Below are 144,179 nucleotides of genomic sequence, written 5' to 3'. Positions count from 1 at the left end.
ATTGGCTTGTCCCTGCCTACTGAATAATAAGGTAGATTACGCCCTGCAGGGGTTGAAAAAAGTCCCTCTCCATACTTGCATTGTGTCTTTGCAGGGGATAATGGAAAGCCCCCCCTTTTTTTTTTTTAATCTTCCTGTAACTAAAAATACCTTAAACCAAAATAACAGTTGCAGACAGCTTTTTAAAGCTGTCTCAAAAATGAGGCTTTTCTTGGTCAGTTACTGATGTAACTGGGTATTTTCACCTTTTCCTCCACTTGTTTGAACTAAATGACATTAAAAGGTCTTTATTACAACCAAACCGTCAGAAACATTTACTTACTCCTAAACTTACTCTGAAACTTTTTAAAGTTGATGTATACATTCCAATTAAACTCAGACTCTGGTATAGGTTGCACCAGTTCCTGTTTCATAAGCATATGCTTTTAAAAATCAGTATGTAAAACTGTCTATCCAGAGAAATCCTTTGGGCCTGAGATGATATCTTACAGAGTTGTTCCTCTCACCTATGAGCTTCTCCTCACGCTTGGTGTCGTGACCAGATTCATCATTACAGATAAGCCCTCAGGGAAAGATCTGGTATTTAGCTTTGAATAAAACCTAAGTTCTCCAGCAAGGCCCCAGACCTCTCACCTGACATCTGTTTTAGTAAATTACTCTCTACACAAACAATTCAGTGAGCATTCCTTATGCTTTCTGCCACTGATGGCAAACCATGCATCCCTCACAGGTGTACATCGATACAGTTACTCAGAAGTAAGTGGAATGGCATCTCTAGAAACCAGCAAATCATCAGGCTTTATTTTACTCCCTCTGTAGTTTGAAAGTATGAAATTGTCTGTAGTGTAAAAGAATAACTATTTTAACCAAGTTTAGAAGACATTGGAGATGGCAGGGAGACATTTAAGTCATTCAGGAAAGTAAGCGGGCAGTTTAGAGTTATGGGATCAAAAGCAATTAAAGGGGTTTTAGCTCAAATGGCCTTCAGTGAAATAGTCAACTATGTTCACATTGGCAAATTTTAAGGCTATTCGATCTCTGTATGGGCACTGAGCACGTAAGACATCTCTTAGTCATTGTTGTATGGTGCAGACTCAACCATTAGTAAAATATCAGTCCTCAGGTGATTCATGGCTGGCATTTTTATGGCCACTCGAGGAGGAAAAGGTATGCAAAACTGTGGACATTTATATCCTGGATTACAGTTCTATGGAAAGGGTAAAGGCTGCAAGATACTCCATAGGCATGGTACCAAAGGATGTACATGCCTCTGATCTTACCGTTACCAGCACCGTCACATGCAGCAGCACTCTGTTTCTCTATAACACACCATAATGCTCAATTCCAGGAGCATAAGCTCAATACAGACCAGCACACATTACTGCATTACACCAGTGGGGATTTTCTTTCTTTATTTGCTCCCTGCTGTTTTTCCCTATTAGCCTTGTTGCTCTGCTCTGTTAGGTCTGCATTCCTGTCAAGTTCCTACCTCTGCTAACTCTCTTAGTAAGGACAAGACTGGGAGATTTTCATGATTCACAGCCTTTGAAACACAACGTGTAAGAGGTGTGAGGAGAAGAAACAGTAGAGAGCTAAATTAGCACAGAATGAGGAAAATTATGACCAAAAAAAAGGCTAGGAAACAAACAAACAAACAAACAAAAACTATGTATGCTCATGATTTCTTTTCATTTAGAAGCTCAGTGTATTTTTCCAGATGATGGATTGCTCCAATTTAGAAAATGAACAAACTCAACCCAGTGACCTTCAGCAATATATTCAAGGTCTTTCAAGCAGTACTGAAATCCCACTCTTCCCTTCATTGTCCATTTGGTGGATATCTAGACCACATCTTAACAGAACAGACAGACAAAGAAAGATTTAACTATTTTGTACATTTTATAAAATTTTAAGAACAAAAGATGCCAAATCACATGGATAGGCCTCATCCCAAACCTGGGCTACAGCTATTTAAACATTCAGAGGACTTGGACCCAGGATTTTGTGTCTGTCTTACTATAGCAAAGGCGTCAGCTTTGAAAAACATTGAAGAATTCAAAATAGACTTAATTCTGGCTAAGTAACTAAATTATTTTACTTTTAATTATGTGGTAAAACTTTGTTGTGAAGAATTCTAATTCTTGTTAGGAAGTTTTGCATTTTGACAGCTTGTGTCACCTGATTAGCACAGAAGAAGAAGGGGAATTGTGGGCAAGCAAATTAACTAGCCTGTTTTTGCTAAAAAGCTAAGCAGGTAAGTTGCTAATAGCTTTGATTTTTATGTTATATTCATTCAGTTTTATTGTCAACTTATTCATGTCACTAATGTCCCTAACGGGCATAATTCAGTTACCTGGTCATGATTAATTTGCAAACAAACAAAAAAAAAAAGTTCACCTTTTAAATCAGAATCATAAACATTAAAGGTGAAGTTAAAAAAAAAAATTAACAGATGAAAGTCAAGACTTTAAATATCAATAGTCAAGGAAGAAATAGGCAAGTCAAGAAATATGCCAAAGTCTGAGCAGAAGTTAAGGCCTATACTGCATGGAAGGCCACCCAAACCTGTTTTCAACCCCCCCTCATGAGGCAACAGGTTGAAACAGTCCTAAAAATCATACAAAAAGTGACAAGTCATTACCTGGGAATCAGAAGGGGAAGTCATGATATGTTCCAAAGCCATAGTAACAGTCAGTATTTAACAGCGCTTTCTTTCTCTTATAAAGCGTAGACTGAAAAGTTGTGAGCAAAATCTCTCTGTCAAGAATGAAACACTGATTGTTGTCAATAAATCAGAACATTGCCCAAGCACTGTCTACACTGCCTACATAACCTATGAATAACACATTGCCATTTCTTTTCTGCCCGTGTGCATACTTTGGACTACAGATGACTTTTTTTCACTGTTTGACAGTGATCTTCAAAAGGACTCTAGTTTCTCAACATGTATGAAGGGATTTGACCTCCAGGGACAAGCCACAGCAAAATAAACAAAAAAGCAGAAGCTGAACTTTGAAATTATCAACATTCAAGCATGAGTATGAAGACAAACGCTGTCAGCCCTCGGTAATGTCCATAAAGGACTGTAGACAGTTACACCCAGAAAGGAATGAAATTAAGGTAATGGTTTTCTAACCCTGATAAAAGAGTGACCTATGAATTAAGAAAAGTCCAGGACAGGTTGCTCAAAACTAGCAAGCCTAGTTTCAGAGGCCACAAGCAGAATTTCTGCAGGTGTAGAGTGATATAGTACTTTAGAGGCATTGAAATGCTTGGGTTATGATTTTGTATTTACTTGCTCTTTTGAAATCTCACTAACAATTCTGAGTGACTATCAGATGAACGTGCAAGTCTCTCCTGTACATTTCATTAAAGCAATTCTGTATAGGTTTCCTAACTTCCATGGTAATTTTAAAATGTTTTTATAATCAAGTTTTTTATATGAGGACTGAGTTTTAAATTTTGACCCCTAAGTTACCACACTTGCAACTTCACCTAATAAAGACAAGCAACATGATGTGGTTTATTCAATTAGTCCACCTTTGACAGTACACTTTCATTTGAACCTGACTTCCAAAGCCTGGTTTTGGACAGCCCACAGGCAGAAAAAGTGGCTGTGTTCCTCAGGAATTACTATTTTTCAAGTTACGGCTCAGCATCTAATCAAGGGATAATTAATAAACCAAAAATTACATCAAGAAAAAGAAATTATTTTCAGAAAACTTTAAGGGGCCAAACTCATCCTAAGAGGATGCATCCCATATAGCAACAGAATCCTGTATGAACACCATATGTACCCAGACACAGCTGTACACAGTTTAAGCAAAATATAGCAAATTATGTTGGATCTAATTTAAAGTAGTGCATAGTGTCAAACAGACGAAAATTCAGTTTCGATGCTATAGGCAAGACTTAAAGAAGATAAGGACACTATTAAATGCTCTGTGCTCAACACAAACTTGATTTCCTCCCAAATTTTGTCGTCATCATGAAATCTAAAAATGAAGGTGAAGCTTGAACAGATTTGAATACACAAAATTCTCTAGGACATTTCAGCCTAACATAGACACAGTCCAAATAAGTCAAACCAAACTTCTGTTGTCAAAGCTTGAGTTCAAAGCGTATTGATCCTAAAAATATAAGACATTTACAAGCTGTTCATGTGAATTCAGACAGCAATGGCTGTACACCTTATCGGAAGCCTTCTTTTGAATACTCCAGTTGGTGCTCTGCTTCTGCTTATTAGTTGGGGGCAGGGGAAACATGTTCTGAATGGCAAGTATGTTACACAAAAGATCAGGCTAGGAGAATGGAGAAAGACTAATGCCACTATGTCCACTAAAGAAAAACAAAATGTGCTAATTGGTTTTGTCAGAAGACAGAAGCAGGTGTTCTCTTCAGAGCTTTAACAAAGACCTGAAGGCTCTTTGGCTGATTTGTGGTATGATCTGCACTCGCAACAAATTATCAGGCTATCCAAGGGGCTGCAAAAGGAATAATCAGTCATCATTGTTATAATATGTGCAGAAAATAGATGAACATGCACTAAATAGAAAATTATTAGCTTCATTATGGATTTTTTTTACGGTGTTGTTCACTACAATATCTGAATGCTTGAGAAAAACAGAATTTATCTTCACATTTCTACTGCCAGGAAAAGGGAGGAGGACTCAAGTTTGAAAGGCAGCAGGGCTTAACCCAATTTAGAGATTGGCAAGCAAAGCATTTACAGGAGTGCTACCCAAAGATGAATAGTATCTGTTTTTTCAGCATACTTATCATTCTTATAGCTATTTCTGTGCCCAAGTCTCAGTTTCCAATGGTAGCAGCTGTGTATGTTTAGCACTTTCTTTGAAACTCTGGCTTATAGTTAACAGGAGTAAGTTAAACTTGTCATGACAGAGAGAATTCTACACAGGAGCCAACTGCTTTAACCTGGCAATACCCTTTTTCTTCCTGTGAGCCTTTCCCTCATTCCCTGGATGTCCTCCATATTTGATGTAAGCAACAGTGAATTTCTGCAGCTATAAATGAAGCCTAGTCCATATACAAAGATGATATATTATAAATTATAATTATAAATAACAACCAAAATCTTCTTGCTTTATGTGTTTAATAATGGTGTACAAAACCGAAAGGATAAAGCATCTTCGCTTTGCAGCAACTGTCCTTCCATAGAGCCATCCATACAGCATACTGAATGAGGTAGAGCCTAACCTCTAGAGAAAAAAAGTATGTCATCACATGATTAAATGTGAGATGACATGAACAAATTCAAGTTAAGCTGCTGTTGTTTCATGGAATTTAAAAGCACAAACTGTATTTAATTATGTGGCAACACAGTGACATTGAATCATCAGTGTGGCTTTTACCTTTAACGGCATAAATCTCTGTCTTTGAGCAAACAGACAGCCAGAGCTGGAAAAATACCTCTGAATTGAGACTGACTTTATATTTCTAATTGTAAGGGAAAAATAGGAAAACATGTTCTAGCAATGACCTACTCATATGCTTGCTGATAACGTGTCAGGGTCTTGAGTGCACTCCCCCTTCTAGGAGTGTAGCTGGCTACACAAGGCCAGCTTGCTGATAAGAGCCGTTGTGAAGAAAAATCTTTGTGGCGAGGCCTCAGCAAGGGCTCCCCCCTTCCTTTGGAAGCTTCTTTTAGCCATGACTCCCGCCACCGGACTCCACCTGGGCTACGTCGCAGCTGTGTGGTAGTCATGCCTGTGAATGGCCACGTAGCTCATTGACTGGGACCCCTGACCCTGACCCATGATCTGACCACCCTGGGACCTCATGTCTTTGGACTTGCTCATCAATCTGGACCACAACTGACTTTATTTTCACCAGGCCTGCTCTGCTCTTTGAGAATTGTGGGACTGCACCCCGTTGGGGAGGGCATGGCCCTGCCAGGCAGGTGGGCACCCGCCACCATAGTCCCTGCCCTTGTGGAGCAGCCCACATTGCCTGTGACAGAAAGCGTCTCAGGCACTTTGTGCTTGGTTGCAGTCACAGGAAGGGAACAGACTTCTCTTCCCAGACCAGCCAAACTTCTCTTCCTAAGTGTTTACACCTTCTGGCTTTTGTTCCCTTTGTTTCAGGATCAAACATTGTCTAGATGGAAAGAGAAAAGCAGGAAGAGGAGAGGGGCTCACTGGCAGCACAGGAGAGACAAGCTCCCAGTTTGGTACCGGCACACCGTCCAGCTCAAAGTCTTGTGAAGAGCCATCACAGGGAAAGCGTAGCTTTCCCTCTGTAGTCCCTTGCTGGTGTGCTCTTGGTTTCTCTCTTTAAGTTGTACTTGTGCAGTTCATGCTATGTTAGGAGCTATTAGGGAATTCAACGCTGCAGTAAAAGGCTATTAAACTGGAGAAAGCGTCTTCTGAGCATGTGAAGACAAAGCTTAGCCAAATTTGGGAAATATAGGAAAAATACAAGAAAGATCCAAGAAATCCATCAACATTTTGCAACAAAAATGTTTAGAAGATATAGGGATATAAGGCCCATTAACTGACATCCTCAGTTGTGCTGCCACCTCTACTATGGAGTTAGGGAAAGCCCACATTTTATGAATACAAGGACTCATCCAAATTCTTACAAATAGGAAACAGCACGACAGTAAATCAGCCTCCTTTCTTTATGAATATATTTTAATACATTCTGCTATTGGACTAGAACAATTTCTAATACAAGCTCATTTCTTTCAGGTTTCTTTCATTGTCTACTGATATATCCCCTCATTCATATCTTTTCATGCATTTAAAGTAGGCTATCTGCATAAGACGTGTTAGAGACACGTATTTGTTAGGAAACATATTAAAGTCACCATCATCATTCTTTGTCCAGCAGTCAATTGTTTGAGGCATTTCAGTTTTGACCCCATTCTGACAGTAGAACTGTATCACAGGACAGAAAATACTTTCACCATGTTTCTTGAGATCGGTGAGTTTTGACTCCATTCTGACTGTAGAACTGTATCACAGGACAGAAAATACTTTCACCATGTTTCTTGGGATCGGTGATTTTTGCAAATGTTTTGTGTTAACAAATAAAATCGGATGCTTTCCTAATTTAGTTACATTATAGTTCTCATTCAAACCCCAGAAGAATCCTTTCTTCCCAGTGATTTTGATGGCAGCCACAGAAAATGAAGGCAAGAGAATTCAATGTATATTTTCTCACAATCCAGAAACTGGAAGGCATCCAATGAAATTTCCAGATACCAAATTTAAAACCACATTACATATTAAACTGTCCAACTCATTGACACAGTAAGCTGTTGAGGCCAGAAGTCTGAACGAGCTCAAAAAAGAACTGGACAAAAATCACAGAAGACAGGTCCATTAGAGACTTTTAAACACAATGGACAAATAACAGCCTCTGCCTCAGAAAGTCTGCCCTGTTAAATGCCTTAAACTGGGAGGTTTCCAACGAGTATTGTTCTGCACCTGCCCTGATTCTTATTCTCTCTTTAAGCACCATCTATGAGCTACCATCAAAATAGGAGACAGCAAGCTAAACAGATCTTTGGTCTCAGCCTATACAACATGCTGTTTTGAAAGAAAAAATCTTTGAAAATGAATGCATTTTTTCCCATTTAGTGGCATATTTTAGTTATTTTAAAGTCTTTAGGGTCATGATTGGGGGTAATAACTGAAGAAGGAAAACATGAAAAGTAATCAGTAAATATGTATTATTTCAGTAAAATTGAATATATTGCTATTGCTTGAAGAAAATAACAAATTATATGGCAAACACAGGACTGCAAAGACAGATCATGTCAATGTTAGGTATACATAAACCTGTCAATTATCATTACACCTGTAACAGACAGTAAGACTGTTAATAATTTTGTAGCAATAGGGAATTTACTGCCCACAGCAAAATGTAATGTTGCAATTAGCCTTGTGCTCTTGTAATAATAATAATCTCAATACACTTTGTTTTGAAGATCCCAAAGCTCTTTGAAGATATTTTCTTCTCAAGTCCTCCCTCACAGATATTTGAATAGCTTTTTATTAGTTTTAGAACAAGAGACAGAAATGCTAAGGGATGTGATCACATTTACAGAAGTTTATTCTTCATGAAGTGAAGACCACATTCACATTCATGAGACAAAGCTTCATTTCCAGGCCTTATTCCACTGAAAACACTGGAACTGTTTATGCAAGAAGATCACCCAATCATACATGTCCAAAATTCAGTCTCACACCCTCTGAAACCATTGCAACTCATAAAGCACAGGCCAGATCATCAGATGGTACAGATTTGCACAACTCCATTGAAATTTGTTGGAACTGCAACAAATAAAAAAGTAGAGGATCTCCAAATTTGCGTATCATGAAGCTATAGAAAATGTCCAAGTTACACTGTCACTTTCTGGTTCCGTCTCTCATCAATATTTACACTGTCATGGGCATTTGAGGGTCTAAGAGTTGTGGCAGTTTTTCTTAATTACATATTAAAACATTACATGAATGATGAGGTTTCTATGTACTTCTGGCACATTTCTGCCTGGATAAAATAATAAACCAAATAAAAGTAAAGCTAACACTAGCAATAAATTAAACGACCATACGCGCTTTTAAAACCATCGAGGATCCTGAGCCCCTGACCTTTTGGCTCTCTTAACTGAAGGTCCCAGCTTTCAATAACAACTCTTGAACTTCTTGATCTGTAGCACCCCAAATCTCTACCTGCAGGAGCAAGTGCGTAGTCATACTCATCTGAAAGCAATGGAGGCACCAGGGGTGTCATGGGCTCCCCCAGGTCACTCACGGCAGGGCCTGGTAGCCAGGTCTCATCCCATTTCCACAGCCAGGAGCAGGGCAGCCGAGGGGCATTGGGGCAGCCCCAGCCCCAGGCACTGAGCACCGTTCTGGGCACAGGGATGGGACGAGGCTGGGCTGGGACATGGGCCCACAGGTGGGCCCAGCTCAGCGGGGCCCATGGCTGGGCAGGGCAGGGCTGTGGGGAGATGGAGACCAGCAGTCCCCCCTGCTGCAGCATTGCTGGGGCAGGGGCTGACAGCCCTGGGGGGCTCACCTGGGGTCCTGGACCTTGGGGTGTGTGGAGGGGAAGAGCCCCCAGCAGGGCTAGACGGGGGACGGTCAGGACTAATAGTGCCCTGAGGGCCATGACACAAGAGGGAAAAGTCATATACCAAGTGTCATGAGATCCCCAGTCTAACTCGAATCCTTGTTTGGAGGTGCCTGGGGCAAGCATCCCATCCCCATTCTAACACAGTACATGTGCTGGCTGCAGGCACCACGTTTTCTGCAGAGCAGCCTGGCCTTAAAAATGACCATCTTAGCAGCAAGAGCATTGACTTCATCAGGGACTGAGTACATTAGTGCAGTAAGACTCTTTCACGGTAAACCATTGATCATTCCACTTCCTGCCTATTCTTGAGAGTAATACTGCATATAATATTCATGTAACTTCAGTTGCAAGGATTTCTAAAAATAAAGTATTTTTCAATAAATCATTCTCAGTCCTCCTCTGCAATTTCACACGTTAAAGTCCCACCAATCAGGTGACAGGTTTCAGGTCCCAACTGAGCAATTTAGTGTAAGTTTCATATAAAATGCTAGTATAATTCCAGACAGCCGTTTCATTTCATGGTAGGTCCTAGATCATTGCAGTAGCCTTCAGGACTCATTTTCCCATCTGTTTCTCTTGAGACTTTGAGCTCCCTGGCCTTGTTCATGGCTTTTTTGGAGACTGCCAGCCCATGGCAGTTCTCTTGTCCTCCCACACTGTTGTCTCTAGCAGCCTTCTACTCGCCAGGATATTGCCACAAATGCTAGTTTCTGCCCCACTGCAGCTTGAGTGCCTCTGATCCCCGCCTCCTTGCCTACGATTCCCACAAAGGACAGATTTTTCCTGCTTGTGCTCATACTACCTATACAAAACTGCCATCCAGCACATTGTCTTACTCCTCTGATTCCAAGAGTGGCCGAATGTGGATGCCTGAAAAAGAGTGAAGAAACGGGGAAGGCATGTAGTAATGCCCTAAATATTTACCAAGTCACTATCCGTTTGCAGACTAGAGACTTCTTCAGTCAGAGTTGTTATCTTTGTGTGTAAGAGCCCACAATGGACTTCTCTTCCACAAAATATGGGTTTCCAAATTTTGATCCTATGTGCTCTTTTAGCACGCACATCATCCCACAGCACAGGTTTCCACAGCTTTATTGTGTATTTTCAAAGACATTGTCTCCTTTTTGTTTGGTTTGATCTTGCCACCTGATAACTTAATCTAATGCCACTTGGTTTGTGTACTGGGAAAGGAAGTGAGCAGTTGTTCCGTGCTTGCCCTCTGCTCTGGGTTATCATGCATAATCTGATACTGGTCCTTGAGACATCTAGGTTGAAGTTGGCTGGGATACTCTTACACTTTTCTGCAGTAGCATCCACACTGGTAACATAGTTGCACCAAAGTGGCCTGCAACTTCTAGAGCAGCTGTACTGACTGAAAGTAGAGATCTGGAATGTATTAAATTTTTTTGGAAGTTCTCTTTGAAAGGCCTGCAGTTTTCCTGAGTTGATGCCCATAATAGAAGACAGAGACAGGTCAGTCTGCTTTGTTCTACAAGGTGTTTAATCTCATCTGCCTTTCCCTTTTGTCTTCCTTGGGGAGTAGGTGGGAGGATGTCGTCACAAGGCAGTGTGGATAGGTTGTTAGAGGTTAATGAGATAGATATGGATCCATAAACCCTAGAATGCAATGAATAAGATAACTAATATGAGTCAACAGAGTGGTTCCTCTCCCCTTATCAACAGTATTCAAGAGAGGGCTGGTGAAGGATATCTGAATGACTATACCCCTTGATCGCTACCCACTAACCCAGTGAGATGCCCTTGCATGGGCTCTATTCTTTTTTAGCAACCAATGAGCCTGACAATTAGGTAGGGGTGCACCCTGCAACAGAAGGGGACAGCATAATGCAATGAAGACAGAGAGGGAGGAAATGGATGTATTGAAGAGGTAAGGCTGAACTAATTGCTATTTAAGAAACAACTTAAATAGATAGGTTGCTCACCTGCAGAAACCCAGCAGTAGACAAAATTCCTATATGGGGATTCTATTTTCTCTTTCCTGCAGAACAGACCACATCCTCTCATCATATTGCTCTCTTTAATAGCACATGATATAACCCTTGCCAGACTTATCTCTCACTCATAATTTTGCTGACTGATTGTTTTCTTTATTCTTCAGTTTTGCTTTTTTTACAGCACATAACAGAATAGCACCAAAGTTTTTTAACTTTGGGGAAAAAAATCACTTGCAATGATTACCTGATAAAGCTACATATTGCTGAATAACCGCAATACTAGCATATCACAGAATAATTCTCTGGTCTTTTAAAATTATTTCACCATAGACATAAACTTCTAAGATTCCTTCATCATATTGTATCATCAAAGTACATATTTTATAGCTACAGAGCTGAGAGAAACTGCTGAAGTCCTTTGACCTCAACAAAGCAGTACCACTTTAAATCAGAAAGGAATTGACCCACTTAAAGCTAGTGTTTTTAGGTTCCACAATCACTTTGTTTCTTTTATAAACAGGAGTGACTGAATATTTTGTAACTATTTTAGATACTGAATAACAAGTAGTTATGGGGTTACATAAAAACTGCCTGGAAAATAATTCTCTGGCAGATTGGGTTGTTTGGGGTTTTTAGTGTATTTTATGCATGAGGTAGAGCATAAGTGTACAAGAAACCTGCAAGAGCAAGAAATAGGCTTTAGGTGTATTGTGTTGAGCAGCCAACATTTAGAAAAGTTTTCCAGCTTTGAAATGAAATAAAAGTACTTAATCTAAGGTACCATCACCTGCATCTCAGGTTTTGATGATAGTTGACATTCAAGGGAGTACTGATTTAACGTATATATTCCTTAAAGTGATAAAAGCCCTTGCCTACAAGGCCCATGCGCTACTTTACCCTTCCAAAGCTCTATAACCTGGACGTTGTAACAGACAGGGAGACTCACAGTTCCACCTGCCAGGAGTGGGACCACCCTACTCCACTGGCTGAGACCTTCCAAACAAGACCACACCCCTGGAGAGAAAAAAAAAAAAAAAAATCTCCTGCATTTTCTGCTCAGGATTAAATCTGAAATTCCAGGATGTGCCACTTTCTGGAATGAACAGGAGTAACTGTGTAAAGCTGTAGTTAACTGAGATTCCTTTCTCAAGCTATGCCAGATCTATAAGGCATATAAGCGTGCACTAACTCTCATTAAATAAGATGTGCAAAGGGCTTGCTGGCTCTGTTTACATTAGCATGTACTGCAGGCTAATAGGATTCTTCCTGTCATGTTCAAAGAAGCAGGACTTTAAACACATCTCAGTAGACAAAAAATTACACAAAGGAACTACCTGGTCACGTCTTAAATTTTACTTTCAAAAAAACCTAAACAACACACACCACTGTTTAATATAAGGCCTTATATGCAATTCTGATACACAACTCAAATAACAGACGAAAACATATACTGAAGTTCCTTTTTGCTGTGGCAGAAGGCTTCTATCCTGTGCACCAGATAAAACATTTCATCCTGGCCCTGTGAGAGTTGGAAGGAGATCTGTTACCAAAATGGAAGGTTAGAATGTGAACTACGGGTGTATTTTCCATGAATTATTGACTGAGATTTTTTTCCAGTAATAAGATAAATGCTTTCAGAAAAAAGAACTAGCATAGCAAGAGGCTTGAAGTGTTATTTTTCCTCTGTGTACTAGAAGAAGCAGGAGAAGAGGGGCACCATTTCATTTTTTTTTTTTAGGAATGAGCCTTTTATACGAAGATTGAGATCCATTATCACTCTAATCACTGACTAGACCAAAGTAAGAGCTGATAGGAAATGTATCCCTTTGCCATTTCAGATTACAAATCAATAATTCCAATACTATATTTAATCTGTGTACACCAACGTACATGCTCAGAGCTCAACAATGACTGCCTTCTCTTCTGTATCTATTATTGAGTGTATCTCCTGTTCCAGTTTTGTTGTATCCTAGTCATCCTTTTTGCACTGAAGAAAACTCACTGTGGTGAGTCAACCCACAGCATTCACCATAAAACCAGGGCATCTATTCCTGACAATCACTTTTAGTATCAGACAACATACATTGTCTTTTTGCTTATCACTTTCCCACGTTTATGTTTCCTTTATGCACAGCTAGTGCCTGAAAACAGTTAAATAGGATTGTGTATGGTTTGGGGGGTGGGGGTGGGGTTTTGTCAACTCAGTATATGTTCTGCTCTTGGTTTAAAACAAAAACATGGGGAAAAAAGCTTAGTGTTCTGGTCACTTGATAAATGTAATCCCCATGAGCAGACTTTTTCCCATCTGGATTAGAAAGATGAGAGCACTCAAGGCTTGCCTGTTTATCAATCTATAACTAAATCATAGGGTACAATAGGTTTTACTTGGATAGTACATAAAGATAATTTACAACCTAATAATTGGTAATTGCTAATGAATTTCTGTGATGTGGATGCTAAAAGTATTTTCTTGAAGCAGAAAGTTTAGGTCCTAAAGTTTTGGTTTTTTGATGTTTCTTGCATTCTTTGCTCTATTACAAAATAAAGCAAACTATTCGGGTTTTGGTTTGGTTTTTTTTTTTTAGGGAAAAATGGATTTACTTTTTTGTGACTTTCATATTAAAACAGTATACAGTTGGATGCATCTTAGCCCACAGTAAAGTATTTATACTAGGGTATGAAGTGAATTAACATTTCAGCACAAAATCAGAACAAACGATTTTTTGCCAAATATTTTTGTTCTGCAAGTGAAGCTAATTTAGTTAAACAACATTTTAAAGTATAAATGTTCCTCCATAAGAGCAAATATTGACTAGCGCTAAATATTGACAGACAAATCAAGCTGGATAGATTGTTTGCTAGATTGAATGCTGGATCCATTGACCTTCAAATCTGTTGTGTTTTGCAACCTATATTCAATTGCCTGACAGCAACACACTTTTCTTTATTCTCTGTCAAGCAAATACCTGACATACTGTGTGCACTATTGTCAAACAAAAGAATGGTTCTTTCCCTGGAGTATGACATGCAGGTGGGAGGGGAGGAGAGAAGTAAAGGTTATTTTAATTTAGTTCTCAGTTCTCTCTCAGACAAGTTGCTTAGCTCACCATAAATTCATTACCACACAGCTCAGCTATTCCTAGTATGCTGCCTTCAAAAATTTATTATTTATGGATGCAGTCATGGAGTAACTCAAATGTCTGCAACAATTCCATAACAGAGATTTAAAAGGAATATTACACCTTCTCTACATTTTCTAGTAGTCCTTTCTTAAGCTGATGAAGCAATTGAAGTTACATGCACCATGATCCCTGTTGCTGCACATCTATGTTCAGAAGATATTACTTAAATTAATTGTCCATCTAAATCAGAGAGCTCTGAGGTCCAACATAGCCTTTATGATTCTTGCTGTCACTGCAGCAAAAGCATACAAGGGAACAAGGATAGCTATTGAAGAAGGAAAAGGCGATCAACATGATGAGCAGGAAAAAGTTAATAGCTAAAACAGAACTGGTCTGCTACATCCCATTCAACAGCTCCCTAAAACAAAGTGCTATCGGATTACATTTTCTCAGTCAGGGTATTCGTCTGAAATTCTAGAGCCATCTAGACAGGATTAAATAGGATAAGAGTGTTCCCCATGACAATAAACATTAAAGCCAATGACTGAATGAGAGACAGAGGGTGATCCTGTCTGTGTGTGTGTGTGTGTGTGTGAGTGCGCGCACAGGCGTCTGTTCCCCCGCATGTGATGGCCTCTATAGGCTTGAGTGGTTCGACTGCATTTCTGGCACAGCCTTTTATTCTGCATGCACACAGTCAAACACATTAAATATTTATCATTGTGGAGCAGAGCGATGCTGTGAGTTTGGAGTGCTGGTAACGATCGTGTCCAAGCAACTCCCTAATAAAGTACAGATGCGGTTTCAAAACAGAACAGAAGTACAGGACACACACATGCGCACACGCACACATGCATGCACACAAAATACGCTGTGGGTTATTTACGTTATGCCTGGTATTGATTATTACCAGATGGGAGGGGAAAGCAATAGCTGACAGATTGACCATATGGATCTGCTTTAATTTAGCCTGAGTTATAGGTTTGCAATTCTCCCTCCTCCCTTTTTGGCTCAGAAACCTATGATTTGCTAAGGGGAAAAAATGTAAACTTACTGTAAGGAGCATATTTCCATCATAAGCCTCCCAGTGCTACACTCAGGGATTGAGCTATCTTTTTTTTACAGGAATTGCAGTTCCGGCACCACTTCCTAAAGCCACAGCCAGTACCATGAGCAGAGGATTTTTTACAGACCAATGAACAAAAAGTGTTTTAATACTGATGAGCCTTGCAGACAATAGATCGTAACTGAAGAAGCTTTGTTTAAGATTCTGCTTTTCAAAAAGCTGTTTCAGCCAGCCTCATATAACATACTGACAAAAAATCCAGAGACAGCAGTTGTCAAGGCATCGTTCTATTCTGAAAACTGGGAGCCCTCAGCAGTGCTTTGAGCTTCAAAGCCTTGGCTCTGGAGGCTTTCTAAATAGCTACTCTTCCTACAAGAGTTAGATATAGCAGGAGCTACAAACTCTCTTAAAGCAACAAAAGAAAACACAGTCTCCCCACCCAGCTGTGACCTTCTGAGGCTTGTGCATTATGCATTAGAAGGCTGGAGTGTAAATGGATACTTCAGAAAAGCTTAAAGGAAAAAAAAAAGCCTAATTGACAAAAAAAAGCTTTTTGGTCTTTCTGCTAAAAATGGATTTGAAACAACGTATTTTCTGTACAGTTTAACCTTTAATTTCTATTGTTTGGATTTGCAGCCACCTCCATCCTACTTCCAAGGGCAGAGGGCAAACAACCCTCTATTGTTCACAGGTTTTATTTATATATATGCACCATTATAGTTATCTAACCTTTCTGCTTTTCAAATCCATCACTTATGCCTACTGCCAAACAAGTTGCTGTAAATTTTTCAGTGCTCTCTAAATCCGTAAAACAGCTCTAAAATGAGTAGCATGAGCATCAAAGAAACAACATATAGAGCTGAGACAGAATGAAAAGGTACAATGCAAACTAGGAAATCAGCTAGAAAGAAATGTACACCATGTTTCAATGCGCTATTCATATCTTCTGACAGTTACAGGCAGATTCCAGCCTTTCTGCCACTAAAAAGCATGAATCCCTCCTTTCAGTTCTTGAGTCAGGAAGAACTGTGATAGCCAGGGTTTGCGACTGGTCAGAGTTTTGTCCCTTGATTTTGTGATGCTTTCTGTGCAATCTTGGACAACTAGGGGTTTTTATTCCATTTTCTTACCCCTAAAATGGGAATAAACACTAATTCATGCACAGCAACTGCTAGGGGAATTAGTAAAGCATTTTCAAACCCATTTTTAAAAACCATGCTCCATCTACTCTAGCTCTGCCTGGACATAATTCTGAAACCACAAAGAAGCTGAGAAGGTTGCACCCAATCTGGTAAACTGTTCTCAGTTGAAAATTTAATAGCCTGCTGGAACAAATGACAAAAGCCCTGCTGATTTAACACAGTTAGGATTTCACCCCACTAAACAGAATTCCTAATGGAAGTCATGCACTTCAAACATTTGCACACTACAGCCCTGTATTTTCAGTTTCAGAAAGGTATTTGTAATTCATGCATGACAGCTGCTCTACAAAAGAATATTAAATAAAATGTCAGTGTTCGGTGAAACCTGTACAAAATACAGTGGTTGGCCTTAAAATCATGCTTTTTGTAAACAAAACTGTATTTAAATTCAATGGCTGCTTGAGCAAGAAATTTGTTTTCTATTATTATTTTTGACAAAAACTAACAGCTTAACACTCTGCAACATATATAATCAATGTCCAAAGACAAGTTTTAGAAAACATAAGGCCGTTTGTAGTATTTCTCCTTCCTCAGACAACAAGCACAAAGAATTCAATTTACCATTATGCTGTCAGTTCACCTACCGAGCCTGTGACAAAACCAGGCTGGGAATCTATAGCTCTCAAATCCCACCCCTATGCATTAGCAGATAAACCACGCTGTTTCCTTTTGTGCCCATGCTGCTCTAATGGCAGGTAAGACTGGAAGCCTACTTACTAGTAACCAACTACTATTTTACTGTAAAAGAAGGAAGGTTACAGATGCTTCCCTGAAGGTGAATAGCAAGAAGTAATACGTGAGTGCTTCTCTTGACAGTGGAAGCTCTGCCTGAGATGACTTGTGTGCCCAGAACTAACGTTTACACCTCTGTGGAGGAACAGGATGACATCCTGGTGATACAGCCTTAGTGATTTACTCAGAGTGACACTACTCTTCATTACTGGAGGGTGTCAGCCCCTACTTCAAAGAGGTCCCCCTGGAGCCGCGCTGGCAGAAGCTTGGAAAGAGGCAGAGCTGTACTGAGGCCCTTTCTGGCCCTTTCAGCCTAAGGATAATGCATTTGTGCATTACCTCTGGACTTGCAGAGTGGAACAGTTAGTAGGATGCAAGGAGAGGTTATTTAGATTTTCAATCAGTGTTGTGATACAGAGGAGGAAAAACAGACTCAGGTTAGTATATAAAATGCATGCAAAAAAACACACTGGGAACTGGGGTTAAAATCTTTAAACTTCAGCCGTAAAGTACAGTCACACATCAAATGACTTTAGCTAACAGAAGACAGAAAATCTGCTTTCTTTGGAAAGCAGCTTGGAGGGCAAACTCAGAACAGAGCATGTCAAGGTAGATTTCTTTCAGCTCTATGGATGTGCAAATCCAAACATGCACCTTGAAAAGTCAAATTCAGAAATGCTAGGTTTCACACTGCTTTCACCAAACCAGAAAATGCAAGCAACCCTTGATAGACAGCTTTGTTCCTAAGTTTCCCCTCTGCATTTTAACTCAAAGTTTCAGGCATTCCTAGCCACTGTTAGGTAAATAATCAGAATATCTGAGTGGGATTTAAATGGCAATGTAGATGCAAGTCCTTCTATATACAGTACAGACAGAGGCCATGTAATTTGCCTACTTGAGATGCTATATGCAATGTACTACACAAATATTCAGATTACAACTGTGTTGATAGAGCCTCTGAGTGCAGCTTGAATGTATTCAGTAGCTCTGCTGGGTTTCTTGACTTAGTTCCTTCTTTATCAGGAAAAAGTAATACCACTTCTGACATCAAGCAAACATGCCACTTAAATAATCGTATGCCAGTATATTATGCAAACTTGTGGATGCTTCCTTACATAAAACAATGTAAGAAATTTTAGTTGGATTAGTTACACTGGTTAAATCCAAAGGTGTGCATCTGATTCATAAAAATCATTCTTATGCTGCCTAAAGTCCTGGCTTGGTGCTCTGACACACCTGTGACAACACATTAAAATTAGATGACCCAGTTGTCCCTCTGCACCTTCCTGACAGATGCTGCTAGGCTGCGAGGTAGACCTAAACTGAAGTTGTGGGCAATAATCCCTTCAACCATCTAGTTTTAATCCATTGCCACAAATCTGCTGGATACCATAGAAGGAGTTATATTGTCCAAAAGTGCTTTTATCGGTACAGCTCATTTCACACATTGAACCACTGTAAACTATGCTAGCCCCAGCACTTTTTTGCTAGTATAACTGTGATTCCATTAATAGGGTTTTATCGGGAAAGTTATCCAGTAAAGCTATCTGTAAAGCCAAGTCTTTCATTAGGAATGAAACTGCTAACCAGTCTGACATTTAAATTACCATTACTAGCCAGCTGAGTTATCTCACTGAAATGAATAGACCATTCGCACCTCTCAGAACTACTGCTGCAAGCTTTTTGCTCTGTCCCCTGTGATTCAAGTTTCTGAGGTTTTCTTTGCAAACAGAACCCATAAAAACATCATTATTTTTCAAAATTCAGGGGACCAAGCTATTGCTACAAAATGGTGCCCAACATGATCTGCTACCACTTCCAGACCTACTCCAGGCACTTACCTGCAATAGCCTGGAAAATTCCCTAGGTTACCTGGAAAGTTCCAAAGCTCCTGCTCAGCACAAGAAAATGCAGAGATTATACTAAGAGAAAGAACAATCTCATAGTTAATGTTCAGGTTCTCCTGCACATGACTTTGGGCAAATATTTTTATTTTCTTTGCTGCAGCTTTCCCACTGGTGAAAGGGGATAGTCCTCTTCCTCTCATAGGCCTGCTGTGGTGGACCTTGCAGCTCACTGCATGAGTAGGGAGAGTCAAAAGCAGACCCCCTTAGCTTTCAAGTGGTTTGAGAAAAAAAAAAAAAATAATGTTGATCAAGAGACTGCTAACAAGAAGACTGTAAAATACATCAGTTGTGCTCTTTCTGGATGCTGCTGTACTGATTTCAATCTTTTTGGTTGAAAGCTGCAGAAGTCCTGCCACGGCAGTCATAGGGACTCTTGGCTGAGGCTATGGCTACATGATCAAAGAGGCCATGCTGCTGGTATACACTTGGACGAGAAAAAAGGTACCATGGCAGCTCCTGAGAAAGGAGCAGACTGTGCATTTGAAAGCCTGTGAAAGAAGCAAGCTGCATGCTGAAAGACAGACATTTGATCATGCAAGAAACATAGCCCTGACTCATCTGAGGGTGCTTTGGGACAGCTCCAAGCTGTAGTCAAGTCACATGATGGTTTTGCTGCTTTTCAAAAATCAGGACAGCTCTATTTGCCTTGGGTTAACTGGTTCACATGTCCCTTGCCTACACGTGATCTCATGTAGCTGTTTACTAGGATGCCCATTTTGTAGGAAAAAAAAAAGCAAAAAAATTACATAAAGTAAAAAGCCACAAGTTTGGGGATTGAGTTTTTTTTTTAAAAAAACCACAGGCTTCCCGGGTAATCAAAACCCCAGCTTCTTCAGACTTCCTTGTTAATGTGATAGACTGTGGATTACAGTGGAGAGGTATTTCCAGATTCTGAAAAGACCTTCAAAAAGCAGAGGTTAGTAAAAAAATGAAGGCAGCAGGAGGGGGGCTCTTGATTTCCCACACAAAATGGAAAAAAAGGCACAGGAAGAGGCCTGACCTTCCTTTTCCGTGGACCCTAACCCAGCACAGAATTATAGTCCCGTCTCACTTGCTTCATGCAAACAAAGAGTAATGCCCGTGATTGGAGGTACCCTGGCCCAAATTCTTCTCTGCTTGCTTTCATCGGCTGCAGCGTGCTCACCCGGGGTCTGAGTGATGCTTTGTAATTGATGGCTATTCGCACTCGGGAGCATCAGGGCCTGGTAAGTAACAGCATTCACAGCAGCTGGGAAGAAAGAGATTCTTGTTAAATAAATAAGACCAGAATTAGAAGGCAAGGATTTTAACTAAAGCTGGATATTTCTAATGCGTGTTTCTGACAGCTCGTTCACTTGCACTGCATGCTTCAAGATGTACAAAAATGTACACGAATTTAAGACAGTTGGATCTGTGTGCCATCAAGTGTTTCTGAGGCTGTATTCTTACGGTTTGAAAGCTACTATGCTAATTTGGTGCCGTGTATTTGAAAAATGGTTGCTAGAACAAACAAACAAAACAAAACAAAGAAAAATCACTATTTTCATTGCTGCCTTTTGTTTTACAGGATAATGCAAACATTCTTGAAGATTACAGAAAAAGGCGGCAGGAGCATTTTGTCAGAGAGTTTCACATAAACCTAATTTTTGAGAGTTATGAGAGCTGGAGACAGTAGAAACATCCACAAGAAGGCCAGGCATAAGGCAAGGTAAGGTAGAAATGCAGAAAACGGGTCAGGCTTGCTACAAGGTCTCAAGGAAAAATGAAGAACACTGTTATGGTTTACCTTTTGGGTTCAATGCCACTGCCACAGATTAGCTATTTGTTGGGTTCCACCCACACGTGGCCAGACAACATTTGGCAGTTTCACTTTGAGATGGTTTGTAGCCAAATTTAGAGTCAAATATAGTGACATTCTCAGACTGATTCAAGAGCTTATTACTCAGGCCCTGCTCAGATAGTGAAGAATTGAGCTAAACCAGTGCAAGCTTACAGGTACCAAATCAAAGAAAATAAAAACTCCTGTGCCTTTTTTTTTCTTTTTTTTTGTTTTTGGTTTTGGTTTGGGTTGTGTTGGGTTTTGTTTTTTGTTTTTTTTTTTCTTTCAAACCTACTTTGCTCATTTTGTACAATGCACAGATCAGACTGATTTAAGAATTTTACAGAGATGGCTCTTGACGTAAAACCAAGATATTTGTGCTTTCTCTCTGGGCACAGTTCTGCACTCCCTCCTGCCTACTGCACTCCAGCGACTCTCTGCTTCCAGAGCTCTCCATACAGCATGTCTGGGTCTTACAGAGTTGGTCAGCAATAAGTATTTTGGTCACAGAGGTTTTCAAACACATGGGAGAAAAACACCGTGATACATTTGATTATTTGTATCACAGGGCTAACCCAAAAGATACACCCGTTTGGGTAACTCTGATAATCAGGCCAGCTTTAATCTCTTTGTCTTCTTTTCCGGCTATGCTTTCTTCTCACTGAACCGAGACACTAACTGTGCCCCTAGGTGAGTGGGTGGGGGGAGGGATGGAAAAAGCATTAGCTCAGCTTGCTAATGACTTGAGCTGCTCAACTTGATGACAGATTTTGGCAGGTTCTGAAAATTATGGTAGTAGCAACTGGCCCATGTTACATCAAAATTGTTTCCATCTAAGCTTCATAGCATACATTAAACTAACCTGGATTCTAAAATAATATTATTTTTTCATGTAGCACTTGGAACAAAAGGGAAAACAAGCAAAACTGTTCTTTCACTTTCTACCAAGCCAATGATACAAACAGTTTGCTAAGCTATACTGAGGGCATAAATCGTATTTTGGTTTTGTTTACTTCGTTTTCATAGATTTGTGGAAAGCTGGGGGTTGAATGTTCACAAAGATTTCTTTGCTTATCAAATAACAAAGTTTTCCATAAGTAATCTCCAGTGAATGTCTTTTGATGGTAAGAAATGACACTAATAGCCGTGCAAATAAATGAGAAACAGATTCTTTCAATTCTCATTGAAAATAAGAGACTGGATTAATGCAACGATGACATTGAAAACAATTGTGAGTAGATAAAAATCTCTGTTTAGTTACATGGACAGTATTTAAGCCTAGAAGAAATTTATTGTGCGATATTTGTAAGGTGCATTTTGTTCTTCAAAGTGCTTTATAAATGTTAGAATACAGATCCTAAAACACTCTGAGTCCTTCATTTCCTATTCCAAATGATTCAAATTAGGAAGCCTCTTTTGAAGCAGACTATACAGACTTCTAAGAAAATAACTTCTTCATGGATAAAGAGGAAGTGAACATAAAAGTTAGCACTGGATGTCTAAAACTCCAACCTCCCACCTTCTCCGCTTGTTTGGCCGTGTTTTCAATGGTTCTTACAACAGGGCTATTGCTGTGAGTTTCCAACAGTCACTCAATCCCGTTGTTAAGAAACCCTGTCTTCAGCATGCAACAGCCTTTACCATGACCAGTGCCATTATAATTCACTACAAAGTGCTCCAACAGTACCTAGATACCCATAGAATCATAGAATCACAGAATAGTTTGGGTTGGAAGGGACCTTTAAAGGTCCGCTAGTCCAACCCCCCTGCCGTGGGCAGGGACATCTTCAACTAGATCAGGTTGCTCAGAGCCCCGTCCAACCTGGCCTTGAATGTTTCCAGGGATGGGTCATCTACTACCTCTCTGGGCAACCTCTGCCAGTGTTTCACCACCCTCATCGGAAACAATTTCTTCCTTATATCCAGCCTATCTTCACCATGACCCACATTGGTGCCCCATGTGCTAAGGATCCTCCAAAGACAATTGTTCAGTAGTGCAATTTGTTCCTAATGAATAGATCTGCTGGGAACAGGCAGAGTTACAAAGAATAAATTACTCCTCCAGATTCAGCCGTTTCATTGAGACCTTGTAACTTGCCCACATTTTGAAGAAACCCTGGAATAAACCAGCATGGGTGGCTGAACCATCTGCTGTTGAGCCTAGAGGCAGTTTTGAGCAACTGAAACTATGAGTTCTCATTCAGAAAATGTTTACACCCCAGTCCCTGCTGTCCAGAAAAACATTTCAGAGACAGCTTCAAAGTACTTAGATCAGAGGCTGCAAGCAGGGAAGTAGCCACACCATAAATCTCAAATGGTACTAAGTAGCTCAAACATTTACTTAGATTCTCAGGTGGGATTCATAACCTGTGTTGAGCATCATGAATACACTGCGAATGGTACTTGAGTTAGCTAGCTTTAAAGTTATCTTGGAAATGCCTTTGTTAACCATAATGACTACAATATTGGCATTGTAGCAAACATCCTTAGGTTGCAAGATTTTTCAGGAAAGAAAATACACATTTGACAATACCCTGAGTAATTCCGAGTATCTGCACTGGCAAGGGCAATGGCACTCCAATCTCCAGCTGGGATTTTACTCACAAATATGAAGTTGGAAGTAAGAATTACTAAAAATAGGATGTCAAATACTGTGTCAAACAGATGATTTTTGAGTATGCCCGGTAAAAAACAGAGTTACTTGGTTTTGACCAAATTTTACTTTCATTTCAGTGTTAAAGCTAGCAGTTCTCAAGAAATGCAAAAGCATACATTTCAAACTAACCCCTCACAAACTAAAACTGCAAGGTCTCACAGAAATCTCTATATATGCTGTACTCAGTTTGCCATTTTTGTTCTTATTGCTTCTTCCCTTTAATTTTTTTTTTTACTTTCTCTCTTGAAGTAACTTTCTGTTCCCACACATTCTCTGCCCATCATTCCCCACCTACCTTCTGATAATAATAATAAAGAGTGGATTTATGTCTAATTTGCTGAAATCACTGTATTCATTTATTTCCAGTACAGAGTAAAAAAAAAAAATAAAAAGAAAAATAAAGATTTTTTTTTTTTTTAATTAAAAGAACGCATTTTTATTTTGTTTTTTCTTCCTCAAGTTACATATAACTTTGTTGTCACAGACTCTGGTCTTGTGACAGCATTTTTTAAAAACATCTTCTAAATAAGTTAAAATCATGCCATACAGCAAACTGAAATGAGGCAATGAATCACATCTTCCATAGGTACAAATCTGCAAAATTCCTTTCAGGTCAATTGTTTTACACTGATCTGCTGATAAAGCGGTGGTGCGGAGGGTTTAATCCCATTTTGCATCATTCTTCCCCTCTCCCGCTACACTCCTATCCTCTTATCACCTCTTTTTGACTTGTAAGACTTAAAGTCAGAAATATTTTCATGAAGTTTTCATAATGCTGATGACATCTCAAACAGGTTAGAGGGGGGAGAGAGAGGGAGATTAACTAAGTAACTATATTTGTATCCTTTAGCTCAAAAACCAATTAACTGCTGTAACAGGAGACCTAACAGATTGGTGCCTAGCTAGAGTGTATATGACTAATGCCATATGACTGTATCAAGAAGAGCAGTTTGCCCACTAGAGAAGCTAACACATTACTATATAAGAAGTAATTCACTTTGAACTCACATTTTTAAGCTTGCAGCTGCTTTCAACATTTTTTTTTTTTTTTGAGTTTTCTGCTTCCTTTTTTCCATAATTATTTTTGACAACTCTGTCCCTCCTACTCAGCCCAGTGCAAAGGAATGCAGTGGAAAAAGCGTTCAGCTTACACCATGAAAATGGGTAGTTGTATATTTTCTTGTCTGTCTAACCCTTCTCCCCTTCTTCCTCCCCAGGAAGCCCCAGGTCCAAGATATAATAGAGGACAAAAGTAGAATATCCACTTTTCTAGAAAAGAACAACAGAACTCCTGTCCACCTCAGTGACAGTGGTGTCTGGCTTGATATTAAAGCATTTCTCACCTCCTACCCCTCCCCGTTTCTCCCTGGTGTAAAATGACCATCCCAGACGGATCCATTTGGCAGTTCCCCCTTAGCAGTTATTTCGGACTGGAAGATTGGCTAGAAGTAGCGTTACTTTGCAAGTGATCCAACACAGGTCACATCCATGCCTAGTTTACAACAGTGCTCGTTTCAATGTGGTCGCTTCTAGCTGCAGTGGTATCTGATGTTGTGGTGACACTGAGGAATCACTAGAGGCTTTGAGAGTTTGTCCTTGTAGCTTTCCTGAAGGCTGGACCTCTGGTCCTTGGGAAGGACGGAGATGGGCGGTGAGTGAACCCCTGCAGGGCTTCAGGTTACACAGCTCAAAGGCAACCCAAATACAGCGGCTGTAAGTTAAACTTCTTCCACCCTCCTCCTCAGACGACCCCCTTACCTGTGTCTGAAGCCACAAATCTTGTATCATCAGCTTTACCTTACCTTCCTGGAAGACAGCCTTGGAAGACAGATCTGTGACTTCCTACCTAGCCGAGGCTGGAGGAAATTACACAACCCCGCTTCCTCCGCTTCCCTTTCAGTAATACTATCAAATATTTTGAAGTCTCCGGTTCCAGCAGATGAAAGAGTCTCAAGGAAAAGCTTTAGCTACCGATTATTGGTTTCTCTCTCACAGAGCTGATAGGTTTCTCACATACATAATTGCATTTTTAAAAAAAGCAGTACCGGAAAACTGCTGCAGAAACCTGACACATATTAAGGGAGTGCAGGAATTGATAAACAATACAAAGAATAAAGATCGATTACTTTGAGAACAACTGATGAGGTCATTCACTTATGAAACAGCAGGCCTGACAGCAAGGATCAGGTGTCCCTGAACTAGCTCCTGAAGTGTAACCATACCATGTAATTAATATCAGCCCTCAGAAAGGCTAACATTTCTGTTCAAGTCACATTTTCTTCTGCTATCGGTGAGTTTTTCTGCAGGCTCAAGGCACAGCGGAGCAGAACAACAGGGAGTGCAGTGCTGTTACTATACAGGCTGCATTGTCTGCAGAAGCACATTGCTAGCTGGTAGTGGAAAAGGCAACAAAGAGATTGCTGGAGGGTCACTTGGAAATAAAAAAATAATATAAAATAAAAATGCCAGAGCTGTAACACTGGATATGCTAGCTATTACAGCTTGGCTCAGGAAACAGAGAACTTTCCAGGGCCATTTCCAGCCTTTGCAGGAGACTGTGCTCTCTGGAACACAGAACAGATCGGGCTGAGAGGGCTTGCCGTGCCCTGTCACACTATTCATGTCAATCTTGCCTGTTTTATCCTCTGCTTTTCTGAAGGGAAGGGTAAAAAGAAATGTCCCAAACAGTTCTTCCAAAATATAGAAAATGCCAACCAAAAACAGCAAAAGTAATTAAAACCTAAGGCCAGCTTAAAAAACATGTTGGAAGTCATACAGCTGCAGTCTTCAAAGGCTTGCTTTTTTCTGGAGAGGGGTGGAGAAGAGAGGTTTGATTTAAACACCACCACCACCACAATGGATCATTTGATCTTTTGGTTCCTCCTGTTTTATTTTAATTAATGTTTCTAAGTACTGATTTAAAGTCCATCGAGCTTTATTAAAGGTTCATTGCGGGATTAAGAGAGATTTGAAACCGAGCCCAATACAGTCAGCAGAGACAAGTTCAAAATGGCTACTCAGCAAATAAAAAGCAGATCACGCTGGTAGTGTTTTGAGTGATCAGCCAATAAAATCAGGCAGCATTTCTAAACACTGTGTTATTTTTTTTTCCCCTCGGCAATGAAAATCTTTTAAACTAGTTAATAGGCCTTTGTGCCACTTGTGAAACATTCCTTTTCATTTTTTTAAGAGAACATTCATTCATTTAAGGTTAGTGTTAAATAGGATCTTACATATGTGCACATCAAGTATGCAGTCATTACCCAAACTAAATGCAACATATATTAGCAACCTCGTACCACTTGATTCCACTCTTTTGCCAGATTTGAAGGCTCAGAAACGGCAAGATTTCCTAGTTGAAGGGGGTGCCAAGACTCTAACATAATATAGACTGTACATGCCTCTTTACATGCAGCACGTACAGGGGACAAAAGGAGCAAGGCTTGTGAAGACAATGACCTTATTTTAAATCTTGGAGAAGCAGTAGCCTTCCTAGTGCTTCCAGATAGGTTGCATCCAGTAGACAGCCTGCCTTGGTGGTATTAGGACTGTGTCTAGGAACTTATTAGTATTTAATATGGATTAGGCACCAACCCATTTATTTCACACTCCATTAGAAGAGCAGAAAATCTGAGATCCTTTATGAAAAAGCCCTGTGTTTCGCTTGCCTTACTCCCACCTCAAATGAGACAGCATGTCAAAATGTCAAATGTCCCCACCCCCCTTCCAGAGGGAATGTTATCCAAGTCACACATGCTGAACTCCTCGGACCGTATTTATAGTACTGCCTCTGTTCAGTGCTTCTGGCTTCTGCAGGTTTTGGAGAAGATGAGGGAGAGGCACACTAAAACTTCACGTGGAAAGCACCGTTCTCTCTTGCAGAAACCTTTCCACAGCTTCTCCAGTGGGCAGGTGGGAAAAGAGGAACCGTCCTGTGAAAGATCTGGATCCAGTCGTGAGGGAGCCTGGCCTTGTGAGGAACAAAGTATCAAGCCCCTACCTACTGATTCAATCTTCTACCTACTATTAATCATTCAACTACTAAAATTCCTTAATCCCTTGTCTCATTAGCAGGAAAGAGTGTTCAGCAGAACAGGCATTGGTGCTGCTACACAGCAGGTCCAGGATCAGCCGGTACGCCTCATCGTTCCTCCGCTTCATTCGGCACAGCCAGTTCCCTCTCATTCAAATGGACAACAGTTCACAGCTGTGGATATATTAGCCTAATTTACTCTCTCCCCTGTGAGTATGTCTACAGAGGGTATCAGGGGGCCTGCATTGCATTAGTGCTGCTACTAAAGCAAGGCAGTACTTACAGAAATGCATTTCAATTCTGAGTCCTGCAGACATGCTTTGGTTACTTGTGTCCACTTAAGGAGAAAATAATCTAAGGCCCAGCTGGTGTAAGTCAACACAGAAGCAATGAGCCTAAGGAAATGGTGCCAATTTACCTCAGTGAGGATCTGGCCCAAGGGATTCATAATGGATGGAGATGTCTAGTCAAGAAGAGCTCAAAATGTCTGCATTTATCCCCCACTTTCACAGCTCAGACAATTCTGCCAAATGGTATGAGCAGCTGGACATCTCTTTCAAATCCATATTTAATTCCCTAAAGCTGCATTGAAATGAAGAATCCTGCCCACAAAACAGATCAATATTTTGCACTGCTTTAACTTCAAATTGTAATGAACAATGAAGATGCTGCTGTAGCTTAGGACGAAATCAAATAATCAAAGTTACAGAATCTCTAGGCTGAGAAACCAAGAAAACAAGCATTTTAAAACATTTTCTCAGTTTATTGCCTATGATGTAAACAAATTTATCCCCAATTATGACACCATTTTTTATTCAATACAGGAGTGAGCAATAGAAAAAAAAAATAATTACAGTCTGAGAATTGAAAGACTTGTGCAAATTAAATGAGAAAATTATGAGTTATTGTCATTCATGATATTGCCATCAATAGACAGAGATACTATGACTAAATCAAACTATTTGAATGTGAATCAGATTATTATTAACATTAACCTCACTATTCAAGTTTTCTCTTTCACCACAAAAATACACTAATTTCAAAACAGTAAATAACCATAGCTATGGGTGGAAGATAGAGGTCATTTAAATGCTGATTGAACTTTGCTTCTTCACTTTCTTAATCTAGGCAGAAGAAAGTTCTCTTCAACATTATTTGGTGCTAAAAATTTAATCAAACATAGCTGAGATACACCTGAGCATAGGGAATGGAACATAGGAAGGAATAATAACGTCAGGTAGTTTTATTGCTTTTGTTGGGACTATTTAAATTGTCATACATTACATTATTCAGTGGGACAGAATCCACATAAATGTAGTGTCTTGGATTATACTTACAAATTCCAGTCTTAAGAATCTGTTTTGAGGTCTCTCAAACTGAATTTTCACTCTTGTTAAAAAAGGCATTGTAAAGGCATGCCCACTGGATTTGGTCTACAGCCTTGATCAAAAGCAACTCGAAACCCTCAGGTTTCACAAGACTAGATAAAAGAAGCCTGGTTTAGAATATAGATATTTCTAAAATTTTTGCTAGCACTGAAAACAACATTCCATGAAATGGAAATCTGATCTTTACTAATGTGTCACATTTTAAAATTAACATCTCCATGTCTTTTTAATTCTCCTTCATTGTCTAAATCAGAATAAGAAATCTGGCCCCTTAACCACAGAGATGCAAGCTTCCATATGCTCACCTGAGACTATAAAACACATTCTGATTTATTTTATGGATGGATCAAACCCTAAAACCCCAAATAACCCAACAGCCCAAAGATAAGATGATAGGAATCTCACTTTCTCTCTTTGACCCTTTTAAAGATTGAAAGTGGTCTCTCCTCTTAAAACAAAACAGAAGTAGTTCATCTCTAGAAATAAATGTGGGAAAATACTTTTTCAGAGAAAGAGGCTCAATTTCTCAATCAGATGCAACTACACTGATATTTTCTGCAATGAAGCAACTGTCATTTTGAAACTCCATCAGTAAATAAACTGAAGGTGCTTTCTGCTGGGAAATAACTCTTACTAAAAAATACATTATACAGTGTACACATACCTTATATTGAGTACACATTAGATCAAAATGTGCCTGGTTGTGTCTTTCAGAACTTGTATTTGTCTGCTATATAAGGGATTCCTGGGATTGCCAGAGCCGGTGTGTTTTGAAAGGTAAAACTGCCTAACCATCAGGGAATGAGAAGCCAGATTACCTGCTTGACACAGCTTCAAGGATGATGTGCATGCTCTGTTCCAAATTAAACTTCAAAAGAATCCCATAATCAAACAAACTGAACATAAGAGGTATCCAAGGACAGCACACCAAAAGGCTGCTTTGCAGGGACAGAAAGAAAGGAATGGGAAATAATATAGTCAACCCTCATGGGCAAAAGAATGCAAACTGAGAAAGGAAGTGAAAAGTAAGGAATCCAAGTGTATTAGAATAAGGTAAAGAAGACTGGGGTGTTCTTTTTAATTAATTGTGTAAGCAAAAATGTTATACACCTCCTGCCCCAGACTGACCAACCAGCTGTCCCTCTAAAGGCTTCCTTCACAATTTAGAAAATTCTTGCATGAGAAGTTGCAGATCCTACTTATCAAAGTCAAAACAATATATATTTTTATAGTCAGATTTCCATGTTTTTGTTGCTAGAAAAGTCTTTTTATTGAGAACACAACAGTTCTTATTTTATTTATTCAGCCTGGATATGCAATTAACAATAGTCCAGACCCTAGTCCTACTTTGTACAGTAGCACTAATTTCACAGGATGCAAACTCCACTGATATATTAATACTGAATCAATGGGTTGTGTTTTCTAATCAATATAAGCATAATGTTGAAAGTTTGGTCTTTCTAATTTTGAGGGAAGGCATGAAGCTGATAATGTCAGAAGACAGGAACTACAATATATGCTGTAATAGGGAGAACAGAACAAGGAGTTGGCAAATAGCGTGGCACAACAAAAGGAAGGACTACTGGATGGAAAGGAGATAATTCTTTGGACTATCTCTGGCCTGGTCCTGTTGACTGAATGCACACTGGTGCAGTAGGCGCTTAGAGCACATCTGCCACTTTAATGTCCTCCAGAAGGAATCTAGTCTGTATACTCCAAATATATCTGCAGTGCAAACAAACCATGGTAAGAGGAGATGCATGGGAGAGTGACTTGAAAAGTGCTTTCCTGGTCCAAACTAAACACCAGCACGGATGCACTCCTCATCTTCCTGAATGAAAAGTAGAGACAGAGCAGGGAAGGAGCAAAAAGGCTCAGGCTGGGAAATGAGGAAGCTGGGAGAAATGAGGCAGAACTGAGCACCACCAGAGCAAAGTCTTCTGCTGAGCTCTGAGTGACCACTGCGGCAACCCAGTAACTGCAAATTGTGCAGCTCTCCCGTCTCTGGTGACTGTTCAAACCAATAGGAAACAGTCTGTTTCTGTTACCATGAATGGGAAAAGATCTGTGCTGCCTCTCTCGAGTCCAGTCTTGCCAGGTAAGGATGATTCCTTATTTGGAAAAAAAAAAAAAGAAAGGTCTAGAAAGCACCATCAGAGCAACTGCATCCAAACACTATTTTGTATACTAGTTGAGGCCATCAAAATCCAATTTGGAGGAGTGCTGAGTATTCCCTGTGCAGATCTGAGGTCGGTGGGAGCATGGCTAAACATGTTAGTCTTTCAAACCTAAGTATCTCTGTCAAACCAGATAAAACAAAACCAAGAGTCTGAAAGCTGCCCCTTCAAAAGGAGGATGCGTGGGTGGGGGTCAGGTGTCTTTGATGCAGGCCAGATACGGCACAGGAATGTGCAATATCCTGCTTCCTTCAACACCAGAAAAATCAAAGAGCTAGAGACCGTCTCCCTGCTCGCAGTTCCAAACCTTCCAGCCAACAAGCTCTCCACTGAGGGGACCTCTCTCAGGGGACTGCTCCAACTGCCTGGCTCTGCCTGGCCATCTGTGTGTCTGCTTTCTTTTTCCCCCATTTTTCCTTGCCTTTTTTTTTTTGTTGTTCTTTTTCTTTTCTCTCTCTGACTCCATATTCCTCCACTCAATTAGCCCTGCACCTTAGTCCGCACTGTGCGAAGTCCTGAAAGGCCTTGGGCATATCTTTAGTTTGGAGACCAGTGCCATGCCATAGAGCAATTAAGTTTTTGCACTCAGAGCGGTATTTATACTTACCCACTTCTGTGCACCTAGGCCTTGATGCTGACGGGGGTGGGGATGTAAAGGGCATTTAGCAAGCACTTACACAGCCCTTTCCCATGTCATGGTCCATAAAGCCCAGGCTGCAGGGTACTAAAGAAGCATCGCAGTTCCCTCAGACCCCCAGTGAACTGCCTCTGCAACCGACGCGGAGCTTTCTGATGAACTCTAACTGCATTCAAAGCAGTCACCCAGATTGCCTGGATATATGTACACACACACACATATACATATAAACTTAAGTGTTCTGTGGCTTAATACTCTACCTGTAAAATAGCACTCAACCTCCCAAAGGTCATGGGACAGTAACTTAAATAATATTTGTGAAGTACACAGAAATGTTATTATTAGCAGCAGAGCCCACACAGAAATTAATAATTATTTACTCAGAACAGGCTTGACTCTGAATGTACAGCAAACAAAGGGCATTGAACACTGAAGGCTAGTGATAAAGGAGGAAAAATATGATCATTTCCTCGCCATCTCATGCGCTGAGGCAGAAATCAGAGGGGGAAAATACTAAGTGATTATTAATTCAAACTTATATTGTATATGTGCAGGGATCAAGCCTGGACTGCATAGAGACTTTGTTCTTAAATTTTCTTACTTCCAAGTTATTTTTATTTTGCAAATATGGCTTTACATGCAATACAAATAATACTTACGAAATATATTTTGCAAATTCAATTAATTACTAATGGGATATGATGTATTTCACAACCCAGGCTGTCAACTCGTAGTCCAAAACTTGCAGACACTCTTTTGCAGGAAAGCCCTACAAATGCCAGATAGTCATATTCCATTTTCATGCAATCTTATATTTGCATAATTAAGACTGAACACAACCAACAATTTGAAAATCTCAAGAATGGTACAAGAGCTCAATGAAGATTAGAAACAGCAAGAAAATGTCAGTGTTTGAGGGAGAAATTGGGGGGGGGGGGTACAAAGCAAGCAAGCAAACCAGAAAGTCAATTATTTTCCATTCCTCTGCCATGCTAGTTGCATGCTAGCTCTAATGAGAACAGCAGCTAAGTAGCCCTGCCAGCCCTCCAGGTTGGAGATGGATATGATTACAAGGAATGCGAGGAACCAAGCACTGCTGCTGCTGTTACATCTGTTTTAAAAAGTGACATCAGCCTCCCTTCAGAGCTAACTAACCAAGCAGTTTTTGCAACTGTTAATGCGACATACTTGCTATTAATGAACTCGAGGTGGTGAGAAGAATCAAACCCAAATCCATCCAGTCTAACAGCCTGATTGCTATTATTTTATCCCTTAAGCTTTTGTTGTCCGTACCTCTCGATAAAGTTTGCCTTTCTGTAAATTAAATCCAGGCCATTAAAAAGGGAAGAAAACAACAACTTTGAGCACAGTCTCATTATATTCCAAAAATATTAAAAGATTAAATACCTTTGGCCTTTATAAAAGATATTTAAAAATAAAAAGTGGGAAATGAATGCCTGCAATTGGGATTCCCCAGCTCAGTATGTCTGTCACTAGCAGTGCGTTATGCCATAACAAAGAAATCAGCAAACTGGAAATTCCTCCTGCTGTGCACAAATGAAGCCAGAAATTAGTGTCGCTGCTGCTTGTACAGACAACATCAACATCTATGTGATGGTTCACAAGCTGGCAATGTTCGATAGCCCCGGACTACCAAGCGTGAGCAGCATATTCTGATGATTCAGCAGCACACTTAGGCACAAGCTAGTTTCACTTCCATTCTGGTGTGGATCCTATTAAAAGATTTTTTGTAACCACTGGAGGATCTGAGGTAGCCAAGGGGGAAGATAATAATTTCTTTGAAGTTCCAGACAGAAAAAGACTGAATGCCACTCACTGATTTAGTGCAAAAGACAGTAAGGAAATTACCACATTTATTATCCTTTTTTCCCCACCAGTTGTTTGGGTTTTACCCAGTGCTTTTAAGAGGCAGAGTGCTGCCTTTCTGGACAACAATTCTACAACATTCTAATCTGTACATTTGTGTGAACAACTGTTATTGATATAACTGCAAAATATCACAGTCTCTTCTTATGATGTAATTAGGCATCAGGCATGATAAGCTTATTATTAACCAAAATTTATTGCCTTCCAGTATGGCTGCTGCAAGTAAAATCATTCAGCTCTCATTTTATCTGATTGATTGTATAAAGTGCAACAGCAAGTTTTATGTTTTCTGCAGAACGCACAAAAGGTTAAACACAAAATTTAGACTGTTGAGCAGAAACTTGTATTGCAAGTCAATAGCCACTGTGTGATTTAGTGTCAGGCCATAATGTGGACTAGAAATTTTGAAGACTTTTTCCTTGACCTAATTAAAAAGTAGACAGTTTTCACCAGTTGTCAAGATTTCTACCCAAATGAATCTCAAACAGAACCAAAGGAATGGCTGATTGCGGAAGCACATGGAGAGACCACCACTTCTTGTAAGCAACTCAGAGGTTGTGTCTTAAATAAGGGACAACAGAAGAAGTTACAATGGAACAAATCAACAAAATAACCAGTTAGAAATGACAAGGATTAAGATGATATTCACTCCAAAATTATAAAGGAACTCAAGCAAACAGCTGAATACAAAATTTGTTTGTAATCTGTCTTTCATTAGCCCTTGCATCTGAGGGCTGAGAGGTGGCAAACAGGATGTCAGTTTTTTAAAGAAATTTCACAAGGGAACTACAGGCTTCTAACTCTGGCCATATCTGTGCTGAGAAAATTAATAGAAACTATAATAAAGACCAGAATTAGTGGACATGTGGGTAAGGATTATATATTTGGGGAAAGAATAACAGGAGTTTTTACATGGCCCTGCCTGGCAAACGTGTGGGAGTTCTTCACAGGGTCAACAAGTAAATCCAGCTGATATAAACTACCTGGCTTTCCAAAGGTGGTGGTTTTTTTTCCAAAAGTCCCCTTCCAGTAGTTTTTCAGGAAATTAATTAGTCATGGCATTGCATGGCGAGTACTTGGTTAAAAGTCAGGAAACAGAAAGCAAGGTGAAAATAGAACAGAACAAGACCATCAAGATCAAGAAAAATCTGTGTTGGGACCATGTGCTGCTCAATACGGTGATGATCAACCTGGAAAGGACATAAGGAGCCAGTTGAGAATGTCTGCTGACAATACGAACTGATACTGAGTAGGAACAGGAGAGAATAGTGGTGAAAAATTGTAGAGGTGCTTTGCACACTGTATAATGAAAAGGCAGATGAAGTTCGGTAGAGATTAATGTAAAGAAATACACAAGGGGAAGAACAATCCTAACCACATACAAAATCATGGGCTCTGAGCTGACCACTAGCACTCAGGAGAAAGACCATGGGGCTGCAACAGATGAAGTGTTAATGATTATTAGGAATGAAATTGAGAACAAAACAGAGAATATCCTCATGCCACCATAAGGAATCAGGGTTCCCTACATATTAAGCTGTGTAATTCTGTCTCCCCATTTTAAAAAGGACACAGCAGAACTGGAATAAATGCATGAAAAGGATAATTAGAACTGTGACACAGCTGCAATAGAGGTGATGACTAAGTGGAGTAAGACTCTCATCTGGCTCTGAGGGAATCCTGGGGAATTAAGATAAGGGTCTCTAAAACCATAGGCAGCAGGCAGAAGGCACATAGACATCAACAGTTCATCTTCTCTTTTAACTTAAGAACTCAATGTCATTGAAAAGCCATGAAGGAGCAGGCTTCAAAACAGAAGTAGTGCTTCACTTAAGTGTTGTTAACTAGTGGAAGTTCATGGAAGGGAAATCCCTCAAGAATTACTATATGTCCAGAAACCACATCTAGCTCATGTCTTTTCTAGGATATTCAAGGAATAAGAGCCCCTTTCCCCCACCTCTGTCAGCTAACCTGGAAGTTGGTAATATACAGATTTGTCTGAGAGGTCTCTCCAGGGACCAGCACCAGCCAAAAAAATGTCTTTGGTGAGCAGCAGGAGATTAGACAGATTTTGATATATAATGCTCTAGGACTGAGGCAAGAACGTTAGAAATTTGCATTTATGATAAAATAAGTTGAAAACATTAATGAACTTTGGGGATTCTAAAATTTTCTGTGAGGTCAAGGGGAGATCAGACAAGTCCCTGGAGAAGTACCACTATATGCTTGTCCTGTCCTTATATTCTTTGCAGTAGACATCTATTACTGGCTATAGCAAACTGAGCTAGAGGCAACTTTGGTTTGACCTGCTACCAGTATTTTGTTTTATCTGCCCTCTGTTTTTATGGCATCATGCAAACAGGCAGTGTCAGGGCTTAAAGTGCATCCCCCAGTTCCTGGGGATTTGGCTGCCTGGGCTCAGGACCAGCTTAGAGAGAGCACAGCTGCTGACTTTGAAAGCTGCTGTGAAGAAAACTAGAAAAAGCCTCAGCAGACGCTGCCCCTCCTTCCCTTGGGAGCTGCTTTTACCTGTGACTGTTGCCCTTGGCCTCTGCCTGAGCTATGTTGCAGTTGTGTTATAGCCATGCCCGCACCTGGCCAGGAACCCCATTGATCAGGACTCCTGACCCTGACCCACAGACTGTCTGCCCAGTGTACCCCGGGACCTGTCTTGTCACCACGACTTCACCTGGTGATCACCAGCCCCCAGCTGTCCTTTGTCCTCAGCCCCAGCCCTGCTCTGCATAGCTTGTTGGCGCGTGGGGGGACTGCACCCAGCCAGGGGTGGCACAGCCCTGCCAGCCTGTGGGCACCTACCCTGGCTGGATGCAGTCGTGCACCTACCATGCCCTGCCCATACCCCATGGTCCATGCTGTAGCTCGACACAGAGCAGCAGTGCAGAAGTTTGGTCAGTATCTTCTGCCAATATCCACCCTGGATTAGAAGAACACATCAATAAAACATGAGTAATCTGAACAGCCAGGGTGCCTGCCACAGCATCTTTTGTCTTTAAAAGAAAAAGTATCTCCTAGCACACTGTCGTAATTCAGAAGAGCTTCATTTATATAGAGATTTCTACTGTGAAATTCTATTGATTACATAATACAACATTTCCTTTTGGAACTGGGAGCTAAAATATATAAAGCCCTTTATCACAGGAGACTTCTGTCCAAAGTTAGTATACAGGAAAAGTGGAAGAGAAGGCTAAACACAGGCTGTTCTCTTCTTCGCTGTGCTTTTAGAACAATGTTCCCCACTCCTGTCTCTGCAAGAAGCACCGGTGAGAAATACCTCAAACTGTCTGCTCTAGTGAGAAAGCAAAATTGCAAAGCTCTGGCTCTGAACACAAGTGTAAAAGTACATTGAAAGCCAAGAAAAAAGAGGGGAAGGGGGAAAAAAAGGCCCTCAATTGATATTTTCTTTACTGTTTGGTTCATTGCAGTAGATAGTCCTCTAAATAATATATTGCATTAAATTTTAAAGTACTACAGGTTTCAAAATATTTGATCATTCTGGTTTGTGTACCTGTGGAGTTCATTTATTTGATTCTTTCCATAGTCATGAAGATTAGAATTTTCCATTTTAGTTTTAACGTGGGAATCTTAACTCATTTAGTCAGCTGATTCCAGGAACTGAGGTTTTAAAAGTAGAACATTAAACATCAAAAAATTAGCAATAAAGCTTTAAGAGTTGGCAACAGTTACCACGGCAAGGACTTTTCTTTTTAGCTCTTAAAGTTTTACAGTTCTGAATCAATAAAATTCAATGATGGAAACAGTAGGTGTCTTCTGATACTGCCTCCTAAAACCCTTCCTCTTAAAACTAGAATTCCCATAAAATAAATCAAAAAAAAAAGAGCAACAGCTTTTATGCAGGATACAGTTACATGGGCATGTTCTTTACTCCTGATTAGACATTTCACCTTTCTTACTTTCCCCACCCATTTTGCTCATTTATTTAATTGTCTGTCACCATGCATAATGAATATTGCTTTGTCCAGAATGTAATGATATTTCTAAATGGTCTAGAGTAACAGGCTTAGTGCTGTTCTGTTGAAGTTAATGCAAGTTTTGCTGATGACCTATTGACTTCAGTGTCTGAAAAAAATAGGGGTTTTTCTGTCTTAGTAAAACATGTTGTTAGCATTGAGTCAATGAGTCTAGAGTTCAAGCAGATTTTTCCTTCACAGCCAATTTAAAATATTAATTCTTTCAAGTCAAGTCTACGTATATTATAAAAATTAAAAGTTAAATTTAAAAATAGAACATGAACAGTTTCCACTTCACTCAAAAATGTCTTTTGTATTCAAGAAAAAAAAGAGTGACTATTAGGAAGAGAATTGGAGAAAAAGACAAAGTTCAGGATAGGCTTAATTTTAGTATCTGGTAGTTTACATTAAAATGAATTTCACTTGAATTCTATCAAAACCAAAATGAAAGTTCAGGTAAAACTTTCTGAAATAAATGCATGCATGTAATTATGATAGAGTACACAAAAGGAAAAACTAAGGTTTGTATTAGTAGACCTTGCTCTCCTTCAGGCATTATTGCAGACCAGAACTGAGACATGTCTGGGCTCAGGAAAAGCTGCTGCTGATAACCCAGATGAGGAACACAGCTTTCCTTCCAGCTACATTTAGATGTGAGTTAACCTGTAGTAGCAAATTTTTGGGGAAGGTAGGCCTTCTATCTTATGTTACTAGGTGATATTTAGGTCTTTCCTTCATCCTGCCTCTTCAGTTGAAATGAGAAAGATAGGTTCAACCTCTTGTGAGCATACTTGTGAAAGGTATTTAGCAACTAAGCTTACCTTGTCATCTCTCTGCAAGGAGAAATTCAGATACCTGACTTCCCATTTACAATGCCAAAACCTAAACATTATGCCCTCCAATAGTCTCTCTCTCTCTGCTAAACCACATATTAACAAGACTGAAGGTTTCTTTCCAAAGAAGCCCTGGAGCATTTTGGCTGATTTACATAGGGGCTGATTTCTTCACATGTAACAGAAATACCATAGTAATCAATCCACTAAGGGAGAAAAATTAAATATTCCCCCAACTACTCAACTTCTAAAGGATTCCAGCAGTTTCTGAATTTAATTACTGACAAGTTTAGATATGCTGGGAGATTCCAGGGCTGGTTTCATGCACTTTCCCTTGAACCTCTCTTGTCAGACTTTCTCACAGTTCTTCATAAATGAAGGCCCTGATTGTTTAGATTAAATTGGAACATTGTGTTTATCTCCATACAGTGTAATACTAAACATAAACAGTCACATGAAAATTCTTCGTATGAGAAAAGACGACAGATCTCCAATGTAACTCTGTTGTATCACAGAGCACATAATTTCTCTTCAAATCCAGAAACAGTATTGCTATTTAAATCCAAACAAATTACTGCAATGTAAAAGAACATATAGATTTATTCTCAATAATGCAAGTGAGCCCTGATTCTTTCCACTGAGTATTCAGACAACTTATTGTGATACAAATAGGTTCCCTACTGAGGCTCGGCTGAACACAGCAAAGAACGCTGAACAAACTTGCACAAAGTTAGCTATATCAGTTCATGCATTTTCCACTCCTTCAGTGGGGGAATGTTTGTGTGTACACAGGACCTTTGAATTTGAAATCAGAGGTCCCAGCTACACGGAGTTGGTGGACAGGCTGTTTCCCTTTTAGTTGCAACCTTTCTCAGCAGCTCCTGGCTTTTGAGCACTGTAGCCTGAAGTCAAATAAATTGTTCAAAGACAATGTAGCTGCACATTCATGTTCAGCTACAAGGGTCACATGCTCAGGATGCAGAGATACAAGAAAAAGGCAGAACAAGAGGTTGGTGGTTGGAAGCAAAGTTCTTGAAAATATTTTGCCTTTAAATTCATGTCAGAATAGTCTCGGTAGAGCCACTTACCTTTTTTCGTTATTAAAAACACTTCTTAAAGAAACATGTGAAGTTTCTTAAAATTAAAAAATAAGATTATTAAAAAATTCTTTCACACACAAAGCTGAACATTTCTCTCAACTCTTCCCAGTGTCTTTATAGAGCAGTCATCTTTTTTTCTTTTCCTTGTATTTAAGAAAAAATTCTGAGCAGAGGAAGATCACAACTAAACAGATAGTCAACTGCAAAAATCCAAGAATGACTCCCTGATCCCTCCTCCATCAGTCCTTCCATTCTTACTACAACTGTGGTCCATGCACCACCAGTAATACATTTGTGATCACACTTTGTTATCATATTTTATAATCTGAAACTCCAAGAAGTTGCAATGACACTCAGGAAAGCAAAGTGTTTATCTTAGATACTTGAGAATTTGCCCTGACTGGTTAACAAATTGTCAGCAATCACCTGGGAGATACTGAAAATACTAGGAATAAGTGTAAACATTTATGTACCTTAAATATAGGAGGATTTAAAGGTGTTATCTTTTGCTAATGCCTATAGTGACTTTTTCATTGTAATGGACAAGAGGTCTAAATGGATGTCTTTCAATGTCACTTAATAGGGATTGAACCAAGCCCTAATTAAACAGGCACTTTCAACTTTGAAGAACCAATGAAACATGCAGACACACACCCCAGAAGAAACCAAAACACATGACAGTATTTTGGGGTATTTTTACAAAATGCTTGACATACCTGCTATGGGGTTATTACAAGGAAACAAAAAACAACTGAACACAAAAGGATTTTTTAGTTGCACGAGTAAAACTTGAATTCTTTGCCCTACCTACATTCCCATAGTCAGGAGAACTCATAAGTCATTGCTGTACCTCCAAAAACCTATATTTTCAGCCTATGACACTGTGGTTTAGCCTTGATCCACAAATAAGCCCCATGAACCTATTTGGAAACATTGGAAGCATGCTTATGCATGTGTAAGCATGTTTTGGATTTAACGAGCAGTGAAAAATTAAGTGACAATGATGACACTTCAGTACAGTTTATAAACTGGTATTTGGGAATGTACATGCACTGTAGAGGCAGTTCTATACTATTATTTGAAACAGAAGTAAACAGCTATCAGTATGTACTTCCCCATATAAAAATACCTCATTTGACAACCTTACTTAATGTTGTGTAAAACCACCATATTTAGAAAATAACACACAGCAGAGAACCACTCTGCAGAGGTAGGTACTCTCAGGAGCTAACTTTAGATGCAGAAGGCAAATCTTTCAGCTAGAGCTTACCTTGCACCAGAACTCATTCTCTGTTGACTGGAAATGAAGATTTTTTAGGTTCCGTTTTTTTTGTGAAGCTGAACTGCCTTCAGCATGAAGACCTGAGCAGAAGAGTAGAATTGAATTGCATGTAAAACCCCCATTTCACCAGTCACTGCTAGCTAACTGGGTCCTCAGATACATCCTAAGATAATATGTTTAATTTTTTAACATCATTAAAATTCAATCAGCATATGGCACGACCTCTCTTCACGGTGCTGTGCAGATGAGGCAAAAAAGGTAGCAGCTTCTCCCTACAGACCGTCATCATATAGGTTCCTTGGCTAGGCTTGAGGCTACCTGATGCCCTCTTAAAAAATGGGCATTAAACAGGCGTTATCATCATGAGGATAGAGCCAGACAAAAGATGAATTATCTTAGCTTGAAATACATTAATTTTGCATAGAGGAGATGTAAAATTAAGGGAAGCAGAGTTGATACAGGTCACTGAGGTGGAAGGGGACAAATACTAAAGGAGAAAAAAAGCCATCTGTTAAAGTTAAGAACTGGGGAATGGCAGGGGAAATACTATACAGATGAAAAAATGCACAGTCAAATGAAGGAGTTAACAAAAGGATTGAAAATACGGAATTGGGAAAGCATTTCCTACTGGGGATAGCTGGGAGGATATTATACTAATTCAGAGAAACATGGTTATGTTCTCTTCTCCCTTTTTTCAACCCAGCAATAAAACGAACTACTGGACATTTGCATTGTACTCGTATGTAAATAGAGAAAACCCAAATGAAATATAAGGGAACAAACAAGTATATGCTATAGAAGGAATCCAAATTACCATGGCTAGGTGGTTCAGCATATGTAGGAAAGAACCAGTAAGGTAGAATTGTTTCCTTAAACAAAAGAGTTCGGAACTCAGAATGATACCGGTTTTGAAGTTATAACTACGAAACCTGATCCTAGCATTATAACCTACACTCAGCAGCAATTTTCTTTTGAAGAGGTCTTCTCATGGACTGCTATAGAGGAGGTACTAGACAAACACAGTAGAATCCAGCCTAAAAAATGGTGTAATAGGATTTTATTCTAAAACCTCTATACCCAAGGGTACAGCAATATAAGAAAATAATGAAGGTGTTGGATGAAAGTGAGGTGGAAGTCATCAGTAGGCACGTACTACAGGAGATCTCAGCTGAAGAAATGGGAATGGGTATTTGCAAAGACTGCGGAAGAGAGGTGTTTGTACACACATCAACAGAAGGCTTCCTTGTGCGAAACAAAAGCAAGAAACAGAGACAGGAAGGAAATCACAGGGAATAGCTTGAGTAATAGCCAAAATATAGTTTCAGATCTGTGTAAATGTCAAGGTAGGGGACAGAAGGGGGGAAGAGCTCACATGTAGTGTTAAAAATCAATTCTCCAATCAAACAAAATAAAGTGAGAAAGAGGAAAAAAGAAAGAGGAAGGGGCAAGTACTTTGAACAAGAGTTTACTCCCAAAAGGTATACTTTCCACCTGTAAAAATAAAACCCGGAGTCCTAGCAGTGCCAGTAGGTATGAAAAACAAACTGTAAACATTACCTGAAAGAGGAAAAATGTAATATGATAAACAAAGCACAAGGTGCAGGAAGAAGAATATTTAGAGTAAAAAGTAGTCAGGTGAAGAACACAGTCCCAGATTAAAATTTAGTAATCACTTCATCTTCCAGTTCCCAGATGAAAATGGTTGACCAAAATTTTAGAACAGAGGAGGAGGAAGAGACACTAGTAAATACTCTTTCTGCCATTTTCACTTAAGGTAACGAAGACTGAAGGAAATTAAACGACTGCCAAAGGTAGCAATAAATGCAAGCAGGAGAATTATTTTTAAAGGAACATAAATAATTTTAGAAGGAAGTAGACTGTGTGAAGCTTTTCAGGTGTCAGAGTGTGCACCAGATTCATGAATTGCCTGGCTTCGTTTTTATCAGTGCTTACATAGCACTATTTTAAAGTTTTGCTGGCTAACTCTTCCAGTCGTGCAACTCTTTTGCATACAGAATTTGTCAGATACCAGAAAAAAAAACCTAGCCTCAAACATTATAACAACATCTCTCATAAGAAACTTGTTTTGTTTCCATGATCATAACTTCTCTTATTGCAAGGTAAGAGAAGGACAAACCAATAACTCTAAAGTGAACATTTATCACCTGACCATGGTGACTATGGTGCTGCCCTTAATAATAAACAAGACACATAGAAATAGTCATTTCTACAAGGTGTTGCACAGAAACATGATCCAGAGCAATTCTTGTGGAGCGCTTGTGTGGGAGTGCTATGCTCAACATATCTTTCTGATTCTGTATCCTTGTCCAATATATAGCTACTGGCATGGTGGAGCAAAATCTAAATATGGAAAAGAAGAGTTAAAGGGGAAGTACTAGAAATAAAACAACATTTAAAATGGAGGCAGAAGACCTCTTGTAACAGATCTGCCTTTTAGACCCCCTTTCAGTGTTCGACTTTCAGCCCAGGTCAGAAGGTGAAGCACACTGAAAAATCCTTCTCAGGCTCATTCATACCATAATTAGCAAATATCTTCATGAAGAATATGAGGCCAATTTATGTTGCTCATTAGTAACCATGGTTGATATCAGAACCAGACTATAGTCTAACTAATTCGAGGCAAGGATTTTTGACAACGAACTCTTTGGATTAACAGGAAATGTTAGGCCATTGACTCAGTATGGCTAAGGTTTCATCCTTCTTACATAGGAATATGTATGGTACAGCATTTTTTTCCCTAATTCTCATTTCACTAGGTGATCCAAATGGTTTCCTTGTGGTGATCCACTGGGTGATCCACTAGGTTTTCAAATGGTAAAGAAAGGTTAAGAAAAGGAGGGTGACAGTTTTTACACTACCTTCAGAACCGATGAAGGAGGTTGCCAACCTGAGGTGCACATTTGGACTATCTATCCATCTCTCTAAATTAGGAGCTCTTTCTGACAGCTGGCAGAAAGTCTGTCAAGAAGCTGAAACATGTCCTTTTCAAAACATTTGGGATTTAAGTGGAACAAAACCTATGTTTTCTTGAATAGGAATTTGCATATATGCTCTTTTCTTTACAACTGTAGGCATATAAATTGCCTAAGAACTAAGAACCCAGCTGATGATTAAATCAAGTCTTGAGGCTTTTAAGAAAAAACTAATGACAAGAATAATCTTAAATGTTTTCTTTATTTTCTCTCTGAAATTACTGTAGGTAGAGTTTTGGGTCTTTTTAACCTAAAAATTCCTTTAGTTTTTGAAAGACACTCTGCTTCTATGCCCATTTTTGAAAATTCAGATCGAGACCTGTGAAGAAGACTGTATAGACTGTTACCTTACTTTTGAAAGAATAAGAGGGAGTTAAAAAGAAATTGTTCAGAAAATCCTACTGTGAAGCTCAGATGGCACGTGGGCATGTTCACAAGCTTGGTTGCTTACACAGATTTCCTCAGTGAAGGAATCAAATTGAGCCTCTCCATAGGTTTCCTAGCGTGATGCATTTCTATTATTTTGAGAAGGTTGACTCTGGCACTGCTGGAATGGCTGCAATGCAGACATAAGCCATGCCCCAGGTCTGGCCATTTTTAAAGCAGAAGATTCCTAGAAAAAGGGGTGCAAGATCTATTGTCAATTACTGTGAAGAATAATCGACTTTAAAAGCCTACAAGTGAGTTACAGAACCACTCACTGCCAAGTTTAATTACTGGCAGAATGAACTGTATGTGATGGAAAAGAGGAGTTTAATTTTCTGCTGCCTTTCCCTTCATACAGGCACCAACAGATGATACCAGAATATGATATGGTAGCTTTCTACACTTGCTTTTTTACCAGTAAGAGGTAACATGTAATTACACAAAGTGGAGAACAAACATGGGGTAAGGATGGGGGGGAATCAAGATTTTCCACTCTGAACAAAAAAAAATCTCAAATCCTCTGCAAGCACATACAAAATTTAAGATAAAGACACTCTGGAATGACCTTTTCCCAGAAAAGGCACACAGTAGTTGCTGCTACTACCACCCAATGAAAGGTTGAATTATGTCTCCTCATGAAACTGCTCCTTGCACACCACCTCCCTTCCCCTACTCCTCCTCAGCAAGAGGAAGAAGGTACTAAACTTTCTCTAACACCTCTGATGAAATATGCTCATTTACCTGTCTCATTCTGATTTATTTTACCTGACCTTGCTGTCCCAATAAGGGTTTGTCCAATGCCTAATAACTGTAGTACCTGGGAAATTTTGTTGATGGCTGAAAAAGGATAAATGGTCTTTCCTAAACCTTCCATAATAACAAAAATATTGTCAACAACTCATCTCTCTCTGAGCATAATTTGATACTATACCAAACTGAAAATGAACATTTAGGGTACTATTTTGTCTTTAATAGCAATTGAGCATCCCCAGGAAAAGGCAACCTACTATGGGAAAGTAAGGATCACAAGACTTCAGTCTCTGTTTCATCTCTGGCTGATATGTTCCAAGTCATATGGCTTTATAAATTCTTACTGATCTCCATCAACATGTCTCTTTGATGTTTAAAGTCTCAGCTGGAGTCACATTTGTAAGCCAACAACTCGCTTCAAAATATTTATGTCCTTTGACTCAAAGTTCAAAACAGGGCAAGATTCTTTTTGTATAATCGCGTAGAGCAAGCAAAGAATTTCTGTTACGCCAGTTCGAGGAACAGGCATGACATGTATTTCTTGACACTATACCTCATGTAACTTTTGGCACTGGCGTGAAAGAACTATAACCTTTTAGTAAAGGAGAACAATGTGCTCAGTGCTTCTCACATTAAGCCAGTTTTGACTGTACTGAAATCAACTTCAGTGGTCTATAAGTTTTCCATGAGGAGAATCAAGCTATAACAACACTCTAAAGATGGAAATCATGCACACAATTTACTGTGGCTCCAATATATACATAAACTACTTATGAAAAAAAATCCAATGGAATGCGATGGTGATGAAGTCAATAGGATTCATTAGGCATTTATCTTAAAGAATTTAATAAATAACGGCATCCTTTCTCCAGAATTTTTTAAGCGATATGTAATTTCTCTAGCAGGAGAGAAAATGGTGAATTGCAGTTTATAGAGCTCTGTGTGGAGTATTGATTTTATGTATATCACCACAGATTTTGTTTTGCAAGACTTTTAGATTTATGGTTCCAGTGCCCTTCTGCTTCCTAGGTATTCTTAGCAAGATGCTGAAGCCCCCCCTCAGGATGTCAGTTCCTTGGCTAGCTGATACAGAGAGAGGGTGTGAGACAGATAAGAGAGGAGGAGCAGTTCCTTCACTTCTCACCAATTTGCATAGCTCGTTCTGTCTGGGCTGGAGGGCTCGAGCCAGCTGCTGCAGAAGAGATGTCAATTGCCAGATAGAAAGATACACCCCAAATCATTCCATAACCCACATTCCAGATACCTCTGGTCTCAAAGCAAGAGTCAAATAGAGGATTATATCAAATATAGGTGGCAGTTTCCACCTCTCTGCAGCTGAGCCTGACTGCTGCTGCTGCCTTCTCTTTCTCATTTGCATCCTCCCATCTGTTCTTGCTTCATTTCCTGCCACCCCACACAAATTATTACACTCCTTTCTCAGTCCTCCTCCATTTTCTTTCCTTCTCCTGTTACAGCTACTGTCACTGCCTTCTCACTTGCCCTTGCCTTTCCCAGGCTGTCACATTCCTTCCTTCTTACCCAGCTTCAGCCATCACAAATCTTTCCCTTCCTTGTTCTGCCTTGCCTCTCCCCACCAGCAGCTGTGGCAGTGCCAGAACAGAGAGCATGACCATAAAGCTTCCTGAACCTGCTGACTTTACTACAAATCTGCCCCCTGCACAAATAGAGCAAAAATATGACATTACATTGCACTTTCATCTCTTATCAACCATATATATAACCTTGGAAACAGTGGTATAGATAAAAGATGTCTCATTTAAACAAGATTTTTTTTTTCCCCAGTTAATTATTCTTTCTTGCATAGCCCAATGAAAGAAATCTCTGTGCATTCTCTCAGCCCCAGAAATTTTGCAGAAAATTCTGGTGACTTTCTGGCTACACTGTTTGAGGAACATGGGAAATTACCAAGGGAACTCCCAGGGAAATTATCTTTCAATATTTTCAAATTTGTATATCTGAGAACAGTGCGCCACACACAAAAAGTTAATGGATTACGACTGCTTCAGAAAATACATGCCTCCACACTCTCCTCCCCATATTAAATCCATTAAATGGCAAGCAGAAGATACCTGTACGGTTTATGATGAACCAGGATAGAACATCATGACCACTGAGGTGCCAGAGCAGCTCCAGATATACTACAAAGACCATTTTACATTGAAACCATCCACTGCTTTTACAAGGGGTTGCCTTAGAAGACTGCCCAAGTGACTGCCCAAACTACGAGTCAGAGCTTTTAACCACAGAGAAAGCTAAGCTGACAACTACAATGCTGTGGTTTACTTTAAAGCCTAATACATTTTCTGCATTTTTTTTTTATTTGACAAATGTAAACTCTTTAATGCAAGGCATAGGAAATCATATTACTATCATCGGGCTTTCCCTATATCTATGCTTGACCAAATAGGGACCACTTCTCTCTCACCTCAAACCTTGTCCCTTACGTCTATATACTTTCATCCAACTGCAACAATCCACAGAGAAATTCACTTTTCAGGCCCTGCTTGTCCTTCACTCCTGTTGCACCCATGTTCTTAATGTTTCAAAAGGAATGGCATGACACTTTCACAAAGCCACTGTGAAGCCGATGGGGAATTTTGTCTGTAGGGTATTGTGGCAGAAGGGAATTTTATGAGGATGTACAAGATCTACTTGACTTACATGTCTCTGTGTCCTTCCCTAGCAAAGACAAGTCAATTCTGTGATGCAAATTATCTTTAAGAAAGAATTGCTGTGATGCAAATTGACCCTGCTTTATTTCAGGCAGGCTCGTTATTATCTTGTGAGTGATCAGATGAGAAGATCCAGTGGATTGATGCTCTGTGGAACAGGTTACAAAAATCCAGAGAAGAAATGGCTCTGCTTAAGAAATTTCCTCCCCCACCCATGATCTGCAGCATTACCCCTGGCAGGGGCCTAAAGATTATTAGGGAAAGCTAATCAGCCTATGGTCCAGGGATCCACTCCATACCAGGATTTTTTCCTGCTCACTGAAGAAGGTTGAAAGTCCTGCTATAGACCCCTTACAATCAGATTTTCTCTGTGTGATTGCATTCTGCCATAACAGCTACATAAGTGAATTTACTGAAGTTTTCACTGAAGGAAAGAGCAGCAACTTCAAGTGGGAGAGAAAGCTTGCTTCTCTGTACTGCCCTATATCTGTGTGTTGCTATTCTTACCCACCTTTACCCTTAGCAAACCCTGGCTTTGGATAGGGCCTAATGAGAGTGGGCTGAATCCACCTACACAGATCTCCAGTGAGTTTGCTGGGATTTCCCACACTGAATCAGGAACTGAAAATGTATGTAATGTGTACAGCTGGTTGTATTTATAGGTTATGACTCCTCTGACTGACCAACCACACATTTGGGGATTTTGTTGTTATGGAAGATACTCAACTCTCTTTGCTTTATAGGTGTCAAAGAGGAAAGTGGTACTTGTAGAAATAAGGTAGCATGGCATCTAGACTGAAAGCACAAAAGAAGGTCTATTGTGACAGGGTAGCCTTGAATCAGGCCCACAAAAGCTAGTTCTCCTACTTTGGCATCTTGAATTTTTGCTTTGATTTCAAGTGGGGAAGAGGGGACTCACATGCATGACATAATTTGACTATGTATTCCCAAAAAAGAATTTATTCTGGCTATTTACTTTGTATGCAGTCTTACATAGGTTTATTTTTATACCTGTGACATCTTTATTTGCTGTTGGCTCTTTCTAAAAACAGTAAGTGCTTCCTGTACTTTTGCAGACTATTGTAAGTAAACAACTCTCCTTTTGGTTTTAAAATTACCCTTTGGACAAGGCACATTTGTCCTACATAACAGCCAGTAAATTAAAGAGGACGTTGACCAGAAGATATATCTGTGTATAATATATTACAGCAAGTTTGCTGACTTCCTACTTAGTGACTTCTCTACTATTTTACAAGTGTGGGCCGCGAGCCATTCTGGGGTGATCAAGAAGTCAGAAACTTCTCAAGTGCCAGATTTTCCATGAAAATTACAACCGGCAGCTGAAGTTTTATGTAGATCTGGACTTACCACCCCCCCCACCCCCCACCTCTTCTTCTACATTGGTTTATGGCCAGATTTTCAAAAGAGCTGAACCACAGTAGTAGACCATTTTGAAGACCTGATGCAAAACCTTTAAAAATCTTTGAAGTTAAAAAAAAAACTCAGAAACCTGGAAATATAGTCTGTATTCAGTACCTGACCTATTGTTCCAGGCTACCTCTTTTTTTAAGCTTTCAAAATCTCCTGCAAGATCTTAAGAAACCTGTTCAAACTGCTTCTGCACAAGTCCTACCTCACTCAAATATATGGGATCCTTAGAACAGTTGAAGCAAATCACAGAGGCATTTTTTAGCCCAATAGCTGTTTTTGAAAGATTACTCTTTGGAATATTTCTGTTTCCTACCTCTCCCCTTTCCATCCATTCTTCCACTTGCACTATTCCTCAGCTAAACTACATGCTGCTCTTCTCCTTTTCCAGCCCAGCTTCCTGTTCCAGTAAGTACAAGTCCTGTATTGTCTCAAGTTTTGACAGCTGATATTACAGTCTTTAATTTCCACCTATTTGTGGAAAGGGTTGAAAGGGACAATTCTGCTTGGTTGAATACAGTGAGAAAAAAATGTTTGCTCTTCATCTTCCATTCTCCTTCCTGCCCAAGTGGATCCCCTATCCTCTCCACAAAAATTGTGCTTGTTTGTTCTGGTTTCGGCTGCGATAGAGTTAATTTTCTTCCTAGTAGTTGGTATAGTGCTGTGTTTTGGATTTAGTACAAGAATAATATTGATAACACACTGATGTTTTAGTTGTTGCTAAGTAGTGCTTATATAGTCAAGGACTTTTCAGCTTCCCATGCTCTGCCGGGTGCACAAGAAGCTGGGAGGGAGCATAGCCAGGACAGCTAGCCCAACAGGCCAACGGGGTATTCCATACCATATGACATCATGCTCAGTATATAAATAAGAGGTGTGGTCCAGGAAGTAGCGATCGCTGCTTGGGCGTTGCTCAGCAGGTGGTGAGCAATTGCATTGTGCATCACTCATTTTGTATATTCTACCAATATTGTTATTATTATTATTATTTTATTTTCCCTTCCTTTTCTGTTCTATTAAACTGTCTTTATCTCAATCCACGAATTTTAGGGGGTTTTTTTCCAATTCTCTTCCTCATCCCACTGTGCGAGCGAGGGAGTGAGCGGGTGTTTTGCTGCCTGACGGGTTAAACCACAACATTGTTAGAAATGCTGTCCAGTTTTTCCATTTTGAATCCCTGCAGGTTTTTTTGAGCAGGAAAAGAAGAAGAGATATGAAGGCAGCCCTATGCTTAGAAGAGAGACAGGGTTTACGAGACCTCTGGAGATCAGTTTTCTTGCTGGATGAGGAAAATCTGAAAGAGAGACAGCCTATGAGCAAAGATAAGGTAGGTAGGTAACAAGCTGAGAGAGCAAAGCAGATTGTTGATCTCCAGAAGCCATTATCAGACTGACTTTGTGAAGCACATAGAGCAAACAGAACATGCAAGACTGGTGTCACAGGTAATAGAGAAATCAGGCAGTGAGCCCTGATGAGAATGCCCACATCCGTGTCACACTTTAAAGAAAATAATGGTTCAGCTTCATTTCTAGTGAAGCCAACTTCATTTCATTTCTCCACGGAAGCCGACAGTGACAAGAGAAACGCTCCCCTGTCCAGGTCAGTCAGCTGATCCATTTAGACTGCACCTATATAAGTAACTCAAACAGACCAGAGTTTGGCCTCTGGCACTGAGGTGGCAAGCGGTGCAGTGTGACTCACCTTCAAATGACGAAGCTTTCCCTTCCCCACACACAGCTGGATGGCCTCATCCATACTGCTTGCCAGGAAAAGTCCTCAGCATATGGTCCTCACCCAGCCATGCCTAGAAGCGTGTTAGCAACCATGGATCAAACAGGAACACGGCCACAGTTATGCACTATCAAGGGCCAGTGCCTGAGCCTCGGCACTGTTTAGGTGACTAGCATGCATATAGCCTTATATTCCTTTTACAGAAGAGCACCAGGAGCCCAGTTGAACTGTGACACAAGGGGGGAAAAACAAGAATGGGTAGAAATTGATTATGCTCAATTTAAAACTGAGAGGAGCTGTGAAACACAGGGGTGTTATTTCCATTATTTACTCTTGTGACAGGCTTGCTGTCATCATCCTACCATACACACCAAGTTCCAAAAATCAAAACAAACCAGGGCCAAATGCACAAATGAGTTTTGGCAATCTGTCACATACTCGCAATGAGTGCATTTTTCCCATGAAAAATATTCTGCCTGATGCAACAAACCTCTTTCCTCAAAGGGCTTCTATTGCCTTGCCCCTGTCAAATACTCTCAATGAAAGTAAGATGGGGCCAAAGGGGAGAAACAAACAAACAAAAATAATAAAAAAAACCTATTCAGGCCATTTATCCTTAAGACTTCTACAAAGTCCAAAACAAAGTTCTTATTTGTCATTGAATACGTGCAAACAGCTTAGGCCACTTGCCTTCAAAAACTACAGTTTTTTTAAATGTTGAAAGCATCAATTACCAAAACATTCCCCATTAATTTCATCTGATGGAAAGTAGTTTCATTATATCAAATGGGCCCTAATCAAGGACAGTAAACTGGATAAGTCTGGAATGAACTTCTAAAGCCTGCACGCTAGTGTAAAACCTGGATACTCTATATAACAGTGGATCAATTATCTAAGAGCTAAACTCTTTGCTTTGAATAGCCGCACATTTCAAGGGGAACAGAACAGAGGGAATAGTGCAGGGGACAACGTTTCAAGACTGTATCTGGTGTAGGTAGCACCTTTTTATCTGCAACTTCTCGGTCACAGTCAATGTTCAGAAAACGTTCTCACTCCATTTCATACACAGTGAACCTGGTCCCAATTTGTACCCTCTCTTAGGTTTGCACGGTACTGTTACCAAACAAAACAGATGTCCTGGAACCAAACAGCTTATTGCATTTAGGAAAGAGTGTCTGGACCTGGTCTGCGATTATAATGAAGGCACACAAATAAACTCAGGAGTGACAGAGGCAGGCTGTGAAACAGAAATAATCTGTCAAGGTCAATAGAAATGGTGCTGGGAAGGCACTAAGACGTCATTACGCCAGAGGTTAAACGCTGAGCTGTTCGTTTAGTGGTTATCCCAGTGCATAGATTGGAAATAAAAGTTATTAAAGTGACATTATATTTAGAAGTAAGCTTTGTTTTACCCAAAAGTCAGGTATCAGAAAAATGCCCTTTTTCTTGAGGCTTTTTGGCCTCTGGCAAATCAGATCCAGACTGCTGTAGTATAACTACACCCAAATATATTTTAAGCTCATAAGAAAGATTTGCACCGATGAATTACATTGATCTCATCTGGAACAAATTTATTTATTCTAAGTGAAAAGATACAGAATAAAATGCTCTTGAGACACGGACAGTTTTTATTCACTCATTTGATTCAGCATCTTAAGGTTAGCCATGGCAGGTGCTGACACTATTTCTTTTCTTACTTCATGTGCACAACCCGCTCATATAGTTTCCTTCATTAATGAGGAAAGATTGTCTCCTTATGTAATGAATTTTTTCTTATTGATATGACTCTTTTTTTCTTGCATACTGATTCAGTGGATTTAAATTAAACTATTCCCCCATACAACTCTTCCTCATTTCAACCCCAGCTACAGTAATGGATCCTATACTTTTTTTCCTAAACTCAGACCGAAGTTTTCTTTTAATAAATTTATTATCATCAATTGTTATTATAATTGTCTTATTCATTCCTCTGTAAGATTCTGCTCTGTTTTACTTGTGACCTTGACCCACTAAGTTTTGGAGATAAAATTTTCTCTTTTGCTATTGGCTCAGCCTGATTTTTTCCAAACAGTTTTTCATTTACCATAGATCAGTCACTTTTGAAAGACTAGGGAAAGAAAAGCATGGGCTTTTTTCAATATTAAAACTCGCGATCTTTTCTTTGAAAGTTACATGTTTTGGAGCAGAAACTACAAAGGGACAAGGTAATGGCCTTTGTATCAGGAAAATGTGCTTTGCAAATATGCATTCAAAATGGATTGTGCTGTAAGCCTTCTGGTGCTGGGGGAATCATCCAATTTTGCATAGGTACAGTAGAGATTAACTAGGGTTCGACAGTTGAAACTGCTGTTCCACTCATGTTTTCCAGGGATAAAGCAACACCTTCTTTGCCACACCAGCTTCCCATCACGTCTGCCAGATGCCAAGTAAGGAACAGGAATCTACCTGACTCCTACACAAAGGAAGAATAAAAGATAGGATAAGCAAGTAGATGTTGCAAGAAGAGGTGTCAGGAGGAGTAGCAAAAAAGGTGGCTAAAAGCAGGGAACCTGCAAACCACTGAAAAGATGCCCTAAGGGATAGGTGAGACAGATTTGATGAAGCGTGTGGGCATGGAGCTGACTGGACAAAGATACTAGGACACAAAACTGTGAAAGGCTGAGAACAGAGCCAGGGGGATAAGGAACAAGTGACTAGAGGCCAGACACAGAGTGAAGAGATGGAGGGGACAGAAAGGTGAGAGTAACATCGGCAGAATACTGTTGTAGAGCTCTTCCCAAATACAAAATGCTCAAGTTTGTGAGAGTGGTGAAGATCTTACATGTGAAGAAAAGAACAAAACATGAATGTGGTCCTGTTTTTATTATCTTTGCTTGTGCTTATGGACAATTACAGGATCAAAATTCAACGTGATCTTACAGCCAACTAAAATCATAAACTAAGGGAAAATATAGTCCAGTGCCTGAGCAGATGAGCATTTAAAGAGAGAACATATAGAACTACACAGACACAGAAAGAAAACAACAGATTGCAGTGTGGCTCTAGAAAACAGGAAACAAAATAAGAGGAGCAGACTGTTACAGTGTTTACGGGCAAAGGATGTCTTATACTTCAGTGACATCCCACTACATCAGCAGCAGGCAGCGAGAAATCTTAATGCTCCTGAGCATTTTAATTCGTTAAAAAGTCCTGTTACATGAAAGGTTCCTTTTTCCATCAGTCAGGAACCTGCAGAACAATGGGTCAGAGCTTTGGCAAACCTCACAAAAATGACTGATTCGTGCAATTACCAAACTCTACAGGCTGAACTAATTTGCGATAGAATAATGATAGGACAAAAATCCAGGCACTCAAATGAGAATGCTTAGAGAGCCCATTAGCTCTGCAGAGAACTAAAGACATGTGCATGGCTAGTGAACAAACTCACATCTAAATAGCGAATATAAGCAAAGCAGTCACAAAGGTATTTCAGAAGGCAGAGCAAGGAAGGCATGAAAATTTACTGAAAATTTGACAAAGGGAGGCATACAAACACAAAGCAGAAGAGATTAACAAAATCCAAAGATCTATGGCTATTGTGGAAAAAAGAAAGATAATAATGAAATGTCCTTTACATGGGGTCACATGCAAAAATTCTGACAAGACAAGCCATTATGCAAAGGATTGCAGACAAGAAAAAAATGCCCCCATATTGAGAAAGTAAGCAGTGACTCAGAGATCTTTGCATGTATGTGACATCAGTGCAGTGCAAAACAGCAAAAAATAAATGGACTGTGAAGTTCAGACTAGCACCAGATGCAAAGACAAGGCAGCAGAACACAATAAGAAATGGAATGCAAATGAACAGTGGGCATCAATATTTGCGAAAGGCACAAAGACCTCTTCAGAAATGTACATGAAGAGAAAGGAAAATAGCAGAACCAAATTTTAAATTCTCTGATAATATAACCACAGTACCATGAGGATGAGTAAATTAAGGGCAGAATAACAAGTAAGAAGTAGACATAGTGAAAGTTCAGGTAGTACAAACATTAGAGAGACATTTAGCAAAAAGAGGAGATTATTAACCCTAGCACATGAAACCTAAATTACAGATCAACTCTCATACAGGCCAACTGTACGAGATTCAAGAAGGCCAAGTGCCAGGTCCTGCACTTCGGCCACAACAACCCCAGGCAACGCTACAGGCTTGGGGAAGAGTGGCTGGAAAGCTGCCCAGAGGAAAAGGACCTGGGGGTGCTGATTGACAGCCGGCTGAACATGAGCCGGCAGTGTGCCCAGGTGGCCAAGAAGGCCAACGGCATCCTGGCCTGTATCAGAGATAGTGTGGCCAGCAGGACCAGGGAGGTGATCGTGCCCCTGTACTCGGCACTGGTGAGGCCGCACCTCGAATACTGTGTTCAGTTTTGGGCCCCTCACTACAAGAAGGACATGGAGGTGCTGGAGCGTGTCCAGAGAAGGGCAACGAAGCTGGTGAAGGGTCTGGAGCACAAGCCTTATGAGGAGCGGCTGAGGGAACTGGGACTGTTTAGTCTGGAGAAGAGGAGGCTGAGGGGAGACCTCATCACGCTCTACAACTACCTGAAAGGAGGTTGTAGCGAGGTGGGTGTTGGTCTCTTCTCCCAAGTAACTAGCGATAGGACGAGAGGAAATGGCCTCAACTTGCACCAAGGGAGGTTTAGATTGGACATTAGGAGAAACTTCTTTACTGAAAGAGTGGTCAGGCCTTGGAACAGGCTGCCCAGGGAAGTGGTTGAGTCACCATCCCTGGAAGTATTTAAAAGACGTGTAGATGAAGCGCTTAGGGAGATGGTTTACTAGGCATGGTGGTGTTGAGTTGATGGTTGGACTCGATGATCTTAGAGGTCTTTTCCAACCTTAATGATTTTATGATTCTATGAGTCTATCATTCCTATGAGAGACATACAAATAAAAACCATACCCAGTGCACTATCGCATCCATGCAGTGAAGGACTGAACATTTAAGGAAAGACATTAACTGAGATGCTCAGAGCCAAAAAATGAACAAGTGCCCACCCTTAATACAGTAAAAAAATGTTAATATCTTTTTTATTTGCTTTTAGTATCACACATTATACAGCATAAATTCAGAAAGCAGTGTAGAATAGGTATCAGGAAGACAAACACATACATTAAAAACTAAAAGAAAAATAATAATAAAAAAAATAGTTTACATCTAACTGCTCACAATTAAAGAAATGTTACCAGATATACTAAGGCAAAACTCTCCTTAATACAATCAATACATGTTACCAAGTGAGAACAGCTATCTCAGTAATTCTGTGCAGTAAAACACTCTGTTTTGCAGTCATCGCCATAGAAAATTATTAGCGCACATTATACAGTGCATAGGTTGTGCTCTTTCACTTGGAAGCTCAGAAAGCATCCAGGAATGAGTAGGAGACAGTGAAGTACCATGGGGCAAAGAGATCATGCTGCAGCAGGGGAGTCTCTGTCTCTGAGAGTCGCAGTCTCTGAGAGTGAAGGGGCTGAGACAGTATGAGAAAAGATTTGGGGACACATAGCCTTCAAACCTGGTGGTGGTGGAGATACATGGAGGAAAAAAGATAGTGCTGGAAATAAGGGGAGGAACAGATCAAAATCATTCATTTTTCTTCATAATGTTAAGTAGTGAATCATGCCTTTTGCCATTTTCTTCTACGTGACAATCAGCTATGATTACACACCAAGACAGCAGTCTTGGGACTCACATTTGCAGTGGAGGGACATGGAAAAGGTGTTGCCCAGGGGACATCAGCAGACCCCTTGAGAACCTGCACCTCTGTGAGGGATGCTGTGGTAAACCTGCCAGCAGCTGGGCAGTGGGAGCTGAGGGGGGGCATGGCTCCGCTCACCTCTCCTCCAGAAAAAAAACTGAAATTAAATGAAATTAACATGGGGCTCCCAGGTCTCCCCCCACTCTGCCCACAGCCCACGACCCCATTGCAGCCCCCCAGGTCTCCCCCCACCCTGCCCAGGGCCCAGGACCCCCTGTCAGCCCCCCAGTGCCGTTAGCCCCTGCCCCAGCGACACCGCAGCAGGGCCGGTCTCCAGCTCCCCACAGCCCTGCCCTGCCCGGCCATGGGCCCTGCCGAGCCGGGCCCACCCACGGGCCTACCTCCCTGCCCGGCCTCAGCCCATCCCCATCCCCAGGGAGGTGCCCGATGCCCGGGGCTGGGGCTGCCCCGGTGCCCCCCAGCTGCCCTGCTCCTGGCTGGGGGTGGGACTGGCCCGGGTTGCCCGGCCCTGCCATCACCCACCCGGGAGCCCCTGTCACTCCCAACGCCCAGCCCCAGGGAGTCACCAGCCCCCTCAGTGCCTTGACGTTGGTAATGTGCTTGGGCCACCGTTCAGGCAAAAGAAAAGAAGTTATAGCTTCTGCATCCGGCTACGCACTGAACGCAGAGGCTTTCCATACCAGCAAGCTAAACAGAGTGAGGACACAGGCTCGAGACCTGGCACACAATAGCCCAACTGTTGAGCTGCCGGGAGCCTTCGTGGCAACGTGCCGCCTCCCTGACACAGCCCAGCTACCCTTTTGGGAACCACGCAAGCCGGAGGATCAGTGTTCCTCGCTGGCAGCACAGGCAACCCCATTTATGAGGAGTGGGAAGGGAGCAGGAGGACAGTTTAGCCATATGAAGGTGCCCTGTAAGGCCTGTTTTATCTACCACTACCAGTGAAAGCCCAATGGAAAAGGAATACCTTTCAGTACCACTCAGGTGGGAAAAGTTCAAGCTGTATGTTCAAGGAGAGGGAACTATTCAGGCAGAAATTAAATACACATCACTACAGAGCATTTTTAAGGGTTGCTGCCTGTTACTCAATCTGCAATATTATGTATTTGATGCATGGTACACAAGACAGGTACGTGCTTGCCAAGTTATGCAGAGCAGCCTCACGTTACGAAATAAATACCAATTAAGTCAGAACACGAGATCTTTAGCCAGCTAGAAGGATATCTATCTTTCTATAAGAAGGAAACACAAAACAGAAGGCTAAGGGACTGCTCTGCCCTGGTTTCAGGGCAAGGGGGTGGAAAGAGTCCAGTAAGAAACCTTCCAGAGCAAAGATGAATACGTGTTCACATATGTTGTTGTGTTGGGCACTACTCAAAACAGTAGGACTTCACACAAGCCAAATGTGTAGTATTTCGCCTCCTATATTCTCACATCATAATATCCATGCTAATGAAAACAGAAAATCTTCTAAGAGATCAGAGCCACTCTGAAAAAAAGGCAACAGAGAAGGACCATACAGAAGCCTACAGCTGAATTCATCTCCCCTAACTGCAGGCAGACAGAAGTTACTCATGTCCTCTAAACTATTTGCTTACTCTGCCCTGAAAGTTAATGGACAGCTATCTCTGGATGAGGTGACTGTCTTGGAGGCACCTATTTCTTCCTACTGATTTTGGGGGGAACCTTATAGCTAGCTCAGAGTACAGGCCTACCTTTTTGCTAGCTAAAGCCAGGAAGATGAGTCCCAAGCAGCGCAGGAAATGCCATATGTAGAACAATACAGGAAACGAATTAAGAAAAATGTGGAAAAAATTGTACACATGAACTTCAGTCCTTGAAGCAAAAAAGGAAGTGAAAGTGTCACTGCAAACTACTTCATTATCATAGGCCACTAAAATTAAATGAACTGCCCTAGTAGTCCTCTCAGACAAGACAACAAGACATTTTAGCAGCTATGATATACCCCAAAAATATCACTTCAGCCAATGGACGCCTGCTTACACAACTCAAAATAGAGATACAACAAAATCCAATTTTTCCAACGCCAGTCAAATAAACAAGCCAAATAAATTGTTAAAAATGGTTATATACTACCAAAAGAAAGGTGAAAAAGTAAAAAAATGTCACAGAATCACAGAATGGTTGAGGTTGGAAGGGACCTCTAGAGGTCATCTGGTCCAGTCCCCTGCTTAAGCAGGTTGCTCAGGACCATGTCCAGATGGCTTTGGAACATCTCCAAGGATGGAGACTGCACAACCTCTCCGGGCAATCAGTGCCAGTGCTCAGTCACCCTCACAGTAAAAAAGTGTTTCCTGATGTTCAGATGGAAACATCATATGGCACCGTTCTTGAATTCCAAGAGATAGTCATAAAAAAGCAAGGGCCAACACTTTTGTGACAAACCCCTTATAATAAATAATGTCATTGAGGAAAAGGGGTAGTATTTGACCAAGCATCAATTTTTTTCTTCACTGCCTACTGCACCAATGTATCACAGCTGATCTGTAAGAAATGCTGGAGGCAAGTTGTAGGGTTCACAGGGAGTTCATGCCATAGTCATTTGTAAGACTGATTATGAAGGAAATTTTGCACCAAGCAAGAAGAGGTTGTATAAAGTAGGACAAATGGCCTGGTTAAAGACAACAACTAAAACCTGAAGCAAACTCTCAGGGTGAGGAAAGAGACCACATTTACCGTACATGCTCTGTAAGAGAACGAATTTGATATAGCAAGTGAAGCTAGACCACTGCAACAGGAAAAGTAGTAGGTTTACATTCACAAGTTCTCCTATATGAGGCAACTCAGTATTAAATTTGTATTTTCACTGACAAACAAGACTGCAACATCACTGAGCTGAATAGCAGGAAAAGAGGATACTGGGAGTTAAGGTGTTTTTCTGAAATTCACTTGCATTTAGTCTTTAGCCAATACGAAGGAACATCTCCAGAAAGTCATGATTAAGAAAAGGATCCAGATCTGTGAACCAATGAAAAAAGCGCAATACCTCTGGAATTGGCCTCTCAGCAGGACTACTGGTAGATAACTTTTCAGAAAATGTATTTCCAAACATGTCACGAAGTTCCGAAGGCTACTCTTTGCTGAAATAAGGTTGATGGCATCTTGTCTAATAATAAGATACTTCTTAAAATGGGCTCACAAATGCTGGATATTATTTTTTTCCCTCTTAGCAAATAATTCTGCTTTGAGTGGTGCACAGATATACTCCTGAAATACAGGTGCATTTTGACAATTACAAAGTAGAAGCACATGCTTACCATGTGGTTGTAATGGTCAACTTCAGCAATACTCAGATACATATCAGGTCAGTAGGGGGAAAGCTCTTTTACTGTTTATCAAGCCCTTTGGTAAAAAGCAGCTGGTAGCTGTTAGCTTATAACTTCATTAAAAAAATCTGAACACAAAAACTGGATATCAAAGAGCTCTAACAGCAGAAAATGGGCTCCACAATTTAAGGATGATGTTGAGGTATTTGAATGCATCCAGAGGAGGGCAACAAAGCTGGTGAAAGGGCTGGAAGGCATGTCCTAAGAGGAGCAGCTAAGGACTTTGGGTTTGTCTTGTTTGGAGAAAAGGAGGCTGAGGGGTGGCCTCATTGCTCTCTGCAGCTTCCTGAGGAGGGGAAGTGGAGAGGGAGGTGCTGAGCTCTTCTCCCTGGGATCCAGTGACAGGACACGTGGGAATGGTTCAAAGCAGAGCAAGGGACGTTCAGACTTGATATTAGGAAGCATTTCTTTACCAAGAGGGTAGTCAAACGCTGGAACAGGCTTCCTACAGAGGTGATTGATGCCCCAAGCCTGTCAGTGTTTAAAAGGCATTTTGGACAATGCCCTTAATAAAATGCTTTAACTTTCGGTCAACCCTGAAGTGGCCAGGCAGTTGGACTAGATGATCATTGTAGGTCCCTTCCAGTTGGAACTATTATATTCTAGTCTAGTCTATTCTAAAATAAGCACCCTTCAGAGAATCCACCAGTCCGATATGAATAGAACAGGGGCCAAAAAGCAATAGATGACAAAATAGATTTAACATATCCTAGCACAAGATGAAGCAAGTGCAAAGCAGTAGCCAGTCATCAAAAGAAAGACTTGAAGTTTTTCCAGCATCTTGCTAAATAAGCAAAAAACTTTGTACCAAGACATAAAAGACATTGTTCCCAAAACAAAATAATAAACTTTCAGTAGAGTTGGTGTTAATTTATCTGAAACGGATTTTCAAGGAATGTACCTGAGAGTTCAATATCTGCACAAGTTACGTTATTCATGTCTCATTTCATTAACTCCCATGAAAGTGACACAAGGAAAGTTACAGTATGAACCTCCTAGTACAGGTCTGTTTGACATGTTTATAAGTTAATGCTCAGGAATTTAAAAGCACTTACAGAAAGTACTTGGTGGTTGTCATAACACAAAGAGCAGAATAAAGCCTGGGTACTGCTTTTTCTTGGCTGCCATTTTACATCAATTGAATGTGAACAGCAAGGAATGGAGGCAGGCCTGAGAAAGGAGGTAGGAAAGAGAAAGTGTGTGTAACAGGGACAGGATGGAAGGCTGTAGATGGAAAGCAAAGAAAGAAGCAGGCAGGAGAGCCTGTGCCCCTAGAGCACACTCTCCCAGAACCTGAGAGAGTCTGAGGGTTGTGAATCTCATCTTGCATCCTCCGTTATGGAGCCACTAGGAAACCCATTGGAAGAGAGCCCCTTCCTTTTGCAGCACAGGCTACGACAGAGGATGACACCCCGTCATTGGCATCATGCTACAGTAACCCAAATGGCAGAGGTCAGGGTGGCACACATAAGGGGCTCCAGTCCTGCTGTTGAACCATGGCACGTGAAGATGGAATGACATAGTGGAAGCTGGGAGATGCAATTTGATCCACTGCCTTTCAGAACACATCTAATACTATTCAGCTAAGAGTGGCTTCTGCTGCTAGAGCGATCTACCGTTTTTCAGCCTAACTGGCAATAAAACCCAGAGAACTGAGATGTTTCTGATGATCAAGAGCTACAACCAGGCTGATTGCTCCCAGGGTCGAGAAGAACTAACACCATGTGTTTTATGGAGTGGCACAAGGTTGAGCTTAACTTTTAATCTAGTTGGAAGAGAGATATTTTTAGGAGAATTCTAACACAAGGAACCAGTACCTTTTAGTTCAACACTTCCTGAAATTTTCCCAAATGCAGAAACAAAACCAAAATAAAATAAAAGATGTACACAGTAGGACAGAAGATATCTGTGGGAAAATCTAGTTCTCAGTTCAATGATCAAAGTGGAAGTAACTCATGGAGGTACTGAAGATTTAGACTAGTGTAATGAGAAAATAATCTTTACTGGAGACAAAAATGTCAATTAAAATGTTTACAGTCACAGCATTTTGCTTTTCATTGCTGCATGACAGCCCAATATTTGTTGAAATAGCAGGGATAAGCCAATTCCACAGCTTCGGAGAAGCACAAGTGAGCAAATTCAAAGACCACCATAGCAACCACTCCATGATCACCTCAGTGAAAGAAAATTGGATCCCTCTGGATCACTATCTGGACACTCAAGATATTGACCTGGAAATCCTGAAATCTTATAGAACCATTTTTAATGCCTTTTTCCTACTTTTTTCCTATTGTCATTATCTAATTAGAGGTGGGATATATGAATTTTCCCACCTTTCTACACTGTGCTTTCCCTTCATGCCACAATTCACAGTAATTGATACTTACTTCAGCACTGAAGCTGAAGTACTAGCTACAGCCTAGTGCAATTCTGGTTTAAGCTTGCAACAATCTAACTTACTTTTGCAATGCCAGTCAACATCAATATTAGATGTGAAGGGGAAAATGAAAAAGTCAAGGTTATTATTTCTGGCAAAAAAAAACCCTAAATATTTTCTCTTAGGATTAGATGAGCTCATATCTGCTGGAGAGGAGATGTGCGGCATCAGAAATCCAGTGGTCCAAAATCAGAGGTAATCTGCAGGGATCAGCGAAGAACAAATGGCAGACATGCTTATAAACAGGATAAGAGGACATCCAGCTTCTGTGCCATTTACAGAATTTGCCCTTCACATGCATACCTCAAGGATCACAACACCTTCCCTTTCCACCTGTAGGAACCATAACGAGATGAGGTAGCCCACTCACTTCATCCTAACTGAAGAGTCTGCCAAAAAAAATGACTTGACCAGAACAGCCAGTTGTAGCCAATGTGCCATCTCAGAGCAGCTGACCGTTCGTGAACAGATGCTCATGACTGATCGGGTGCTTCGCATACTTATGTCAGCAAAAAGCAAGATCAATGACAAAATAAAACAAAACAAGACCTGAGATCAACTAAAAGCTTTACTTCATGACCAAAAAAAAAGTCTTAACCTGTGCATCCTGTCTGGAAAGGAAAAGATATGCTCATTCTGCACAACCACTTAATTTTGAAATAGACTTATTTTGATTGTATATGTCCACATCATAGTCCATAAATTTCCTGGCTTGACATAGGTTTCTCTATTCTTTCTAGGTATCACTATAAACAGTTTAACTATTGTCTCTGCAGTGCAGGTCAAAACCTCATGTTTATAGTGACACAACAATGTTAAAATCTTTGACTTCTGAAACCCATGTCTTTCATCAAAATTAGTGATTCTCTCTATCCAACAGGTCAAAACAATTCTTGCTCACAAAGAAAATTCAAATAACTGAAGAGGGAGGCAGGGATTCTCTAAATCAAACAACATTGATTTTACTTCTTGTCATGACTACAAGGGCTTAAATTACTCTTAATATAGAAATACAGAAAGAAATATTCTTTCACCAATAGGCATTTTAACTTATAAGCAAGTCAAGAATTAAAAATCTAAGTTTTCTGATAAAAGGCCAAACATTGCACATATTAAAGCCATTTTTTTCCCTGAGAAATTTGATATAGCTTGATTACAAGTATTTTTTTTTTAGTTTTATTTTCTTTCCTTGACATTTCTGAAACTGATTTAGGAACAACAACAACAAAAACCCTATCAAACTGTATGAAGAAATTAATGCAAATGAAAAAGGGAAAAAGACTAAATATGCTATTTTGATACTTAGCCAGCAGTTATTATACCCACCTCTCTAAAAAAAGTTTAATATTCTATTGATACTTCAGAGACTTTTTCACCTTAAAAATGTAAGTGATCCTATGGCTGCTACACTATGTTAGACACACATATTATAGGCTCCAGTAAGGGGGTAAGATCCAGGATGATAAGATCCAAGGATCCAAGACTTTGTTATGCAGTTACAAAGAACAATCTTCCATTGCACATTTTCCCTCTCTTTGAGCAAATTATTAAAAGCCCAAAAATCAAGATGACATTTATAAGGAACAGTAATAACTGTCTACAAAACAAACAAACAAACAAACAAAATGCAGCTGTTATGATTAAAGAGATTTCAGATTGTAAATTTACATTTCTAAATGATATATTAGACTATGCTGCGCATGACTTGTAACTGTCTTGGTGCAGCTTTTATAATTATGTGGATTGGGATCCTCATGATATCCTAATAATTACAGGTTTCCCATAACATATGCCTAAACAGAATCCACAGCCCCTAAAATTTCCTGCTTCCTCCTATTCTAAATTGTTTGACCTCAATTGGTTTAGTGATAGTCAGATGGCCTTTCGAGAGAAGTTCCTCAAAAAAAAAAAAAAACAACCACAACATATTCTAATAGAAAGAACACTAAAAGCGCACAAGACATTTCTCACTTAGAGGGAGAAAGCACTAGCAAACATTTCACATGAGATTTCAGCTGTTTGGAGAACAGTTCATGGGTAATGAGAGCTTAATTTCCTACAGAACATCCTCTCTTCTTTTTCCCCCACTCTTTCCAAAGTACCCCCAAAAACTCTTAAATTTCTCCTACTTTCTTCTTCCAAGCACGGAGCTTGATGGAAAGCAGAACATGAAGTTTGAAGAATATGGATCATTACCTGCCTGTCAACAACCAGCTGCTCTTTGTATTTTGATTGTGCAAGCTCATGCCCTCAAAATATGAAATTCAAACTCTTTTCTTTGTTCTCATCATTCCCTACCACTAGTAGGTTAAAGAGTTTGTTTTCAACTGCTCTTCTTGTCCTGCAGCAGATGTGTATGACTTAGATCAATAGAGCAAAGAATCTTCTACTTGGAGAAATTACTTCCATCTTTTCATACCACCTGTGTCACCTGGAAATGAAGGCAGTGACTAAATACAGAAAATTAGTAACCAAAATTTGTGGTTTTTAAAGGAGGAGACGGACAAATACAATTTTAAAGTTATAATGTTTGGGAATACAAAGGGATAGAAAATGTAAACTATTTCTTTTCCCAAAAAGAATTCTATTGTGTAGCACAAAGCCAAGGCAAAACATTTTCCTTGTGTCTATCTAGGATTATTGTCTGAGCATTACTTCAGAGCAAAGAAGGAATTCACAAGTTTCATTCATTTTCAGTATAGAAATTATTTTATGTTCCTACTGGCTCACATTGTATATCCACAAAGATATTGGGGGAGGGAATAAACCAAGGACAAGACAACTTGTTATTTATTCATTTAAAAATCAAAGAAATACTGACTTACAGAAAGACAAAAAAAGTAAAGGTCAACTAACGGAACACAGGTAAAGCAATCTGGCAGTCTGCTTGCATAACTGAAGACCAATAGAAATGTTTTTATCCATTTTTAAAAAACAATATTCCACTAGGGAAAAATGAATAACAGTCAATTACCTCCAAGAACTTTGCAAAACAAAATTTGCATCACAGTTCTGCATATTAGAACTTAACAAAGGAATAATAATCCAACTGGTGTAATTTTACAATGAGGATGAGTATCTTGGAAAACAAAACAAATTCTTGAGTAAATTTGGGAATAAAATTGTGGTTTTACTTCACCCATTAGTTTCAAGGCATCTGTATTTTGTTCAATCAAGTGGCAGAGAGGTTTTTTAGTCAATAATATCACTGACACAATTTCATTCTAAATGAATGCTTTGCTTTGAAGAACATTAACTACATATGGTAGCTAGAACTATGCTGTTTATGCTGGTAGGTAAATGAAAAACACTAACTTTCCCCCACCCCCTTTCCCAGAAAAAAACATGTTAATTTGAGAAGCAATTATTTACATTTCATATTGAGTCAAGAATTGCTTTTCTCTTTTTTTCCAGAACCCCATTCAAAAACCTTGAATAACTTGGTAGATTGCTGTGTCATTTCTCACTTTGATGTTCCTTCAGAAGGTTGGTTTTCCCCCCCATAAGCACATGCAACACAACAAGGGGTTGTGGGTTATCGGAAACCATTTCTGCCCAGATCCTATGCCATCAAGACTTTCCTGTCGCTCACTAGCGGGTGATTGACAGTGGGCACTTTCTTCTGGGTTTGATGATGGGAAGGAAGGTGAGTATGCTGCAGTCCTGCGTGTCCCTGTGGAGGTTTCTGAGGGCTCATAGGAGAAGGCAGAAATACCTGCCAGAAGTTCTGATGGGATTCCTGCTGAACTGGCAGAAGTGAAGAGCTGCTGACCCATACACACTTGGAACAACTATGTTTTGGTCAGCATTAATATAGAAAGGTTTTTTTAATTAATTTAAATCACATTTGGCATAGAAGAATGTGTTTCCCATCCTAGAGCATTGTAAACAGCACCAGGTCAAGTTTTCTTGGCTCAGGCTGAGTAAGAGATCAGACGAGATAGTCCCAACAGTTCATTGAAAGCTTTGAAAAGCTTTTGAGCTGACCATTAATCCAGAGACAGTTCTTACAAAACACAGACAACCATGAAATTGAGGCCTACTTTGAATCCGCTGGCAAATACTTCATCACAGAAAGACTAGAAAATATAACTACATAGAACAGCACCAAAAACCATGAAGACAATTAAATTTGTTGTTCTGTTTGTTAACATCCTGTAAGAAAACAACAGCAACAACAGAACTGTAAAAACTGGTGAAGAAAGCTGGACAAAATAACATAATGATCTGGATATTTCAGGTCTTTCTTTTCTCTTTGTCCAAAGCAAGGATGTAAACATTTTTCAGGCTGATACATTATTCTAATTTTACCAGCATTATTTTCTTGTCAGAGAGCGAACATATTGAAGAGAACATTTAAAACACAAAATATTCCTAATGCTCTAATGTCCAATTAGAGCTAAAACATTAGCTAACTTCAAAGAAGGAGTGTACTGCAGATGCCAGTGTTTTGGAAAGTGCTTCACATTGGAATGCTTAACCGTTAAAAAAGAATGAGACTCTTGAGTATCATATTGGAATTTAATCTGTTGTGAGAGATACATTTACTTCATTAAAAAGACTGCTGTTTGTAGACACAGCTAATACAAACGAGATTCTTTCTGGTAAGATTATTTAATGCAGAACACTAACCCAAACAATTATACCTAGCTACGGAAATTACTTTGAATGTATAGATAAGTGTCCATGCGTACATCTGCACAGATCTATTTATTTTTATGCCAAATGCATGTGTTCACATACATATCTGTGAACTGGGCGGCAGGTAGTTCTCACATTCCGACTTCTTAATGTGTAACAAATACTAAAAGAAAAAAGGAAAAAAAAAAGAGATAACCAGAACAACTCATGGAAATCTGAAAATTTAATAGTCTGGAGATTTTCCTCTCTGCAAAGCAAGGACTGAAGCATTTTTTCTATCCTTTCTACTACAAGGCTTTCCTACAGTTCTTTACATGTCTTCCAAACTTTACTTGTTTAGACTGAAGCATTCCACATTCATGTTTTTCAGTAGTAAATGAGCAATTTCCTCAGAAATAAAACAATATAGAGGAACCACCATGTTAAAGCACTCTAAGAGTATTTGCTAGGGCTTCTCTGTGCTTTTGAGCAAAAGCTTCAGATTTCGCAGATGGAACATCCCAGTATTGGTTTTTTGTCCTAATGAATGTCCACTCAAGCTAGTTTATAGGCCCCTGAATATTTCAGTCTGTATGTGCTCAGTGGTTTGATAGCAAAACTCTTAGAAAACTCTCTCTTCTCTGCCCGCATCTCCACAGAGCCTGAGGGATGAATGGGACTTTCCCTGGAATTGCATCTGCCATAACATAGTACCTACTTCAGTGACAGAGAGCAGAACGACTCAGTGGCTGCTCTAACAACACCCAGGCAACAGAGAGATGGAAAAAGAAGCAGACTGTTTAGGAGCAAGTAAGAGCAGAAACTGAGATGCAAAACCAGTACAGATGCTGGAGGTGTGGGATGCTGCGATAAGAAAGTAAATGAGCAGCAAGGAGTTGCAGAGCCGAGAGATAAAAGCGAGATTCTCCCTCTGCCCTAGATATTTTCTGTGACGCTGAATATACCACTGAGCCAAACTTTTTTTCCACAACAGATGATCAGTGCACAGAGTCTTTTAAGTATCAGTTCCCAAACTGATTTGATTCCTCACTCGCAGGCTCTGATCTGCAGGAGCACTAAGCACTTTATGCCGACTGAGGGCTGTGAGAACTATGCTCTGAGCAGAGGAGCTGCTTTCTAAAGGCGGCCACAGATATCCCAGGTTGCACACTTTCAAATGAACAGCACAGTCCTTCTGACCTACGGTTTTACAGGAATTCAGATGCCTAACTTCCACAGAATTGATTTTGCTCGGAATTGAGAATCTAAATATCCTTTTTGGCATTTTTTTCTAAAAAAATAAGAAGTGGCCTTCAGTTCCATGTGTCAAATGGCCCAGACTTTACTCAGGACTGGTCTCCAGTTCTGCCATATACTCTTCTCAATCTTTTTCACAAATCTTGTTATCATGTAATTTGCTCTTAGAAAGTGTTAAAGTACAAATAGAAGGGAGAGAGGAAGGTTTTGATCACACAGGGTTTTCTGAATTGACAGCAGGATCTTTGAATACATTGTATAGGTTGCCACCCTGAAAGTCCTCAACTTTATGTTTCTGTTGGAATGTGTTGTTTTGCTATTTCACAGCATGGAGGGGACTCTGTATGAAATTCACCAGCTGTTTTTGTTTGAGAAATGTATGCTATAATCGTGTTATCAGTTTACTCATTTCTATGACAATTTTCTATTTCACATCATTTACAATCTGATGTGACTTGATATGCTGGAAGAAAACATTCCTCATCGACTTGTCAGCTTTGTTATAACACTTCAGGAAAAAAAAAAGAGGGGAACCTTGCTCTGACGTGGCACATCTGAAGACTGACCTCTCTGCTATGTATATCTTCAAAAAACCCAACAAAAAAACCACCCCAGAAAACCCCACCTAAGACTTCATTCTGCATCAACGAATTCAGTGGAAACTTTCCCTTTGACTTCATTGCATACAGAAATAGGCCATAGAAGAAGGGTGAATATGAAGATCTAGTTATGTACATAACTATGACTTCATCAGCTGAGACTGTAATCCTGGCAGGAGGGAAGAGGAAGAGAATAAATCACTGGATATCCATGGTGCAGTTGGCAGCCTTGGGCTACAGAAATTGCACAGGGAGCTATAGCTTCTACCACAGGACCTTTGCCCAGAACCTAAGCCCTCCAAGTGAGCCATCTTTGTCCTACACCATCTTCATTCTCTGGACCCTAAGAGTCAGTTGTTTAGTTGCAAACAGCCATTTGGAGAAGCAGAACTCCAGGCAGGTAGCTAATAAACTGGTGATGAGGCAGGCACTGACTAGTAAAAGACTTTATTTAGTTGTATTTGGGTTTTGCTTGTCTCTCTGTAAAATAAATATCTATCTGATTATATCACTGCAGTAGAAGAATACAGTAAATCTAATCTCAGGAAGTACTATAGCACAAGCCTCTCAAGGCTTTCTCAACCCCTTCCTGAAACACCATTCAATCAACCAAAGCATTATTGTCACTCACTCTTCAAAGTAAAAACACTTCCTCTTTTACTCTCAGTAAGAAGAAAATATGTGAGCTTCATTATAAGAAGACTAACAATTAGCGGGTGAGTTAAAGGTGGAAGCTGCTAGCTGAAAGCGCTACAAGGATTGCAATGGGCTTTACTGAATAAGATACCACCCTTTGAATGATGGTGTGAGGTAATTGGAGATTCTGAGCATGATATTGCACTTAATGACTTTACAGTTCACTACAGCTACTAACTGAAATCTGAGCAGACTCATATACTCCCTAACTTTCCCCTTATCCTGAGACATTTGACTCTGGCAAGATGTTTGCCATCTTTAAAATGGGAGTATCCATATTCCTCCTTCTGAGGCAGGCCTAGATATTCCTATTCCTATATGTCTATTCTCAGACATCTAAATATTCTTCTGCTGTATATTAATCATTCAGCAAAAAGGAGTCAAAGAGGTCTGATTAATCCAGGTTCTCAAAGCTGTCACATCAGACACACATCATAATGTGGTAGATCTTTTTCATATGATAGTCCCTGGAGTGAATTAATTTGTTTAGAAGAATGTGGTCTTATACAGAGATTCCTCTCTATTCCCAAAGTAATAGTGTACATATACAAAAGATGTAGCTTCAGATCCACTTTCATATTTTTTCATGATTATTACAATAATCATATTACCTTACAATAAGTGTTGATACATGTTTCCATGTGCTTGTCAAGCTGAGAGGTTAGCTCAGATTATTTGAAGGCTTCAGTTAATTGATTTTCTGATACATAGCTAAATTCTCTGCTGGCTCAAACTAGCACAGCAGCACTGCATTTGACCGGTAAAGACACAAGCATTTGGAGAGTCAGCAGAAAATATTAGTCAAATTCAGCTTTCAGTTGCTATAAATTGAGAGCGACTTGATTGATCTCAGCTAATGTATTCTAGAGGTGCACTCATACATTTGGGAGTGAAATTTGGGTCAAGGACAGTAAGGACTGCAGTCACAAAATGATTGTGACAGAGAAGTAGCATTTAAATTCAGGGGTTTAGGGGCAGATAATAAGCAGGCCAAGCAACACTGGGCTAGGTAACTGTCCTGCCAAAAAAGCAACTAAAGTTAGCCCACAGTCGGGTTACAGATAGATTGATCCCAGCTCTAAATTTCTAGCACTAGCTAGGGTATTTAACTGTTGGATAGCAGTTTGTGTTGTGACTGCAGCACAGGTATATCCCAAGTTACACAACTCTGCAAAAAATCCCATCAATTAACCAGTCACCTACCGCTGATAACATTTTTTCAAACTAACTCCAAACAGTTCTGTACCACAGCTCCATTTCTAGAAGATAGCTTAGCACTTTCCTATGGTGTCATTTGCAAAACAGCACGAAAACAACAGCCTCCAGGTGCTGTGAATTTCAAGCAGTTCATTGTGAGATAAGTACCATCAAGACTCCTTAATTTAGTTTTGGCAATCCCATATTTAACCATGTTGTTAAGTGTGCTGAAAGAAAAATCTGAAAGGGCTTTTCTCAGTTTTCACGTAAGTGTTGCTATAGAGCTTGCAGGGTGATTGTTTTTCAAATTTCCTTTGAAGTACAATTGTTCGTCGGCCTCTCTTCTTGAACATGGGCTGTTTCTTGGTTGCATTAAGACCTCAGCGGAGAGCAGGGAAGTGCCTTTCAAAGTTGCACACCAAGTGTGTGCAAAACTCCTAAGACTGAGATATTTTGAAGTTGGCTTCAGATTTTGAAAGGGTACTGTAGTATCACTGTAATGAGGAAAGGTAATCCTGTGCTTGGAAAACATGCTTACATGTCATTTTATAGATACAAATTCTGTGTTTAATATGAAATGGCATGTTCTAAACTCACATTCAGCTTTTAAGATCACACTCTGCACTAGTTTCTGTTTTCTTCTTGAGCTAAAAAGATACAAATATCAGTGAGCCATGTAAAATTAAACAAAATCTATGCCTTTCTGCTCATAATCATAAAGATGCTCTTACCAAAATCTCAACGTGAGGCCCACTCAGTTTTGTGGACACTGATAGAGATTATCAGAGATAGAGAATATAGAGAAGACTCTGTGAAAACATCTGGCTTTGGGTCAGTAAAAAGTGAGACCATCTGGGAGGGGGACAAGCCGGGAGCTGCAGGTGACCCCAGCACTGGCCATGCCCTTGCCGAGCAGGAACCAGCTCGTGGCACCTGAGCAAGGCTGGGCTAGTGACAGAGGCAGGTCCCATCGACAGTCTAGTGATCATCTAATTAAGGCAGGGGGATGAGTCGAGTCAGGCCAGGGGTGACCCTGTGAAAGCCAAACAATTCAAAATGGCCACCTGCGACATAGCTCAGGAAGGGGCTGAGGGGGCCCAGGCTGAGCTGAAATGGGGTCCTGGGCCATCAGCAGGGGGAAAGCCCTGGGCTAGGCTGGGCAGGGACAGTCAGGGCTAACAGTACCCTCAGAGCCCATACAGCAGCCAAAATAATTAATGTCTTGGACACTTTAACTCTTTGGGATTGTGATTTTTGTGACTGTTTTAGTGTTACCTAAGCTAAACCCAGACTTTAGTCCTCCATTCCAAATATTATTTCACATGCAAAGCCTAAGCCCTAAAAGATACCACTCACAGATATACGAGAGAAGTGTTTTAATCTATGGATGGACCAAGGAAGAACAGACCCAGGTTTAGTCCCTAAATTAAAAACACATCTCAGGTACTCCTTGTAAATACACAACCATCTGTAACAGTGGCATCTTTTACATCTTAAACTTAGCATGTGGCATGAAAATGTCTTGATCACAAAAAGACTGCTTCTAGTAGGCGGAAAACTTTCCTGTACCTCATGTCTCGGAGCCAATGAAACTGGCAAAATCCAGTAAAAGCTTTCCTGAGAAGAGTTGTCATTGAAAGCCTCCCCATTACTTCTTTCTACGCTGTGCCCAGCTGAAGCATTATTTCCCAAAAGTGCACCAATTAGGAGGTTTGGTAAAGTTTCCAAGTCACATTTCTGTGGGATGGGGAGGTCCAGCATAATGACTATCTGAAAGACACAGCACATCAATTGAACTATGAGTGCCGCTTCCTCCCCTGCTTTTTTTTGACCATTATTCATTTATTCATTAAAGAAAGTACTAGTAACTAGTACTAGTAACTGCTGTGCTTTCAAAATTTGCCACTCCATGGTCCCAGAGATGAAAATCCCCTTTCTCCTTTCACGCGGGATAGGAAACCTCCTGGTGTCCCTCTCCTGGTGCATCGCGGTTGTTCTGGAAAGCCCAGCCACAGCTGAGAGGTTAGTTCAGTGGCCTCAGTCACTGCGCCCTGAGCCAGTGGCTGCCATGCTCTCTTGTATGTGAAGGACAGAGAAGTGGCTGCTCTAATTATGCTCGAACCACCCTGTGTCACCAATGGACATCTGCAAATTAATTTATTTTTAGTACAAAAGTCCACATGCCGCTTACCCTTGATCTGGTGCAGAACTTCCACTGCCAGTATGTGGATTTATGTGTACAACCAAAGGAGAGGAACAGATACCGGTTATTTATTACTGCTTATAGTTTTCTCCCGGGGAAATTGTTGATATCCTTAGTTTTATTCAGCCTCTTTAAATAAATATAACTCAAAGGGTTCTGAGCATCAAGCAGTGGTGATTCATCTGCAGCAGTGTAAGTCACTGTTGTCACCCAGAAAGGAACGGCAGGGGAATTATACATCCACAGCCGAGCTTCCCCAGCCTCATACTGCACACACAAATTCCTCAACAATTTAAACACACAGGACTGTTACCAAGAGTGGTGAAGTCACCATTTAACACACAACCAGTCATGCTTCCCTTGCTACCACAAGCAGGAGAAGAGGACAAAACAGAGAACAGAGAGAACAGAGGCTGGTCATGTCTTAAGCTGCCACGGTTAAATTCAGGAATAAGAAGTAAGATCTTCCTAAATGAAATTTTATACAATCAACATGATTAAAATTCCTGATTTGGAATCCCTGAGGTAAATAGCTTTAGAGCTAAGCCTTTCAACAAGAACATTCAAGTTTAGGAAATGGTTTGAGGTAAAAGAAAGCAAGGCAGAAACCCAGCCTGGAAGAATGTCTCGATCCCCACGGCGGTCTGGCAGGTTGTTTCCTGAGGGTAACAGACACATGCCAGAACTGCACTGTGGGCTTGTGAACTGGAAAACGAGAGAGAGAAACTAGCTACCCTCATAGCAAGTTTCAATCTTAAAACAGAGTTTCTTTAAGTGAGCAATATTCTGCAGAGAGCAGAGACTGTGGCCGCTCATTTCTGCTCCTAAGACTTTTCTGCTGCCTGCCACCGGGAGATCTGTTATGGACACGATCGCTAAGGGCTGTAACTTAAAACTCAGAACAATGCATTCATAAATCTGATGAGTAACACAATGAGCGCAAGCCAGACTTGGGAGCTGCAGTAAATGCTGAAAAGCTGATGTGGCTACAAAAACTTTGTCTCATGACCGGCCTGGATTGCTTTTACATGAGTCACCTGACCTCAGAAGGAGGGCCTGCGGGGGCTGGGCTTTCTGATCACCCTTATTAGGGGGTTATTGTTTCTCAGGTTTCACGCTGCTACTCTGTCATTCCAGAAAATGACAATGCATCTGATGGAAGCATCCCCCCTGGGGGTGGCTGGTGATTCATTTCGAATTCTGTGGTAAAATTGCACAGGTGTTTTGGTTACTAAATAAGCAGGATGCTAACGTGGTGACTACACTTACAGGACTTTCTAATGTGGTATTAAGAGAATCTAGTATGTATTTGTGACAGTGTTTTCACTGCGTATCAAAAATATCTGCATCAGAACAGTAAGTCAAGTCCACGTAACTGAATCACTGTAAAATGGCTAAAATAAAAACAGAAGTACAATATACCAACTTAAGGGTCCCAGTTTATTCAGAGACATGAAAGGATCATCCCTTCTACAAGCTAATGAAAAATATGCTTTTAGAATATCACTTCTAGTGCTAAATGCAAATCCAAACTTACTCAAATGTTATGTCTTTTCTTCAACGTAAAAAAGGAAATGTTCTCTTTGAAAATTTCAATCTTATTTCAATAGGTCCTAGCTGCTGCAATCTGTAGGGCTGCATTTTAAGCTGCATTTTAATTTCTATAGGAATTTAAGCAATTCTTCCACTCTTATTTTTAAAATAAAAAAACATAATCTAATTCTCGCTTACAAAGAACTCCACTGTAGGTGAAGCGGGCGCTGGCGGGAGTCACTAGAATCCAGAAATGAAAATTTTTATTAAATGCTGTTTCACATTTCTTTTCCCTTCCGGGTCAGGAACACTATGAACCAAACCTTTAATCTGAGTGATTGATATGCCAATTTATACCACCTTTGGCTTTGATCTTTCAGTTCTATCACAGTGTAAAGTTGCCTCATATTTAAAACTTGGAAAATCCCCTGGTTAAAACGTCTGCTTTTTCTCACTTCCCATTCTGCTAGAACCATTTTTTTCCTGAAATAGTTGTCTTTTTTGTGGTTCCTTTGAGAAGTGTAGCCCAGCATCTCCTCTTGAACTTTCATTTCTTTGTGTATTTAGACAACTAAAGACCACTGCTTCAAGATTTTTTCTTATTATTACATTGCAACAATTCACACTGTAGAGATCTTAATAAATTCAAAAAAATTCGAGTGTGCACTCAAAAAAAATGTAAGTGTACATGACTTTTAAGTACCTGCTAAGGTCTCATTAAGTTCATGCCTGAAGTAAAATCCACCCAAGTATTTTGCTGAATAGAGCCCTTTTGGGTCTGATCCAATGCACATTGAAGCCAGTCAAAAATTCCCATTGACTTCAGTGGGCTCACAGCCGATTCCTGGGAGGTATTGTGTGTGAAGTTCAGCACTTCTCCTGCCAAACTTCAGTTCTTGCTCTGACATGTGTTCTTTAGGTTTTTTTACATTGTCTCCTCTCAGCAGAGAAATATAAAATTTTTAAGGCCTCCCTGAAAAACCAAAGAGGTTTTCACCACTGCTTTAAATGCACTCTTGTCAAAACTGAAGCATTTCAAAACCGTTCATTTCCTCCTATGATAAACACCAAAAAAATAGTTTCAGGTCTAATATATACCTTTAGGGCTGATAAGTGTCATTGCAGCTTTATAATTTTGAGGTTATGTTAGTATTTTTATACAAATATTCAGGACATTCATTACAAATACCGTATACATGTATAAACACAGAATGCAAACACACACTATTGTACATATTTACAATCTTCTAATGTTTTGAATAGTTAACAAAATGTTTTTCTTTTTCAGAATTACAACTTTAATAAGTTTGGGTTCAGTTGGAAATTTTAAAATAGAAACATTTTCAGTTCAGATTAAAAGCAAATTTCTAAATGCTCAATTTTCCATAGAACAAAAATTCCATTTTTCTGTTGATATTTTCTAGAATACTTCAGATGATATGGGTTTTTTATACTTACTTCTCCCTCCAGCTTTTTACTAGCAAACATGGAAATCCACTTTTCAACATCCTCCTTTATTACAAATATGTCTACATTATGTATACAACCAGTATCAGAACATAGTACTCAACTTGCATAAATGAATCTTCCAAGTTACAGCGCATCAGATGATATTCATCTTAAGTGGGAGCTCACAGCCAATCATAGTTTATCTCAAACTTGGAGAGTTATACTATGAATACCATTCTGTTGATTAGTAAGTAAAAGTACACATGGCACTTTCACCTTGGCTTGCCTGTTTAAAGCAACTTAGAAACACTAACAAATTCCTCCTTAAATAATCTTGCAGTTAAATAAATGGACTTTATATACAATGTGACAAGCTAAGCTAAATTCTGCAGAGGAGAGCTCTGGTTTCTGGGCATTGTGTTAATTTTGTGGCAGCTTCATTACATGCAAAAATTGAGAGTCAAACCTTAAGAAGCTTTAAGTCCACTGAAGCTCTGAACTCTAATGAGCTATACTGGTTCAATGCAGCTGGAGATGTGTTCAGTTCAATATAAAATTGAATAATAGGAATTGAATACGAAGAAGCCTCTGTTTTATAAAGATAATACATGCAATTTATTTTGTGTGGTCCCTGAATTTTCAAAAAGCCTCTTTGCTTTCTTGCTGTCTTCTCATTGAAGCTGTTATGAGGGTGGTTGATGTTTAGATGGTGAAGATGGGGAGCTGGCACCCAAGAATGTGTAGGAGGAAGTCTGAGCTTCTCAAACAATTTAAGTCATAGGATATACCCGCTAGAGGGATCAGGACAAAATTTAACCACAATTTAAACTTACCACTTGGAGATTCCAGTTACTGTGCCATCAGAGTACACAGGGCATGTCATGTCTTTCAGATCCAGGCACAGATCGACCATAGGGACTAAGGGGTCTGTTGCCCCCACCTCCAGAAGCCATTGAGGGAGAAGCAAGGCACCACTAAAGCCACTGCCCATAGCTGCCTTAGCCTTCTGTTCCCAAGGCTACACCAGAAAGCCAAGTGCCTGGGGACAAGGCCATTGCCCTTGCTGGATCCCTGCCTATGGCAGCCAGTATCAGCTGCTAGGGCCGTCCCGTTTTGGAGTGGAGCTCAGCATCCAAACACTGCTTCCCCTGAAATACCTTGGCTTTCTGGAGTGCATCCTGTTCTAATCCCAGCACCCTCATAAGGGAAGGACTCAAATATTTCTTATCAGTTATTTGTACGAGAACCCTTCCCCACAAGTTTACAAATGCAGATGTGAAGGACTGTTTTATTTTGAGTGACAGCTGAGTTATGAAATGTTTTCCACACCTGGAATATTACATAAAGCCTAGTGGCAGAAAGAGATTAGAAAAGAAAGTGAGAAAGAGAGAAAGGTGGCAATAAAAAAGGAAGGCTGTATTTTTACAGTGAGCTGTATGTGAAAGATGAGGAGACTGAACTTTCTTCATGGGAATTTAAGCCCCTATTTCCGTGCTTGGATAGTCACTGTACTGGCTTGAGATTGACCTTTCACCATAAGAACGATCCAAAGTGTGTTTGTCCTGTGAAAAGAAAAATGAAAATCATTGTCAGTCATCTCCTTCAAGCACTTTTTCCTCCTCCATCTTCTCTGCCTGCCTGTTTTCTCACAGCAGTGGCTCTTCCGAGTCAAAATGAAAATCACAGAAAATGGTGATTTGAAAAATCACCTGTTGATATTACCATGGACTTGTCCTCTCCCACACTAAAACTAGTGGTGATGCAATTAATCCCTTCAGCGCGGTGCACAACCTGATCTCTGTTTTGCAAGGACCTTGTTCTGCAATCATTACCAGTCAAAGCAAAACTTCCCTCAATTTCTTTCAGAACAGGATTAGGATATATATTCTTTTTTTTTACCATGTGAAGCAGTACTTGCTAGGATAAACACAGACAAAGTAGAGAGATTATTGGAGCATGTAAGTTCAGTGACTTCTTTTACTCCATGAGAAAAATAACAGACTAATTGGGATCTTTGTTCCCTAAAGGGAAAGAGGTCATTTTCTTTCCATCAAGATTTTGAAGGGAAAAAAGAAAAAAAAAGGAAGAAGAGAGCCTTAAAAACAAACAAAGAGAAACCCAGAGACAGCTCTCTCAGGTCACTACTGTAGTACCTGGAGAAGGGGGCAAGTGGAAGGCTGCTAAGTAAGAGGAAAAATGTAGATTTTTTTTTTTTAGAGTACATTTGATAGATTCTTAAAAAGAATTGCTGGTCAGGAAAGCTACAAAGTAAAGAGAAGGTGCACAGCAGAGACTCTATACTTACAATATGTCAGCAATGTCCGCTAGCAGAGGATCATAGAAATATTACAAAGGGAGAAGTGCCAAAAACTGCCGACTCTACAAGTGGAGAGAGAAAATGAATAGGGGAAAGCAGAGGAAGCCTCCACCCTTCGTGCTTCCCTGATCTCTTAAGTATAGCTAGTGCTTTTAAATCCTCTCACTGACTGTTTCCCTGGTGCTTCTTTGGCAACTCAGTAACTCCCCCTCCCCCCCGCCCCCCCCTTCCCGGTAGACAAATTAAACCAATAGACAGTAATTTACACTACTGTAATTCACACGATGCTTCTTCATCATTCCAAGGTAATCCCAAACATTTTATTTCTTAGTGGAGCATTAGCTTATGTTGTACAGATATCTACACAAAGGCAGCTTCCCAAAATACCCAGCTGGAACAGCACTGTACACAGGGGTTTAATAAATCCTTATACTTTCAGATAATTTAATAGAGTTAGTATTATTACAAATACATAAGAACATAAGCTTTTAAGCTATGCATCTAACCAGCATTATTTCTCTCCCTGTTTTATCAGCGGCTATACTAATAGTTACGCCACAGCAACCACGTCACATTTTTTCCTCCCTCAGATGACACTGCCTGGCCAGACTACGACGCTTGGCTGCAAACCAAGAACTCCCCTAGACTCTTAAACACAGGGAAAAAGGAGGGAAGAGTGGGCTACATGAGTAACGAGCACATGCCTGATTTCAGAAGAGCTGAACAGCTTAGATATCTTGTCCAGGACAAGGCTGTGTTGTTTTCAGTTTGGCTTTCTAAAAACAAAGTGTCACTCTGTAACGCACCCTACTTCTTTACCTGCTGCATTACTGCTTATGCACTTGAAGCTTGAACTAAGTGTGACTGTTTCAGACTAATTTGAAGTTTTGGTTTAGACTGAGGGCATTTTTTTAACCTTCTGTGTTGTTTTTCCCTTCATTAAGAGTAGATCATGCATTTAAGAACATCTACGGAAAGCTTCAGGCTCTAAAAACTTAAAAATAAAAGGGTGACCTCCTAAAAAGAAATATGTTAGTAAAGAAACTGCCAAATGTTACATAATAAGAAATTAATCAAAAATAAAAATATTTTTTCTTTCTACCTTTCCACTCCCTGCCCCCAAGCCTCCAGCATCTCTTGGGAGCTGTTCTGATAATTCTCTTAGGAATTGCTTTAAAACTAAGCAAATCCAGGGTAGTAAGTTTTAAAAAATTGTTTTGTCTTTGTCCCAAGATGCAAAAATATCTCATTAAACATAAATTCATGAAAGAGTAGTCATATCTGTGATTGTCTGGGTTATCAGCCATAGCAGGAGTGGTCTCTCTTACCATATGACACCACTGCATTCCAGTTGCACACACTATACAAAATGACTGGGCCCACTGTAACAGCTATATGTAATGGGAGTATATCTATTGCCATTTATCTTCCACAGTGAAGTCAGCTAATCAAATATATCCTTGTAGTTCATGAGTGAAAGTTGCCAAAGTGCATATTATATAGTTCCATTCATTTAATGATTTAAAATAACATCACTTCTGCACAATGAGTGCAGATGATGAGTATTATGCGCAGTTGCAGTCATTACAGCAAATACTTTACACGTAGGAGAAGTTTGGAATATTTCCCTAAAAGAAAATTATGAGAACTGAAAATATTGTAACTTTCCAGAGGGAAAAAAAAATTAAACCACATTGCCATTTCATCTCTCTTAGATCTTTGTTAACAGCATCAGGAAGAGAAAAAGCTCTCTTCTTTTTATTACTATGTTTAGGTTTGATACAATGGCTCAAGGAATGCAGCTCTCCCCCCTTAGTTATTCAGTAACTTCTTATGACGGGTCTAATTGTACACTCTGTAAGAAACTCATGTTTCTTATTTGAAAAAGATAAAGCTGCTCAATAAAGATTAGGAACTGTGGGGGAGAATTATAAATAGAGACAGGCAAGTACTAAAACACTACACACCCGCCTGTGTCTGCATAGTGATAAAACAGTGGAGAAAATCTACACAGTAACAGGGTAAGACACCCATTGGTTTCAGATACCAGGTGAACTGAATCTTTGGGAACCACCCATGAATAAACAGAACAGATTTTGTGGAAGGGCATGGTTGATTACTCAGCAGTTCCAGTTTTTATTATGGATAAAATAGCATCAAGCATCTTATCTACACACAGTTTCTCCAGTTGAACAAATCTTTCATTTTCTTTTCCTTCATTTCAATAGCTTTAATGATTATTTGAACAGCATATTTACCCTGGCTAAAATCATGGCAAGTTGTACGTGCAGTCTGGTCCTTAAGTTCACTGAGATCTGGATGAATTTGCCCAAACTAAGACTGGAGGGGTGGGGGGAGCTTGGAAACTGTGGTGGTTTCCAAGACTTTTGACATAAAACCCAGCAGTTTTTGCAGATATTTTGCTTTGACGTTTAGGTGCTAATAGGTGCCAGGAGTCAAGACAGAGTACAGAGGGAGACAACGATGGAGTTTTCAACAGGAAAGGATTTGAAAGAATCCTCAAAATTGTTAGTTCCTGAGTTTCAAATGGATCTAATTACTCTTACGCATATGGCTGAGTCACTTCTGAGCAGCTTCTAGTGCCCAAACATGGCTGTGTGGAGATGCACAAGGACTTGAGAAAGTCTGACCTAGCTTCAGTTTCTAATCTCGTTGCTCCCTCCCCACAACAAAAATGAAAGGCTTAGAAAATAATTTTCTCTTCAGGATAAAAGAAGGGAGTTTAAAATTTTGTGGTTTCTCCTATGCCTATCCCAGCTCTAAATTAACTCAGTACTAGTATATCTTTGCACAGGCCAGCATGAAGGAAAAAGCACAGAACAGCAATGATTGCTCAGCAGTCAGCACTGTACATGAGGCAGGGATTTTCCAGGTCATTTTTATCCAGTTCATCACTGCAATTTGCAGGTCCAATTCTGCCAAATCAGCAGATGTACTTCTTAAAAGAATGCCTCACCCAGTTTTGCACAGGCAGCACTCTGAGAGTTTGCAGGGTTACTAGCACTTTTCATCAGAGATTCACTGTGAATTGCATTTTTAACTAAGGCACACAAAGATTAGAAAATTCTCACCACTGCTGGACATCTGCCTATCCTCAAGTCAGTTTATAACAGCTGATGATTTTGCCCAGTTGAAATAGCAATATGGTCCTTGCCTAAAGCAGGCTGAGACATGAACTGAACAGCTACAAAAATATATCCAAGGGAAGGCTTGTGACCAAAACACATGCTATTGTTTCACATTTGTGGTTTGATTGATGTACACAGGAAAAAGTAAATAGTTTTGCCTATTGATGGCCTGGTGGACAAAAGAATGGCTGGAATGAAATCATGTAAGAGAGGGGGAAAAAAAAGTAAAGTAAAATTGAGAAACATTTCCTTCTGGGTGCTCAGACAACACTTCAAAAATCCATTTAAAAAGGGGATACTCAGTGTCCCACCATAATAGTCTGCAGCTGTTGAAGTACAGCACTGTGGGATTTATTTAAGACTGAATGGTACCTTGTACTGCCCTTAGTCCTGCTGAAGGTAATGTAGAATGAATTATTATTCCAAGAAAACAGATATAGTCTAACACTTACTTATTCAGGTGAAGGAAAACAGTCCTCACTGGGACAATCTCTGGTTATCGCAGAACCATAGAAAACTTGAAAGACTTTGACTTTCAAAGTCTTTTAGGGCTTCCCATTCCCCTGCCTTAAGGGAGATGCAACCGTATCCACCCAATTCCTGACAAATAGTTCTCCTCCCCATCCTTAAGCTCCCCCAAGGCAGTTCCACAGCCTCCTCGGGTGATTTATTGTCCAAGCCAAGTCTCTCCAGCAGGAGACTGGTGCAGATATGCCCCAGTCGGAGGGAGGCGCAGCTGGCGGGCAGGGAGAGGCAGCCCACCTGCAGCCCACTGCAGGCAGCCCCCGCGAGCTAAAGGTGGGCAGCTCTCCTCGCCCACACGGTCAGTCCAGGCCTGGCAGCACATAAGGCAGCTGGAGAAGTTGCTCATAAAATGATCTCTCTGGGTTAACAGGACCAGTGTTGTTTCAGGCAAGTGCTAAAACGCTACACGCCCGCCTGCATAGTGATAAAACAGTGGAGAAAATCTACACGGTAACAGGGAAAGACACACACTGGTTTCAGACACCAGGTGAGCTGGTATGTCTTTGTTTCGTACAAGATGCTTTGAAGGGCAAGGCTGTACATGAAGCCTCTCCAGAAGCACAGGAGCTCTCTGGAAGATATGTGGTATGTGTCACGTTCCTTTTAAATGGGTGCTGTGGCCACTTCAGGAAAATCTTGCCTGTTGACTAAAGCATATCTCAGGGATGAGAAGAAAGAGATCTTTGAGGGGAAGGTCAGGTCTGCAGGAGGAAGTAACTAACAATGTGGGAGAGCTGGAGTGAAAGGGAAAAGAATAGCAGTGTGTGTCTTTCTCCTCTCATGCAGGCAAAACCCCTGTACTTTCTTTTTGCATAACATCACTAGCCTGCAACCCATTCTGTCCAGTCCAGACTCTCAGCTTGTGCCTTGTCTCCATACTCATTCAAAGTGGTGCTCTGAAAATCATTATCCTGGCCTCGCACGCTGACTGCAATCTTCTCCTGACATTCCCCAATGCTTCTCTGACCTTGTAATGTCCTTTTAGTCTTCTCTGTCTACACCTATCCTCTGTCACTGAATTACAAGAAATTGATTCTTACTTTCAATGCCATCAAACTCATTGTAGGATTTTCAAGCCGGACAGCAAGGTTATGAAACGAATGGAAACAGCCGTTCACATAAAAGTTGCTCCCTCAAAAAAGTCATATCTATGCTGAAGCACTATGACTAGAACTGATTGCAGTTGGATCTGATTGATAGTGTCATTGGATCTGACAGTATCTCATGATATTATCACTAAAACAGGACTTCTCATTCACTGAAAAAGAGCTCTGATCACCGTGTAGAACTGTTGCCACAGCTTCCATCCCATCCTCTCATTTTTATTAGAAACATTGCATGTATTCAGGGTGCTAGCTAGGAACTTGTACTTCATTGAGACCATGGTTCCTTTCTTTTTACACTCCTACATCACGCTGTAGAAAGGTTTTGCTTATGCTGTTGCAAAATCTCATTAAGAATATGTCCTGGTTTCATCTGGGATAGAATTAATTTTCTTCCTAGTAGTCGGTATAGTGCTGAGTTTTGGATTTAGTATGAGAAGAATGTTGATAACACACTGATGTTTTAGTTGCTGCTAAGTAGTGTTTGTATAGTCAAGGACTTTTCGTCTTCCCATGCTGTGCCAGGTGCACAAGAAGCTGGGAGGGAGCATAGCCAGGACAGCTAGCCCAATTGGCCAACGCGGTATTCCATACCATATGATGTCATGCTCAGCATATAAAGCTGGGGAAAGAAGAAGGAAGTGGGGGACGTTCGGAGTGATGGCGTTTGTCTTCCCAAGTAGCCGTTACGCATGACGGAGCCCTGCTTTCCTGGAGACAGCTGAACACCTGCCTGCCCATGGGAAGCAGTGAATGAATTCCTTGTTTTGCTTTGCTTGCGTGCGCGGCTTTTGCTTTCCCTATTAAACTGTCTTTATCTCAACCCACGAGTTTTCTCACTTTTACTCTTCCGATTCTCTCCCCCATCCCACCCGGGGGGGTTGAGCGAGCGGCTGTGTGGTGCTTAGTTGCTGTCTGGGGTTAAACCATGACAATATACCAAAATGTATTTGCTTGTGTTTGTAATCTAAATTAAGTCTTAGAAACGTAAGCATCACACAAAAAAATCTCTTTAAATAGGCTTCAAATATAATCCCTTCTCTAAAAATGACTGCAACAGTGGACAGACTTTCTGCCAAACTGGATGTCCCCCCCAATCATCACAAGTTTTACTTTTGCCTGAAAGCAATATTTGTTCTCATGGTAGCTACATTTTTGTACTTAGCTTCCTCCTCTACAATACTGTATGTGATCCCATTTGTAAGGTGGTGCTCTTCTCGGGACGCAGGCTATATCTTTGTCACCTTAATTCTACCGTGAAGTTAAACATCACTTTTATGCTAACTATTATACTTTCAAAGATTCTTCTTTTCCATTCTCTGCTTATCTTGACTAAGGAACTGTGTAGCTTTTTTCAAGTTTTTAGCCTTGCAACTGACCCAGAGAGGCACTCTCCAGCTCAGCATGCTAGAATGAGCGCAGGGAAGAGAGGGGGTCAATGAGATGTGGGGCACCCAACACACATTAAAACACCCACTGACAGCTTTTCCCAGTCCCTGCCATTGGTATGGACGCATCAAAGTCAGGGGTAACGAGCTCACATGCAACACGGTAGCACAGAGCTCAGTCTGGATGGTGAAGGACCATCTGAGAGTCTGGGTTGTCACCTATTCAGATCCCCACTAATGTAGCCATGTTGGTCCTGCCAGATTAAACTAGAAAAAATCGCATAAAATTAGGTCAAGTATGGCTACAAAAATAGTGTCAGTGCAGTGAAAACAGAGCTGCTGTTCAAATCTCATCCAAAAGTCTGGTCCAACATGTGTGTGATACAGCTAAACTAGAACACCAAAATATGGTGCAAAGCAAAATTCAAGCCCAAGATATTTATGTGCAGCATGATGCACCAGTTTAAATTTAACACCTATTGGAAAGTATACACCAATCCTCCCTGCTATCATTAATTTTTCTTCTCCATTTCATTTTTACACGCATATGTAGAAATATGCTGATCCTTATGTTGTCTCCCTTGTCTCACAGAAACACTGTGAAACATTCATAAAAACTGACTCCCTAAAGTCTTGAATAAATCTTTTAAATTTACTATTTCAGAACTTACATTATGTTCCTAATTAGTATTCACACACTGCTTCAATTCAAATCCAAATCTGCCTGTTATTAGGATATCACTAAGGTTAACAGCTTAATTTTCTCATATCCAATCATTCAATGCTACCTACTATAATGTGACATTCTATTGCTAATAATATTTTTTCAGATCTATATGTAATAACTGCAAATAGAATTATTTTCATACAGTTCAGTGGACCTGAATCAATAGTTTTGCTAGCTGATGGACTGGCCTCCCATGTTCCAGGTTTTCTTTCCTTAGCCTGCAATGTGTGGCCAGACTCCATTAGATTGTTCATTTAGTTTATCATCCACAGTTATGCTATAAAAGTATGCTTTTATGAATATGTCCTTGAAAAACTGGCTATCAGGAAATTTTGTCTTTTAAATAAAATGTTGGAAAATATTCCTGAGTAGAGTTAGAGTTTCTTCTACTGGGAAAGGTTATTCAAGGTTAAATGGGATTGAAATTTTCTTTTGCAACGTACTCATTATGAGCTACTGGTGTTCACTTTTTGAAACAAAAATGCTAGCTTGGGAATGCTGTCTTTTATTTAAAAATAAAAAAATGAAGTGCAGCTGACAAAGTTCAGATAATTGGACAGAGCAGCAGAGCTTAAACCAACAATGCATTCAGCACACTGACATGTGATATCTTTTGAAATCTCCATAGGGTCTTTTAGCTTACAGTGAGCCATTTCAGAATCCCGGACCATTGCAGAATAAAGGCTTTGCTCTTTCAGACTTGCACCAATTTCCAATTATATAATTATTTTTTCAGCTTCTCCTTCCCACCAGATCAATTCATATTCTACTTGGTAAACATATAAGTTCTTATGGACCCAGTCCAGAATCCTGCAAGTAATGCCAGCACTCTAAAAAAAAAACCTAAAAGCCAGAAAAAAGCTATTAATGGAGCATCAGTATGGTCTGTCATTACAGCACACTATTCTCATTAACACATAATAAACCTAAAACTGGTAGAATGCCAATAAAACAGGGATAGGGGAAAAGGAGTACTAAAAATGAGAGCCACTGGAATAGATAGAACAGAAGCCCAGCAGCTGGCTTCCTGCCACACTGGGTATCTCTAGTACCCCGGCTTCTCAGGGGGGCTGTGTAGCCTCTGATTAAAACACCTACTATTCAGGTTTAAGGTTTAAAGTACTAACTGTTAAGTTTTAAAGACCTTCTCTATTTTTTGGCTAGTATGACTTACAGTCTGTCTGCAATGAGTTTTGCCCCATTCCCGAAGTGAAAAGACCATCTAGGGACAGGACTCCTGTTTCATACTGGTTTTCTGAACTGGCTGGAACTGAATGAAGGAAAAAAAATTGAATTCTATTACTTTTCCACCTCCTAATGTGAACAGCTCTATTCTGTCCTTGTATTGAGCCCAGTACTATTTGTTTAATTCTCAAGTGAGACTCAATGTCCAACTTTACCAAGTGTTAATCTAAAACTACTGGCCAGCTGAACAGGCAGTGATGTTTAGCAAGTTATTCATTTTGCAGTAACCTGATGACGTTCCAAATAACAGACTGGTGGGTCATGTAGGAAGATTTCACCTTACCCTCAGCAGGAACCTCATGTAAAACCTTTGAACTTTTGCTTAGTATGTGGAACAAAGTTGTAACTCAATCAAATCTGCACCTCACTTGACTGAACAATCTCAAAAAAAGTAATCTTGATCAAGCCAAGCCATCAAGAAGCTCAGTCAGACTCCTGATGCAACGGGAGACTCTCAGAGATGTAAGACACATTGTGGAGGGAAGACAAGTTAAAGGTGGAGGCAATACATTTAAACAGCCATGAGAGCAAGAGCTGGAATTAATATTTATTGGCTACACAAGCAAATATGTTAAAAGAGAGACAAGATTCCTGACAAGCTGGAGAGACTTGGTCACCCTATGGTGGCCAGTTAACATACAATAGCGTTGCTCCAGGAAACAAAGATTGCTTCATAAGCCCTGTCTCCCAATTCCTGTGGCCGTATTTTGAAACATCCACTCCCTCCCTCTCCCCCCAATAAAAAAATAAAACTTAAAATACCTCCTCCTGCTTACCTGCCTGTGGCCAGAGATTGAGCCCACCATGATAAATGCAGCAAGCAAAGATCTGCCAGTCCTGGAGAAGACTCTTTTTCACAGCAATGAAGGAAAGCACATGTACGCTGCTGTTCCTTATGCTGTGTTTTTCCCATCACTGGAGTGCCATGGTTTTCGAATCTGGCTGCTTAACAGCCAACATGCATTCATATTGCATGAAATATGGTGGGGAGGTTAAATATAAAACAGGATGTAAAAAAAAATAGTAAGTGAAAGGCAGAAAGTCAACCAAATCAGACTCAGGATAAATGCAGAGACAGAAGAGTTTGGTGCAGAAAAAAATATGTGACCAAAAAAAAAAAAAAAGCAAACCAAGTGATTAGCATTTAAAAAATCTTTAAAAATACCCTTAAAGACTATGAATGCAGTGCAATGAGACAGCAATGAAAGTATAACGGCAGATGTACTGCAGAAATGTACTGTGCGAAAATGCCTTCTGCAGCACTGGCAACAAATCCCCAGTTTGGCTAAATAAGGATAAATTCATGGAAATGCAATCTAGTGATAAGAAGCTCCTGTAGCAAGACTGAGGGCTTGATTCAACCACTGCTTCAAGCTCAGTTCAGTACACTAGAATCAAGCTGGGGTTCAAGCCGATCCAGAGAAGGCAGTCCTTAGGTGAGACAGAGAACAGACAGACCTCCTAGTTAAGCGCTGGAACAAGGGAAGCAGCAGCAGAAATTGGGAAGTCAATGACTGTTTAGGTAGAAGCAGTCACACGGTCACATGCCTAGAAGTGCTGTCACATAAGACACCGACACATCCTATAACGTTTTATTTTACTCTTTCTTCATGGAAGTGTCTATCCTATACCGACACATAAATAAGTGTACAGAAACCAGCTTCAGGGCAAGTGGTAAGCATTGCTCCGAGGAAGTTTTTTCATTATGAATATTTTAACATAATGTTAGTTGTTTTTCCATCTCAAAATGTCATTATAAAAATGCCAGCAGGTACGTTTCAAGTACAGGGGAAAAAAAAAGAAAAAAAAAAAATGTTAAGGTGCTGTACATTTAAAAGCAGCTGCATTTCTCCTTGCTGTGAAAGTGCGAGCAAAATGTGAGCAAAGCCAACAGTACTGACCTTCCTATTGTCAAAAGGAGAGCAACAGATTCTTGACAGTCTCCAAGGCAAAACAAGGGAGACCTTGCAAACATCTCTCTGTAGGGGCTCTAAACAATAGCAAAGGTTCTTTCCCAGGGTTGAATTTCTCTATTCCTTTGGCACGCTTTCACAAAAGGGCTGGGTCCTTTGAGGTTATCTGCAATGTGCTTACGCTCAAAGCATTAACATGCCTGTTAGCTCTGTACTCTTAGCATACTTTTACTGTTATTAAAGAGTGATTATAACTCAGAAAAAGAGGATCTTGGAGATGAGGTACTGCACTGAGGTGAAGGAAAGCAGGGCTCTAGGTTCTAACCTCTTCTCATGCCACTTCAGGCAAGCAACATGCTTTACATTTCTATGTTAACCATATATGCTTAGCTCATAAGCTCTTTGAACAGAGACGATTTCTTCCCTTGCGTATGTAGGTACAGAATAGTAGCACTATGGAGCAATGGCCTAAGCCAGAATGCCTTGGCACTACCAGTTACACACTAAGCATTTTAACTACTATGACAAGGCTAATTTTGCAGCCCCCTCTATTAATAAAAGAATTAAAAACATTATATGCCAACTTCTCTTTTTATTTTTTGAGAATACTGAGCACTTATTTAAGTGCATGAGTCTTTGGCTGCACTGCCTCTCAGCTTCTCAAACACAAGTGCTTATTCCTTTGCCCATGTGCTAGTGATTTCCAGCCCCATGGGGCACAACGTTCCTTTGCACCGTCGACACTGTTGGGAAGAAACTCCCATCAGCAAGCAGGTTGTGAGAACTGCAGCATGTGTGTTAAGAGTTTGCTGTCAACTGCTGCAGGGGCTGCTGCTTTGGATACAGCCGGGGAGCACAGGGTTATTTTTAATTGCCTCAGAGAATTAAAGGAAGACTGCATTCAAGATCTTCTTACCAGCTCTAAGTGTGCCAACTGAAGAAAGCTCAGGGGAAAACAAGGCATGTGTTGATTGTCAAACTATTTCAGTAACAGAGATTAAGCGCTATTTGGAACATTATATTGAAAATGAATGGGTGTGATACCAGCCAAGGTGTGATATTATTAGTAGGCACATTCTCATACCATCCCAGTAAACAAGTTACATACCTATTATCCATTGGCAGCCACTTCCAGCCCAAAGGCAGAGCACAGATTTAGTCCCATCAGCTTTGGGTCGATTCGGTACTACACCACCGCGAAGTACTGCAGGATCCCCGCACTCCTCCTCTCACTCCTGCACTCGTCTCATGAAAATTCATGGGGGAGTTGTGCACAGAAGTTCTCCCTTTCTGGGACACATCTACACTGGGAAATGATGGCAGAGGGCTCTTACAGATTTGCAGGAAAGCCACAGACACGGCCACACAAAGGTGCTGTAGATTGTGACAGCTATATATGCACAAAGCTTGGTAAACTACTCCAAATGTGTTATCTGCCTGGTCCCTTGCAGGGCTTCAGCTATTTGATCTGAAAAAGCCTGCCTTCTTTTTAAGCCAGAGTACTTAGCTGACCTTTCTCTGTGCAAAAGAATCCACTTTATTTTGACATGTTATGCATTAAATTGTCTCCTTCGCATTAAGGATGCAAAGGCTTGATGGTGGTGCAAGATTCATGTAAGTGAATGACCTGATCTAAACCCAGCAGAACTACTCCTGCCTGTTCCAGTAAGCTTTCCACAGATGTATGACTGCACATCAGTATCCCCAGCACGGTATAGGAACCTTGTATTTCTGAATAAAATAAAGGATAAGAATTATGGAACTCTGTAGAGTGAATCATCCTCACTGCACAGAGAGCGAGCATGTGAAATAATTTATACAATTTTAAAACATCATTTCCCTTATTTACTAAATACATGTCCTCTCATCCCTTTGGTATGTGTACAAGCTGTGTTTCTGTTTACCATTGCCCACTTCTGTCAGAACTTCTGCTCAGCCTAAGAGTGTATTGAGGGGCAGACCAAATATGCTTCTTTAGCCAGTTTTGTGAATCCTGGGCTCTGCACTGAAATTGTCTGTATCCAGCAAAGACACCACGCAGCAGAAACTGCAATTATTCAGCAGTTCTGCTGAATAAAAATGGGGCAAAGCGGCAAAACTATTGAAAAATGTTGTTTATGCCAGGCTAAACTCTGCTCAGCTCCACAAGGTGACCCATATTTGAAATACAGAGAATTGGCCTTTTGTGGCAGCTGCGGTTCATCTCCTGCACAATGGCAATGGGGAAAAGGACAAAGTGTATCAGCACTAGGAATATTTTAATAGGACTAGGATTAAATTTAATTGCCTCATTTTAAAAGATCAGTTTATCAAATCCACTGTATTACTCCCAGTAAAAACCCAGTCAGCATGCCTCTGGCTCTTTAAAATAGCAAGAGAGGGTTTTTTTTTTTCCACATGTTAAGGCAGGCAAAAGCCATTTCTACTTCGCCTGGGATAAAAAGTATATGAGATGTGCTGTTCATTTGCCACTTCTTCCAACCTCACCTGTGAATACTTGTGGCTGTTTAAGTAGGAGTTTATGGCAGCATGTTTCTAGGATCATGAGGCTGATGGTTCTTTCTCTACCTCTACTTCGCTATAAATAGAAGAGTAAACAGCCCCAGATGTAGCACTTCTCTGAGTGTAAGGATCTCCTTCACCTAGTTCCCAGGGGGTAAAAGTGAAGATTTAATCAGTCTTTACACTTTTATATTTTTTAAATTATTTAACTTTTATTACTGTTGCACCATTTATACAATTACATATAATTTCAATGCATCCATTGTACATTTTGTTTTTTCATTTGTTTTCCAATGAGTGTGTGTTGGTGTCTGTGACACAGAATGGAAGAGAAACTGGAACTGCAATGAACGCAGACTTTTTCATTTCCACTGACCAATAAACAGAACTACAGGTGCACCCAACCACGGACATGCATTAACTCGTCATGAGAAATCTAGGTAGGCTAAGTAGGATGAGAATGCTTTTTACTCCCAAAAAATATTTGGAGAGGAAGAATTGGAGGATTGGCATTGAGAAATATGTGGACAGCTAAGTGGGTTTTGTCTGAAAGTTGGCATTCATCCACTGCATAAAAAAAATATCAAAATAAGAAAGGCTGTAAATAAAAAAACCACAGAAAATACTGCTTTCATAAAGATCTGATTGCCTTGGCACAAACCCAGTGGGCAGAATCAAACGCATCACTCCCAAACCCCATTACAGAACAAAAAGAAGATTTTGATACATTGGTGGAGTGCATTTACAGCAGTTCAGATACAAAAGATGTGCTGTACTTTCAGACATCCATTTATTTTACTTTTTTTTTTTAAATCCAGGACTTGTGTCAAGTTGGCAGAAAGTATATTAGATATTTCCCCACAAAAATACTATTTGGATTCTCCCCCCTCCCTCCCTCCCAACTTGATGGGACATCCTTTTCATCTTTTCTTTTTTTTTTTTTCTCCTTTTCTTTCTGGGCAATACATATTTGTTATTTCAGATCTGAAACGAGTTAGTATAGCTGAAAAAATAAAAAAAAGACACAGGTTGTTTTAAGTGGTTGTTTCAACAGGCTGTCCAATTTAATCTTGCACTGCTATGGTTTGATCCGAATTAGTCGCTGGAACTTCAGAAGGTTTCGCTTCCTCTGGTGGGGCTGCAGGGTCCGAGGCCTTAGCAGTGGAACTAGGTGCTGCTGTTGCTGCCGCGGTCTCCTTGGAAGAAGGCGCAGCCTCGCTGCTGCTAGGTTTTGAGTCTGAAGCTGGGGCCACTTCACTTTTAGTTTCTTGGGCTGCAGGCGTTGCGGGAGCCTCAGTCTTTTTGGCTTCCCCTTCCTCTTTGCTCTTGTCATCTGCTTTACTGGGAGCTGTGGCTTCTGAAGGCTGGGAAGCTTTTGCATCGCTGCTAGGCTCAGAAGTTTTGGGTGCTTCGCTACTGGCAGCGGGAGCAGAGGCTGCAGTCGGCTCCTCTTGCTTGGGTGCCTGTTCGTTGTTCTTCTGTGGCTCTACTTTTGCATCGACAACAGCCTCCGACTTCTCTGGTTCTGGTTTCTGGGTTTCTTCCTGGGTCACTGTTTTCTCCTTCTCCCCTTCTTTTTCTTCCGTCTTATTGGCAGCGACCTGAGTATCCTTTTCGCCCTTTTCCTCCTTGTTGTTCTCCTTCACTTCGGTGGTCTCTGTGGTTTGCTGGGCATCCTCAGCCTCCTTTGGAGTCTCCTCTTCCTCAGTTGCTGCTCCTTCAGCCTTCTTGTCTTTGTCTTTAGCTTTTTCATCATTGACACTGTACCCCTTCTTCTTCTTGCTCAGTTTGCCTCCCATGTTGGAGCTCTGTAACAGAGAAGAGAAGGAGGTGGTTACCCAAAGCCCAGCATTTATCACCGAGAGAATCAAAATCAGATCAACTGAGGTGCAAGAGAAAAATTGATGCTGGCTCCTGAAAAGGAGACTACAACAGGTTTGGTCAGACTTTATCAGCTGAACACACCGATGCTGCTGAGCACCACTGCCGCTGAGCTGACGTCCTGCACAGCCCTGCAGCATTTCAGTCAGCAAACCCCCTTCTGCCACATCCCCTTGTGAACAGTCCTTCTCTGAACCCCTCTAACCCCCGTTACTTTTCAGGGGGGAGGGAGGGGAGGGAGTAACAAGGTGAGGGAGGGCTAACATACGTCATGATCTCTCGTGTCCTGAGAAAGGCATATAAAGGGTGGAAGCAGAAAAAAGCCGGTTGTGCACAAACTGAATTTGACGGTCAATCTTGGCATCCACCCCTGGTTAACACAAAGTCCACTATCACTCCAGTGAAGGCTATGAACAAGCTTTGCATTAAAGTTTGGAAAGATGAAAGTGAGTCAGTGAGGAGACCGATGTTCTTCCTAAGACAGAAGACCGCATCTACTCACTCCACTCTCACCGCTTGTTACCTACACAGCCAGCTCCCACTGTATATACAGCCTATGTCCAGGGCTGAGGGTACCCAGCGGCCAGGAGCGCGTGCCTCCCTCACCCGGAGGGGTGCGGGCACCACGCTCCAGCAGCACCAGAAGTAGGAGCAGCTCCCGAGGTGGGGACGTCCCCACGCACAGAGCCCCCACTCACCCCAAACTCCCACAGGGATCGCCAACCACAAGCCCCGCATCCCCGCACACGGCAGTGCGTCACGGCCGCCCGCAGCAGGATGGGAGACAGAGCCTGAGACACAGCAAGCCTGCGGCCAGAAGCAAATATGGGCACTTCTGAACGCAGGCTTACATGTAGTACGTGACATGACGCAATAAGGGGGGAAGAGGAGTACATGTTTTGTAGCCTCTGTCACGGTTTGCCAGCATGACAAGTGATCAGGTACACAGTTCAGTTGTTTAAAAGAAGTTGAGCGTGTATGCAACCATACCAGTATTTATATACCCTTCGTGTGGGAGTCTCAACTAAGAATATACAAAATTTTCCACAGTACTTCAAGGCAAACTTTGTCTATTAAACCAGGAGGAGACACAGATATATTGTGACCTTAATGAACATGAAAATCTCTATGATTACCTAAAAAATACACTTCTGATATTAAATATATCATTCATACCCAATGAAAGGCTAAGAAAAAAAATTCCTACTTTTGTACCATTTGAAAATAGTGGAGAAGGTGATTTTTTCAAAATACTGTTTTATATGTTTTATAATTTAAGAGTTTCTCCAAGGGAGCTGAATCATTCTAATTTTCTGTTTTGTAAAGGTAGGTAGTCTCATAGGCTCTATATTTTTCACACACTTGCCAAAACTGTGGATACAAACCAGTAAAAATTCATAGGAGTGCTCACAGAAGGCTAAATAATAAATAATTTTTAATACCACTACGAACTAGCTGTCTCTCAGTAGATTTTCTGCTACCACAGATACAAGGCACAGGACAGCCCAACAGCAGACTTTCCATGTCTTGGGCAAAAATGAGATATTATGGTCAGCAGAGATATTTCTGATTTCAGCGCTCAAGAAGAAAAACAATTTGCAAATACTGTTGAAGGGTTAGCGCACAGCCCTGCAAAATGGTAATCTAATGTTACTAAAACACTACTTTGTTGTCTGAAATTTTATGAGGAACAGCAATAAAAGGATTAACTTCCAGCCATAGCTGAGGAATCTAATCTCTACCTTCATGGCAGTCATACCAGCTTTTTAGGTATTTAGGGCAGGCCATGGACATTAGTTTGTTATCTGACAAATTTACAGGCTCCTTGATACTCCATAAATATTGCTCCAGCTTATTGCTTATGTACAGTTACAACCAAAAACTTTGAAAGGGCTTTTGCAAGTCAGCAGGATCACAGATTTATACTGAAGCCGTGTGTGTATCCCAATTTGCAATCCCTAAATTAAAAGCCTGTATTTTTTTCCCGTCAAAGCCCAGATACTGTGAGCCTAATTTCATTTGCTGCGTCTTCTGTATTTTTCCAGATTTTGCTATTTCATGGATAGTAGTAACTCACCACAATTTATATTTTCTTCCACAAAAAGCTTTTAACCTCAGATACAGCTAGCTACAGAATGCGTATGCCAAAGGACCAATAAGCAGAGAGGCGTGCACATGAGAAATGTGCTCCCAAACAATGAAAAGAAACACACACTGTCTTTGCTCAGAGGTACAATGTGAAATCGCTGTGTCTCAATTTGCATCACAGCCAGCTGGCTCAAGATACCGGAGCAGAAGATGGGGAAGAGGTTCAGAGACTACCATTATGCTCTATTACTAAATATTTACAGTTACAAATGGACTGCCACCTTCCAGCAGAGTTTCAACTACTTTATAACAGAATAGATTCACTCCTTGTGACACTGAATCTTACATCTCCCTATGTAAAAGCCACCTAGATCATCATCGTTATATCTATGCCAGGCTATCACGCAAAAGCACAGCAATCACGAGGGTCATCGCCCAGCCCTGCAGGTAGCAATGCTATGATGTTCCTGATGTATCTGAATTACAAATACTCCTCTCCCCAGCCTCCTGATAACGTATCTGGGCTCCCCTGTCACGTTCTCCAAAACCAGCCCCCATGTGCTCCACTGCCTCAAACAGACGCTGATCCAGTCCCTGCCCCACCTTAACTGTGCCTGAAGCACAGCTCTGAACCCTCCAGTGCAAAGAGTCTCAGGGTGCAGCAGACAGAAAGCAGACCTTAAGAAGTATTTTAAAACTACAGCCAACTATACCTGGAAGAAACGTAGCGTGTAGATCAAGCCACTTAACCATCTCTGTGACTGTACTGGATATTCTTGCCTGGGGATAATCCTGCCTGGTGCCACATGGAAGTGAATCTCAGTGAAATGTCTCACAAGTGAAACAGACAGCAAAGTGCATTAAGTCATCCAGGTATGTATCCAGACAGTGTTAAATCTGTATTACTACCTACATATGAAGTCTTGCAAGAGTACAGACCTTTTTGCTCCCCCGCACCAAAGGTCTAAAGTCTAACAAAAAGGAGATACCCTGCCTGTCCCGGTGAGTCTGATGGCCCTGGCTCCGTTGCTCAGCCTCTCCCACTTCCCCTGCCTCTCCCTAACCCCCATAACCACTGCATCCGCCTTGTGAAAGACAGACCCAGAAAAAAATTTGCCTACAACTATTTACCATACAGGCTAATACCCAGTATGGCTTCAGTTATTTGCACTACCATTGACACATAGTGGTTTTGAACTAGCTCTTGCAGCTACCAGCTGAGTGCAAACCGCATCTAAAAGGAAGATCCTTGAAAATTTTGGTGCTGAGCACCACTCCTGTAAAATGGCACAGCATTTGATGGCTGTGCCTTTTCACTACTGGACAGAAAAGGGTCTAGAAAGAGACAGTCTAGAAGCAGATTTTATGTAAGAAGTTGCAATATATCAGTTATTTTCAGCGAACTTTGATGAAGCAGTTGGCAGACCAGCGCATCAGAAGAGCAAGGTTAAATACACTTCAAAGTTATAATAGACTTCATCTGCTTCTCAGCGTGCTCAGTATTCTTTGACTGTATTGCTCTTCTCGTGAAAGAAGAAACAGATCCAGAGACCACTATGGAGGACTTCTACAACGGGAGCAAGGATTTCTTCTGTTTCTAAGAGATGCTGTTCATTGCGCCCATCCTGAAGTTTCCATTCTCCTGCAGAAAGCAGGAAGAGAACTGGGGAGCTTGCACAGGTATCTTTCCTACTATATATAAGAAATAATCTGACTATATTTGTATTACAAAATACCACGTCTACAGGTCACCTAGAGCACGTTTCAGCACTTTGAAAATTGAATATTTGTGATAATCAGGATTTCCTGGGATAACAGTGTCAGAAAAAGAGTTAATGTCCATAAGATCGTAATAGAGCAGGAAGAAGAACTCACAGAACATTTTTGATTTTACATGTGAAGATCAAGCTGATCTGGTGGAAATGAATCCCTGGAACACAGGCAGCATACATTTGTACAGTTTGGGAAAAGGAAATGTTATTTCCAAGTTTTATATTTCAAATTGTGCTTCTATAATGGAAAAGTCCCTAGAATTAGACTCTTTCTCTCTCTCTCTTCTGTCAGTAAAGATTTGTCTGCCCAATTAGATTTCTTATGTGCTTATAAATTTCTAAATGTTTCATTTAGCATACACTTTCACATCCCATGAAAGGGTCTGGCTATTACAGGAATGGACTTGCTTTCACCCTCATTCTCAGTACAGAGAACAGTGCATCAGGAAAGGACAAAAACACAGATATCACCTGTAAATTGCCAAAGCTAAACTTCCAGAGCTCCTGTTCAACTTCATGCGGAAGTGTGGGGAGCTCAGTCCACTTCCAGAAAAACCAGTTCAGGAAAACAGCAGGTATCTTCTGAAATCCCACTGCCTTCAGCGCAATGTAAGCACATGCGGTGGGTCAGGCCAAAGTAGCCCTTGCACAAGCCTGTTCCCAGGCACGAGTTATCTCACATTGCCTGCAGACAAGAGCTGTAAAATGCACATCCCTCCCAAGGCAGGGTTTCAACACTCCAAACCAAAGGAAATACTGATGCCAGAAACTGCCCCACCCCCCAGCTGCTCAAAATAAATAAAAAGATCTTGAAGAAACCATTGCATGTCTGTACTTCATTGATTCACCCTACACCTCTGTTTTTTAAAAAAATGCAAGTTTTTTAAAAGCAATATATATAGGAACTTAAGGAAACAAGGAATTTCTAGATACAGTTTTCAAAAGATTTTCTGAAACTTTTATGAAAGAAAAAAAAAAAGAACTTACTACTTCTCAAAATATTCAGTACAATTTCATGCTTCCCATTACACACACACTCAGAGATGCTCCCGTCTCACCAGCCCAGGTCAATCAGTTTACCAGGTTAAGGTTAGAAGATGTCTGTAGCATAGCCCTAGATAGAATTAGACTCGCTAGCCTTGTCTTTTAGCAACAAAACCATGTTTTTCTGCTCTTTCTCAATTATCCTCACACATTTTCCTCTAATGTTATTTGGAATTAACAGAACAGAAATGCTAGGTCTCACTGAGGCTCAAGCCTCTTCACACCTTAGTAGTAGCGACCTTCTCTTCTCTTCTCTTCTCTTCTCTTCTCTTCTCTTCTCTTCTCTTCTCTTCTCTTCTCTTCTCTTCTCTTCTCTTCTCTTCTCTTCTCTTCTCTTCTCTTCTCTTCTCTTCTCTTCTCTTCTCTTCTCTTCTCTTTTCTCTTCTCTTCTCTTCTTCTCTTTTCTCTTCTCTTCTCTTTTTTCTCTTCTCTTTTCTCTTCTCCTTTTTCTCTTTTTTTCTTTCTTTCCCCTTTCTCCTTTCCCCTTTCCTACCCTACCCTACCATACCGTACCCTACTCTACCGTACCCTCTTTTTCTGTGTTCCTTATATTTCAGAGCAGTGACGGGAACCAGCTCTCCCTCAGCCAGGCGGGTTGTGCTGCTGGTGCGAGGGAGGCAGCAGAAAACACACCCCTGCCCACCTCCCCCTACGGAAGAGACGGCGGGGGTGGCACACAGCTGAGCCCCGAGGGGCCGGGCACCTCATGCAGTTCCACGCCTGCAGGGCTGTGAGCAGCGCAGCACCTTCACAGGGCAGTTACGTATATCCGAAGGTAACAAGCTGCTAGTTCATTAGGTGCACACAACAAAACTTGGCCTGTGGTCTCCACATGCCTGCTTGTTCAAGCCGAGTCCTTAACACTGAACAATTCGGTGTATTTATTGCTGTGAGACGCATGATGATAAACTGGGAACATCTTGGCTTGGCACCTGTGCTGTTTTCTTCATGGACCACAGATAATTTTTTTCTCCTTCCCTCGGCATGTGCACAGTCCTGTAACTACTGTGCCTCTTTTCCTTCCTCCAAAGCCTCATGAATCTCAAGATCTACTAAAGGAGTATAGAGGAGAAGAACAGTGAATACGTAAAATACAGGAATTATGTTCACCTGATTTTCTAACTTTGATCTTTAAAAGAAGCCAATTCCAATTTTGTTACCGTCCTGTTTTCTTTTAATATGCAGCCAATGAAGGAACTCTAAGAAGTAATATTACCAAGTCTACGAGTTTCATTGGTAGCCAGATCTCAGTCCTATTTTCCTCTGATTAGAAATAGAACACGTTTGATGCAAATTTCTTTAAAAAAAAAAAGAAAAAAAAGAGGAACTTCAATTTTTATATTATTTTAAAATTCCTGGGGACACATATACCACACAAAAATGGGAAGGATGATGGGCTTTTTTAAATATGGACCGTTTGTCATTAATGTATCTAAATTATGATCATTGATAATAGACTCCAATTATGAGAGTTATAATAATTTAAGCACACTGCAGGCTGATATAAAATTGTGCCTGGCTATTTAAGAACTGGTACATGACTAACTGCTTCATTTGAGAAGCATAACTACTAATAATACAGCAAGTTATCAGAAAAGTTAATAATCACATGACAATTATTTTGAGAGCAAATTAAAAAGTTGTACCTGAGATATTACTAAGATTCATGTGAAATACTTGAGCTCTGAGGTATGAATTAAATCATCAGTTAGGAACCTATTTTTCCAAGAACAACACGGGAATGAAGATCAGCAGTTCCATTACAGGTAAAGGTTTTGCCAAAACTATCAATTCATATTAGCATCAACCGGAAAACACAAGTACTTTGCACATGTAATTCATCTTTGCACCCTGTGTGGAATAACGCTAGCTAGCTAGGCAGAATTCCTGAATAAAAACAAAATTTATCCATTATTTGATGAAAGAGTGATGAAGATTTTGTGGGTTACATTGAAAGTAACTATCGAAGACTTTCGACTTATATCTCCTGGCTTGGAGGACTGTACAGCTGAAGACCCTGGAGACACATAGTGACTGAAGATCCACTACCCAGTCTGACTCTGGTCAGACACCAGCACTACTTTAGCTGTAGGAGATTCTTCCCAAAAAAATGTATCAAGGGACTGCATGATGGAGTCTCTGTGTGTTTCGCCCTATATTAAAGCCACTTACGTGAAGTACTGACCTGTGTGCTGTATGAGCTGCTCTGCAGAAGCGTGCTCCCAAATGCAACACACCTCATTTCCTTAAGCCGTTAGAAGTCCTTAGCCTCTCCAGCTACAAAGCCGTCTTGCAGAAAACATGAGCAGAACATGGACCGACACAGTCTTGCCTTCCCGAGTCAACGAGCGGCATGGAAGAAATGCTCTGCTGTGTGCAAACTCCCTACTCACCCCAGGCAAGGCAGTGCTTTGTAGGCAGAGATAACATCTTTTATAAGACCAGCTAATATGGATAGAAATAACATCACCCCTATTCTCCTTAGACGATATTGTCTACAGCTGATCCGTTTTGGTGTTAGCATTATTTGATACTTTCCTATTGCTGGTTCCAAATCAGAATCCCACTGGTTTTGCCATACCTGTTTTTTTCAGTGATCCAACACAACATTACATTGCCCAGCAGCGTAGGTACAACTGCCAGTGCCTCCCTGGCAGCTCCTGTAAGGCTGGTTTGCGTGTTTATAACAGAAACACAAATCATATTAAAAACCAGCAACACAGAAGAAGCATAAAATAGGTTATTTTTACAGTGTGGTGTATGTGTTTCTCAGCCTTGCGTTCAGTTCATCCAAAGCTCTGACTGCTTAAATTAAAAATGCTGCCATCAATTTCTATTCGCCTCATCTGCTCCATTCAGTCTACCAGCCTTCCGACAGACTTGAGACCCAGCTCATGTTCAAGGCACTTCTCCTATACTCAGATTAACTGCATATGTTCTTTTTGTTGAATAATTAAAGCAGTGTGCAGACATGCTTATGCAGGTACACACATGCAGCCAAAAGTTAGCCTGCCCCAGACTGAGATCTTAATCACACTATTGTTAGGCACACGGTTGGAAGGGGAAACGCTGCTGTAAACACCTGTTTTGCAGAGACTGAGATTAATTTTACAAGAACCCCTCTTGTAGAAACAGTTTGCAGGCTTCAAAATAACCTGAAAGAATAAGCCAAAAATATAACCATGTGCCTCCTCCTTATTCTTTCTAAGTTGCCACATCCCTTTGGGGTTTGTGCATGACTCCCCAGGAAGCAGTTTAATAAATATTTTACACTAGCCAAAGCTTTCTAATCTGTATCCTAGAATTAAGTTCCTATATAGGAAATGATGCAAATTTCAGAGGTGCTTATTACCCACATCTTTCAAACTGTTCAGGTCCCAGGAACATGCACAGCCGAGGGAGAGGCAAGATTCCACACATATTATTCCAATTATGGCCAGCCATTTTTTGCCTCGCTCAAATACTTAAGACACCACCACCATATCTAATTACAAAAACACGCAAGGTGATAAAAGCCTAGATAATGGGACGATTTCCTTCTAATTCACATTTTGCTCAAATTTGGTCCCTCCAGCACTATCTTTATCATGAATCTCAATACCACAAATATGCTTGGCTGGCAGACCCCTAAACTGTTTTGGGTGCCTCCAAAAGAGACAGTCAAAAAATGTAACAGTCAGATGCTAGTAAGCAACGAAAACATTAGCCTCCTCCACACTACAATCCTGGTAAAGAGCAGATGTGGGAAGACCTCATTCCTGGGAAAGGGAATTTTTTTAAGCTTAACACCTATAGCTTGTATTTCTCTAGCCTCATCCTGAACAAAGAACATGCAGCCTTATACTAAACATACAGTACGAGGCACACAAAGAGATTTTAAATTCATGCTTTCTATAAAAAAAAAAAGAAGAAATTACTATACAATCCTCATTTACATGTTTTTTTCAATAGCAAAGGTTCTCGGTTACTATTTGCATAAATAGCAAACTCACCTGCCATTTCCTTAACAAGGACACGGAGACCCACGTTCACTTTTTAAAAAAGGCTTTAGGGTATTTAACTAGGGAACTGTCACTAGAGACAATTATTTGTGGGGATCTACATTCACATTATATCTGTTTTATATTCCACACTTTAAAAATCTGTATTACTTTAATGCCCATTTAACTGGTCAAACTAGTTTCAATCAAATTTGAGACAGTCCTTAGCATATAAATTACTGTATGCTACAAGAAATGGATACATTCATTTTGAAATCTTGGAACTACCAGTTTTACTTTGCAAATGGATTCTCCAATGTGATTGCTAAATTCTTTGACAGTTTTCTTTCCCATCTCTAGGCTGCTCATGGTGCTGCTCACTGGAAAAGCACTGGCCGTACGCTCCAGCTCTAAGAAAACATCCTATAGGTAGGAACAGGACTCTTAACAGACAGCTCAGACCTATGATAGATCATGGCAATCCTTACAGTACATATTTGCCTTCTTCTGTTTGCATGACACCCTTACTATGGGCAGTGAAGCCACATTTATAGTTACGAACCAAATCCAAATCTCAATTTTGTTTTGCTTTTTCAAATACAAGCTGCATGGACTGCAGCACACCATTTCTGACTGCAGCACATGACTCCACAATTGCACCACAGAAAGGAAGCAAACAACAGGGAAGCAAGACCAGCCACCATCCACCCAAGGCAGCACTCTCTGCTGCGGTGCCGGTCGTGGTGTTAACATAGCAAGCGCCTCCTTCCAAAGTACACAGTATCATGCTCAGCAAAACAAAAGATTACCAATTTAAATGAAGTATTTATTTTTGACTCCTTTATTCCATTATCTAACTATTAAAGTATTTTAAGGTTTAGGATTTAGGATCTAGTTAACACATTCTCTATCTGCTTCTATCTGTTTCAGCTCTATATTAAACTGCAGCAATAGCTTTTCTCTATTTTTCTTCAAAAGAAAATGATTGCAGATCCACTTGATGCTCCAGGAGGTACCACAGCTTCAGGTTTAGACATTGGAAGAGGTTGGCTGATTTAAAAAAAAACACCCACAGTTCTCTTCTCCCAAATCTCCATCACAGAACATGCAGCTGCTTCAGTTACGGGTGATGTGCCCACCTTCCCGATAACCTCAGCCCTGAACACCGCAACGGCATTCCTCAGAAATGAAGGTATATGCAAGAATCACGGGATTAAGCCAATTTCATCCTCCAGTTAATACACAACTGCTAATGACAGTTAAATTAGTAATTGGAACGTTATTCTGAAAATACCTGCAAGTTTAACATTGCATTAGAAAGCTGAGTACACTTACGTCTTTAGGAAAGTATTACACATCATGCCTCTGGTGGAATTTAACATCCTTCAAGCAGTCAATACAAAACCTACTTACCACCTCAGCAGCACTTACAGGGTATTTTACACCGACTTCCCGAGGAGCGGCTGCATTTCTCCTTGGAATAACACCTCTTGACTTTTAGTCTTGCATACGAAGTTTCATTTTAAACGAAAAATTCTGTACTGAAGTCAATGTATACAAGTCAAGTCATGTTTTGCGTAACATCAAAACTACCTATAATTAAACCCTGCAAGACTTTGGGCTGAATTACAAGTATTTTTCATGTTGTTGAGAAAAAACTCCTCCTCGTGACCACAGTATCTGTGTCAGCACCTTATCAGCTCTCAGCTTCTCACAACTCTGTTGTAATAATGTCTTGTAGTAAAGACATGCTCAAAAGAAATGAGAGAAATGCAAGCCTGAATGCTCAACATCTTGGAAAACTTTTTGCATTCATGTTCCTGGACACTCGTTTGTGCCATTTAGATTTTTTACCAGGCTGTAGCTTGGTCTATTATGTTAAGTTTGTCATTTGGGTCATTCTCACTTCCTGGTTCTCACACTAGCACAATATGTGGGTTTTTAAAACAGCATACATTTAACACAAAAGAAAATCTCATGTTCCAGACTTTCTTTTTTGATCTTATTTAGAACGCATGTTTATTCTGGATTTTGACTTTTTTCCCCTCCCCCCCCCTCCATTTTTTAAACAAAGCATTACATTCAAACTACCAGGCTTACCGGTTTCACTTTAGCCACTGGGGGAGGATTATCAAAATTACATGGAACCGGTACACAACAATCACTGGCAAGCAAAAAGCATTAAGCATCTGATTTCTATTTGTGTCTTACAAATATCTCTCTCCATCTTTTTCACCACTACTCATTTACACTCCTCTAATGGCTGCTAAATACCAGGATGTCTTAGGCAATCTTTTATTAAGACCGGCAATATTCTCCAAAACTTGAGAAATGAGAGCTGTGATGGTCAGTTTCTTGACCCAGACGAAGAACCGAAGGTATGCATCAACAAATGTTGTCATGCGGAGCCTATTACACTCCTTCAGTGCCACATTTTGGTAATAAGCTATACGAATTCAGAGTGCCATAGATGGTTGAGAGGAAAGAGGCAGAGTTTGCTTTTTGGTGTCAGTGGTGCAAGCTGACAGAGGAGGCTGCAGAATAAACCCAATCTCCATTTGTGTTGTGTCCCAACATGATAATGGTTTGCTGTGAGAAATCGGCTTTGCAAATCTGAAGTGTTTCTAATAATCCCAAAGTAGGAGCTTTGCCAGGCTGAGGCAAAGCCGTACCATGTCATGTGTTCAGCTGTGAGATATGTCACCTTGGATTCAAGACTCCCAGACCTAGATTGCTTGCCTAAGTTTCTTTCTGACATCTTCGCTGACCGCACTTTCTCTTTTCTTTCCCTTGGTTTTGGTTCGGGTTATACTGGGGTGGCTGATCGGCTCTGCTAGAGGGAAGGTTACACAAGACTGGAGGCTAACAAGTCCATTTGGCAAGATTTAAAGATAGCAGCTAGTGCAATCCATGAATTGCACTGAGAGATTTATGTTCAAACCAAGCAAGGCATAAATCCGATTTAATAATTACTCAGCCAGAACCATTCGAAGCTAGCAGCTACCCAAAAAGGAAAAGAACAAACAATGCCGAAGGAATGAAATGAAAACTAGATATCGGGAAAGGTGATCAGGTGCATATCTCCTTTCAATAAAATAGCTTGTTTTTCTTTTCCATTTCAGTATCAGTAGGAAATCTGTCCATCTTAGAGCTATCAAATTTAAACTCACAAAATGAAAGCAAATGAAAAATAACTTTGCAGGGATAGCTGTGGAGTTGGATGTACTCCCTTTCTCTCCCCCTCACCCGAGCACTGACTTGCATTTTGTGTCAACAAATGTAATTAATACCTAGTATGGCTACAATTCAACTTCTGCAGTTCAGAATGCCTATCAATTGCCTTAGATTATGTTTCTCTTGATGTAGACAGCCCTCCATCAAGGCTGTATGTATGCCAATTTGCAATTTTGGTCAACTCAGACCATATGACAGAAAAGAGCTAACTTTCCAAGGCCCACATGCTGTAGAGAAAACTATTTATAGAGAACTCTTAGAGTCACTCCTTCAGTTTAAAGAGCTTTTGGTCCATGGCTATTTGAAAACTTATTTATTCTAACCAAAGAAGGCAGGCAGACATCAATATAAAGTATAACAGCTATTTCAGCATTAAAATGAGGGAAGCCTATCAAAGTAATGGAGACTTGAGAAGTATGGAAAATTGATTTTCATTTTTCAAGACAGATCCATAAATAAAAAGAAAAATACCACTAGAAAGTTTCTGTTAGCTCTTTCATCACCAATATGTTTCAGTAGCAGCCCGTGTTTCCAACCAGCACTGAAGTCCCATTTTGCTGTCCCCCATATTAGCACATACGTGGAATCCATCCATGCCTTTTAAAAGGAGCAAGAGAAGAGAAATTCATTCTAATGCCATTAACAGAATACAGCTGCCAAGACTCCCGACAATAACTGGCTTTTCCAGAGGTTTTTTTGTAATCAGTTCTCCTGGCTGGTGAGCTAGCAATGGTCAGACTGAGCAGCACTTCAATTTGGTTTTTTTCCTTCCTGCACTAGTAGGTTAGCTGGTGGGATGGAGCCCCTGCATTCCCCTACGAGATCTCGTCGAGGAATGGGAACCGAGTGAGTGCCTCTGCCCTGCTGCCTCAGCTCTGGCTCCCAGGGTTTGGCAATTCATTTGCTTGGAGGGTGGGGAGAGGGAGCTGTGCTTCATAAATTTTAAGATGTTGGCTGTCGCAAGCCAAGAGGCATTCAGCTCTGTAGAAATCATATACACAGTTCTGCTCACTGCAGTTTTCTGGGTAATCCCCCCACATGCACAATTTGAGCACTAAATTCACACATCCCAAACAATCTTGAATCTAAATATGATTCAAGTGCATAAAAGTCTCATAGCCATATTTGGAAATATTACTTTCAAAGGTCTCATGCTATTTCAGAAAATGCTAAGTGAGCCAGTATCAAGAAATATGTCTCAAGAAACACGTAACTATTTTAAGAGTATTTGCAACCCCAAATCTTCATTTAAGTCTCTTACCTACCACAATCTCTTACTCTCTTGTATTTCTTCTATTTTTAATCACAGGTAACTGGTAAGCAATACCACAGTTAAGCTTATTCTATGATTTATACATAAAAGAGAATAAAAAACTTTTTTCCATAAATGGCCAATTTCACTGCCCACTTTCAGCTCAGCAATTCTTCACTATAAAAGGGCAAGTCTTCTATTTAAGTATTTATTAGCTTTTGTGAAGGAATGATTAAAGAATGGTTTCTTTTCAAAGTCTACTCTGTGTGAATATATGTGGCTAAAAAGAGGAGTCCTTTTATGCTAGTTGCCAGTGGCTGCAAACTTTTCTCATGTCACTTCTGACAAAAACTGACAGGAGCCACTTCATTCAAACACAGAAATAAAATACGGAAGGAATTATTCTCTTTATTCAGGATAGATAAATAATGCAAACCTCCCATCACACCATTATGTTTTGTCATACCCTGCCATTCACGCTTAGCTTCACGTGTGAAGCCTGTTCCAGCTCTGCATCTTTCTGCAAGTCTAAAGAACCAACCTCATATCCCTAAAGTCACAACATGCTCATTTGGAGTAGGAGTCGTCTTCTCAAGGTGAAATATGCCGTCCTAGAGCAGTGAGACAATATCCCTTGGATTAAGCTTCTGGGAGCTGTCATAGTACGTACCATGGTAAAAATGACAGACGAGCTCTTCCCTTCCAAAGCCCAAAGGAAGACACATATTACAGCAATAAAACTATAACGCAGTATAAAATAATGAGAATATCTTTCTCTCCCTGTTTTCAGGGGTCCACAGCAGTCTGGGGTCAGAGGAGGCAAGAGCCCAAAACCTCCTCAGTCTCTTCCAGTTGCTGTTGCGTGGAAGGCCACCTCATATGCAGCCCAACTTCCCCATTTGCAGAATGGGATATCACTTTTCATCCTCAGAAAAGCTCTGCCCGATGCCAACAGGTGCTATAAAGGGTTGGAGATATTTTTCCTTGTTTTAAAATGCAAGCTCGTTCCGTATGACTTCTTCACCCCAAATCTCTGTTAGAGAAGGCTGTTTTTCAGCATATTGGCACGGTACTGAATTACTGTCTCTGAAGCTTACCATTATATCGCACATATTAGAATAGCATAATGAGCAAGTCACTCCTCTAGATTTCACAGTACTGTGCTAACATTGTAATATGGAGCTGTAAAACATCTCTGAAAATTTTCAGGTATTGTGGAAAGCTCCTTCTGGAACCAAGCTCCTTCCCATTTATGCCTCTCGGCTGAGAACATCTGTACATGGACATTTTGATTTATAGTTCCAAATATGCACATTTTACTCAGTTTTGGTTCACTTGATGAGAAGGATTTTTTCTCAAGCTAAGAAAGCTCAGGTGTATCCAGCTGGATAAAGATGAAGCTACTGCTTGGCAGCCATCTTAGTGCTTTATTAAAGACAGATGTAAGAAAACAAAGTAACTTTGCTTGAACAGAACATTGTGAATGCTTGAAAAACTATGATAAATCCCTTTTAACCTGCTTTCATTAGGTTTTCAGGTGTTGGACTGATACATCATGGTCAGTGCTACGTTTATTCTATGTTTATTAATTAGATGCATGTCTTTGTTAAAAGAACATCCCTTTTAGGAGTAATTATTCAAATTTGAACAGGTGCAAGAGGAAGCTCTAAACTGGTTCACTAACTTTCCAAGACCTTTTTAAGGATCACGCGAGTTTGAAAATTCTGAGTTATATTTGTCACATACTGCAGAAGCTGCCTTTCCTCCCTACAGATCTGAGCTGTAGCGACTACATTATTACAGTCATAGAAAGCCATGAAAATTAGAAGTGTCTTCCTTTAATGTGCGATTAAATATCAACCAGACGTAGCAACATGGCGCTGCTGGAGATGATGCTCAACAGAGCAGGATACGAAAGGATCATCTGCAAGGAATGGCAGGAATTAGGGATCTGAAGGGTAACAAGTTTAGGTAAATTCCCCTTAGTAGCAGCATATTCACACCGTCTACTCAAACTAGTCTGTACTCTGGAGTTTCAGAAGCCGTGGTAAGTAAATTAAGATCAGCAGCACAAATTCAGCCAGGTAAATAATTTCAGGGGGATGAAGAACGGCCGCATAGGTCTCAGTTCTTAGTACTTGCACCAAGGGGCAAGCGGCTACAAAGGACTGCACTGCGGGCTCAAAGTCACAGACTGAATCTGTGAACCTCTAACTTTGTACCCATTGACTTTGATGTAATTTTTTTTTTATGTACATTTTGATGTAATTGGGTTTTTTATTATGAGCAGATGACGGCATACACATGTTGTTGCAGAGACTTCCACTTCCATGCAGGTTACATCGTGGCAATTACGTAAACAAGAGGCTTTTGAAAAAATCTTTTATCACTTTCTGTTGAGCAGGTTCACAGCCTATTTTGTAGTCACTGGTTGGAAAATAAATTTATCTTAAAAGCAAAAAAAGTTTTTGGATTAATTTCAAAAATAAGCATAATTTCCATGTAAAAAGTTCAAATAACTGTACAGAGGAAGAAAAAAAGATTAAGAGGGTTTTTTTCTTTTAAACTAAAAGAAAACTACTTTCATTATCACATTTGTCAGAGGCCAGCCAGGAAAAATGTTGTGTGTGCCAAAAAATCGTAAAGATCCTAGCCTGAGAAAGAAGTGAGGTTAAAGTAACTAAATAATATGGGATCATAACCATATGACACTCAGTTTCAAATGAAGTCAGTTTCTATGAACTCTTATATTTGTAAGTTGTCAGCTCATAATTTTATCATAACCACAGAGTATTTGGAATTTTTTTAAAGCATCAGCTCTAGTATTTATCACAAAAATAATCTAAACTTTCATTTCTAATCCTTACTTTAGCAAGAAAGGTCCTGAAATAGTCCGAAACCCAGAAGGCATTTTTTGTCTCATCATCATTCATTTTAAACGCTTAAGGCTGGGAACACTGCATTCTTGCAAGGACAGAAAGGTATCTGAAACATTCATTAAAAAAAATGAATGTCTATTTATTTCAGTCATTCATACCTGTTAGCCTGGTATTCAGATAAATTCAACAAACATAAGAGTTCTTTAAATTTGTTTTAAACCTTGTGTGAGTGTTTCTCCTTAGCGTGCTTTGTTCTGACAAGTTAACTTTACATATTCAGGAGTCAAGACATCTAGCACCATTTGAAATAAACCTGATAAAGGACCATACAACAAGGCCACAGGGAAGTCGGAAGAATTGTGGATGGGAAAGAAGAGAACTGAGTCTCTGGTAACTGGTATGTCAGGAGTGCAGAGATGGGAGACAGGCAGAATCAGTACAGGTGGAGAAAGGAGGCACTCCCAACAATTTTTCCACTTCAAACCTACATGGAGAATCCAAAATTGTCCTAAAAAATTAAATTAACTTTAAAATGAAAAAGTCAAGAACAATTTTGTTGTCTACAAGCTAGCTACAGTGCATCACTGCAAGATGATCTATGCTATTAGCTCTCCATCTACTGAGCTTCTGGAGTGTTTTGACGTAAATTCCTTTGGCCATTTGCACTTAACTGATATTTTTGGTACTCTGAGTGGTTTTCCAGCTGGAGCACTATAACAATCGTTTGATTTTATTTATGTTATTTATAGCACAGAATTAATCCACAAATGAAAACATGGGAGTTTGAAATTGGCTGCCTGTTAAGCCATTTCAACTGTTTTGCCTGGATATTTTTGTCCATCTTTTTTCCTATCTCATTCCTATTTTTAACAACTGGTATATAGCGATTTGCTATCAGGCTAGATTAAAACTTGTTCCGAGTAATGTGGTGATATTATCTGCTATACCAGTAATTCAGATACAAATCAATGTGTAATTTCAGTATTGCTGAAGAGATGCGAGTTTCCTCACTTTTTTTTAAGTTCCAAATTTTATTTTCATGAGTTATATTTTCAAAATCCAGTTAGGTGCTCTTGACAGTTTTTCCTTATGATCTTTCCCTCAAAGATAACTATAGATAATAGTGCAAAGCAAGAACTCAGTCTTTACAAAATGCCACCATCATTAAGAATAATTTTGCAGTTTCTCTTGAAGAACTACAAAGTAATGCTTAGAAATGCTAAACAAAAGTTAATCTGCAATGACTGTCTGTAATTCAGTACTTTCAAATGAGTATTAAAATAATAAGTTTTCTATTTAGGAGACTGAAATTTAGCTGGGATCTTTGATCACATCTCTAGCATGTGCCAGTACAATTTCTTTCAATAAAAAAACAAGAAAGAAAGAGACAGAAAGACTCCAGCACTGTTTGCTAGCGCTGCAAATGAAGTTAGAAACTGGATCAAAGAATACTGAACCAGAGGCCCTGAAGCCGGTTGACTTTGTTGAACCCCACATTCAACACTTTTTTTTCAAAAATCATGTGTTTCATATGCAGCCCAATTGTATGACATCTACAGTTACTCAAATATGATCCTCAGTTACCAGAAATATGCTCATACTAGCAAGCAGCAGCTGGAAAACATTAGTATCAATGGTAAACCTGGATGAATATCAATATCTGCAAGCTAATAGCCAGAGAAAAGAAGTATTACAGTTGTACATGGCCACCTGCCTATACAGATTGAGAGCGATTAACTCTCTTCTCAACTGAGCGTCACCCTCCTCAGGCTGCTTTAATGACTTTAAAACATTGTTTAGAAGGTTATTGAAAACATATTCTTTACATTTGCAAGGTATAATGCCATTTCCCCACTGTAAATCGCTGAGATTTACAGCCTCCCTTTGACTAGCACCTCAGCACGATGCTGTGGAGCAGAATGCACCACTGGGCTTATGAAGATTCGGCGCGTGTGATTAAGTACGTGGAACAAAAGACTTCGTACTCAGCTGCAAAAACATGCAACAATTAATTAAATATTTGACTACAGCAGGATGAAATTAAAAGCCTGACTTTCCATTAGCACTCTGTAACTCTACCTCAGACTAATGTCTATGAAAATTTAAAGCCCCATCTTCCCTCATGTGACATTATCAAGCAGTTGACAGTTCTGTTAATAAATATACAGGAGAAGGGAGCAACAGGAGAGCAACTTTGTGCACGTACACATTCTTGTGTTAAAAAGAGAGACATTAGACCATGACTGCAATTAAATTTACCAGGAAACAAAGTCTGGAGTCTGTTAAGAGGTAATGAGATCTGAGAAAAGGGTGTCCTTTCCCCTTCTTATTTGGTACTGGAAAGGCACAGAAAAAAGAAAAAAAAAGAAAAAAGAGTAAATGTCACTCTACATTCCCATTCAGATGTGGGGACTTCATTGAGCCTGTCAATCTGTGCCCATTTTCAATCGATGGTTATCCACAGGCAATGGGAATGCATCACAGAGCTGTTTATTTTCCATTTAACACCCTACCTGGAAAGATCAGCAATTCTGCAGCTCTGAAAGGCTCCATGCTCCATTGCTGATCTTGCTAAAATTTGAGAGACCATCAGCACTCAAGGGTGCTATGCAGATTTTTAGGTGCAGATTTATAGGGCTGAACAACCAGTCACAGCCTGAAACATCGATATCTAGATGAAGAACTTCCATACAATTATTGTATGGATACCCCCAAGCTGTACTTCTGTTCTCGGAGCATGATATTGCTGGGAGGTTTCTATAGCACTAAGACGACTCACTTTCTGATAAGATACTAGCATAAATTTGGTACAATAGGTTCATGGGGGTTATTATTCCTGTCTACCTAAATCCTCCCAAGATGTAAAATTTTCTACTTTTAATGCAAAAAGAAAAAAAATTGCAAGCAATCCCACCATTTTTTTGCCTGAGAAGCTGCAGGATTTTGCATCTCAGCTGTAAATAACTATTTGGTATCATTGGGTCATGGTACCTAGCTGACCTAGGAATCTGAACAATTTATATCTGCCACTAAATTCAGTGGAAAAGGGGCATAAAAAATGTTAAATGGTTCTTTCATTCTAGGCTATGCTTTAATTCTTTTCTACAGCAGTGTTTTAGATCTCAAAAAAATATAATAAGGCATTAGAGAACCAATTTGGTCATTACAAGCATAGTTGCCAAGAAAAGCTCATGTGTAGAATCTGAGAGTTGAAGGTACCGAGGAAAGTTAAAACACAGATTTAAAGTAAGAGCCCTAGCTGGAACATGAGCTACTGAAGTGCAAGGAATTACTGTAATTCAGAAAATGAAGTTACTTACTGCCATTGTCCATACTGAGCATGGTCTAACAGCACATGTGTAACAAGCAATGCCAGGAAAAGTTCACCAAATTGGTCCTTATGCTCTTCTGATTATTCAAATACTGCGTAAGTATCTGACAAATGGTAGACATCTTTGCAGCCCCCAGGATTAGCAGTCGTTTTGGGATGCCACTGATTATTTCTGAGGTCAATCTGTGTAAATGTTAGAGTGAAACCGCTTTTATGTCCAACAGAGTTTGCAAGAGAAGGGAAAAGGACGAAAGGGCGACCCTTTACCTTTAGAACATTTCTGAAGAAAGGATGTCTCTTATCTGCTTCTACAGCAGACACTGGAACATGGCAGGTCACCTCCCTCCCACTGTCTTTCCTCCGTGTTTTTACCATGTTCCTCACTGAAGGAATATCCAGTACATTATTCTAGTGTGCAGGGCAGCGTGGCCATCATACAAAGAAGGCAAGATAACCTGTGTTCTAACCAAGAACCCAAACCAACTTATATACAGGGTCAGTAGGGCCCATATTGCTGGTTAGCTCTCTATTACCATGACAGACCACCTCAGCTGCAAGCTGTCCTGTGCACATTTAGCATGGGAAGTGCCCCCTTCTCCTTCTCCTGGCACCAGTTAGCATCATCTTCCTGCCTCCTCTGCACTGGCATGAAACAAAAGACCCCACGAAAGAAGCTGGAGTTTCTAGATGAAAACACACAGAGGAGGGGAGGAGAGGGACAGAAGAGAGGATAGAAAACTAGATAAAAGGATATATAGGAAATCTATCCTTCTCATGTTCAAAAAGAGTAAGAATATGCTGCCCCAAGACCAGCTTTCACCTCCTTTTCCATGGGGCCCTTGCAAACAAGAAGTCCTCCCCACCCACAGCTGTCAGTCAGATGACGTCCCATTATACCAGGCGTTGTACGCAGGTGTAAGACGTAAGAAAGGTACAGCCCTAGCAAACACCGAGACAAAACAGCAAAACAGCAAACAACAAAAGCTCTCTCAGACCAGCAGTAGCAACTCCAGCACTGGAGCTCGGCATCTCTTTGGACACAACCAGGCTTGCCCAAAGTGCCTGGTGTCACTGAGGCAGTGGCACAGTCTGAATGCACAAGACTAGGCCCAGCAAGATATCAAATGAAATTGGACAGCAAAGTGTACAGAAAAAAGCAGTAACTTAACTCATTCTTGGTAAACAGCTATTCAGTGTAGTTGGGTTGAGATGCATAGCTGACCTAGGAATCTGAGCAATCTACCTTTGCCATGATATTCAGCAGAAAAGGGGCATAAAAATTGTTAAACGGGTTGAAAAAATTCTCACCTTGAATTTAATCTAGAGCAGATAGAAAATAGTTTGGTTATTCAGCAACATAAACATTTATTTTTTTATTTTAACAGATATCTGAAATTAGAGGCAATAATCTATGCGTCTATAACTACTTTTATAACCATTTATATTGCTATAACTACATAAACTGCATTTATATGCTGGAACTGATTTCTGGGCATGTCTTCTGTGACAAACAGGGATAATAAATCACAGTTTTCTGTTCTTCGCCGTCACCTTCTGCTGTATGTCACATTTTGGTTCATACACTACCTTTCATAAATTACCCTCCCTCTTCACTTACAGTGCCCCTTCACTTTTACGAAACACAGCTGTCAGGGACTTCAGTAACAAAGAAATTCCCAAATTCTCCCAGTCTCAGGCTTTTTCCTGTCTATTACACTGCTTACAACGTAAGAGCGGTATTATGTGAAATAAGGCTGCCTTAAGAGTATAGCTGCCACTATCTGTTGACACAGGACACTTTAAAATGGGAATGCAGTAAGAGTCAGAGTTCAAGAATCGCGCGCCCAGTCCAGCTGGATAACATACAAACATCTTACAACTCAGTCTCATTAAACGAGTTCAGGGAAAGGGCATCGCTAAAAATGAAGAACAAATGTCTTGATTTACAGATCTACGCAGCATTTGCTGCAGCACACTGAACAGTAACAGAAGTCATTTTGAATGCAGCCTCTTTCACTGAGAAGCACATAATGACACCGCAGCTGTGCTGCTAAGGAGGAACCCAGAAAGGACACATACAGCCCGAGTCATTTGTGCTACCTGTTACTGAGAGCCCGTATCAGTAGAAGGTAATGACAGCAGCACGTTGATGTACAAAATACTGCTCCAGTTACTTAAACCAGGATCCTCAGTCCCTGCCCTTCCTTTCTGATCACTGCCTGTCCAGCAGCCAGGCTGTGGACAGCCCAGGAGATGCTCTTGATGACGACTGAGTTGCCCAATGTTACCAAGCTTAAGAGACTCAAATTCGTGCCTATAAGCAACAGGGTAGAAAATCAGAGACTACACGTTCATATTTTCACAGCAGGGTAATGCTGGTACAAATCAGAGTACTGATTTTACCAGTAATAACCAACTGGTCCATAGCAATCATACTGGTTGTTGAATAAAGGCTTTTTTTTTTTTTGCTGATGTATGCACAGGCCTCTGCGAAAGAGCTCCGTGTCAGGGCAATTGCTTCTGAACTGCTACTCCACTCTTTCCAAAGATGCCTAAGCAACTGCCTGCACCATGTTTTATTTCTCTGCTACTGCAATAAGGCACGCAGCACAGAGCACACTCCCCAGACCCCACTGGGATGGACGCGAAGGACTGTCGAATGCATCTGCTGTGGTGGAACCGGATCAAAATGCCCACAGTCGATTCAAATTGCCCGCTTTGATTTGGGATTTTGGGAGAGGGCCAGCAGCTCATTTCTCTAGTCATTGCTAAGGGGTCTGAGAAGGCAGCATGTTGTGACACATGAGATTCAGTTTCAAGTTCCTGCTCTGCTTAATTCGGGGTGACCAGGAATAAAAGAGCTCTATCTTGACAAACAGTTTGAACTTTGGATCTCCCGCAGTCTAATCTGTCCTTCAGCACACGTGTACAACGCGTGCAAGACAGCCTTCCCGCTTCCCACAACAGGAGAGGACCCGGGACACCGCCTGGGTGAAAAAAAAGATATGTTTCCACAAACGAACAGTGCAATTAAATTTAATTTGAAGCAGTACAGCTATTTCTCTTCCACACTACTCTGAGGGGAGGAGGAATAGGTGGAAAAGGGCAAAACTGTGCAGCAGTTTCGTAGCTCACAGGCAAACCCCCCCCCCTCAACCCTGTAAGCATAAAAAACAATGGCACCAGTCCAAATATCTTCTTCCACCTTGGTGCCAGCTTGTTATCCAGTCTCTGGCAGATAAACTGAGATCTTATAAACAAGCACGAAGAATTTGCTTTTTCCTTTCCTCACCTGAAGCTTTGAAGATATTCATCTCATTTTTACCTACATAACAATTTCTCCAAGTTTAGGCACAGCATTAGTTAACTTTCTGCAGCTAAGCAGACAATCAGAAAAAGACTCACAGGATTATAAGGATCATGTATCCATGGTGATTTTAATAAGAAATCTTACTTGCAGTAGAATAGATAGAAGCAAGAAACAGAATCAGGCTTCACGGGTGATTTATTTTAGTTCATCTCCTAGGAAGTAGGATGTTACTGGTTTGATTTGAAGCCAAAAATTGTAAGCCTGGATCAAGTTCTTGAGACTCAAACTCAACTATATTCTGCTCTCAGAAACCAGGACACTGTGGCTTCTTTATCTTGAATGTACCAGTTCTCTTTGGTAAATTGCTTATAGTGTATTAAGCCAAGTTTTGACAGCGTCATGCTGTGAACATTAATTTAATCAACATAAGTATCTTACTTCAACTGCCCCATTTCTTTTCCTGTTGCTTTCTGAAAGAGCAATATTTATGGTACTTCTGTTCCTCCCCAAGGCCACCAATGTTTAATAGTGCTCAGGTAAAGTAGCCTAATATACATATACCTAATTTTGCCAATTTTTCAGCCAGGAAAGGACAGGAATTTTGCAGCATATGTCAGGATGCTGTGTAGAAAGGAGCACTAAACAGTTACAACTTTCATTCTTATCTATATTTAAATTACATTATTTTTAAGAATTTGTATACATATAAATATATATATGTACATATACATATATAGGTTCTCCTGAGTATGAGCACCCCTTGTTTACAAAGCTGTTTCTTGGATCAGCTGCTTAATGCCCCTTATTCCTTGCAGCTGATTGCTACATTTTCTGAAACACAGTTACTATTTATTTTAATAAGCTATTCTGTCAAGCATTTTTAAACTGCTCACCACCACCATATTCCTTGAGATCCAGGATACAGAGCATTTGGGCTCGCAACACCCATGGGATTCTGTGACCAAGCTGCCCAACTGCAGGTGTGTCCTAAGCAGTGAAGCTATTTGTGATGCTAGAGAGGCTATTCCGTGCCCATTTGGTTTCCTCTGTTCTCTACAGCTATATTTTACTCAGTGTCCTTGCTCAGTCAAGGAGGAAGAAACTCCAAGAAAACTATCTCAACAAAGTAGAATCTGATAGAAAGACTTGTAAGAACATGGAGAAGAGAGACCTGTTTGCCTTGAGACTGACTCTGTAGGAGGGAGATGCCACGGTTAGAGTTTTAGGCTTGAAAGAGCTAAGACCAGAATGGAAATTATGTTAAGACTTCTGAGAAAAGGACTCTGACAAATGGCAAACCAGCAGTGAAATGTTTGCATTCCTTTTGCAAGGTCCAATAGCTCTGTTCCCATAGCTACTGTATGTTGAGATGGATGATGTAGCTACAGCAACAGAGAGCCAACATCCATGTTCACTGTAAAATTCCTAAGTCATTACTTAATCCTTCTATTACCTCCCTCCAAACTTCTAAAAGAGGAGAAAATTAGGGTTAGCTTGTTCTTTGAATTAATTAAAATTATGCTAAAAATATTAAAATAAAAAATCCACTGCAGACAACTGGAGCTATAATTTGCTTCCCTAGCACAAATTGCCTCATCCCATGATTCCCCTCTCCACACTGACTGGGGGCCATTGCTGTTTTGCTGAAAGGAGACCTGTCACTGCATTACTCGATGAGTGATGTTTGGCAGCCTGCAGTTCCTCCAGGTCCCACTGTATTCAAGTGCAGCACCCAGTCATTTATAAGCCAGTCCTTCCATCAGGTATACTCGGTTGTTTCTTATCTCCCACCACCCACCATTTCTACCCCACTACTATTTTGAAGAAAAACTTCTGCTCAGAAAATCTGCAAATTTTTGTGGCAATTATTTGCCTCCGCTTAGCAGTGCTAGTTCCCTACATAATGAAAAGGGAAATATTGCATCGAGCACAGAAAGTGTTGTTTAAAGCACAGAGTCTTTTAATCTTCAGCATATTGTTTGCCATGTGATTGCCAACTGGATAATGTTTGGCAAGCCAAGGGCATGTTTTGTTATATGTATACACAGCTAAACAGAAGAGAGTTTAAAGTTTCACCTACTGCAATGATTTCTGCTTTAATGCCCCAATTCAGGTCTCACCAAAAACAATAGGAGTCTCACTTAGGGGGCTTTGTACTGGGTCCTTAAAAGAACAGTCAGCACAAGCCTTGATTTCCTAAGGGCCGTACACAGAAATATGCCCTATCATTGCAGAATCCAAACGGGGAGATACCAGCAAAAGTCAGCACCCTGAGCTCTCCTTAATTTTGTTTCCTGTCCTATTTAAAACTGCTTTTTTTCAAAGCTACATAGTCTTACTCAAATGGTCAGTCTTTGCTAGAACTATAAAAGGATTAAGCAACACTTAAGCCCTGATATAGCGTGAATTAATCTGTAACCATTGATTAGAAAAGCACTGAAGCAGTTTTATGTTAAAAAGTCAACCCCAATATATTCTCAATTAAAAAACTCCAACCTCAGAGCTCAGAAATAATCTCACACGAGTCCAGAAGGCAGCAGAATCTCAGTGTAAATATTTAAAGTTTTAATAACAAGATGTTTATGCAAGCTCGTAAATCCATGTGTGGCATAACTACCCAACGTCTACACTGACATTGCTAATTTTGGTTTGTGTGGACAGAAGGAAGGCTCAAGTAAATACTGCAGAGCATTGTTTTTCCAGACCCCATCTTTCTGTCAGTGCAGAATTGCTAAGGCTTGCAGAGACATTCAGTTAATGTCGGGATAATTTTCTTCCTGTCTGGGAAAGGTAGAGCACAGGTAGCACGTATGCAGTTACTCCTTCAGCAAGTGTCATTAGTCAACAGTTTTCCGTGAAAAAAGAATACAAACACAGCTCGGGTTTCACCTTTTTCAGAGGAGAAGACGACCACTCAGGTTATGAGAAATGAGCATTTTAGAGATGAGGCTGAGGGTTTTTTTCCTCCTCCCGGCATTACAAGGTAACTTTCCCACTCCCTGGGGCATAGCTTCTGAGAGGGGAACGTTTCACAAGACGGTGGCGGCAGGGCAGGCGTGCATACCGCACACCAGCCTGGGACGACAGAACTTGTGCAGGAAGTGAAACTACTGTAAGTTCACAAGTTTTCAAACACAGAGCTGAATATAGATACAAGCTAGCTGAAAAGTGGAAGAAAAGTAGAGCTGATAGGGTTCATGCAACATAGCGAGAGACAGAAAAACGCCCAGTAAAGAACTTACGTTTTTTTAATCTGGACCTTTCTAATTTAAATAACTTCACGGGTTAGCCATACAGGTTGATATTTCATGCGTATTAAGGTATTTAAAGCAAATTTACAAATAATCTCATTGTTATCTAAAAAACTGTATCAGCTCTGGGCAATCTAACAAAATAAGAGTCTGGCAGGTCATCAGGTCACCATTAACCTTGGTGTTGTAATACCTTTGAAGTACTGCAGCAGAGCTCATTTAAACATCTAAGGCTAGCTACCAGGTTGCACTGCTAGAGCCCTCAATATCTACAAATTTGGGGTGATTGTAGGCTCTGAGTGAATTAAGAGAAAAGGAGATAGGCTGCTCCATACAAGCTCTCCATACAAACAGAGGCACAGGCACCACTGGAATTTCAGTCGGAACCAGGAAAGGCTTCCTAAAGGCTGCACAGAAATGTCTGCCCTTGGTCTGCAAGTAACAGTTCTGAGGCCAAAAGGAAAAAGAGTAGGAGATCATCAAAATTTTATCTTTCAACATATGAGATTCCACCTGCATACCAGAGTAGTGTGAAATATGTTTGGTACAAGCCTAAGCAAGGAGAAAAGAGATTCAGAGGGCATTTGTGTACTCTAGCACTCCCAGGCCTAAACACAAACTGGTTCACACATCACCTTTTACACCAGATTCTGCAGGAATGAATGACCTGGGGGACCAAGGCTGCCTCTTCTTCAAGCTGCGCCCATTCTGTGAAACCGACAACTAAACGTTGTAAGAAACTGGCCCTCCCTCATCTGGATTTAACTTGCTCTATTGACTTGAAAAGACGTTGAAACGAAGAGTCCCTGTAAGACAGAAAACAAGCCACGGCTCCAGAGAAACCTAAGCTTCCTTCCTGCATGCTGGCCATTGCAAAGGGATAATGACAAGAACTCCAAATCAACAGGACCATTTCAGTATTGTGACAAACCCTGTAAAAGTTAAGTACAAAGCTGGAAAATAATTTGCTGTGGGGTTGCCCCACACATACTGGGAGAAAGGATTGCCATTGCTACTTCTTCCTGAAGGAGACATGGAAATCACCTTGGCGAATAGGAGTCCAACGCCAGAAAGGCAGTCTGAAGACGAACAATAGGGAATGAATCGTAAATTGTGAGTATCCTCAAAACTCAACATTTCCAAGATACTAGTTTGGTGAATCTAAAATATATTTACAAAAAGAAATTCTCCAAATTCAAGAGAACTTAAGATAAACTGCCACTCTATCATAGAGGCACCAGTCTTAAGTTATGGTTTTTACTCCAGTGTACACAATAAAAATGCCAGATCCAGCATTACATTTCCTCCGTTCTTCATTAAATTTACTCCTTAAATTTTACACTCTGATCCCTGGCATAACTTGAAGAAGGCCTCTCGCCCACCTGAATTCTGCATTCTGGTGCGTTCAGCATAAGCAGTGCTTTCGCCCAGTAATGCAATGGACTCTCATTGCAGCAACACAGACTCAGCACAACCATCTGAGAAAGAGAGAAAGTAACACCTCACAGATAGAGTCAACCTTATGACTTCCATCCTGCATTTATTATAAGAAATGCAATAACTTATTCCAGCCCACCTGCACTAGGAGAAAGAAGGTGTTTTACATGCAAGGACTTCAGTGCCACAGCATTATTTGATAAATACTTCCAGAGCTTCTCATGTAAGCAACTGTCATCCTCTGATCACTGTGTCAAAAATGAAGCTTACATAGATGGTAATGAAGATTCAAGTATAAACAACAGGTGGTCTGCACCCATCCAGTAAAACTAGCACTCAGCAAGAGAATTAGTCTTAACTGGTATTCTGGTAAGGAATCTGCAAATGGGAGAGGCAGCATGGAAGATCACCCCAGAGACACTCATCTCAGTAGCTGCGACATAGTTTAAAAGAAGTTTGCAATTTTAAGTGATTCAGCTTTATTGTGTCTTCAATAAAGAAAAATGAAATAAAAAAAGTACAACAGTGGTGTGGACAATACTTAATCAGTATTATTTTGGAGGAATCAGCCATGCCATCATGACGAAAAAGAATTTTATTCAGCCAGCTCCATTTTTTTTATTCGTTCGTTTGTGTGCAGCAACAGATTAGAATAGAAAGTCCTTAAAGAGTCAAATGGATGCAAATAGAAGCTGTTTACAGTGAGTGGTCTGAAGTGACTACAGAAAAACTCGTTATTACTCAAGATTGACGGTGGCAGCAGTGAGGTGATCCAGGAATGGGAAGGAAGAGAATTAGGAGTGCCTGATATGGGTGAAGTCATTCATTCCTAAGAATGTATCCCAAAAGGCAAGATGCAAAAGTGATAGCTGAAAATGTTCATTTAAGAGTGAAAAATGTCCTAAGAAATGACAGTGGGAAAAGTTCGTAACAGATCTAGAAGCTGCCAAGAGATGACCGGTCTGATACACTTTCTATGTTTTCATCTGTATTTGCAAGGTAAAAACTTAAGAGCTTCCTGCAGCAGAGCAGGATTGAGCAAATTCAGGTCTCCCCACAGGCCTGTGAAACTCTGTTACGTAAGTTCTTTCCATTCTATATACCTCAGTTATTCACTACTTCCAACATACCATGCACATAGGAAATTTTCTAAGTATTTAAATGAAAGCGTTTGCCAGTTAAAATTAATTATTTTCTCCAGCAAAGGAGGTAATCCAGAGAGTGAGACTTCTGCTTTGAGGTACTCATTTACAAAACATCCAGCTGTCTGGGGGGGATGAACTATCTCAGAGGATTTCTTAACCCATGAGCGAATTTCAGCTCAGTGCAACTGAAGAAGTGGCTAATGGTCAATGAACAAAAGGAGCTCCTTGCTCAAGGATATGCTGCACTTGTTACGGCACTTAGTGCGTGCCTACTGGGCTCCATTCATTCCTATAGCCCTCAAAGGAAAAACTGGTGTGATAAAATTTAGGCCATGTGAGCGAGCAATTTAAAATAAACCCAAAGTAAGGAAGGAGATACTACAAGTATCTTTGGAGATACTACAAGTACACAAAAGAATCATTGCCAGCTGGCAGACTGTGGGGCAGATAGCCTGCCAGAACAAACTATCCTGTGCCCCGGCGGAAGGTTTTGGCAAGCTTTGCTGTGTCTTTTGGAAGTATATTTCCCGTGAGCCCTGGCAGCACCAGGCAGGCTCTCACCTAAGCTGCGCCCAGGCAGGGGGGAACACAGGGAGGGGGGACGAAGGAGAAGAGCTGAGCGCGAAGGGGAGGCTATGGTCAGGCGGGGGTCTGGGACTGCCTCGCACCATGTGGGAGCACAAGAAGTAGATCTGGGATGGGAACGGACTGCAAGAAAAACCCGGAGATCCAAAGACACAAAGGATTTGGGAGAAGGATGAGGAAACCGCACAATAGGGATTCCTAATGGCAGAGATGTCTGTGCCAATAATTAACTAGAGAGGGCTCTGCACGTTAAATCAACATCTTTGAAAAAGGCCATTGCTGTGATAAGGGATAGGACAATCGTGCCAAACTGCAAGGGCAATGTCCCCAGAGCAGGAACACAGAAGTGCCAGACAGGGGAAAATCGCCCTGTTGGGGACTGGAAAAGATTATGTGCTGGAGTGAGACCCACCGGGCTGGAAACGATCTTTGCTACCTCGTTTTGGTTTGGGGTTTGGGGGGCAGGAAGATAAAAGGGGAAGGAGATTGTTCAAAGCAGCAAGGCAATCCTTAATTCATACAAATAGATTTTGGTCTTTGTTGCAATCTCCATAGCGAGCCAGAGTAAGTGTCTGCGCCTGCATGCTGCCTCCCAAAGGGCTGGCAAAGGTTGGGTCAAGATTCAGGAGGGCTTGGAGGCAGCTAGATTAGGTCTGGCACTGAACAGGACTTAAAATCAAGGAGTTTTGTACAATCAAACTTCTCTCCACCAAGCCTTCCTCATCTGTGTTTTTTCCTTTCCCATTATCTGAGCTAATGAAGAATTGTCCATTACATTGGCCCAGCCCCGAAGCAGTTGCCCAAGAGGAGCAGAGGTGAAACAGTCTCCAGCACTGCAAAAAAAAAAAACATATTGGCAGACAGCAATGGATTAAATACAAGCACAGGGTTCATCTGTTTTTCCGTTCACTCTAGTATTTAACTCTATTAAGGTTATTTTAAATACAGAGGTCTCACTCCCTACTGTCGTGGGATATTTTTTGAAGTCATTCCAGAATGTTTTTACTGTGCTGCTTTTTTTCTTTTTTTTCCACGCTAATGGGAAAGCCTCACCAAAAAAAAGCCTCAATTTTAAGAAAACACGTCGATTCTTTTATGTCCTCAAGGGCTTGGCAAACAGGCAGATTTGGCAAGCAGAGTCATGGCCAGGCAGCAGCTTTTAAGTTTATGGACACGAAGGCCAGTGACATAAGGCACATACACTCTGTATCACAGCTGCCTGCTATTGAATTTCCACAGTGGGTTAGTGACTCGATTACATAAACAGTGGAAATAAGAGATCAAATCATCCCCAACACAGCCAATCTATTAATAAAAGAAAGTCTTGTTGGGTATGAAAAACCAGAAATTGGCAAAAGACAAGCTAGGAAGGTTCCCTGGCTTAAAAGACAGCACAGACCTGAGTTTGAAGTTACTGGCTCCAGTAAACTTGGCTTAAATCAATCTTCTATCTACAACTTTTTGAAATATCATGCACAGATTCACTGAAGACATGGTATATTAGGGTTCTGGCCATATAAAGAGGAAAAGTAGTACCTTACAGAACCTGTTTCTAACTCACACTTCTCATCTTACTTCAAAGAAATCCTCAGATTGTTTTCATCTCTGTCGTATCTGAGGTATGATAACCATGTCCAAGTACTGTCAGCTAATTACCTTCAGTGGATAATTAGGAGCACCGAGGAGCTTGGCTTTCTCCATCAAGGGTAGATTTCAAGGCTTTTAATTTAGGCATTTAAGTTTGTTTCTTAAGCTACTCGGTGAGAACTGCAACACAATGTTTTCAATTTTTATAAAACCTACAGAACAGAGCAAAATCTTCTTTTACATAATAATGATGTGTTTCAGAGCACTACTAGCCCTTTGTTGTACACGATGAAGTAAGGCTTCCGCACACCACATAACCCAGGCATATAATTGTAGTTGAATTCAAACAGCTGCTAACCACAGCAAGTTACAATCCCCTACTAAGACCCAGGTCACTCTGAAGGGATAAAAAGAAGCAACGAGAGGGGAAGAGTTAAAGCACCCTCTGAATATCTTAATCAGCGGTTTTGTAATGATTTATTGCTTGGCCTAGGCAATTTGCTAAAAAAGTTGGGGTTTCATTTGTGGTCTAGGAAATGAAATTTCAGGTGCCAGTATCTAACTATCTTAAGACATAATAACATGATACAGTTTTCCTGGAAGCATGGTCAGGGAATTTCAGATTGCCACCACACTGTGTCAGAGTGAATCCTTAAATAGTACCTGCAAGATACCCTCTGAAGTCTTGAAGTGCTCCACGATTGTTGAGGCAGCAGCTGGTTGAAAAACAAAACATACTCTGATCTTTGCTTTATTGTTGATCTGCATGATGTCCCTCTTTTGGCTACTCTATGTGTTGTTCTGTGCAAACAATTGGACTATTTGTCTGGGAATAGAAATATTCTGTATAGTGAGAAAATGCTCTAATTTTTAATTTTCTTTTAAGATGACGTGAGGAAATTCTTGCTGAAGCAGTGCAAGTTACATGTATAGTTAAAATGGAAAATAGAAACATTGTTCCAAGAGAAAGAGGAAACAGTCTCAAAATACTTAATGAATTTTCCATGCATTGCTCCATCTGACCAGTTGCATTAATCATACCGTACAAGGCATATTACACCTTCTCACCTCCCAAAACTGCACATATTTTAGGCATGAGAAAATTAAACCCATGTAAAATTGAGAAGTTTAAGCCCCTGAAAACAGGTGTTTAAAGAGTCTTATCAATCGTGCTTGTAGCAGTGCTAAGTTTGGAGATCTTGCTCTTAGCTTAAACAGACACTAGTGACTGATTTGACTTTGATATTCAGAGTTGGGTTTTTTATTTCACTGTTTGACTACTTCACAGGAGAAATATTTGTACAAAATTTGTACTTGTTAGCTAGGACAACACACACAAGCCAGTTGTTGAGGCCAACAATACCCCTGAAGCAATGCTTCAGTGCTAGATTGCGGAAATAGCAGAGCAACCCAAATGAACCCAGAATTTCAAGGGAGCTCTCTTTATATCCCTCTAATTGGGTGGACACATCAGTCCTTGTTAGAGCACCTCAGTGATTCATTTGTTGTTTACTGAGGCATGTGCGGGAAGAGTCCACTGGCATGCCTTCAAGGGTCACAGAGAAGCCTCTTCCATTGAAATTAAAAATCTAGTTGTCTTTAGCAGCTTTTTAATAAACAGAATTTCCATTTGACCCACATTAGAAGCTTGCTTTGTTGAGATTTAGAAAGAAATGTTTGTCCTTGCAAAAGAGCACAGGGGGCTGTTAATATTCAGAATAGATTTCTGCGGTGATTAGGTATTATTAGCACTTGAGTTTCAGCTCAAAATGAATATAGTTTCTTCTCTCAATAAGTTCTTCTCAAGGAGTCACCTTTCTTCCTCTCAGAGGCAGCAGCCTTTATAGACACTAGAGTCTTTTTAACAAACGGATTTTCAATCAGACCTGCATTAGGTGAGAAGCTGGAGTGCTCCCACACCTCATCGGGCATGGGTTCGTACAAGACCATCTGCAGCGCAGATGCATGCAGCCTAGCTTTAACACCAGCTACGCCGGGTGCTGGTCGTCATGCAGGCTAACTATTTGTGTATTCACACTGCTGCTTGCATGGTTTCTGCAGATTGCTGAGCCCCATGCTACCATGCAGCTCTAGCACATGCCTTGAGCTAACTCAAAACTAGTGGTGCACCACGGGGCCATCACAGCAGCACCAGCAGTGTAGACGTGCCATAAAATTCACAGGTAGAAGGAGAAGGAAGCAGCTTTCGATCCAGCAGCGCAGTTGTGCAGCTTGCCTGGCAGGGACAGCGGGTAAGCCCTCAGGCACAGCCCCTCATGCCCCCCACACTGGGTACCTTCCCCACCAAGAAGGCACGTGGCATCGCCCAGGGGTGGTCGGGCCAGAAAGCTTCATGAGATCACAACTTCACTCTGAATCATAAAGTGCTTTTTTCAGCCGGTTCTCCTTGATGGCTTTTAGCATTTATATCAGCGATGATATGCTTAGCCATATACTTGTTATCTGAGTATAAGTTACATCACATTTTTTACAAGCTTAAATTCCTTCCTTCAATGTGAGTTTGTTTTACAGAAGCAAAACCACTAGAAAACAGGGGTCGGTGTCCTGTTCCCTGTAACAGAGGGAACACTGGTTTGCTATAAACGGCATTTATGCTGACTATCTGTGCTGAAGGAATGACACTGGACTCATTAACATTTGTACGATGGATTCAGTCTCTATAGTGCCATTCTTTTGTAGAAGTGTCAAATATAAGGTAGTGGAATCTCCATCGTTACTGTCATCTCTCCTGTTGCCATTTTCTAATTATTCAGTTATTTAAGGTTGAAGTTAAGAGGGACTGTTATATTTTACAAGCATTTCTGAAGAGCTATGTGCACAAAAAAGCTTTATAATGAAAGATAAAACTGGTATATTTAACACTGATGTTTTAAATGTTATTTTTATTCAATTTAATTCAATTGAAAAGAATGGAACAAGGATTCTTACTACTCCAGGCAATGCAACACTGAAACTAGTACTGCAACACTCAGTTGGCAGGCAGAATTATGGGGCACAGAGCAGTGTAACATACTGGTGCCCACATTTGTATAAGCAGTAGGGTAAAATACATGTGAAATTCTACAAGAGGTAGCAAAACATTCTCAGACGGATAAAATTAGCTTCCGCAGAGCTTCCTCATGAACGTGGCTACGGTGCTGCTGGGAACAGAGCTAACTCCCGCACTTCTGAAGCTACCAAATGCACTACAGACATATTCCCACTTTTATGGCTGCTGTATAAACGAGCAGAAAATTGTGGATCCATAGCTGTAGATCTGGTGGATTAGGAATGGTCCAACTATTCTCCACTTCCAGATAAAATCAGAAAAGAAATTTACTTGCAGTTGCTTTCTCAAAAATCCCATCAATAGTCCTTTCTTTTTACTGCATTGCCTCAGGACATGGTAGAAAACACTTCTCAGGGAGTTTCGGTAGGCAGGAAGTACCCGATGAGTTACTGTATGAAAAGATAATATGATAGCAGGGCTCACCTCACAAAATACAGCTTTACACAAGTGCACTTACCTCACTGTCCTGACAAACTGTCTCATGTTTGGCTAACCAGTCCTGGCTTCCCCTCCCACGAGCAAGCAGTACCGTTTTCCTGCAGCCAAATGGCTGACACAGTAGACATAAATACGAAAAATCTGTACAAAACGAAGCTCGGTTTTACAGCCATCTCATAAATACACTAAGTGAGAAAACTACACATATTCATAAATTATGCTCGGCAGCTATCTACAGGATAAGATATTTCATAAAAAGTGCTAAGTTCCTGTTTACATTATAAAGGATTCCTTAAACCAGCACCAGTGTAGCAATTTGTTATGTGCAACACGTTTTGATTGCTACTTTACTGATCTAATTCTATCAAGGAGCACAACCTGTAGTCTCAACGACCTGTTTGGTAGTGGGAATCAGGAATTACAGATGAAACAGTTGAGCTAAAATATCCTTTACGTTTTGAAGCAAACTATGAGTGACTCTTATAGTAAAAAAAAAAAAAAAGAAAAAGAACTCCTTTGAAGAGATCATAAATATGTATTAGGAATTAAAATGTAGTCCCCTTGATTAAAACTGGTGGAAATCCCCCCAACTCCCCCCAGTCAGCATTAAACGAACATTAAGAAAAACTTGAAAGTATGAACCCAAGTTTCCAGTCCAATGTAGCAGTTTTATCATAACAACCTACTCACTATTTTTAATATTCGAATCAAAAGACAACATTAAAGTAAGAATTTAGTGAGCCTTCTGCAGCTGCCTTGCAGTGCCAGGATCACAATATCCCTTGAGAGGTCTGGCTCCTGCCCAAGGCACAGAAGTGTCGGATGCTCCGAGGCATCCCTCTACTCGCCCTACCACTTCACTCACACCTGAGTTTTACACATCAATCTCCATTCAGATGTGAACAAAAGGATTGCATCATAAACGATAAGGGTTATTGCTTGCTTTTACGGGAATCGAAACAATTTAAAAAGACAAAAAAAAGGAAGCTTAAGGTTTGAGTCAGTCTTCATTTACGCAAAATAGATATGGATGTAAGAGATGGTCATTAGAGGTCACAGTCTGAGTCAACTCACTTCTGATTTCCCATACTGGAACCCCCTCGCCAGTTCAGACGTACAGTGATCTTTGGGCAGATGTAGCCCTTTGGCACCGAGGTAATTCACTTACTAGATTTTAAACCAAAAAGCATTTTATTGGAAGATTTCACAATTGGTTTTAATCTGCAAAAGTTTGTGCAATTTTTTTAAAATTCCATAATGTGATGTTTCCATGTTCTAGTTCTAAGATGGATAGTCTCAAAAATGTGGGTTTAGATGAAAAACGTGCTTAGAGGAACAACATTAAAAATCACTAAAATCTTGAAATGAAGGTGTATTTAGCTGATATACAGCTAAGCCAAATTAAATAGCTTGCTGTTTCAAGTGGGATGGGCCCACTGCCCGCTCCCCTCCCCTTGCAGCTGGTCTGGCTCTTAGCTGAGCCCTGGGCGAGGTGATTCAGCTCACTGAGCTGGGAGAAAAGGAGCCCAGCCAGAAAAAACAAAGGAAACGGGAGAGCATGCAGCCAGCCCACCCTAAGGAGCTGCTGATTCAGTTCAGCTGTCCTACCTGCACCCTTGAGGTGGAAGTATCTAACACCATAGATGGGGTTAGTTCTCAAATAAGGAAACCCCACACTTTGTAACGCAAATTTAAAATTTTCACGCTATGTAATTTGCCTCTAACATGAAATAGCGGGACCAGCTCCGTGGTTAAGATTCATGCCAGGCACTTAATTGGCAGTTGGGGACTTGAACATCTTCCCGGAAACTCCTACAAATAAAATACTGCAAAACGGCAGAAAGGGTAGATTTTTGATTTTTGAATCCAAACAAAGACACTGGCTTTATACTACAGCTCCATGATAAAAAGCTGTCCTGTCTCCCAAAAGATTGGTACTTATGGCATTTTTATATGAGCTTTTGCAGTCAGGCAGGCAAAAAATGAGGCACAGGTTTAAACCCTTTGCTTAACGAGAGTCACTTTCTGTATAAAAGAGCACGTTTCAACTCTTCTCTGCTCAGTTGAACAGACCTGAACATCAGCTTTCCACACCTTGGTGAGTGCTCTGATCAGAGACGTTCTCTTGCCAACTGCTATTTTATGTAGCGTGGAGTAGCCAGCTCCATCAGTAGAGGCTGAGACTGACCCAACCAAAACTGGACAATAGTCTCTACATATGCCACTCACTTGTTTTATAGGAGACCAGTCTAATACCCCAGCTGAAATCAGCAAGAGCGAAAATTTGAATCTTGACTGTCCACATGGGTTTCTTATGCATTAGATGATTAGCTAGCTCAAAGTGGATAAGTCTGTCCTTTTTCTCAGCTAGAAATAAAAACCTGTATAGTTATTCCTACAGAATTTGAGCTGCAAGAACTCAAATGTTTTCCAGTAGAAAACATTCAATTGAAAGATTCCCAGCCAGCTCCATTGTCACGGCCAAATCTCAAACCTTTTTATGACAATCTTTTAAAAAAAGTAAAAGAAAATAAAAATTATAAAGTCAAAAGTACTCTTTACTTGACTAGAAACTGCTGATAGGATTTTATTTAAACTTTCCTCCTATCAGTATTACACTTCCCATTTGGTGAAAAAAAAATGCAAAGGATGTGGTACTACACAGGAAGCTACAAAATCTATTAAAATATATTCAAATTTCAAATAATTCACATTATAGTTTTTGCAACAAGTTTTCTTATTGCTGCACATCTTCAGGGTGCTTTACCAATAGGCACGTGATATATGTCTGTCTTTAATTAACGCTCATTAGTCCATAGGCTTTGTATGCTATTGCATGCTTTAGGTCTTAAACCTCAAAACTCTATGAACTGTACTCTTTATTAAGTGGCTAGTTACTTTATGGAAGAAAATGGAAATGTTTTTACTATCCTACTGTTGCAGATAGTAGTCTCAAAAGCATACTCTAATCCTGAAATACAAACCTGAGTGTTGATTTTAAAGTTCATGTTTATTTTCATCGGCCTGTCTCTTAAGTAGAAAAGGTTTTTGTAGAAGCAGGCTAATTATGCCAGCCATATCTGGTTTATACATGTCAGATATTTCTCTATGACAAATCAGCCCAGCTCTGGAATTTAAACATCAGCATGCACATAATACTTGAAGATAAAAACTATTGTCTAGGCCATGTCAACCCTTGAATGAAGCTCCAGCATGGTCATTTTTAGCACTCCATCTTGCTTACCTGCAAGCAGACGTACATCTGCTTGTACTGCAGAGCTCCATAAGGCAGCTGGTGAAACAGGCTTGGTTGGATCACTTGTGAACAGTTTTTACCAAAACCAGATTCCCCACCAAAACACAGCTGAAGCCAGCTCTGGTGCAGGATGTTGACTCAAACCCAGGACAAGCAGTGAAAGCCCCACGACCACCCTAACCCACCATCCTCATTCAATAGCTCCCACACAGAGATCTGCTGCAGAGAAGAGGGCGCTGCCTGCGTGTGCACCAGTATACACTCCCTGCCCACCCTAGCATATACTGCGGCATAGTAGTATGCGCTTGCATAGCCTCGTGTATCCGCGACACGCTCCCCTCCCTCACTGCTGTAATTACTAGGTCTGCTGTTTCTCATGTACAGGCCCATGTACTGGAAAAAAAATTCTCTGCTCTACAGATTATTCTGCAGCCCTTTGTGCCAATTTATATGAGCTTATTAATATCAATAAGACCTAATGCCAGGGAGTTTGTCTCTGACCAAAATAATCCTAACCTAAGGCGTATTTTTTTCTGACCTATCTACTCAACATGAAAACTGCACTGCTGCACACACTTACCTTCTACAGATTACAAGGATAATCCTTCGTCCTCTTCAGGCAGTAGGAAAGTCGCCTTCAACATCGATACTATCCAAATCAACCTACCATTGGTTTCTCAAAGGAACCAAGGAGGAAGACAGGAAGAAAAGCAAACAGATGACAGAACACGGGGATTTAATGTTTTGGTAAATGCTTACGTATTACGATTGCAAACACAAGCACTGTTATATCACAGAAGAGCATCAGACCCAATCAGTGCTGCCCACCCAACCATCCAAATGACTGTGGAATTCTAGCGGCTCACAGCTCTGACTTTATTAGTACAACTCAATTATATTCAAAGCAAATACTCACTGATCAACAACATAAATAAAACCGGAATCAAGCCCACGGCTCTAGTTCTGCTCCCAAACATGCCTCCCTCATTGAAAGGGGCTTTAGAAAATGCCAACACACTGTTGTGCGCGGCTCAAAATCCGTACATCGCTGAATAATCTAACGATTAGTAGCTAAATGAAGGTGAGCATTTCCTCATCTCTAACAGCACCAAGGTATGGGCAGCTAGCCAAGAATCTGATTCATTAAACAGAAACATACGTACAAACCCTGCAAGTGCTTCTTAAGAGCACAACACTATTTCCCGTAAGAACATATGGAAACTAAATAAACCTCAGGTTGCCCTCAGGTAGAAAAAGGTTGATTGATTGATTTCAGACATGTAGTCCAAAGTAGCCGCAGCGTGGAGAGCCCCTGGTATTGAACCAGGAACTTCAGCGGCAGCTGCCCACCTGCACACAAAAGATACATTGCACAAAGATATTTGTTCAGCTAAACATTAAGTCTATTCAAAACCATTTATGAATACACACCAAGGATCTCTTTAGAAATGAGCCTAATTTATATCAGGCTTACCCTTCAAAGCTATTATTATTATGCCATTAAGTTTGAGCAACCATGTGTTGAAAACGTGTATAGCCTTTGTTACGCAGTTAGATTCTCCACTCATCTGTGGAACAACGCAGCAGACGTTGGGCCTATAGATTAAGTAACAAAATCTGCAGCCTATAGATTAAGTAACAAAAGACATCCTAGTGTCGTATCAATCAGAATTACACAGCTGTCCTCAGATGCAGTCACAAAATTTCATCCTGGGCTTAGAGAGCAAAATTTTCAAACATACCCACATGACTACATATCACTGTCTTGAAATAAAATTTAGGAACTGAAAAGCCTCAATCATTTTTGTAAGCTTTACTCCCCTTCTTGCACATCAGCCCCAATTAGAAGAATAGCCTCAATCTTACAGCACATTTCAGGAATTCTGTGAAAAGTGCTATGAGAAATCTGTTTAACAACCTATGCTGTTCAGCATCAATAAATTAAATCTCCTCTTGCCAGCTCTAGAAAAGCCTTATTTGTATATTTCTTTCTAGCATATACCATGTCCATAAAGCATCTTAGCAGAGGGGTTATCTTTTGATCTCTATTTTAACAGAGCTCGGACATACTGCCAATAGATTAGTACACTTGGGAACGATTTTGTTTCAGCTGAATTAATTTCTCTGCACTCAAGAACAAGCTCGCTCCAAAGGTTCCCCATGTGCCTGATCCCACAAATCATCGGGCTGCAAGGGACCTCAAGAGAAGTCTAAATAGTCCCTCTGCTTGCCCCAAGGCAGAATGAGTTACATTTAATTCATCTCTCGCTGGTTATTTTCTTACCTCTTCTTAAAATCATCATTCTCTTCTTTACACTGCACAAAACCAATGTGTTCATTTTTCCCTTTCATAGGTCCTCTTTGATCACTCTAATTGTTTACATGAGCATCCACTTGAATGGTATCTCTCTTTTATGTGGCATATGACCCGTGCAAGTAATATCTTTAAATGTTCAATGCATAGTATATGAAAGGAAATTCTTAGATGTCCATTTTAGGACAGTTAAAAGGCAATTTATTCTAGTTTGGTTGCAAACGCTTAGCACAACTAGGGAGTGGACCTTTGTTATTCTTGTTGTCCCTTTCTGGTCAACAAAATCTTCTTTATGGTAATTCTGGTCACATATTCTTTATGGTTACCATGTACCATCCTTATTAGAAATGATTCCACGGACAAGGAATTTTTACTATGATTTATTCATTTCAAATTATTCAAATTATTTTAACTCAGGTTACTGACCATCTTCCATCTGTTACAGAGCAAATGGCAAATATTTTCCACGTACGGTCTAAAGTTACGTTTACCTCCTCAAACAGTGGAAATCCCATTTCTTGTGTACAACACAGTTAGGTGCTAATCCTTGGTGGCAGAACAGAGAAAGATGCCTCCTTGTTTCCATGAAAGGCTTTAACATGATTGTAAATTATGAGGTGTATTGCTAACATAAAAAAAAACTCCACCATGTTAATTAAGATCAACTCTCTGTATTTTTTATTTCAGATGAAGGGCAGCTGAGAGGTATTCATATGGAGTGACTCCATAACTTTGAAATATAGTCTCTTAGGAACCGCGAGCAGATTTAACCACAAATAGCTAGATGGGCCTAGATATGTGAAGTTATATTTAACTATCTCCCTAGCTAATTAGATCAGGGAACCAGAACCATATGGCTAGATTAATTAAGATAAAACAGGGCATTTGTAATAATTAAGTTAGCTATTTGGTCTCCTTTCCAGTGCAGGGAGTCAACAAACATCGTCAGTGCAGCAGCCGATGACTGGCACTTCAGACCATGTATGCCCCGTGGATGCAGTCCCACCAAAGCCACTGTGTTTGCAAGACAGCACAGAAGGCTCCCATGACCAGTCTCATTTTATTTGTTTGTTTTAAGAAGACCGAGCAGCCAGAGGAGCTCCTTTCCTGGAGGAGTCCCTGAGGCTGCTCAGAGGAGAGAAGGTTTCCAGAGACGGCAGGGTGAGACAGGCAAGAGATTCAAGCCAGGAACCTGCAGCTCAGGAACAAAACTGTGAAAATGCTGTGAGGGGCATGTAGCAGACCCACAGTCAGACCCCAAAGGTGTCGGGAAGGAAGTTCAGGACCAGGGAGGACTGTGGAAATTTGCGCCAATGCAGAAAACCACTGAGTACTTGAAACCAACGTTAGCATTTGAAACTTGCAAGGGCTCATGGGCAGAGATCAGGCTGTGAATAAACCTTTTATCTACTATTTTGTTCTCTCATCACTGTAAGTTTTCTCTATTAAAGAAGTTAATTAACTGAGATGACTAGTTGTAATTCTAATGAAAATAACGTCCTTTGAGCTTTTTGGTCTTCTTTAGGAGCTCAATGTACAGGAGATGACTTAAATCAATCCACTTCAGTTCTCCGGCCCCCTACCTGGGGACCCTCCACAGCGACCAAAGGCTATTTTGTGTCTTCACTCTGTAGCTACAAACTTGTACTTCAGAAAAAAGGCATATATATTTGCCATCATGAACTCATTTGGCCTGAACATGGCCCTCATCTTGATGGCATTCATAATGAATTTGCACAGCAATCATGTTGTTGTCTCCATCATTTATAGATGTTATGCTTTATTTGGACACAATGAAAATTTCAAGCAATTAAAAGTGGATCCAAAGAAGGGTTTCTCTATGAAAGAAACTCAGGCCAGTATGACTGTGACAGCTACTGGCCTTTATGCAATATGCAGACCAGCAAAGCCACAGCTTGACAAACAAGCTTTGTCTATTATAATAGCAAATGTTTCCCCTAAAAGTGTGTTTTGGAAGGTTTTGCAACTCACTAATGTAGTTTAATTATGATCTTGCAGCAATTTGTTTAATGTCCTACAGGAATCAAACAAATCTAGTTCTTCTTGAAAATAAGACTGACAATGCAAGCTATCACATACAGGGTTGGTTGTTTGGGGTTTTTTTTTTCATTTAGTCAAGAGCCAGTTTTGCTTAAAACTAAAACAATATGTAAAAAGGAAAAAATACTATTACCTTTCAGTCAGCAGAAGGAGAAATCACATTAATATTTCTTCAAGTGATAAAAAGTTAAAAGTGTTGAATGCTTTTGGCTGGCAGAGTTCCAAGATTTCCATATTGTTACAGGATTTGCATAAAACTTTGTTTAAGATCAAGTTCTCATGTTGATATGATCTCAGTCTGGTGAACATCTAGATTTGGGAGCCATATCCACACAAACAGTTGGGATCTAGTAGCATTAGTTTTAGAGTTTAGAATTAAAGTTTTGCAATAAGTGGTGCTGTTCTCATATCTCCGTTTATTACACAGGAATGACAGCACACACTTAAGCTTATGACATAAATCTTACTGTGTTCTACCTATCTGCTGACGCACATATTGCACGTTACTGTGTGATTAACAAGGTGTTCTCTGAAATAGGCTGAGTTAGTTCACAGCTGAAAATATGGACTTCTAGAAAGAATAACCAAGGGAAATGGCAACATAACCACTGTGATAATTTAATTGAAATACAGATAAATGATCTACAAGAACATGGCAAGGCAGGATACAGAGCCAAAGCTAGCTGAAAAATGAGTAAGTACTAGCTTGAAGACACCGAAACTTTTTTTACTGTGACACATTTACAAATATGCACAGAGATAATACGGTATATCCCAACACGTTAGAATACAAAGTTTCTATCAAGTAGCATATTGAATGGCTTCTTTAACCATGGGAAAATAAGCCAAAGAACTTCGATTTTTAAGTAGAAAGGAAATAAAAGCTGCTGAGATAAACATTTCTGTTCTCAGACTGTAAATTTACTGTCATTGTTTCACAGCCAACTCCTGGACAGACTTTTTTTCTGAACCACAAATCTGTCAGTGCAGAACTTCCTTCGCTCCCTATCACCTCTGGGTTTTAGACGGCACTCGGGTGTTCAGTCTCTTGCCTCACAGGGGCAATGGCTGCGGGAGAGCATGCAAAGCCAGTTCGTTTCCCTCGACACCATCCTCCATATATCAACTCCCAGTTAGAACAGAGACTGCAAGTATTTAAAGACACAATATTTATCCTGCTTCAAGCAAGGGGGATCCATTGTATTTGTCGTTTGTTGACTGGTATGTTTGCTATTCTCCCTAACACCTTGGTGACGGTGTTGTTTCAAGAGATGTTTACAAAAACACCTGTAGGTGATTTGCAGTGTAGTTTGAGCCCTTGGTAACAGAAGCTACCTCAGCACCGAAGGCCACTTTCAAGACATTGTGCCGCAGTGGATTGTCAATACAGTATATTGTTCGGTCAGGAATGAGGCACCATGAGGAGTGCCACATTTCTCTTGCCATCAACCACCAATAATTTGTTCATGAATCTGTCAGTCACTGACTTATCCACAGAAGAGGATGACAGCTGAACTTTCAGTGACCTAATAATTATTCTAGTGCTTATAAAAAAATACTGTAATATTAGTTTTCTTGGGCTCTGTTGAAGCTTTTACTCAATGTTACATGCACGGGAAAAGAGTACACTCGGGTCAGCTATCATATTTCAGCGCACATGGCAGCTCTTACTTAGCTTGGTTCTAAAAGTGTTATTCATTAAGGCAATGTCAGCAGTTCAAGGCAACTGGATGTAAAGCATGGGCCACTATGCAGAAAGCTGAATGTTCCTCTAAATATCACCTAGGGAAGCTAGCACTGAGGAAATCATTAAAATGTACAATACGGGTGGAACGTCAGATGGCCACAAGTGGCTTAAAAGGGTTCTGCTGATACCTCTGCACTGTAGGATGGTTTTCTTCAAAGTGGAGATCCCTGAGGGTAGGAAATGAGAAAAGAGAACAGCGTACAGGAACAGAGAATGGATAAATCCTTCTTACCAAAATCCTTCCCTGCAAATGATACTAGATCCGTCAGAAAAAATTGTCTGTATGGACAACTTGTCACTCTCGTTGAACTCTCACATCCTATATGCAGCTTTCTAGAGGCATTAGGATGCTCTGAGCTATGAATGCTGGAGTTATGCAGAGCACATATGGACTGCAAACAAGGAAAGAGTTTCCACATTTCCACATTTGCTTTAGTCCGCTAATTTAGGCATTTGAATTACAGGCTCAGGGGCCATCCTGAGCACTCAAGTACACTACAGAGGCCTCACATCCTCCTAGTGAAAGCTCCCAGTGAAACGAAGTTACAAACCAACACTACACTCTCCTCCATCTCAAGCGAAGTATGGAATGGAAGAACCTTGAAAATCTGGCCAGATTTTCATTTTTACACTCTGGGGAGCTGTCGTCTCCCTCGCTTCACAGGGCTTGTAGATCTGAAAAGGAAAGTAATGGTCAACAGGCAGCTTTCACCCGCTCTTCATGAGACCAGCTATTCCCGGCGCGGGCTGTGCATTCACGGGTGCAGAGTTCGCACACAGGGCTGAGCGATGCTGCTGGAGGAGAACGAGCCCCACTCTCTCAGCCCATCTGGTTGGGAAGCCTGTTGGTTAGAGCAGCTAGCACATCTTCCCCATTTGCCTCAGCTTTTGTGGTGAGGGCAAGACACCCAGAAGAGCTGTTTTCACCACCTCAGAGCTCACTGAATTTGCTTCCTCCCACCAGCTTAGCACAATTAGTAGCAGAAGTCAATCATGCACTTACGAGTGCTGGCCAAAATACAAGCAACAGGAAACTTTGCGTATGAATGAGGAATGCTGAAATCATCTGAGCACCGCATCTAGTGGTGACAGATTTCACCCTATCCTTTTCCAGACTCCTAGTTTTATACCACCTCTAGCCTGTTTGTGTTTTTGTTTTCTTTCTCCTCGAATGACACGCTTCACTGCTTTGAGGAAGGATAATTACAGGAAGCTGATGTAGCAATTCTAAGGCTCCAGTCTATCTTGGACAAACAGATGTACCAAAGGGTTTCTCATGGTTTTACTCTCCCATGTTGATTACGTGTTTGCAACTGGGTTTTCACTGTTTTCTACATCCTGATTAGCGCTTGTTTTTTGTGTGCTTTTCTAAGGTAGTTAGATGAGAGAGACGTATCAGTTCTATTATTGTTGATCCATTCTTTGTTTTGTCTAAGTTTGCTTCATTTCTTCTCCATAGTTCAGCAATCATCTTAAATTTGTCTAGCAGATGCATATGTAGAGCATCCTCCTATGTGACCATCTTCTACTTCAACCTAAAACAGTTAATAACGTCAAGCTGTAATTTTGAATATGAGCCCCTCCTTTGCCAACCAATCACATAAGTAAAACAGTAATAGCAGAAAATAAATTCACAAACTAAAGCCAGGCTCTATCCTTTTGCAGGGGTTATGCTCTACATCCCATCGAGCATTTAAGGACTATTGAAACAGGAGAAGGCCAGCAGCCCCGATTTTACTACTTGTACAGATGTGGCTTCCATTTGTCATGTAAAGTCACAATGGCATAGACTTCTGTCATTAAAATTAATCCTATGGGAAGCTTTGCCATTATAGTTACTAGGCTTTTGCCTGGAGTAAAAGGTTATGCTTCAACATTGCGTTCACATCCTCTTCATGCCAGTGCATGAAGAGGTACTACAACCACCATCATGACATCATTAGCAAGCATCCATCAGCATACTTTTATAAGTAGCAAAAGATAGGCGGTTAAGGCCCAATCTTATTACACATTCAGTGTTGTATCCTTTGTAAGGACAGCAAGTCTCTAATCAAAATGAAGCTCCTAGCATCAGTCCTACGGTTTACATTAAGCACCAAGCGCATGCTGCTGTGAAGAACTGCTAGGACAGTGTACATAAAATTAAATCTTTTGAGAAGACATTCAAATTCCTACAGGGTGAAAAAAAAAAAATCCCTGGATCAGCAGATCATAATCATACGTGGCACTACTTACCAGACTAAAATCTAAACTATGAAACATGTGACTAAAAAGCATGTGGCTTTCCCAACACTACAGCACTGGTGAGGTACTTGGCAGCCTATATCCAACAAGTCAGATCAACTATAGAGCCCACTTAATTTCTATTCTCAGAACACAATACCAAACACATCAAAAGAGATCAGCCTCTGATTTATAACCTAAGACAGAAGGTTTTTATTAATAAAACTGTTTCCTCAGAGTTAAATTCCATTAACCATACTTAAGAGGGAATTACTACACATCTTGCTCCCAGGCAGAACCTGACCATTCCACATGTGTTACAAATCAGTATCTCTTTACATTTATTGGTGTGCTGAAGAAAGTCAAAGGATTTTATTTTCAGATTCTGGCAAGTCAGGAATCTTTCATGTTTGAGGAATCATGTTGTTATCAATCAGTTTCTATTTTAAACTTAAGAATTTTCATATCAAATAACCAACAGCTACATTTTTATACTAACCGCGTTTCTCCATCTTGAAGTAAGAAGCTTAGCTGGCATCACGCTTTTAAGACAGACAGCTGTGAGATACTAGATGCTGTAGAGAAGACTTTAAAGTCCTTTCCATTCTGCACGAGGTGTTTCCCCCTTCTTCCCCCCTGTATTTTTTTTAATCTTGAAAGCGTTTCCTACTAATGCATGAAACCTCTGTTATGCTGCATATGGTTTCTATTTTCAAGTCGCTAATGCTTTCAGGAATTTCTTTGATTTTTCTAGTTGTTACCTCATTCTTGTCATTCCTGATTGACACAGAAGCAGCAACCCAAGCCCCTCCAAAGTTTTCTTTCTTTAGTTATGAAGCTGTCTCAATGAATCTGTACAGTACTTCAAAATGGCCTGCCTTTACTACCCTTGTAGGAATGAAGGTAGGGCCTTGAATATTTGTTGATAATTTTTATTATATTTGAATAGCATCCAGTTTTCTTACTTGAAGAACTCAGATTTTAACCATTAAATTTACAGTGCACCCAAGGATACTACATTTACACCCACAGACCTAAATCAAGACCTGGGATTTGCACACGAATGTGTCCATACAAATGTAACATCCTCTTCTTGCACATGGGAGGAAAAAAAAAGAAATATTCTGAAATTCTTATTTTCAAAATTAGTGCAAAATCAGCTTTCAATGGCAAGTTTCCAAATAATTAGTAGCTCAATGGTAGCTGAATGCCTGAAAATGTAGCTGCACAGAACTCTCCCAAGATTTCATGGGAAGGCCTGTTTCTGCCCTCAGCTTCTGTCCCTCCGTGTATCCCAACGGGGCATGGATGGATGCCTGCACAAGGGAATAATTTAGCATTGTTCAGACGGAAGCTGTCCTGTACACAGGAGGCTCTGCTGAAGGACTTCATGGTTCACTGCATGGGGCAAAGCTACCGGTGGAACGCAGCACAAACACAAGGAGCTTCATTTGGAAAATACAATTTATTCCCGAGACTTAATGTTGAAAGATAAAAACACACAAATACTTAAGGACTAGAGATAGCTCTAGAGATGGTTCTGAAATTATGGCGTGTGCACACACTATAATCTCAGGGAAAGGATATGCTCCAAAGGTATGCCACTTTCTGAAATAAATCAATCTTTTGTCACCAGGTTGCTTCAGTGGGTGTTGCATTTCAAACGCAAAGGAGCATGGAAAGAGAGGAGAAAAAAAAAAGAAAAGAAAAAAAAAGCACCTGATCATTGCTTCATGCAATAACTGGAACAGTAATTTTACCAGTTTTACCTTTTAATGTTGATTTTATTTTAACTGGATATGATACGCTCAGAGGTTCATATCAACAGAAAAAACTGCTGCATGATTGCTTTTTGGCAGCTACGTACAATTTCCCTGAATTACACAATCAGCTATTTCACACATGAAGCATACAAGAACAGACAGAGCCACCATGAATTTCCCAACGCTTTGGGTTTATTCTGTCTGCAGACCAGAGTTGGTGCTCTCCAGTGAAACTAAAACAACCAGACAAAAAGAAAACATTCACTGCATACAATCCCATAGGTAGGAAGACCACAAAGCAAAGGTTCTCCCTCATATGAAGTTCTGTGAGACAACCAGTAGAGACAGCAAGTGCAAAAACCTTTGGTAATGTCCTTGCTACTTCCTTTTCCCACGCCCCTAAAGCTTGGAGGGTCTGCCCAAAATTCTCAGAAACACCCTGAATACAAAAGGATTGTGCGGGTCAAGGTATCTCCACTGGAGACAGCAGTAGCAGTGGATGCCGCATCTTCCCCTGGTATGGCACTCCCACCCCGTGCTCTCACTGCTCCAGGGCTTAATGGGGAACAGCTGCGCTGGGGAAAAAACCCTCGGTGTTTGAAGCCTGGCCACTGGTCTAGGTGGTGCCTGGCAAGCATCTGGCAAGCAGAGAGGGGACAGTAAGACAGATTTTAGGGCTCTGATGGCAGTGCTTCTTCAGAAAAGACCTTAACTGAAAACATGGGAAATACCAAGTAATCACCCTGTGAGAGGCCTTGGGGTGTATGTTCATCACCCTAGAGGGGAAGCAATAAAACCCACTGCCACCCTCTGTTTAGGAGCCCACTTGCAATACTCTTTTGTCATCTTTAACTTCTACTTGACAAATACACCAGTTCTCTATGGTCAGAAACTAACAGTCATTAGCTTACAAAATTACCCATTTCCAACAGGCTTCAGCATGCTCACCCTAAAGAGAAACATATCCCCTAATTTTGGACAAGAGCATCTGCTGGGAAGGAAAAGGGGCGGAGGAGGAACGCGCACCGATGCCAGCATCGAGATGCAACAATTCGAACAAAAGAGATTTCAAGATGTCGCACTAACACACACACACACACAAAAAAAAATCTTCCTCTAGAAAGATTGCTTCCCCTCGGCAGCGGGAGATGCTTCAGCAGACCGCCCGGACACGCAGAACACGAGTGTCTACCCCTAGACGGAGCCCGGCAGCAAGCACGTCCCCGCGGCGCGGCTGCTTCACAGGGCATCCCACCGCGGCACGTACATCGCACCCACTTCGCCCTCTTTGACCGAAAGGACCCACAAGCAGACCTGCCGTACCCGCGCTGCCGCAGGGGACCCCCCCCCTGCGCCCCCTCTTCTGCGCCGCCCCCCCGCAGGACGTTTTGGGGTGGGGGGTTGGAGCCCGGGGCGGGGGAGCCCTGCGGGTACCGAAATCTGCTGCGGGCGGGGGTTGGGGGCAGCACCGCCTTCCTCTTCGCTTTCAAAAATGCCAGATTTTGTCTCGGCGAGGCGAGAGGGTGCGCGGGGTTGGGGAGTGCGGGGGGCGGCTCAGCTCACGGTACCAGACGCCGAAGCTACGGCGGGCGCAGTGCGGGGGTCACGGGAGTGGGCGTGCGGCTGGGACGCCCCGATTTACCCCCCCGGGGCCGGTGAAGCCGCGGCAAGACCGGGGGCGGAGGGGAGGGGGCGTGGGGGGGGGCGGCCCGGGGGTCGCAGCGCGGCGCCTTTGTTCCGCCGCCGGCCCCATCCCCGCCCCCGCCTCCGCGCATGCGCCGGGCAGAGACAAAGGCGCGGGCAGGGGCGGGGGGGCGGCAGCCATCCCCCCGCGGCGCCGCGCCCCCAGCGCCGGCCAGCGGCCCCCGCGGGGCGCCCACGCGGCGTGGCGGGCGGGAGGGTCCCATGTGCGTGTGTGTGTGTGTCCCCCTTCCCGCGCGTGAGCCGCCACGCCCAGCTGAGGGAGGGGGAAAGTCCCTTGCGGGAACCGCGTTGGAAAGACACGCGTGTGCGTGGGGAGAGACGACACAGCGAGACGGGTCGGGAGGAGAAAGAAAAAAGGTTGTGGGGAGGTGTAGCTCGCTTTGGTGAGGAAAAAACAGAAAAGGGGGGAGAAAAAGGGGGGGATCTGCGGGAAGAGGGGGGCGGCATTCGATGAATATTCATGACGGAAGCGTCTCGGGGCGCCGGGCGCTGTGAGCCCAGCGGCACCGGGGGAGCGGCGCCGGTCCCCGCCTGTTCTGACGGCCGGTCCTCAGCCCCTGCCCAGGCAGGACTGGGGCAGCTGAGCCCCCGAAACCTCGGCATCATGCCCCGCCAAGAGCAGGGATTAAAATCGCCGTCGCGTCCACGCGCACGCGTGACCGCGAAGGCAGCGCCGCTCCTTCACTGCCTCACCGAGAACAATCGCATTGTTGCCCGCCACAATGGGCACGCGCCGCCCCGCGCCTTCGCCGCCACCGCGGGCTGCGCCCCTCCGCGCGCCCGGCCCCGCCCGCCGCCCCCCGCAGCGCGGCACGGCGCCCCCGGCACCGGCCCCGCCGAGCCCCCGCGCAAGCCGCTCGGCCCCCCGGCACCTCCCCGCACCACCACCGCCCCCCGCCCAGCCGCCCTGCCATCTTCCCAGCGCGGTGCGTTTTCTTCTCCCAGCGATTCATTTCGTGGAGAGGTTCGGGAATCGTTTTTTTTTTAATTGCTATTAATTTTTTCTAAGCAGCCTCCCTTTGGAAACAGACTCAAGGCACCGAAAAGAAATTGGGCATAAACCACTATTTTTCCCACCACACCCATCGCTACCCCCCCCCCCCCCATCCCCCCCAAGAAAGCGTTATCGGGCATTTAAATTTCACGGAACAGCCGTCGGTCCGCCTTGTGCCTCGAACCCGCTCCCGGGCGGTCTCCCTCTCGAGGAATCAAGCTCCTCGCAGCGCTACTCCTCTAAAATGTGCCCGCGGAGGCGGCTCCCAGTCTGCTCCTCTCTCCCCGCTCTTTCCGATTTAAACGTACATCTCCTTTCCCCACATTCGAGACACCAAGGGGGGGAAAAATGATTAAAAAACGCAAAGCTTTCGGGGTCTGCTATGTAAATGGCATAAGCGAGATATACCGCTTCTTACCTTTGTATGTTTTTCTTCTCTCCCTCTCTGTGTATTTGTGTGCTGGGGTGTCACAAAGAGAGTCCCAGGTAGCCCAGAGCCCGCTCGGCTTGGTCTGGCTGTGCTATGGCTCTCCCCTGCTCGCTCGCCGGGACCGGAGTGACTAGTGCCTGCTGGAGCAATGCCGCCGCTACCGCGGCTGCTGCCTCTGCATTTCTCACTCTCTCCCCCTCCCTCTTTCCCTCCCTCCCCCCTTCTCTGTGACAGTCTGTGGGCAGTTCAAAAGCCACACGCACTTATTTATTTATTTCTCCGGCTGGCGGGCGGGGGATGCGCTGCGCGACGTTCACGCTTAGGGGGCGCGCGGACCCAGTGTTTTAAATATTAGCCTTGCACGCCGCGGGAGGACTGGCTCGGAGGTCCGCAAACGCACCTCGCAACCTTAACCCCCACCCCAAAAAAAAAAAAAAAAATCGCAGGAAGGATCCCGGCGAGGAGGGGATGGGGAGTGGGAAGGGAGAAGCCAGCCTTCCTGCCCCAAGGAGAGCGGGCGGGGCGCGGCGCGGGGCCGCACGCCGAG

The 144,179-nt window shown here is 40.9% G+C and overlaps 1 protein-coding gene across 7 annotated transcripts; it reads right to left on the bottom strand.

The window, feature by feature from the left end:
* Nucleotides 1-91,629: 91,629 nt before the first annotated feature.
* BASP1 (brain abundant membrane attached signal protein 1) lies at nt 91,630-143,816 on the bottom strand. Of its 7 annotated transcripts, none has more exons than XM_075142492.1 (3): nt 143,621-143,816; nt 136,597-136,685; nt 91,630-92,664 (listed from the first exon to the last, which is right to left on the bottom strand). In XM_075142492.1, the coding sequence occupies exon 3, from the start codon at nt 92,653-92,655 to the stop codon at nt 91,921-91,923; it is 735 nt and encodes a 244-aa protein (XP_074998593.1). In that variant the 5' UTR covers nt 92,656-92,664; nt 136,597-136,685; nt 143,621-143,816; the 3' UTR covers nt 91,630-91,920. The 7 variants fall into 7 exon arrangements, with proteins under 7 accessions (XP_074998593.1, XP_074998592.1, XP_074998597.1 ...); XM_075142491.1 differs by lacking the exon at nt 143,621-143,816 and adding an exon at nt 137,522-137,567; XM_075142496.1 differs by lacking the exon at nt 136,597-136,685.
* Nucleotides 143,817-144,179: the final 363 nt, after the last annotated feature.

Source organism: Calonectris borealis, chromosome 2 (genome assembly GCF_964195595.1).
Source record: "Calonectris borealis chromosome 2, bCalBor7.hap1.2, whole genome shotgun sequence".
Lineage (NCBI taxonomy): Eukaryota > Metazoa > Chordata > Aves > Procellariiformes > Procellariidae > Calonectris > Calonectris borealis.
The sequence above is the reverse complement of the archived record's forward strand: the minus strand, read 5'-3'. Positions and strand labels throughout refer to the sequence as shown.

Excerpts from the sequence above, each read along its gene's own strand:
- BASP1 (XM_075142492.1), bottom strand. The coding sequence starts at position 92,655 with ATGGGAGGCAAACTGAGCAAGAAGAAGAAGGGGTACAGTGTCAATGAT.